This window comes from Spermophilus citellus, assembly GCF_964194105.1.
Source record: "Spermophilus citellus genome assembly, chromosome: 14".
Classification (NCBI taxonomy): domain Eukaryota; kingdom Metazoa; phylum Chordata; class Mammalia; order Rodentia; family Sciuridae; genus Spermophilus; species Spermophilus citellus.
Genome location: NC_138194.1, coordinates 2,749,174 through 2,859,052, shown reverse-complemented (window position 1 = coordinate 2,859,052; position 109,879 = coordinate 2,749,174). Strand labels below are relative to the sequence as shown.

The window sequence follows — 109,879 nt, the reverse complement described above, 5'->3', positions numbered from 1 at the left end:
CAGCATTAGTGACTGTAATGTCCCTACTTCATTTCCGTTCTGCTGAGATCTTTAAGATAAAGAGTAGCATGTTTCTTGGACACAAAGGTGCCAAACGTGACTCTCAAAGTTTTACTTGTGAACTCTGTTGTCTTGAGGAATACTGTTGGCTATCAGTTGGTAACTATGTAGGCACATTAAAGATTCTAAAATTTCATTTCAAATTATGTATTGTTTTTGGTTTCCAGTGAAGAAAAGTGTAATGATAGTTTAACAGAGAAATGACATAGTTTAGGTACATATCTTTTCATTTTACCTGAGTGATTTTTCACCCTGTACTTTCCTCTTATGTAGCATGTTTTTAAAAAGTTGAAAAACCACCCTTTCTCCACCAAGATCAGATTAATATCTAATTATGTTTCAGAATCATAATTTAAGAGTAGGTATAGAACAGAAAGTTATTTTACAATGAAATATTGAGAAATAAGAAATATATCTAGGGGCTGTGGCTGTGGCTCAGTGGTGGAGCACTTGCCTGGCCTGTGTGAGGCACTGGGTTTAATTCTCAGCACCACATATGAAATATATCTAAATATGGTAGAGAGATTAGTGAATCAAAAAATAAAATAAATCTTGCTGGAAAGTTGAACTGTCGCTGTCAGTGTTCAACAGTTTCTCAGTCCTGGAAACTTCAAACTTCAGTTTGAAGACTCCTTGATGATTCAGTTTGGATTATATGTTTTGTTTTATTTATCACTAGCATTATGTTAGGATTATTTATGTTTTCCTCTTAAAATGTGCTCTTTTTAAAAAACAATTAGGCATCTCACACAAGACTCTCTAGATATAAATTGGGGCTTTTCTGTGGTTCTTGTTAAAAGGCAAAGATTATTTAAATTCATTTTTATGTATTTCCAATAACTTGTCCTTTGAAATAATTTCATCAGCTTTCTTTACTTGAATCATCATTCAGACTGTCCAGTTTCTATTACTAAATTAAAACCTTAGAGTGTGTGTATACACACACACACACACATACACATACACACATATTTTCTTCAACTACAAATAGGAAAATTAATTCATCAACTTAAGTAATTTATTTGGTACAGATAAATTGTGTCAAAGACTAGAACTCGATGTGTCTTTTATTTTTCTAACTGGATTAAAGTTATTTTAAAATTTAAACTTACTTAATTTCAGAATTACAAACTTAAGTCAACAGCATCAGCTTTATAAAAGTTTATAAAATTTTATTAAAGTGAATATTGAAATAAATTTGTCTTCTTTAGATGATCATGCTGTTATGTAGTAAACAAGCCTGAGTCACTTATTTTGATGTGGCTTCATTTTATATTATGGTTAGCTTTCTAGCAAGATGTCAGACTACCTCCTGCAGTATATACACACGTTTCAGCCTGTGGTGTGTGTTATTTCTGTCTTTAGATAAGAAAGGGTAAAACATAGTATTCCATGAATGAAAGAATTTGAATTAAGTCTTATCAAGACAAAAAATAAAAATGAAGCCTATTCTCACTTTCCTATTGCGTGGTAGGGAAGGGTTCCTTCAGAATCCTCAATCCTTTGACTCCTCAACTCAAAAGTAGTTCACTATATCCAAAGAAATTAAAAGGAAAACACTGGCTAGAAAGCTAACCATAATATAAAATGCAGCCACATCAAAGTAAGAGAGAGATCCCAGTAGCATGGAGAAGGCAGAGAGGATGGTCTGGGGTAGAGAGGGTAATAGAGGTCAGGACAGTGAGTGCTTTGGCTAGCCAGGCATCATTTGTGATAGTTCAGGCTAGTAGGGCATCTTTAAAAATTTTTTTGACAAAGCTCTTTGATGATGTGCTAGAAGGTTATGATTTTGCTTTTTACTGCTGGTTAGCCACTGTGGACTATTTCAGGTGGGAGATAATAGGCTAAATGGTTACTGATTATTATACATAAATGGTTCTGTGGCAAAATTGATGTTTTGACTAACAGGGATTAAGAATTGCAAGATTCATAATCTTCCAAGGCTGGGGCTGTAACTCAGAGGCAGAGCGTTTGCCTAGCATATATGAGGCACTGGGTTCGATCCTTGGCACCACATAAAAATAAACAAAATAAAAGCTTCTGTCCATCTACAACTACAAAAAAATTAAAGAGAAAAAAAAAAGAATTCCAAGATTCTGGGGCTGGGGATAGAGGTCAACTGGTAGAGCACTTGTCTCACATGCAGAAGGCTCTGGGTTCGAGATTCCCAGCACCACACATACACATACACACACACAAAAAAAAAACAACTGCAAGATTATGTAGAATATATTGATCAATATGTATAGAGGAAAAAGCAAGAACAGATTTTCATAATTTGCTATTTTTAAAGAAAGTACAGAGATAGGTTGGTAGGATAAACCATCCTCGTGTATTTTATTTAACCTAGAATCATTTCAGATATATTTTGTTGTAAGTTACTTTATATTTTAAATTTTAAAATAGAAGTCTTTATTTTTTATTGCCATTGAAGATAATTGTAGAATAATGAAAGTAAAAAGACTTTAAAATACAAAGTATGAGTGCTGATGTATCACAGAATTCAGGATGGTGTTTGTCAATGGCATACTGAGAGGGATGGGATGCGTGATGCACGTCATAGGAATCTCTGGGACATCTGTGCAGTTCCTTCAGTTCAGTTTTACAGTTACTTGAAAAAATTATGACACTTAAACAATATCAAGGGAGTAGTAGGAATCCTGCTACTATTTTTTTAAGGTAGTAAGGCTTGAGTAGCAGTTCTTGTGTTATTGGAGTTGAATTTTCATGCCTCATTTAAAAATATCAGTATAGCTGTAAGATGGAATGCTTAGCTATGTCTTAACTATGTCTTCTCCAGTGTTCTTAATATATTGTTCTTAATATATTGATGTATAGAGAAAAAAGCAAGAATAGATTTTCATAACATGGAGGGTGCTATAGGTTCAAAGCTTTGTTTAGAGGCTTTGTTCCTGTTAATGTTGTCATTTCCATAAAGAGTGTCAATAAAGCAAAGTCTTGCACTGTTGCGGTGTTTATCAGTATACTAAAGAAGCCATCCTGTTACCAGTCTCTACTGCCTCCTCCTTTTTGTTTACTGCATATCTTTTAAGGGTCAAATGTAGTGCAGATGAATTAAGACTCCAAGTCTCAAGATCATAGACCAGTTGACTGAAGAAGGAAGAAAAGGGATAAGAACATATAAAGAGTTATTCTAGTGCATCAACACTTAAGAAAAAGATGTGGGAGAGTAGTTCTGTGTGTTGGTGAGCAGGAAGGTAACGCAAAGCCTCACCCCTTTGGCTCCACAGCTTTACCCCTTTGGCTCCACAGCTGTACCCCTTTGGCTAAGATAGCCCCTGCCTTGTGTCCCCATCAGCATGGAGGGGGTGAAGAGATGTCTGTAGAACTTCTGTGATCTGGAAAGACTCCCACCCTCTCTGTCCATCAGCACACATCTCCCCTCCTTTCCGCCTTGAGACTCAGGGCTGATGGGCATGTTTTTCTCGCTGGCCTTCTATCACAGGTGGTCCGTATCAAGAGCCCAGAACATAGAGCAGAATTCTTGCCTTCAGGACTGTTGCCCTGTGTCTCGGTACATCACGTTCTTGTCTGATGTTCCACTTCCCCTGGCACCTGAAGCTTTCTGCTCTGCCACTGGACAGTGAGTGTTGACCTGTTAATGAGATCCTGGACCCTCAACCCTCCTCTTCCTCAGAGAGGTACGGCTCTCCCCAGCACCATCGACCTCCCTGACCACTTTGTGAGTTGGCCTCTGCTTTCCCAGGTCTCTCCCTTTGCTCCTGGGGTTTGCTATGTGCCCTTTTGTCTTCCTTGCTGCTTCCTGAACCTTGGAATCTCATGCTCTCAGACCGTGACCTGTTTCTGCCACCCCCTTTCCTTCCAGGCCATTTCTGCCCTCTTTGGACTTTTTAGCTCCATATTCCCAAGCATGGATTCCGGGCATGTCGTGTCCTGTTCATGACATTTACAGCACTCTGGGGAATGCCTCGCCCTCTCTTTTGTGGAGCTTTGTCTGCCTTTGACATGACTTGGTCCTGGCCTTCAGCAGTAACTCAAGTTCTCACATTTCCTACATTCAGGAATCGTGCGACCACCTGTTATTCCAGCTCACTTCCTCTGGTACTCTGTTTCCTATAGTTCTTCAGTGTGGAAACGCAACATGCCACTTCCCCTAACAGCTTTTCCTTACCCTTCTCCCGCCATTTCCTTTAAATGGAAAATGCCCAGGATGGAGAGTATCATTTTACCATAGAAGTGAAGAAGGTGGGGGAAGTAAAATTTGGTGAGTGGGTAAAAACCAAAATCTCCTGGAGAATATTAGGAAGGTCCAGAGTAGGACTGCAACAGACACACCAAGGTTGAGGGGGCAGGAGAACCATGTGCGCTATAACATAAATAAGGTGGTTTCCCTCTTGTATCCATGGAACATGAGCAATCAAGAACCATTTCTACTCCATGACCCCTGAGCAGGAGCTCAACAGCATGTCCCATTACAGTAATTGTAGTAGAAAATCTTCTGTAATTCCTTCCCAGTGTTAAGAGGATACATATATCATTAACATGTTTAAATGTTTAGGTAATGCAACAGCATTAATTGAAATAATTAGCTTTCGTGTGTGTATAGCCTATGGGTGTACTGGGTAACTTTAGAAGTACCATAATGAATAGAAATTATTTTTTGTTGTTTAAGTTCAAAACCTCCACAATCCTTTTAATGTAATTTATTTAAAAATATTGTAGCCTTTGAACTTAATAATTTGGTTCAATTTTGTTAGATACTATTTTCATCATCATGATAAAAAGTTAGTATATCATTTTTGTAGCAATTACTTTCCTACTTGATTCTAATCTTTTTAAGAAGCCTTTTCCATTGAAGCTTATATTCTTTATTCTTAAGAGTATGGCAGAGGTGGTTGTTTCATTTTTGCTGAGTTCTGGGTTTCAATGCCCTTGTATTCTGAAATATATAGGGTTAGAAAGAGCAAGTCATGTGCTGTGCAGCTTTTCCTGAAACTTGGTGACCCCTCAGATGCTCTCACTGTCGTCAGTCCTCCAGTCTTCCTGTTTATAGCCTAGTTTGAATTTTCAGGGGATATGAAGGTGCCAGGGCTTGGAGTGGGGTCTGTGTCTGCTTTAGGGTCATGCGTCCCGTCAGAGGCATTTCCTGCTATCACAGGCAAGTCAGTGTGCAATTTGGTCTTTGCTTATCTGATGTCTTTCATGTAACACTTTATACGAAAAGTTTTCTTTGGGGCTGGGATTGTGGCTCAGCAGTCAAGCGCTTGCCTAGCACGGGCGGGACCCGGGTTCGATCCTCAGCACCACATAAAAATAAAGGCATTGCGCTGTGTCCATCTACACCTAAAAAATAAATATTAAAAAAAAGAAAATTTTTCTTAGATTTTATTCTATGTCTTCTGCATTACTTTCATCTTGGCTTTTTCTGGGCATTCTTCTAGGTTTTGGCAGTGGTCATTCTAAGAAATTTATACATATTTCTATATATCACTGAAGGGAGACTGTCTTGACATTCTCAGACTTTGGACCATTGTGAAAAATGCCTGGATAAAGTCAGACATCCAGGAAGCGATCAGATGCCTGCAGAAATCATTTCTGTACAGGGGCTGAAACAGTGATAGATGCTTGCTATATAACTTACTCAGCCTCTTGGGCCCTTTAATCAGTTTCATGATGTTAAAATGTGGTCCAAACAAATTATTTGTTGCAAGAGAAAATGAGGTAACTGTAAAGACAAATTAGAATAATGCATTGAGTATCATTTTCTATGAAATTTAGAGAAAGAAGTCATGCTGTAAAAATAATCCAAACTTAGGTAACAGAAGATGGATTTATATGCACAACCACAGTGTACGTGGAGGTGCTGTTCCTAATGGTAGCATATGTGAATCTACCATTAAGAATGGTCTTAACATCTTATATAGTTTAAGCCCCTTCAAGCTTATATTTGAAGTAGAAAAAAAGCCAAACCACTATTTTAATTATGTATAACACTAAATAACATTCCAAAAGTTTACTGCTTAATAATTGCCATCATGCTTGCAGTCATTAATAGTGAAAGTATATTTGCATTTTCACAATTCAGTTGGGTATCAGAAATCTTACATTACTTTTTATGGCTCAGTGCTAGAGTGCTCGCCTTGCACGGGCGGGACCCGGGTTCGATCCTCAGCACCACATAATTGTAGATGGCATTGTGTTGTGTCCATCTACACCATAAAAAGTATCATAAATAATAAAAAGTGTCATAAAATAAATAGAAACTATTACTTTAACAAATACCAGCATTCTGAATGAAATAGACATAGGAAAAGTTTTGGTGTATGGGCTCTCTCTCTCCTTTGTGGATTGCAATAACGTTAGTTCATGCAAAATAGACATGAGATATTTGGACAGGAGATTTCAGTTTTTGCATGCTTTCAGGGGTTAGCTCAGTCAATGTTGGGCCTGTGGTACACAGGAAGATGTTAGGGAGATGGAGGCTGTTTGCTGTATGAATTATTAGGAACCTTGGACTTTAACAGCAAAGTTGTTTGCCTAAGTGATTGGAAATAATTAACACTACTTGAGTGACCTCCCATTCTTGAGGATAGAGATCAGTTTGGTCATATTTAAAGTTGTAAATATGATCAAATTCTTAAAAGAGTTACTTGGATAAGATATTCTAAGCAAACTATTTTTGGTTATGTTAAAAAGTCAAATGTAAGAAGAATGTATACTGGAGGTCTCTATTTCAAATAATATTCATTATGAGACTAAGTTTAGGACACTGAGCTTAGTTTAGGGAGATAATTGTATTGCACTAAGTTATTCAAATTGTTTACATGTTCATTTGAGAATATAAATTTGTTTTAAAAATACATTGAATATTTTAAATTAAATAATTAGCATCTGCTCTTTAATGTATGAAGGCTGTCTTATGTATTTAGTCTGTCTTGTGTGTTAAGAAAAGGCATAAGGAAGTTTAGCTATTGAAGAAATGCTGGACTTTAGGAGATTCTGTTATCTTGGAAGTAAGATATTTTTAATACCACACTAGTTTTTCAACTTAAGAATAAAGCTGGGAAAAGTTGCCTTTAGCTATTAGTTTTCCTGAATCCAAAGAGACGGGTGGGGCAGGATCAAAAATACTTATTTGATCAAAGTTATTGGCTCTGAAGGTATTCTTACCTATGTAAGAAAGATGAAAGGTGTTGTTTTTATTGCATGCTAGTAACAGTGTAATTTTGAACTAATTGGTGTTGAACTGCCAATCACCTGGGGGGAATGCAAATAGATACTCTTACAATTTCCTTTGAGGTAGTGAAATCTTATGTCGGGGCTGGAAGAAAAACAGAATAATACCGTTAAATTGACCTTAAATGAGCTGCTTTGTGGTTTTCTTGGAGAATCCCTTTCTATTTTTCACGACTTGTCTAAACAGGTTTTGTCTACCAGTTCAGCTTATTGACTAGACAGTGTTGACATTGGACATTTTAGGTTCATTTTGAAATAAAGTAATGGTAATACAGTTTTTCAGGATATTTTTATTTTTTAGTACAACTTAAATTCATATAATCATCTAGTATGTATTTGTACTGTGTCATAATTTCTCACACTAGCTACATTTTCTTCTGGTCATTTTTAATGAAATATTCTGTCCCACAAAAGCTTGCTTTTTAAACTTAGATATTGGTATATCACCATGTAATAAAGGTGGTAAGGTCCTTGAATACTGTGCTGGTAGAGATGAATCTTGTCATTTAACAAAAGCACACCTAGTTTGTGGGTAATAGGAATGTGTTCTTGATTTTCATAGGCCAGTCAGTATTTACTAATCACCTGTTGTGTGGCTAGAGGTGGGCCTCCTGAAGTGAAAGCACAGAATTTCAGAAATGTCACTTGTTGTTTTCCTCTGAAAAATCATACAATGACTGGCCTAGACATTTGCATTGAGCTTTTTTAGGTGGACTCATAAGGTAGACATGTATGTCTTTTCATTTAGTTTCAGATTGGCAATGGAAATATCATCTATTCTGGTGAACAATCATCAGGTTATTTTTTTCTGGCCTTGTATTGGTTACTGGAATAATAGTTCTTTACAAGTGTAGGAAATGGCATGTAGTTTGGAATTATACTAATGGAATACAGAGGCTAATTGAGTGTTAATTATAGTACTGTATAATTTATGAAGAATTGGGATAAAAAGTAAAATATAGTTATCACTATTTATGCAAGCAATGTTGGGAATTGAACTCAAGAGTCTCACACCTTCTAGGTAAATGCTCTACCACTGAGCCACACCCCCGTCCCCAAACAATAAATCTAAAAAATCCAGCTTTATCTTACAAGATTCCTGAATTTCAAAAATATTGACTTGGGGCCAGGGGGTCTTAAACTTTCACATAGAAAAATTACAAAGTAAAACCAGGTCAACGTCAGACTTGACATTTGCAGCCTGCTAAGGATCAGTGAACAGCATCCACAATTGGGGGGTGGTGGTGGTAAAGACTACTTCTAAGAACTCACATATCTCAAAGATTCCATTCATCTCTTAAGGCAAAAAAGCAATGCTTATTCATTTCACATCTGTGTAGTGAGTAGTTAATCTGTGCGAGGCACTTTTCTAACTTTCATACTGAAGCAACAATTTACTAATAGCTAAAAATATTTTTTTTAAAAAAGACTATCAATGGACCTTTTCATTTTATTCATTTATATGTGATGCTGAGAATAGAACCCAGTAGTGCCTCACACATGCTAGGCAAGCACTCTACCACTGAGCCACAACCCCAGCCCCCTAGTAATAGTCTTAAGCTAAGTCTCTTTTTGTAGAGGTACTGGAGATTTAACCCAGGGGTGCTCCACCACATCCCCAGCCATTTTTGTGTTTTTATTTTGAAACATGGTCTCACTAAGTTGTTGGGGCTGGCCTCCAACTTGCGATCTTCCTGCCTCAGCTTCCTGAGTTGCTGAGATCACAGGCCTGTGTCACTACACCTGGCTATTAAGCTAAATATTTTTAAAGCATCAGTCACTGCTCCCTACTCATCTCTCCAACTCCTTGATCTTGTTAAACAACCTCAGCAAGATCAAGGAGTTGGGGAGATGAGTGGGGAGCAGTGAGTGATGATGAGATGAAACAGTCATGAGCTTTTCCTAGAAAGCGTCCCTGTGGAGTTAGAGAGCATTGTGTGGATATGGAATGGAATGAGAATGGGAAAGTGACCTTGAAGTGCCTAACACGGGGCGGGGGGGGGGGGGGGAACGGGGATAAACAGGAATCCCACTAGCTGGGGAAAGAGGAAAAAAACAGCAAAATAGAAATTATAGAGTTAAATGAAAGGAGAAAGATCACCAGTCTCTCAGCCAAAATGTGGGTGGCACAATTTAGTCCCTTGATGTCACTGTTGAGCTGCTGGAAAACTCACTTGGAAGCTTGCTCTATGTTCCAAGCTGCTAATTACGTGAACTTATTTCCTTACTTTTAAGCTACTCTGAATTTTCTTATTTAGTGGTGAGCTTCCTAATAGATACACCCAGTCTCACAGATAGGAACGCTAGGTTCAGAGAAGCATACACTTACAGGGGTGAAAAATTGAGAGAAGAAAACTATAATAAAATTTTGGAATATAGCAGACCTGAGAGAATTTTGGAAAAAGCCAATTTAGCAGAATCAAGAAAGCTGACTCCTAAGCCAGGTGTGTTTGGTCTATATGCTAGTCTCCCCCGGAGTCTCAAAGGGTGGCACCACCAAGCGGAGTAGTGAGAGCTCAGTGAGGAGGGCTGCTTGAAAAGCCTATTGGGAAGGGGTCTCAGTCCCACATCATCTCCCTCTGAGCAAGGTTCCAGGCACCTGTCTCCCTCCTGAGGAGAGGAGTGAGGGTTACTCTGAGGGTAACACAGGGCAGGTCTTAGCCCAGTACAGTGAGGGTGGGAGTGCCACAGACGAGATGCACAGGCTCCCTGTCCTCACCTAGACAGCCAGGCTTCAGTCCTGTAGGGAGAGAAGGAGGGTCTTAGCTGAGGATCTGTCTTGTCTAGGAGGAAAGTGCTACACATCCAGCAATAAGCTGTTAGCTAGGTGATTCTACAGGAAGTGTCACCATTGTCAGTCCAATCCACAGAGTCTTGAGCTTCAAATTGGCATTTTTGTTGCTTCATTATTTATTTAAATAAAGAATTTAACCTTTATTTTTTATGTGGTGCTGAGAATCAAACCCAGTGCCTCACCTGTGTTAGGCAAGTGCTCTGCCACTGCGCCCCAGCCCCAGACCTGTTGCTTCATTCTTAAACAGGAACAGACAAATGAGGTTCACCAGACTGTCTGAGGAAAGCCTCTCTGTGGCACAGCAAACAAGACCACTTGGGGGACAGAATATGCATGGGAGAAGAACAGCTCATCATAAACTCCCTCTTCATATCCCTAGGGACAGGGATTGTATTCTTGAGAAAGGAATCTTGTAAGCAGGAAGGGATTCTTGAAAATTAGAAACAATAGCATACTTAGAATATTGAACAATAAAGAAAAACTGTTCCAGGAAATTGGTCAAAATTACAAAAATAGGGAAAATGAGAGAGTTAATATTAGAGAGCTACTTCAGGAGATCTGATATATGGCTAGCAGGAATTCCAGATAGGGAGAAGAGAAGGAATAGTGCAGAAAAAATACAAAATCAAGAAAATTTTCAGTTTGAGGGACATGAGTTTGGAGATCCAGAGGGAGGGCTCGTCTTGCACTGAACAGCACATATGAAGATGGACTCACAGCGAGAACACCGGGAACTCGGATGCTGTGTACTTCACAGTGGGACTCACAAGCACGACTCATAAGACACACAAAGGGGCAGGAATGAGAACAGCAGCAGGCTTCTTAACGTAGCAGTGGCTTCAGAACTCTGAAAGAAAAGTTTTAGCCCAGTACACACCCAACTCTGTATTTAACCAAATGGCGAGAGAAAGGTATTCCCATTTGTGCAGTCTCATGTGATTTTCCTCCCATTCATCTGTTCTCAGCAAGCCACTGGAGGACACGCACCACCTAAGTGAGGGGGAGAGGATGGGCCTTGCAAGAAGGGCAGCCCTAGATGACCATGTGCACCTGGCAGGGGCAGCAGTCTCCGGAACGGGCAAGTCCCAGACTCTAGGAGAAGCTCTGTCAAGATAATGAAATTCCAAAGAATATAAAACCCAGGAGAAAATAGAGACTATTGGTGCAAAGTTTGAATTGGTGATAAATACATAGAAAACTAATAAGTAAATGAAAAGAAATAATTTCTAATTCTGGGGGTAGAAGAATGTTAAAAAAGAAAGGAAAGCTGATCATAGTTTTCTACAGGGGCAAGCAGTGGGTAGCATTTCTGTTGTTACAGTGATGTGTACAGTGAGGAAGGTGGAAATGGAAGTGTACCGACTGCCACGCCGAGTTATTCTAAAGGCAGAATCAGATCTTAAGGATGTAAACCACCTGAATTCCACTGTTACAGAGCAGGCTCGGTCAGGCTGGGTCCTTCAACATGCGTTCCTCATGTTGGCTGCAGGCTCCATTTGCCCTTTCTTCCAGGAAAGCACCTAACATGGACTTTGAGTTTTCCCATTAGATAAGATCTGTGGGATTGCTTTTCAAAGTTCTCCACCTCTTCTAGCCAAGGAACTGAATCTTCAAGGGTCATCTGAGCCCTGTCCTTAGGACACTTGCTCAAGGGTCACTCTGAGCCCTGTCCTTAGGGCACTTGCCCTGTGGGCTTTCATTCCTGACCCCAACAGCTTAAAGACTGAAAGTGGTTGGGCAGATTCCTCTTGCAGTGACCGTGGAGGGGGATCCTGATGGTCCTGCGCTGACGCTTCCAGCTGCCTGGTGTCCTCTGTTTGCCTCACTGGCAAGTTTCTTGCTATATCTCATGAGTTCCTTTTCCGTTTTAACTAGGGAATCAACTTCAGTTACAATAACCAATGATGTGGGTTTTAAACCTCAAATAAGTTTCGATTGGATAAGAGAAAACGTTTAAAATGAAAGGCGTGCGTGTGTGTGTGTGTGTGTGTGTGTGTGTGTGTGTGTGTGTAGGTATGTGAATATGCAAGCAAGACAAATAAAAAAGATTAGAATTTAAGGCCATAAAATAGAATTTTAGTTATAAAGCATTGCAGATGGGGGTCACATGAAGTGGTAAAAGGTGTGATTCATAATGAAGATGCAGCAGTGATAGATATGACAACAAAGAGAAACCTCAGCAGCTAATACAGGTTCATGAGGAGAAGCTTCTGCAGAACTGAGGAAATCTGACCAAAGCACAGGTGTGCTGGGGATTTTAACTTATCTGTCGCAGAGTTTAAAAGATAAATCAACAAGAATAGGGAGATATTATGTGCAAACCATTAGAGAAAGCAGCAGAAGACCTGAGTAGGGGGGATGCCCAGGTGGAAATGTGGTCAGTCACATCAAGGAAAGGATGTGTTAAGTAGCAGTGGGAAGGTACTTGTCACCCATCACTTCCAGTGCTGGGGAAGAGACTAGAAAACAGGTACTTTCAAAAGTTATTGATGGAAATATAAACTGTTACAGTAAATTAAATTATTACAGTAAATGACACTATTTTGGCAATGTAACCTTTAAATATCTAATAAAACTAAATGCTCACACCTTTGACTCTGATATGAATTTAGAGAACTTGTCATACAAAAATAATAGAATCAAAACATACTGGATGTGCAATGATAATTTTTATTACAACATTGTTTGTAGTGGCAAAAATGAAGAAAACCTGAATATTCACAAATGGAATAATTTTGAGTAGAATTGTAGTACATTCCTATTATGGAATAACATTCCTATTATGGAATGTTATTCAGCTATTGTGGAGTTGGCCCTATGTGTCAACTTGGATGTAGCATTGAAAAGGACAGCAAATGGTCAAGTAAAGCTTCTTATTTGGTCCTACTAATATAAAATGCACAACAATATATGATGAAAGCTAAGCGCAAAAATGAAGAAAGGTAAGGAAGCGTCAGCTGTGCTGGTGATGGTGGTCACTAAGGAGGTGAAGGGAGGGGAGGAGACCTTGGTTCTTTTCCACTTGGTACAGTAAGCATGTGATGCTCTTACAGTTAAGAAAAGATTAATAATAGATCAAGTAAGAATTTTATCAACTTAAGAAATTTTCTAGGAAACATTTTTTTTTTCTTTTGAAATGTATTTCTTCTTCTTTTTATTCTGATTTGTTATAATAGGACAGCAGAATGCATTACAATTCATATTACATATATAGAACACAATTTTTCATATCTCTGGTTGTATACAAAGTATATTCACACCATTCGTACATGTGCTTTGGATAATGATGTCCATCTTATTCTACTATCATTTCTAACCCTATGCCTCCTCCCTTCCCCTCTCAACCCTTTCCCTATCTAGAGTTCATCTATTCCTCCCATGCTCCCCCTACCTACCCACTATGAAACAGCCTGATGCAGGTTGTTTTAATGAATCATAATAATAGCCATTATTTGTCAGGTGGTTAGTATGTTAGGAAACATTTTTAATCAAGAAGAACCTGGATGTCTTAAATAATAAAGATGTTAATGTGCTTTTTATAAATCACACCAACATTTGTTTTTTTTCCCAATTATCAGGATTTGCAGTAATGTTCTAATGTGCTAAGGGTTCTGTTGTTATACTTCTAAATATTTTTGCTTTGGGTAGGTCTGTCTTCATTGGTGGAATACAACATAATGGACTTGGAACAGGAACTTGAAAATGTAAAGGCCCTTAAGACAAAACTAGGTACTGTACTTCTTTTTCTTATGTATTGATCTTTAAAGACCTTTCTTATGTATTGTCTTTAAAGACCTTTCTTTGGTGTAGTCTGAAATACTAGAAAATTTGCAAAATCTTTAGATTATGTTAGAACTTTCTGTGTGAAGTCATTAGTAAAGACTGTCTTTTCGTTTGGGAAGAGGACAGTTATATATTCACTCACTTTTTTGTGTGTATATACTAATAACTTTCAAAGATGCTAATTCTCAAAGGTGTTACTCTTCTGTCTTCTCATTTACATTATTTATGATAAATAATCTGTAATACTTATCTTTTTTAATATTAATTTTTTAGTTATAGGTGGGCACAATATCTTTTGTTTTTATGTGGTGCTGAGGATTGAACTCAGTGCCTCACGCATGGTAGGCAAGTGCTCTACCACTGAGCCCCAGCCGCAGGCCATATTTATCTTTTAATATATCTTTTTAATGTATCTGCTATTAGGATACCTCCTTAACTGTTAATTTTGGGCAATCTGCTTATGATGAGCCTTTCAGTGTGCTGTATTCTTTGGATTTATTGAGTCTCTCAGATCTGGGAATTTATACTTTTCATCTAATTTGGAGAATTGTTGGCTGTTAACTTCTGCAAATATATTTTTCCTTGTCTCCCTACCCTTTTATCAGGAGCTCAAGTTATGTGTAGATTAGCCCATAGCTTGAGGATGCTTCTGTGCTTTTTTATCTCTTTTCTTTTTGTTTCATTTTTGACGGTCTTTGACTGTCCTTTCACTAATCTTTATTCTACAGGTCTGACCTGCCTTCTGCATGTCTGACCCATGTGTGTTTCTATTCCCAGTTACTAGGATTTATAATTTGCATCAGAGAGTGCAGTTTTCATTTCTGTAAGTTCTCTTTGGGTCTGGTATCTTTCACACCTCTAATTAACATTTCAATCTCTGTCTTCCACCTTTATGAAAATAAGGAACATAATCATGACACCACTTGGAATGTTTTTGTTTTATAAGTCTAACATTTGTGTTGATTCTTGAAAAGTTTGGATTGATTTTCTTCCTCATTATTGGTAGTATTTTGTGCTTCTTTGCATGCTTGGTAGTTTTTGATTTGAAAATTTTGGGGGTGCTGTTTTTTGGGGGGATATTGGGGATTGAGCTCAGGGGCACTTGACCACTGAGCCACACTCCCAGTCCTGTTTTGTATTTTATTAGAGACAGGGTCTCACTGCATTGCTTAATGCCTCGCTTTTGTTGAGGCTTGAACTTGCCATCCTCCCGCCTCGGCCTCCCAAGCCACTGGGATTACAGCTGTGCACCACCTCGCCTGGCTTGAGTGCCATTTTTGTTACTTCCAGAAGTGAGGCGTTTTGTTTTGGAGAGCAGCGAATTCACTTGTAAACCATGTGATGTTACTGTGTCTTGGTGCGAAGCCTTATGAGGCCGGATGAGAGCTCTACCACATTCAGGGCTGATTTTCCCCTGCCTCTTAGGCAACCACTGTTCTTGGCCCTTGCTGATTGCCAAGTTCTGTTCCCTCCGACTTTTGTGTGGAGTGTTTCCTGACGTGTCTGATCTGATCATTACTGAGCACATGACTGGCCCTTTGCAGGCCCTGGGCGTTCTTTGCCTGTGTTGCAGTCTCCTCTCAGGGACGGTGCTCTGTATGCGTCAGCAGGTTTGGTCCCCTCAGGTCTTCTGCTCAGGAATGAGCAGATCTCTCCTTGGGTTCATCTTCCCTGTGCCATGGTCTGGGGACTCACAAGAAGGTTGGTCAAACAGACTTATACTCTTTGTTTCCCTTCTTCAGGGATCACTGTCCTGCCCCAATAAGAAGTCTACTGTCTTGAAAACTGTTATTTCAAATATGGGTTCTTTCTGGTTCTTAATTCTTTCAGGCTGGATGGCAAATCTGTGCCCTGTCATTCCATCCTCAAAAGTCCAGAATTAGGTTTTCAAAATCAGATATGTTCATTTTAATTTCTGTAAGTAATATTATATTGCCTCAAGTTATCTTAGTCATTTTACTGTGGATGGATTTCAGTTATGTTTCCAGTATTTTGCTTTTAAGAATAATGTTGTTTAAGCATTTTTGTGCGTGTCTTTTAGTGTATGTTTTTTTCAGGACACACTCTAGAAGTGAATTACATTGTACTTAAGTATATTCACTTTTGTAGATAAATGCTAAGTTCTTTCCTAAGTATTTGCATTATATTGCATTCCTACTAGGCATAGTAGGATTCCCTATTGTCCCCATCCTTGCTAACACTTGACAATGTAGAACTTTTAAATGTGTACCAATGTAGTGGATGGACATGGTGTTCCATTGGTGTTCTCATCACATGTTCCATTCTGTGATTGCAGGGCCCTTCTAGCTTCTGCTTGGAAACACTCTTTGGAATTTCACTTAGTACATGTGTCCTGCAGTGATTCTTTCAGTTTCTGTTTGTCTGGAAACATTCACTTTGTAGGGCATTTTTTAACAGAATGGAGAATTCTTATTTGTTACTTTTCTGCATTATGGAGATGTCATCCCAGTGTCTTCTGGTTTCTGGTTTAAAGTCATATTGTTGGTTTTCGAAGGGCTTTAAATATTTCCTTTTTGTCTTTGTTTAGCTGTTTTACATTGATGTGCTCAGATTTTTGTTTGTTTGTTTCATGTGTATGCATTTTTTTGGTTTCTTGATTATGGTTCTTAAGATGTAAGTGCCTTCATGACTGTGGCTTGATGTCCTTCACCCACTTGGGAGAATTATTGGTCATCATCTCACCAAACACTGTTTCTGCCTCATTCTCTCAGTTATATACATGGCAGACATTGTCACTCTTATTCTTGTCCATATGTCCCTCCTTTTTCATTTCCATGTTTCAACTGTGATACTTTTTGCAAGTCTTGTTTTCTATTTCACCATCTTTTCAGCTATGCCATAACTATTCCAAACTATCTGTTGAACTCTTAATTTTTGTTATAGTTTTTTTTTCTAGTTCTAGAATTCATGTTTGGTTATTTTTATTGGTTCAAACTTACTTGTGAAATTTTCCATTTTGTCACTTACCTTATTGAACCTATCAATCATTTCAGGCCTCTTTCTGATAAGCCCATAAGTGGACCAACTGAGGGTCTGTCTTCCTCTTTATCCTGCCTTCTGGACATGCTTGACTCAAAGCTAGACTTTTCTAACAGAATCATAGAAATTGAATGCTGTTTTCTTCTTTCTGAGCAGTTTCACTTTGGCCTCTGGTGGGCAGTAGAGTGAGACATAACAACTTAGTCCTTCTGGGCTGGTCTGTTTCCAGCATGACCTTGATCCTGGGTTATGGCATTTCATTGGTCCTCACTGAAAACCTGGCTATTTTGATCAGGCTTTTTTAATGAACTCTAGCTTGCTTCTCAAGAAACTTGAGCCAGCAGAGCTTTGCTGGGCTTCCAGCCAGGGCTGCATCCTTCTGCTCTCCACAGTCTCTTGGCTACTGAGGCTTTCTGGGAGAGTGGGTCTGCATGTCAGGTTCTCTTCTTTGCCCTTTCTTTCTCTCTATAATGGTGGCATCTCAAATTCTGGCTGCCCTGGTAGCCACAAACTCCAGGGTTTGTCTCCCTGGCCCTGTTGAGTTTTCTGAGAGTTTTGCTTTAACTTCGTTGTCTCCTGACTACTGATTTCTGCTTGATCTCTGAGTCTCATGGGTCCATGCCAGCTGCTTATTGGGATAAAGTGGTATACATGGGGGGGCTCACCTGCACACAATTCAGAGAATATTGGCTCCTAGTTCTCCTATCTGGGTAGCTTTCTGGTGTCTTAATGCAGATGCTTTAAAAGTGGAATTTCCTTTGTCCAGGTGTTCTTGGCAGGGGTACTGGAATAGTTCATGGTGTCCTTGGTATCTAGCCATGGATGTCTACTTCTAGCCTTCAGAAAGCTGGGAGTGTCCCTGAGGCTAGAGGAAAGTTTATGTATGTTATTGTACTCATTCAAGGGTATGTCTATGTCAGTATGTATATCTATACCAAATGCAAAGCTTTCTGTATTTCAATTAAGCTGTATATTTACAGTATGTTTACATAAAAATGGAATTGTCTTTACAGGGATAAAATTTAGGCCTCCCAGAATTGAGCTGTTTAACACAGTGAACTGATTCTTTTTTTTTTTTTTTTTTTTTGTACCAGGGATTGACCTAAGGGGCACTTAACCACTGGACTACATATCCAGCTCTGTCTTTATTTTATTTAGAGACAGAGTCTCACTGAGTTGCTTAGCGCCTCACTTTTGCTGAGGCTGGCTTTGAACTTGGGATCCTCCTGCCTCAGCTTCCCTAGCCTTTGGGATTATATGTGTACGCCACTGCGCCTGGCACAAACTGATGTTAAAACTCTGATTTTTGTAATTTATGAAGGAAAATTGAAAGTAATTTATGCTTTTCAAAATGGGAAAAAATAATGTATACTGCTAATATCATGATGGGATGAAAATACAAATCTGGAGATAATTTTTAGAAATTTCTGAAATTTTTGTCTTGTTTTTTCCTTCTAATAGAGAGGCGAAAAAAGGCTTCAGCATGGGAAAGAAATCCGGTGTATCCCGCTGTTATGATTTTACTTCTTATTGAGACAGTAAGAATTTATTTTCATTCTTCGTAAAGCATATTATATTTTATTTACTTTAGCCTTTGAGTATTGTAGCTTTCAGCTAAATGGTTTCTAGTGAACAAGATTTTCTATTGAACAATATTAAAATGCGTTTATACCTTTGTTAGAGCAAAGATGGAAGGTAATGCCAATTAGAAAAAGTCCTCAATTGTCTGTTTCCTGAGGAAATTCAGACTTTTGTCTCATTTGAGAAAACAAGATGTTGTAGAAACCCTAGTTTAAACTTGCTGAAAGGATATGAAAATTACATTGTGAAATTAATTCTGTTGATACTTTACATGTCTGAGATCTGTAGAGTTGTGGGTTTCCAATTGGTGAGACTACTTAGTGAATGGTATATCTCATTATCTTTTGTCATAAGCTTTGAAATCATAATAATTTGCAGAATTTTAAAGAATTTACCCTGGAGCATTTATACGTCATCTGCTTTGTTTGTGGAATTTGGTCTTGGCTGCTTTCCCTCTGTTCTGGAGCATGCATTTGGTCCTGTAGACTTATCATCTGTATGTTGGAACCAAGAGCTGACCCAGCCCAATCTTTGTGTTGCAGGCTATCTCGGTCCTACTGGTGGCCTGTAATATTCTCTGTCTGCTGGTTGATGAAACAGCAATGCCGAAGGGAGCAAGGGTACAGTAAAGTGCTTTCCTCTCTTTTGCAAATGTGTTCTGTGTATAGACCTGAGTGTTTTTAGTAAGTGAATGAAAACATTTGCCTTTCTGTGAGGTCAAGTTGTATGACTTTCTTTATGGAAAGAGTTTTCAAACAGTGTTTTTATAAATATTGATTTCTCTAATTTTTTTTTTTTACTTTGAGTTGTCCTTTTTTTCAGGTTGCAGAGTTCTCTTTAAACTCTGGTATCAGAGTTAAACTTGGTTTTACTGAAATTCCTATTGGTGACTCTTTAAGAAAATGCATGCTCTAAAATAGTGATGTATAAAGAGTATACCTGTTAGACTCATTGGATTTTTTTTTAACCCAGGGCCTCAGGCATGCTAGGCAAGCACTCTGCCACTGAGCTGCATCCCCTGTCCACTCACTGGATTTTTCAAAGATCTAAATATACAGCTATAGGGACTTATACTTTAACTGTATCATACATTTTGTGAAACTATAACAAAATATACAGTTACTGGATAAAAGTATTTCTTTTCATGAATTAACTTTTTTCCTGATTTAAAAATCGATGATGTTATTTAATTGTATTGATGAACCTCTTTGAATATATTATTCATATGTACTATAGTTATCCTGATGTATTCATATTTGCTATTCTTTTTTTATATATTACTACAAAAGTTTGAATCCTTAAAGTGGCATTTAAATTTTGAAATTTTATTTTATTTTTCCCAAGTCACCAGCTTTTGCATTCCCCATAGCCAGATTCATGATATCACTGATCCCTCTCTGACCCAAATGACATATCCTTGTCTCTCATAGGAACAAGCCAGTGTCTGTCTTAATTCCTTCCCTTCGGTTTCAGAAAAAGATCCCCTGTTCTTTCAAAGACCGATTTCTTTAGCCATTTTCTTGATTCACTCAACCACCAGCCTGCTTGGGACCTTGTGCCATCTGCCACTGCCATCGCCATACTTAGTTGTGCAAACCTACCGACTTCCCAGGTGCCTCATTCTGCACAATAAACAAGATGGTACTCCTTCTCCATCTTAGCCTTGTCTTTGTATCTCTCAAACCATGGGTTGACCAGGAAGTCATTCCTGTATTGACTGCCCGTTGACTCTTTAATCCATTTTAATATGCCATCAAGACAAAGTAAGTCCCAAGCTCTGTGGCACATTTTTATACTACCCCCCTGAGTGGATATTAGAGAGTGACATGTACCTTTAAGGGCTTCCTGTATGATTGTACAGATAAATTAGTTCATCTTAATCCTGCTATAGCTTTCTCTTAAAATGGAGTATTCCAAAAATATTTTCCATTTTAGTCAACATGGATTTGCAGGGGAGTAAAGTGTCTTTTCCTCACCCAGCATACGGTTCATGAGAGGTCTCTATATCAAAAGAGATCAATGAGAGAAAAGTGAACATATTTATTTAACATAAGTTTTATGTGACACAGGAGCCTTCAGAAGTGAAGACTCAGAGAAACAGGGAACCCTGTGTCTTTATTCTGAGGTTTGAAGCAGATTGGTCAGTGGAGTGGTCGCCCTAAGAGGGTATGGTTTACTTGGTGTGTCCTTTGTCTTCAGAGAGGGGAATTCTCCTGGTATCTGGGGTTAGAGAAAACCTAGGGTCCTCCCTTTGTCCCTCCCCACAATAAGGGTCCCATGGTCTGCTTCAGAGAACTTTGAGAGGTCAGAGAGTGATCTTTGTAGGTCTTCTCAAATACCGAGGTGTCAGGTTTTGGGGTAGCATGTTCTAAATCCAATCATTTTCTATTGACATCATTCTTTTTGTCTTCAAAATATTGGCAAGAAATTGATAAATTCCTTTCCCTTTGTTTATATCTGAGATTTTCATAGCTACTCTTACATTTGTTGGCAAAATTGAGTGGATATATAATGTGTATGATAATATTTATTGGCTTATTTTTTATTAGTCTGACTACACATTCTTATCTCTGGTGGTGTTATATAAGCTGACTAGTAGAACAGTAATTCATATGCAGATCATTCCTTTAATATTTAGTTGTAAGATTTGAAAATATTGTTTGCAATTTACTAGGGAATTATATTTTGCCTGTCAGGGCTCATTAAATTAATATATTTTGTCTGGTTTGATTTTTTAAGTTCTAGGTTTTTAAATAGATGTGACATTTAGGGGAAAAATGATGCATTACTTTTTAACAATCTGTGTTAAGTTATATTTTTTGTAACTCTGAGTTTCTAAGAAAGATTTGGGGAAGGGAAATAGGATAGGCATCCACTTTCTTTCTAAGCTTAGCTTAACTCTTGACACAATTAATTTGTGTAATTCTGTATGTTGCCTTAGCCTTCAGATGAGTATATTTTCTATCCCTATTGTAACATTCTATTTGTAAAACATTTATCCCAAGAAAATTTAAGATCTATTTTCTCAAGTAGCAAATTGCTACACTTTTTAACAGTAAGTATAATATCATTTTGGCAAGTACATTAAATTACATTTGAGGTAAATCAGATTTTTTTTTGAGCTTGTTAAAGTTGTTAACATGGTAGCTGAATTTGTTGATGAATTCAGTCTGATGTCATGTTTCATTGGCCTTTGAAAGCCTACATGTTATTTCAAGGTATTAAACATTCTTAGTTTCAACTGTCTAATGTTTGTGAAACAACGATTTTAGGAAAACTAAATATAGTGGTGTCAGTGGATTCTGAATTTTTTTTTCTCTTCCAGGGGCCTGGAATAGGAAATGCCTCTCTCTCTACATTTGGTTTTGTGGGAGCTGCACTTGAAATCATTTTGATTTTGTATTCTTTCTTTAACTGAATTTTCTGTCTGTTAACAAGTTTTCTGTCTAGTTTCTGGGACAGTGGTAATTTACTAAGACACTTGTCTGGAAGAGAAAACAGGTCAGTCTTCCCCAAGCACTCAAAGTGGTGTTGTGTTTTGTTTTGTTTTTGCAGTGGGCCTTAAGACCTTTGGGAGGTTGCTGAGAACTCATGGAAACTCGCATTCTTCTGAAGTGTTTTCCTTGATTCTCACAGCTATCTTATGGTGTCTTCTGTTGTTGGTTTCTATAGTCTCTGATTTTTTTGGAAACTTTACACCCAGGAAGGATGACACAACTATGACAAAGGTAAGGTAAAGTCTGAGGCAACTGTGGCCCTCTTTTGCCTTACAAGACAAACGGATTGTTTTATTTAGTAATTGCTCCGAATGGTTCATCTGCTGTGATAGGTGTTGGTTTGCAAGCTAGGTAAACACAAGCAGGAAGATTTTCAGAATGCTGAGTGAGTGGGAAAAAGGATGAGCTCTGTTTGATTTGGATGGGGTCCATTCACTTGTAAATGCACAGAACTGCAGAGCTTGTTCACTGCTATAGAAGGGTCCTGAAAGGACTCTTTTGCCTATAAAGAAAACGTATTGCTAATGAGTAACTGATTGTACTAACTCTACTTCTGGGAGCTTGTCTGAAATCTGAAGAACTTAGTTGCTACAAGTAGTAGAGACAAAGTATCTCAAATTTGAATAATTAAAGTAAGTCAGAAGAGTTTTATTCAGAAACATTTTGTAGTCTGAGGTTAATTTGACTTTGTACAATATGTCATTGCCTTCATAATAAAGGCTGTTATCTTATATAGTGATTGAATCTCTGGAAAATGTTCCCACAGGCTGACAAAGAATGACTAATAAGAGTTGCTGGCTTACTTTTTTCTTCCATCGTATGTTTCTTATTTTTAACTTATTTAAAAAGGAGAAGATATATTACACACACACACACACACACACACTTACACACATATATAGTGTTACAGCTTCTTTAAAGTCAGTAGTTGAGGGTTTTTTAAAATCTAGTATCTAGTTTAAATGATCGTAAGTATTAATAAACATTTCGCTCCTCTTATTAAATGTGAACAAATAGCCTAGGACACCTTGAAAACGAGTGACTAAGTTCAGATGTTTAATAGCAGACACTTTTAAAATTAGATCTTAAAGAGAAGTAGATCTTATATAAGAGAACTTGAACAGTAGTCTGGTTTTAAAAATATAGTAAGAAGAATCAAATATATTTTTTTATATTTGACAAGCAAAGCTTTTTGAAATTGGCAATCATACCAATAATCTGAAGTATATTGTCTAAGTGAAAAGTGACATGAGTGTTCCATGACTGTGTGTGTGTGTGCCAGGTACTGTGAATATTTTATAGAATTCAGAGTTTTATTCTCGCAGTTCTGTCCTGAGCAGTCAGTGCTCAGAAGCTGGCTGAGTGCGGCAGTGACCCACAGGGTGGGTGGTGCACTGTCATCCTGCTGCCCCGTTGCCCAGTATTCTTTCTGATCTCTCCTCACAGATCATTGGTAATTGTGTATCAATCTTAGTCTTGAGCTCTGCTCTACCTGTGATGTCAAGAACTCTGGGTAAGTTTAAATGAGAAATGTTCATTTAAAACCTTTTTTCTTAAAGATACTGTTACTAAACCTTTTTAACTTTTATTTTTTCAACTCTTTTAAAAAGATTACCTTTAAAATATAATGTTTCTTCCTACATTGTTATACCTTTAGTTCTGTACTTGGCCATACCAAGACAAACACTTTCATCAAATAAAAACCATTAAAAAATATTTAAAGTGTTTCTTCTCCAAACAATAGACTCCCCCCTTCCCAGCCCCCACCACATTCACAACTTTTGAATCTTCCAGTGAGGAAACTGTCTTTAAAAAAACATTTTCATCTAGAAAATATTAAACTAATGTCTTTTTTTGAATGTAAAATTTAGTATGTAGTTTAAAAAAACTGGAAAATTGTAAACTCATTTTAAGCTGCTTTGTATTCATGAGAGTAGAGTTGAAAAATATGCATGATACAGTTTCTGGGAGCATATGCTTGTTCCAAGGACGTCCTTGGTCCTCAGTCTCTCTTTGCCTGTCAATCAGATCATTTCCTTAGTTTGTCATTATACAGAGGATTCTGATCATCTTTTAAAAGTAAAACAGATTTCTACTTTGTCACTGAAAGGTCATTTGACCTTCTATATAAAATATTAATTATAGAGGTTCAGTTCTTGCCTAGGTATTATTTCAAACAAAACTTTCTATTAGACCGTTTTGTATAATTTTCTAGATTCAGGTTTTAACTTAGGAAACTAATGATTATAGAAACATCAGTAACTTCAGCAACGCGCTCTGCAACAACTGTAGTGCCTCTGGGTTTCTTCTGCTTTAGCTGTCATGTTGCCTCCATTATTGATTCAAGGCTAACGGCCATCAGCAGTGCAGGCTGTGCATGAAAGTGGGGGCTTTGTAGTTATCTTCATAATTTTTATGAATACTTCATTTTTTTAATAGAAAGTGTAAAGTGGACATGTAAAGGGACCACTGGAAACCCATTTACTTAATCCATCAAATAATTTTGGTGATAATGACAGCCACCCTGCCATTTAAACATTTAGAAAGCTTATGTACTGTGCTCTGTTACTTAAGATTAGTTGCTCATTATTAATAGATACTGATTTTATGAAGAAAATTACAGACTGAATATAGTTTTAATACAAAGAAAAAAAAAGCAGGGCAAAATTCACTTTTTGAGGCCTGACAAATTAAAATCCTGAGTAGTTTTCCATAGAGATAAATAAAAAGGAGAAAAGAAAGATGGAACAATTAAGATGCAGCTAACAAATGCCAGGGCCCAGCTGTCCAAACAGGATTAATGGAGTGCATTAGGGTACAGTGAGTCATGTGGCGCTTTGCAAGGTGTCAGCCCGCTCGGCAGTGCAGGCTATGCCCAGTGGCACTGCACAGATGAAAAGGAGTAGATATGCTAAACAGATGCACAGAGGCTTTTCACAGTGTTAAAGCAAATTTCTAGACTAAAAGATAAAGCTTTATTTTAGTATTATGGGAAATGCAAACTAGAGAGTTACTTTGTAATTCCTCTATTAACTCTTTAGAATTGAGTCTTTGATTTTAAGAAGGTAAAATATAGAGAATTGTCATGAATATTATCCTAGTGTATAGCAGGATTTCAATTTACTAGCTGAAAAGCTTATAAGACTAGAATAGAGGACGTACTTAACAATCAAATTCCAAGCTGTGAAATTTTCCACTCTTTTCTCCTCGCCTCTCACAAGGAAATCTGACCTTACGTGGTCTCATTTGCTCCTGCAGGATCAGCCAGCAGTGTCTCATCACTTAGGTGACATAAGAGAGACAGTAACAAGGAGAATCATAATTTAACTGAATCGTGCATTTTCCCTCTTATTCCAATAATTTTCTAGTGAAGACTGTAATTTTAATTGGAAATTGAAAATACATCAAACCTAGTAAGATTAATTTGGCGATATTTTTGCTTCAAAAGTGAAAAATGTTCTGTGGGTGTTTTTCTCTTTTGAAAAAATTGCTGAATTCTATTATTGTTTTATTATAGGCATTATAAATTAAAGCTTTAAGTTCATAATGTGAAATAATACATCTATTAAAGAATTCCTTTTAACATTTAAAGCTTGTTAATATTTGAATGAAGAAAATTTTGTACTATTTAGATAAAGTCACCAATAAATTTAATAAGGATGTCACATGCCACAAAGAATTAAGTGGCAAGGAATGTTTTGACCAGGTTAAAAAGGAATGTTTTGACCAGGTACTTCAGTCAAACATAATGATAGTTTTATTGCCCATAGGAAGTACAAAGACTCTTCTTAAAATTTTGTGTTTGAACCCTTTAAAGCCCTTCTAAAGTTTTGAGCCATGCCAGTGTTCCAAAACATTATTTTGTTGAACATTTAGACTTTAGTTTTGAAGAATCCAAATTGGGTTTGTGGGGTCATTTGATATCTGTTACCTTTAGTAAAGGGTTTACTGTTTACTTTAATGAACTCTCCAAGTGGTAAGAGGAGATGGTTGCAAACGGGGTACAAACAGAACAGGATCAAATTGGTCATCTAGAGATGTCTCAACTTCTCTATAACTATTTCAAGTTTAGATGTTGCAGTGAATTCCTTAAGAATAGATTTCGTATGATTGCTGTCATGCTCTTCATTTTGCTTAATCAAGAAAACAATGAAAGGTTGACATCTTTTCATTGCTCTTCATTTTGAAATTTCTAATGATGGAGAAATTTTTCTCAAATGCAGATAACAGTATTTGAAATGCTTTCGCTAATTTTTGCTTCAGAAATATTTTATGTTTATTCTAGATGGTCTTTCTTGCATAAAATATGCAGAGTCCATAATACAGATTTTTTAAAAAAGTGTTTTTTGGCATTTTAATAAAAATATAATTTCAAATGAAGTTGAATTTATTTTTAGTATTTCTACATGTTTCTCATCCAGGTCCATGCAGTCTGTCACCCATAAAGGAGACACAGTGGGTTACTCTCTTATTCTCTGATGAAGGGCTCTTGTTAAAAAGTGGTCTTTTTTGGAGAAGGCTTTATATGAGTTTTTTTTAATATGTTACTAATATTTGCCCCCAGATATACCTCTTCATTTCTCTCTGTAAAATGGAAATAAATGATCCTTTTACAGATGCTTAGCAAGGGCAAATTATGATATTGATATAAAAGTAATTTCAAGACCCATATTGAAAGTTTCTCAGCAAAAAATATTGAATGACTTAGTTATATTTAGATATATTATAGAAAATAATGAGTGAGTGGAATTAATTAACTTTTGATTATTAATGTTTTTATAGCAAACTATAAGTTTGTATATATAGTTAGGATTTTTAAGAATAAAGAATTCTTAGAAGTATTTTGTTTACGGGGCTGAGTTGTAGTTCAGTGGTAGAGTGCTTGCACTGCGTTCAATTCCCAGCACCACATATAAAGAAGTAAATAAAAATAAAGGTCCATCAACAACTAAAAAAAAATTTAAAGAAATATTTTGTGTCAAATGTCTAAGGGGGCAACTAATGATAACTCCCTGGAAATTCATGTTCCCTGTGTCTCCTTATTGTGTTTTTGATACTACACTGATTTAGGGAGATGAAAAATGGTCTGAGAAAATGACACATTGTTCAGATGAATCTAGACTTAGCCATCTGTTGATACTCAGATACCTTAGTTTGCTATAAAATAAAATAAATTTTATATGAAAATAATCCCAGATCATTTAGCTAGAAGGAACCTGAAGAGGTAATTTTAAAAATGTTACAGTTAAAGTATTAGTTAAAACTAGACAGTTACAATGAGGGTTCAGGCTAGAATGGCTTCAGACCACCAGTTTGAATCCTAGTCCCTAGTTTCCAGAAACCATTTTGGTTTATAGCTTTTCAAATATTATCTTGTAAATGTGGGTGTGAGTGTGTTCTCTACAGGAAATTTTAACTCTCACCTGGATGTGACTTTGTTTCTAATTCTTTTATTAGCATTCTTGTTCCCTTTGATGGCTCTTGACTTTGTGTGCTGCCCAGTGGGAGTTAAAAGAAGAAAAGATTTTGAAATAATTTACTCTATCAGAACTCAGTCATCTGAAACTGAATTTCAAACCCAAACATATGACTATCTCTATGTGTAGGTTACTGGTGACCTCCTAATTGTCTACTCTTGTGGATTCTGATTTTATCTTAATTAATCTGGCATTTGCTGTTTGTAACCTTGGCCCTCCCCCACCACTTCTTTATTTCTGAGCACCAAGGCCTTCTTTTCTCCTTCTCCTCTAGCTTTGCTGCTGTGCACCTACTACAACACATCACTTGTTCCCACTTCCAAACCTTCAACTTACCACCCACCCCTAAGCTAGGCAGAGGAGCCCAGCTCTGCTCCAAGCAGGGTTCCACTGCCATCCCATACTGGTCCTTTCTAAATCAGAGCCTGTTGTACTTGTCTCTGAATTCAGTCTTTGGAACACTTCTATCCAAAAGGCCAAATCAGAACCTTAAGAGTTTTGGCAGGCTCCTCTGCCATCTTGCAGTGATATTCAGTAGCAGTACTAGGTTTCATCTTCCTCCCCATGTTTCTCTTGGAAAAGTGAAGAGTTTGATAGTGTTGAAAGCAGAGAGCTGTATGTGACTTTCTCTTAATAGTTCATCCTTGAAAGGAGTGTCGTGGATTCTAAGCAGGTGTCCTCCCTCCCTCCCTCCCTCCCTCCCTCCTTCCTCCCTCCTTCCTTCCTTTCTTTCCTTTTTCTTTTTTTTTTTCTTTTGAGAAGGGTGGAGTAAGAAGACACTAAGCCAAACCAGAAGAACTAAGAAAGTATTTAGTTTTGCAATTTAATTTCTCCCACAGTGAGAAAGTGTGATTGGGAGGTGTCGCAGAGGCCCTTTCTGGAGAGTTTCTCCAGGAGGATAGACAGCTGCCTTCCACGTTGCAAGGCTAAGGCATTCACTTGTTTGCAAATTAGTTCTTTCTTGGACTCTGACTCGAGTTTTCCTTGGTTGGCTCTGGCTTGTCTTCAAGTTCACCTGACTGCTAAATTGAACCACCTTCTCAGGTGAACAGAGCACCCTGGCAGCGTGTAGTCATCATGAAGGTTGTTCTGAGGACTACAGATGCATTTTCCATTCCCAGGCTTTGGCTGGAGGGCTCTTGTGGCCTTCTCCCCTGACCTTTCTGTACCTGTCCAGTCTTCTGCACTCTCTGAGGCCAGTCAAATCCTGTATTGTGTGGGAAGGTGGCTTAAACTCTTGTATTTTAAACCTTGTGTCATGCCTCCTGAGTTTCTCAAGAATCTTTACATTACTTCAAGGACAAGGCCCTGTTTCTTGCATCTTTTTATCTTTCACAGCATTGGTCAGTAAGCATTTGTGATGTGAGTGCTGCTGCTTGTTGAGGTGGGCTGTGTTCTCAGAGTAGATGAACCAAGACATTCCAGTTGTCCTGATTCTATCCTGCTTCTTTTATTCTCCCAGAAGCAATTTAAAAAAATTTTTAAATTTGTTCTTTGTTAGTTATACATGACAGTAGAATATATTTTGACATATATATATATATATATATATATATAGAGAGAGAGAGAGAGAGAGAGAGAGAGAGAGAGAGAGAGAGTATAACTTCCCATTTTTGTGGTGGTACATGATAGGAACATAGGAAAGTAATGTCCAATTCATTGTACTGTTTTTCCTGTTCCCATACCCCCTTACTTCCTTCACTCTGCCCTGTTTAATCTGGTAAATCACATCCTCCCTCCACCCTGGCCTATTGTGAGTCAGCATCCACATATCAGAGAGAACATTTGGCCTTTGGTTGTTTTTTGGGGATTGGCTTATTTCGCTTAGCATGACAGTCTCCAGTTCAATCCATTTACCGGCAAATGCCATAATTTCTTTCTTCTTTATGGCTGAGTAATAGTCCATTGTGTATTTGTACCACAAGCACTTAGGTTAATTCCATAGCTTACCTATTGTGACTTGAGATGCTATAAACATGGATGTGGTTGTGTCACTGTAGTATGCTGATTTTAACTGCTTGTCTTTATTTCCATGTTCTAAACTGGTTTGACTAAGATTTTATTATTTTAAAAAGCCCTTATAACAATAGCCAAATGTGGAGGTAGCTAAAGTGTCCATCATCAGCTGAGTGGATAATCATGGCCTACCCATACAATGAAATGTTACTCAGCCCTAAGAAGGAATAATTTCTAAGTGAAGCAAGCTAGTCATCACAAGGACAAAGGCTGTGGGATTCCACTTACAAGAGGCACCTGACTCATCTCGTGCACAGAGAAAGGAGGATGGTAGTTTCCAGGTGCTGGAGGGAGAAGAGAGGAGTCGTCATTTATGGGTTCAGAGTTTCAGACTTGCCAGTTCTGGCAGTGGATGATGATGAGGTTGTACAAAAATGTAAATACCATTAATACCACTGAACTGTGCATGAACAGTGGTTAATCTGCTAAACCTTGTGTTATGTATCTTTTACCACAATTAAAAACAACAAGATGGGATGACTTACTGATTGATACATGGTACAGTATGGATGAGCCTTGAAAACATTATGCTGAATGAAGTAAGCCTGACACAAAAGGCCACACAGGGTATGATTTTGTTTAGATGAAAAGTCCTGCATAGGAGAATTCACGGAGACAGAAAGCACATGCGTGGTTCAAGAGGCAGGTGTTGATGGGTGCAGGGTTTCACTCAGAGTGATGCATGGGTGCTGGGGCTGGGCAGAGGTGGTGGTGGTCCAACATGTGAGTGTCCAGTGCCCTTGGATTATTTATTTAAAATGGTTAATTCTGTGCTATGTGAATTACACCTCAGTAAATTATTTAGAAGGAAAGAGTGTTACGTAGTAAATACTGGTTTTCTTCACTGTTCCCTGGCCACACACGACATACATAAATCCCAAGGCCTTAACTACTTCTAACTGTGTAAGACACTTTCTCTCATTCATCTTCCAGTCCTGCACACAGTGGACAAAGGGAGCAGGCAGGAAGAACACCGTAGGTGGCTTTTGCAGTGCAGGCAGAGTCCTATCCCGGAGGGCCTCCTCTGTCCCTTCTCTGTTCCATCTACTCATGGTTAAAAGGCTAGCCCATCCCTGCCACACCCACCCCATACACAGTGAAAGCATGGCCCTGTGGTCCCCTGCTCCAAATGCTGCAAGGGTTTTTGCCATTCAGACAACACCCAGCCTCCTTAAGGGGCACCTGTGCCCTTTTATACCTAGCCCTGCCTGCATCTCCTGCCATTCCGGAGACATTCTGAGCTGTTTCTAATAAAGGCATGCTCCTCATTGTGTTGGGCATAAAGTGTGGCTGCTGTGTTTACTCTGCCCTTGAACACACTGCTTCCTCTACCCTGAGTGTTTTTCCCCTGTCGCCAGGTGGGGCCTGCCTTGCCCAGAACCTGACATGGTGCTCAAGATGGCTCATCAGCTCAGTGGGCAGTCTCCAGGAGCCTTCCCTCTCTGCTCTCAGAACACAGTCAGACCTGCTGTGTCACACTGCATCCTGATCTCTCAGTTTCTTCTCCTGACCCAGTAGCCCAGAGGAAAGGAGCCTGCCCCACCCCATCATGCTGTGTGCACAGAGGGGTCCTGTGCTTCCTGCTCACTTTCAGATGCGCTGGGAACGCTAAGTGTCCTGAGATCATCTCTTCCTGAGAAGACAGTTCTAGGAGGGGAATCACTGCCTTACATGCTTACTTTGAAACTCCTACAGAATCTGTATAGTGTTAAGAATATGGTAGGAAATTAAAAAAAATCATGTCATGTATCATGACACAAATACAGAAATATAGTTTCTCATTATCATTTCAAGGGCTGAGCCATATACTGACATATCCATGCAGGATATTGATTATATAGTCTGAAGTTTAATAAATACATTTAAACAGTTTTATTGAGATATCATTAGCATACAATTAACCCACATATTTAAAGTACAGCTTGATAAGCTTTGATTGATGTGTGCAGTCAAGATCAACAACATGCCCATCACCTTAAATGTTTTCTTTTGGCCCCATGTATTTTTCCGTCATCCTACTCCCCAGCACTACTGCCAGGCAACCAAAGACCTGCCTCCCCCCCCCCACCAGAGCAGTTTTAGGTTCACAGTCTAGTTGAGGGGAAGGTACAGAGATTTCCCACATACCCCTTATCACTGTCCCCCACCAGAGAAGTCTGTCTGTCTGTTATAATTGCAGTACTGCGTGGGCCCCTCTATGTCACCCAGAGTCCATAGTTTATACAAGTGTTCACACTTGGTGGTGTGCATCCTGTGGGTTTGGGCACAGGCATAATGATGTGTATCCACCGTTGCCTGGAAGTCTTCTGTGCACCTCCTGCTCACCCCAGCCCCCAAGCCCCTGGCAACCACCCATCTTTTTATTGTTTCTATAGTTTTGACTTTTCCAAAATGTCACATAGATGGAATCATGGTGTATATAGTGTTTCAGAGTGGCTGCTTTCAAATAGCAGTGGCATTTACCGTCCCTCCAGGTCTGTTTTCTTTCTTTAATTTTTTTAAGTTGTAGATAGACACAATACCTTTATTTATTTGTTTATTTGTATGTGGTTCTGGGGATTGAACCCAGTGCCTCACGCATGCTAGGCAAGTGCTCTAGCACTGAGACACAGCCCCCAGCCCCCTCCATGTCTTTTTGTGGCTTAATAGCATATTTCTTTTTGTTGATGAATATATCCTGGGATTGTTGGGATCTATGAAACACGTTGGAAAGGATTAACATTATTACAATATTCTTCCAACTTCTGAACACAATACACTTAGTTTCCCCTGATGTTTTGTAGCTTTTGTTGTTGTTCAGATTTCATTTACAAAAATGATATTCTAAAAATATTCTGTTCTCAATACTTCACTACCAACAATGTAAATTCAGATGATTTTAATGTGTTGATCTTTTTTATTTTGTAACCTTGGTAAACTCACTAGTTTTAGTAGCTGTCTTATGAACATCATCAGATTTTTCTTCTTAGATGGTTTGACATCTTAGATGGGTCCTTTCTGGTAGAATATTTTATTTATTTTGTTCCCTTTGTATTTGGTGCCTCCAGGACAGCATGAGTGAAGGAGGGGAGCAGACTTCTTGCCTTGCTCTTCCTCTTTCTAGGAGAAGCATCTGTCCTTCACTATCAACTGTGAGTAGCTGTAGCCTTTGTGGTGTTCTTTCTCATTTATTTATTTTTTGTAGTTACATATACCAGCCAGGTTGAGGATATTCCTTCTTTTTCCTGCTTTTTTGGAGTTTGCTTTTTGTTTTTTAAACCAGGGATGAAGTTGTTGTTGTTGTTGTTTTTAATCAAGGATGGATGTTGGATTTTTTAAAAATGTTTTTTGTGCATCTTTTGAGATAATATGACTTTGCTTTTTAGTCTACAGATATGCTAAATTATGTTGAGTAGTTCTCAAGTGTTTGTTAAAACCACCCACTTCCTGGGGTAGGATCCTTGAAGTTTTTTCCTTGTTTATATTGGATGTGTTTTCCTTGTTTGTATTGTTGGATCTGCTTCACTGTTTATGACTATATTGGTCTGTAGTTGTCCTTGTTAGTATCTAATATGGTTTAGATTAGGTGTACTCCAAAAACTCATGTGTGAGACAATCAAGAAAGTTCAGAGGTGAAATGACTGGGTTACGAAAGCATCAATCTAATCAGGGCCTTAATCCCCTGATAGGGGTTCAGGTGGTGGTAGAAGTAGACAGGTAGGGTGTGGCTGGAGGAGGGGTCACTGGGGTGTGCATTTGAGGTTTATGTTTTATCGGTGGTGAGAGGAGCCTCTCTCTGCTTCCTGATCATCATCAGGTACTGAGCTGCTTTTCTCCACCACATTCTTCTGCCTTGATGCTCTTCCTCACCACTGCCAGAGCCGTGGAGCTGGCTGTGGACAGAGACCTCTGAAACTGGGAAGCTCCAAATAAACTTTTCCTCCTCTATTTGTTCTTGTCATGTCTTGTGGTCACAGTGGTGAAAAGGCTGACTAAAACACTGTCTTTTACTCTGGTTTTGATGTACATATAAAGAATGCTCTCCTCATTCAGAATATTCTGAAATATACCCTCTTCTTCAGTTATCTGGATAAGCTTTTGTAGAATCAGTTTTTTTCCCCTTTAGTTCTAATATAGTTCCTCACTGAAACCATCTAGGTCTGGAATTTATTGTTTTGGGAAGGTTTTAGTAACAAATTCTTTTATAAATAGAAGGCTACTGTTTTACCTATTTCTTCTCCAGCAAGCTTTGTTAATGTCGTTTAAGCAATTTGCTTTTTTTATCCAACTTGTTTATTGACAAGAGTTCTCTTACTTTCAGTGGAAGTAGATTTTGCAGTGAAATAATCTTTTGAAGCAGATTGGGTAATTGATATATTTTTTTCCTGAATAGTATGACTGCAAATTTACGAAATTTTATTGATCCTCTCAAGGACCAGCTTTTGGTTTCATTTATTTTCTCTGTTCTTTTTCTATTGTCTAGCTCGCTGATTTGGCCCTTATCTTTATTATTATTTTTTTCTTTCTACTTACTTTGGAGTTTATTTTCTCTGATTTTCCTGTTGCCTTGAAATAAAAAGATGGGTTCATTGATCTGAGGTCTTTTTCCATTTCTGATATTGTCACTTAACACTAAAAATTTCCTTTTAAGTTCTGTTTTGGCTGCCTCCTCCCAGTTTTTATAGTAAGTATTTTGCTTCTCATTCAGTTCAAAATACTTTCTGATTTAATCTCTTTATTTCATCTTTGACCCATGAGTTATTTAGGAGTATGTTATTCAGTTTCCACATATTTGGGGGGATTTTCCAAAGATTTGTTACTGATTTTTAATTTGTTTTTTATTGATTTCATTATGGTGAAGAAGTGTATTTTATATGAATTGGATCATATTGAATTTATTGAGACTTGCTTTATGACCCAGAATAAGGTCTGTCTTTAGTGTACAGTTGAAAAGATGGTATATTTTGCTATGGGTAGATGGTGTGTCCTATAGTAAAAGGTGAATTCAGTTGGCAGTGTTACTTGTACCCTCTATACTGTTCTATACTGTTCACTGTTTTATCAGTTATTGAGAGGAGAGTTTTGAAATTCTGACTCTATTGTGGATCTGTTTATTTCTCCTGACAATTCTGTCAGTTCTTACTTCATGAACTTTGAACCTCTGGTATCAGATGCATAAATATTTAGGGTTGTTCTGCCCCCTTGATGAACTCACTCTTTCATAATTATGACAGTGCTAATGATTTTCCTTATCCTTAGTAATATTCTTTGAAATTTTCTTTGTGTTATATTAATGTAGCTATTTCAGCTCTTCAGTTAGTATATATTTTTTTTATTCTTAAACTTTTAACCTGTTTGTGTCTTTATATTTAAATAGTTGGTATTTTATAAACATACAGTTGGATCTTGTTTTCTAGCTGGCCTATCAGTCTTTGTGTCTGAGTTTGGACACTTGAGCCATTCACTCTGAATGTGGCCATGGACATGACTGGGTCTTAAATCAGCTCTCATGGTGCTTGTCCCGTCTTTCCTTTGTTCCTCTTTTCCTCTTTATCTGCATTCATCGAAATAAATTGCATTTGAAAGAGATGGTTCTGCTTTACCTCCTTTGTTGACCTATTTGCTATAACTCTTTGTTGTGTTATTTGACTGGTTACTGCAGGGTTTGTAGTATTAGTAAGAAATTTATATATAATTTATCACCGTCTGTCAAGTAAAGTGCCATGTAACATAAGAACCTTCCAACAATCTTCTTTCATTTCTTCTCTGCTAATCTTGTGCTATTATTTATTAAAATCAGATTTATTGTAGTATCATTGACATATTCAAATTTTATATATTTAAGATGCTCAGTTTTACATTGTGATATATATATATGTGTTCTGAAATGATCATCGTGATGAAGCTAATTAGTGTCATTACTTCTGTGTAGTTACCAGTGTGTGTATGGTGAAAGAATTTAAGATTTATCCTTTTAGCAGATTATAAATATACAAAATAGTTTGTTAATTATTGTCACCACAAAGTACATCAGATTATGAAAAACTTAACTCATATTACTGAAACTTTGTACCCACTACCTAATGTCACCCATCTCCCCCAATCCCTGGCAGCCACCATTCTACTTTCTGTATAAATTTGACGAGTTTACATTCTACTTATAAGTGAGATCAATGCAGTATTTGTCTTTCTATGTCTGGTCTGTTTCACTTAGCATAATTTCTTTATCCATGTGGTCATAACTGGCAAATTTCCTTTACTTTTAGGACTGAATAATATTCTAGAGTGTGTATATATGTGTACATCTATGTGATTTGTACATGTGTGCATTTTCTCTATCCATTCTTCTATTGAAGGACACTTTGATTGTTTCAGTTTCTTGACATTGTGAATAATGTTTCAGTGTACGGGAAATGTGGGTATCTTTTTGTGTGATCTGGTTTCAATTGCTTTGGATATACACCCCAAAGTGAGATTGCTGGATCATGTGGTAGCCCTGCTTTTAATTTTAAAGAATCTTCGTGCTGTCTGATTCAAATGTATGATATATCAAGGTCATTGTACTGTCATGTGTAACTAATTAAAACAAATTTTAAAAAATCATGAAAAAAAACCCTTCATACTGTTTTTCATGGTTGATTATACCAGTTTACATGCTCATAGCAATGTACGAGTGTCCCCTTTTTTAGTGTCCTTGCCAACTCTTACTCTTCTCTTTTTTATAATAGTCATTCTAACAGATGTGAGGTGTTAGCTCATCATGGTTTGGATATACAATCCCTAATCATTAGAGATGTTGAGCACCTTTGTATATATTTATATTTGCTGGCCATTTGTATATCTTCTTTTGAGAAGTGTTTATTTAGGTCCTTTACCTATTTAAAGTCAGGTTATTTATATTTTTGGCATTGAGTTGTAATGGTTTTTAAATATGTATTTTGGATATTAATCCCAAATCAGATATATGGTGTGCAGATATTTTCCCCAGTCCGTTGGTTGTCTTTTCATTTTGTTAATTGTATCTTTGCTGTGCAGAACCTTCTTGACTCTTTTTGCTTTTATTGCCTAGCCTTTTGTGTCATAACCCCCAAGACTGTTGCCAGGGTCAGTGTAAAGAAGGTCATAAGAATGTTTTCTTCTAAGAGGTTTTTATGGTCATGTTTAAGCCTTTAGTGTATGAGTTGATTGTGTGTGTGTGTGTGTGTGTGTGTGTGCGCGCGTGCGCGCAATGTGAGACAGGGACCTGACTGCATTCTTCTGCATCGAAGATGTCCACTTCTCCATCTTCATAGTTGAAAAGACTGTCCTTTCCCCCCTGTGTGTTCCTGGTGCCCTTGGTGTTCTTGTGCTCAGCTCATGATAATGCATAGATTTATTTCTGGGTTCTCGCTTCTGTTCTAGTTGTCTCTGTGTCTTTTTTGTCAGTATCAAACTGTAGCTTTACAATATATTTTGAAGTCAGGAAGTGTGGTGCCTGCAGTTTTGTTCCTGCTCATGATTGCTTTGGCTTTTGTGGGCCTTCTGGAGTTCCAGAGGAATTTTAGGGTTGTTTCCCTATTTCTGTAAAAAGATTCTATTGGGAATGTGATATAGGTTTCATTGAATCTGTGGATTTCTTTAAGTAGTATGGATACTTTAACAATATTAAGTCTTCCCATCTACAAACATAGGATGTTTTCCCATATATTTCTATCTTTTAAAATTCCCTTCATTGTAAATTAATTTTCAGTGCACAATTTTTTTACTTCTTTGATCCAAGTCAGTTCCTAAGTATTTTATCCTTTTTGTTAATCCTATTTCTAATTTAAAGGATTGTTTTTGGATAGTTTGTAACTAGTGTATAAAAATGTCACTGATTTTTGTATGTTGATTTTGTATCCTGCAAGTTTACAGAATTTATTAGTTCTAAGAATGTGTGTGTTTGCTCGTGAGCACACATGTGTGCATGTCCTGTAGGGTTTTCTGCGTATATGATTATTTTATCTGCAAACAGAGACAGTTTTACTTCTCTTCCAATCCGGATTTCTTTTCTCTCTCTGTCTAGTTTCACAGCTCCAGCTAGGACTTCCAGTATTGTGGTTGGTAATAGTGACTAGAGGGGGCATCTTGACCTTCCTCCAGGTCTTAGAAGCTTTGAGTTTTTCCCCACTGATTATGATGTTAGCCATGAGTTTTTCATATGTTGCCTTTAAAATGTTGGGGTAAATTTCTTCTTACTATTTTGTTGAGAGAATATATAAACCATGAAAGGGTGCTGTATTTGTTAGACACTTTTTCTCCATTTGCTGAGATGATCAGGTGTTTTTTTTTTTTCCTTTGATTCTGTTAGGAAATCACATTGGTTGATTTTCATATGTTGAACCTTCCTTATTACCCACAAGTACCACTTGTTTTGACATATAATCATTTTAATATTGCTGTTGAATTGTTTGCCAAAATGTATTCATCATGGATATTGATTGGCCTGTACTTTTCTGTGTCGTCTTTGTCTAGCTCTGAAATCAGGGTAATACTGGCCTCATAAAATAGTGAGAGTGTTTCCTTCTTCTGTGTTTTGGAAGAGTTTAAGAAGGGTTTGCACTAGGCATGATTGTGCATGCCCATAATTCTATCTACTTGGGAGGCTGAGGCAGGAGGATTGCAAGTTTAAGGTTAGTCTCAGCAACTTAGTGAGCCCCTCAGCAACTTAGTGAGACCTTGTCTAAAAATTTAAGAAAGGACTGGAGTGGGGGGTTGGGGCTGTGGCTCAGTGGTAGCACACTTGCCTGGCATGTGTGAGGAACTGGGTTTGATTCTCAGTACTGCATATAAATAAATAAATAAATAAATAAATAAATAAATAAATAAATAAAATAAAGTACTATCAACAACTAAAAAAATGTTTTAAAAAGTGGGGAGGCTGGGGATGTAGCTTGGTGGTAACCCAGGGGTGCTTTATTGCTGAGTTGCGTTCCTGGCCCTTTTTATTTTTTGCGACAGGGTCTCAGTAAGTTGCTTAGGGCCTCACTAAGTTCCTGAGGCTGGCCTCGAACTTGTGAGCCTTCTGTGTCAGCCTGCTGAATTACTGATGAGCTTTTCTTTATTGGTAGGTTTTTGATTACTGATTGGCTACTTGGGCATTTTGTTTCTTCTTGATTCAGTCTTGGTAGTTTGTATGTCTTTAAGAATTTATCCGTTTCTTCCAGGTTATCTTATTTGTTGGTGTATAATTGTTCATATTAGTCCCTTAGGATCTTTTTCTTTTCTCTGTTATCTGTTACAATGATCCTACTTGCATTTCTTATTTTAGTTATTTGAGTCTTCTCCCTTTTTTTCTTGACATTACCAAGGGTTTGTCAATTCTTTTCAAAAAAATCAACATTTTATTGAATTTTTTTTTGGTACTGAGCATTAAATCCAGGGGCCTTTTACCACTGAGCTACATCTTCAGTCTCCCTTATTTCAAATTATTTTTTATTTCAGACAGGGTCTCATTTGATTGCTGAGACTTGTCTCAAACTTGAGATCCTCCTGCCTCAGCCTACCAAGTTGCTGGGATTATAGGTGTACACCACTGCACCCAGCTGATTTTTTAAAAATGCTTTTCAAAATTTTCATGTATTTCTTCTCTAACCAACATATTTTTCCTTCTTTATGCTAACTTTGGTTTTTTCCCCCTTCTTTTCTAATTTCTCTAGTTTTAAAGTTAGTTTGTTTAATTGAGTCCTTCTTTTTAAACATGGACATTTATCACTATGTACATCCCTCTTTTCCCTTGCTGAAGCCCTTAAGTTTTGTTAAGTTGTATTTTAATTTTTGTTTATCTCAAGGTGTTTTTCAGATGAACACACAGATATGTATTTACAATCTTGTTGATTTGGCCCTTTGATAATTATATATGACCTTTGTCTCTTTTGACAATTTTTGACTTCAAGTCTATTCTGTCTGATATAAGCATGGTCACCCTTATTCTGTATTGGAATATTTTTTCCATCCCTTCATTTGATACTATGTATAGCTTCATATATAACATGAGTCTTATAAACAGTGTGTTGCTAGACCTTGTTTTTTTAAAAATATTTTTTTAGTTATCAGTGAACCTTTATTTTGTGTTTGTATGCTGTGCTAAAAACTGAACCCAGTGTCTCACACATGCTAGGCAAGCGCACTACCACTGAGCTAAAATCCCAGCCCCATGGACCTTCCTTGTTTTTTATTTATTTGTTTTTTCTCATCCAGTCATCCTCTCTGTCTTGTCTTCTCCCCAATATCAAACTCAGAGCCTCATGCATGCTCGGTAAGTGCCCTACCAGCGAACTACATTCTTAGCCCTCTATGCCTTTTGATTGGAGAGTTTAAGCATTTACATGTAAAGTAGTGATAGATAGGTAAGGACTTACTGTTATCACTTGGTTGTTTTCTGTTTCATAGTTTTTAAAGAATTTATCCAGAATTTTTTGGATGCATTATAATTATACACAGTGAACTTGATGTTATATATTTGTATATGCACATGATGTGACAATACAGTTTGGTTAGTATCAATCCCTAGTGACTTCCTTTCCTTGATTCTGCTAGCCTGCTTCTTCTCTTCTACTTGTCGTCTTTCTATTTTCCTTTCTTTTTTCTTTTTTTCTCTTTAGCTTCCACATATGATAAAAAATATATAACCATTAACTTTCTGAGTTTGACTTATTTCATTTAATGTAACACTTTTAAGTTCCATCCATTTTCCTGATATGACACAATTTCATTCATCTTTATAGCTGAATAAGCTGTGCAACTCCTAGAAGAAAATGTGGGGTCAACATATAGATGCATATGACTTCCTGACCTTTAGGGGCCCTCAGGAGGAAGTCATTGCAATGTTAATAAGTGGGATGGCATCAAGTTGAAAAGCTTCTGAACAGTAAATGAAGCAATTGAGAATGTGAAGAGAGGATCTACAGAATGGGAGAAAATTTTTGCTAGCTACACTTTTGACAGAATATTAATATTTAATATACAAAGACCTCAAAAAACTTAACACCTAGAAAACCTGGTAACCCAATTAATGAATTGGCAAATGATCTAAACAGACACTTCTCAAAAAGGAGAAATGTAAATGGCCAACAAATACTGTTCAGCATCTTTAGCAGTTAAGGAAGTTCAAGTCAAGACTACACTGAGATTTCATCTTAGATTGGCCATCCTCAAGATACAAGCAATAGGCTGAGGTACAGTGGCCCACGCCTGTAATCCCAGTGGCTTGGGAGGCTGAGGCAGGAGGATTGCAAGTTCAAAGCCAACCTCAGCAAACTCTAAGTAACTCAGTGAGACCCTGTCTCTAAATAAAAAACATACAAATAGGGCTGAGGATGTGACTTAGTGGTTGAGCGCCCCTGAGTTCAATCCTTGGTATCCCCTTCTCCTTTTGTTCTTATATTATTTTCCCGATTTCATTAAACTGTTTATGTGTGTTCTTGGGTAGCTCATGAATTTCTTTTAGAGTACTGTTTTGGATTCTTTGTTAGGTAGGCAATGTGTGGATGTGGATTTTTTTTAAATTTATTTTTTTACTGGAAGTTCATTGTATTCCTGATTTCCCATTTTCTTGTATCCTTGTGTTGACATCTGGGCAGTTGAGGCAATAATCAACTTCTAGACTTCACGGATGGTCTTGAGTAAGGAAAGCTCCCAGCTGTGGGGGACACGGGGTCACTACCTAGGCAATGTGTGGGAGTGTGCTGTTGCACGAGGCGCAGGCATAATGGCATGCATATGTCAAGTGTGGGATTTGCAGGGGCTTTGGCTCTAGGGGATGGGGTCAGTGGTGTGGTGGCTCAGGCAGTTGTGGGGTTTCAGTGGTGAAGTCTGTGTGGATATTGGTTATGGCTGCCAGGGCTGTTGATGTCCTCCAGGTGCCCCTGGGTCCAGCAGCAAGTATGCATGGGTAGGCAGGGGCTGGGCCAGTTGTCAGTGGGGGCACACACAGCATTCAAGGCCAGTGTTTGGGGCTGAAGCTGGCCTCTGGCAAACAAAACACTGGGCTCTAGGAGAGCCGTGTGAGGCTCGTATACCGGCTGTTCTAGGTCTTATGACCAGAGCACCTGGAGCAGCAGTTGTTGGAGCAGCAGTTCTGGACTCAGTATGATGGTGATGGCTTAGGGCAGCTCCATCTACAGAGGCAAAAATCTTGAGACTCTCAGTGCCAGAAGCTGCAGGATGTAAGCCGTGGTTGCACCAGCTGTCAGTTTCTTTAGTGGCAGAATCTGTTGGGGGCTTCTGGTGACCATGGTGGCACATGCCACTTGATGGGGATCAGTGGCTTCTGCACAGCTGTGTTGGACTGCCAGTGATCTGTGTGTGTGACAGTGCAGCTGGGGAGGCCATTGGCTTGTCCTGTTCTTCTGGTGCTAAGGTGCAATAAAGTGAAACTTCTTCCTGCACTTCTCTGTTTGCTTGGCTCTTTGCCTCACCCTGAGGTTGTTCCTCCATGGCTGCGCCCGGCTCTTCCAGAGCTGGTCTCCTTTGTGGGTCTCTGTCTGGTTGTGTTTTTATAGGTGGGCAAGGTGCAGTCTTCCACTATACCATGCTTCTGATGTCATTCTCGAGCTGTTGTCATCAGACATTTTACTTTTACACATGCTGTAAACCTCACAATATGTGGTCTTTGCTTTTGCTTTAAATGATGATTTGTTTTTTCCTTTAGTGCTGGTGTTCAAATCTAGGACCTTATGCATGCTAGGCAAGCACTCTTCCACTGAACTACATCTACCCCGTCCTAAAACAATGACCTTTTAAAAAAGTTTAACAGTGTTTAAAGAAGTTTTTTAAAATATATTTATCCACATGGTGATCATTTCTGCTGCTTTTCAGGTCTTTCTGTAGAGTCAGATTTCCTTCTGAGGTTGCTTTTCTTCTACCTCAAATACTTTTTTTAACATTCTTTGCAGTGTAAGTCTCTGGGTAATGAATATTCAGCTGTTTGTAAGTGAAAGTTCTTTATTTTGCCTTGTGTTTCAAGGTATTTTTGCTGAATATGAAATTTTATGTTACTTTTTTTCTCTCAGTACTAAAAACAATTACTTCATTGTCTTTGCATTATCTTTAACAACAAATACTTTGCAACCAGAATTTTTGCTCTTTTTTACGTGAGTTCTTTTGGCAGCTTTATTTATTTATTTTTTTATTCTTTTAAACAGATTGGTTGCTATGTGCTTTGGTGTAATTTTCCTTGGACTTCTTTTCTTTGAGTTCATTGTGCTTTTTGATCTGTTGGTGTGCAGTATTCATTAAATTTGGAAGATTTTCATTTATTATTACTTCAAATAATTTTTCTTCTCTTCCCTGTCTTTCAGGGACTCTGATCACAGGCACATCAGTCATCAGGAGTGAAATAACAAACAGTTCTCTGATGCTCTGTTCACTATTTGGTCTTCTTTTGCTCTTGAGTTTCTATTACTTTATCTTCAAATTTGCTAATTTCTTTTTCTGCATTGTCTAATCTGCCATTAATCCCATCTGCTACTATACTTTTCATATTTTCCATTGTAATTGTCCTTTGAAGAAGGTAAATTTGAGACTATTTTATATCTTTCATATCTCTACTTGTAGAGTCAATCATTTTTTTCCTAGCTTTTGAAATTAAAGGACTGTTAAGGTTATCTTATCAACTGTGCCATTTCTAGGCTGGGAGTTCCCTCACATGCCTGCAGTCCTGGGCTCCTGTGTGCAGCTCTCTGGACACAGAGCCATCTGCATGCTCTAAGCTATGTCTCTTCATCTCGGGGAGGTGGCTGAGCCTGACTCCTTCTTTATACACTGCAGCCTGAAGCCTACCTCAGGCTGTGAATGGTGCCACATAGGGGTCCACCTTACGTCTCATCTCCCAGCAGTCTCTGTCCCTCATTGCCTGGTGTCCAGGATCTTGAAACCATCATTTTGTATATTTTGTCCAGTGGATATTGAAGTCTGTGTGGATATTGGTTATGGCTGCCAGGGCATATTTAAATAGGATGGAAAATCTAATTCCCTTTACTCCATCTAGGCTGGCATCTGAAGCCAGTAATTATATTTCCAGTTGATGTCATTTAACAAAAATATACTTTCACAGTAAAATGTGTCACAAGTTAAAATCTTTGATCTAGCAGTGTCATCTACCTTTCCAGCCCCACATTGGAACCTTCCTTAGTCTGTGAATACCTTGATTTTTCTAGCAAATAAAATAGTTGACAGTGAGCCTAAGTACATTATCCTGGAAGTCATGATGTTTAAAGTGATGTAGACTTTATTATTTCATACTCTTGAGTCATGTTTGGTTTTTGATACCATCTTAGCTAAAATTATTTTAAAAGTTTGGTTTAGAGAAGGGAATTTGTAAACCTAGTCAGAATAGTGATTTAACCATTTCCAGAAAGAGAAAATATGTTCATCCTAATATTTCAATAGAATTTAATGTATGAGTTTGTTTTTTATAATGAGATGACTGTGTGCTTTTGGGCAGCCTTACATCTAAGTCATGGATATTTGCATCAGCCATTTGTACAACAGGCCACGTGTGTAATTCATTGACAAAGTCCCTTCGCTGTCCTTTGTGTGCCAAGCTGCTGAGTGCTCTCCTACCACCTCCTGCAGAACACGAGTGTGCTTGCTAAAGGCCAAGTCCACTCAGCTGGGCTAACAACAGCAGGAGTTGTCTGACTCACCTTGTGGGTGGAGTAGCCATCTCTTTCTTAAAATGAGGTTTTATTCTGTACATTAGTTCTTTTAAAGTATGAGTAGAAAAAGATTGTTATTCAAAGAATTACACCTAAAACATTTTTGATTGAATCCTGGGGGTGGGGGTGGGGAGTTGTCATGCAACTTTTTATGAAGAGTATTTTATTCTCAGCAAAGAATATGATGCAGGTGATGTGACCTTCTGCCCAGGTGCGGCTTGACTAAGCTTCTTACTTACCTTTTAACAAAGGGAACTTCTGAATGGGTGTATTTAGGCATGTAGTGTTTTAAAATTTGCTGTCCAAATACCCTTTTGCCTTTCTCCAGAAATACAGGTTTTGAAGCACTGTATGTTCATATGATAAGTGTTAATAAATCAAAGCTTTGTCTGAGTGTGGCTGCATTGTGTTAAGTATTGGCGCTTTTTAATTTGAAAATAATTTTAATTATTGCTGTTATAGAAGCCTCAATGCCAGTATCTTAAGTGATTACTTCAGTTTTTTTTTTTTTTTTTGCTTCAAGTTTCAGAATTAAAGAGCTATGTGTGTTGTCCACAGTAATCTTTGTCAGTATCAGTTCAGTTTTTTAAGAAAAGTTGCAGTGGAAACAGCAGTTATTTTAGACTAGTCCCTAGGAGCTAGTATTCTGTCTGGATTCCCAGTACTCTATGGCAGCAGGCTCCTGGGTGTGTCTTCGTGAGGTCAACCTGAATGATCCTGGGAACCACACCTACTGCTAAAGGCTGTCTTTTCCCTGGACATCCCTGTTAGGCCTGGGCCCTGATTCTCTCGGATGCCAGGTCAAGTCCATTGAGGTGGTCTTAGTCAAAGCCCACCCTCCTCTTCTAGCACACTACCCATTCCTACTGTGGGCTTTCCATGACCTCACCTCTCCACTCTCATACTGCTGTCACAGTATAGGGCAGGCCAAGTCCAGGGTGGTCGAATGACCACATAGCAGGTTCTGTTGGTTTCCAAGTTTCTTAAGATCAGCCACTGAACCATGGGAAGAAAACGTTAGACCTAGTATTTGTATTAGTAACTTTCAAAGTGTTTGATATTAGTAAATAGTACATATATAGTTTATGAATAACTAAAAGCACATGGTAGGTATATGTGCCCAGATTTTGTCTTTACTCAGGGCAGTATATGATCCACACATTGTTGGGCAGGTGAGACTGCTCTGGACCTTTGAGGCAGGGTTTTCATCCTAGGCTGGGACCTGTCAGTTCTTAACAAATAAGCCTCATGGAGTGCAAAATTTGGGGTGTATGTACATATGTGTGTTTTTCTAGTAAGGCAATGCATAACCCTTACCAGATTCAAAAAGGGATGTTTTGCTCTGCAGGTCAGATAAACTGCCAATCTAGGGTCTTAGTTGAAATTACGGAGACTTGTTTTGGTAGGACCATAGCTCGTTTACAGGTAACTTCCTAGGCTCCCTCGAAGTCTGCTTTATTTGAAAAATTGAAATATATAATTAGATACCCATTCCTTTAACAAAGTGAAGCTTTACTGGACTTACAGCTGAGATGCTCCAGCCAAGATGGCTGTCACCATCTCATAACAACAAATTTCACATGCACTTCTGAAAGTCTCTGGTAGGAGTGACTACAGAGCAGGCTTGGATCCCCTGTTCTTACCCTTTCTGTGAGAGGGTTTTCTGTTGTGTGTATGCAGTTCTGTGCTGCTCTCTGCAGTTGGCAAGGCTGAGTCAAGGTCACAAGTCAGCTAACAGTGTGAGACTGAGTCAAAGGTATTCTTGAAATCACCTGTAGAATCCTTAAGGCACCCATATTATATGATGTACATAACTGTACAGTTCTGTAGATGGTTTCTGTTATTTCTTGTAATTCTTTGGAATTCCATTTTTTCATGGCTCCCTAGTAGCTCTTCAGTTTATTCCTTGAAGGCTCTTATAATCCCGTTATGTCACTTGACTGACCACCTAAATGTTGGGATTTATTTACCTATGAGTGGTCAGAAAAATGTTGCCGTTCACATTTTCTTTCCAGTGAGTACTGGACCTGGGGTGCATGCTCACTGAATAGAATGACTATTAATTTTTTTTTAAATAAGACTTTTAAAAATATGTGTGTAGGTAAATTTAAGTAACTTAAAAGCATATATGGCATAATCCCATTGCATTTCCAGTTTTGCCCTTTTAGTTTATAAACCTGTAGCATTTAATTCAGATTAATGATGTTTTATGTTGGGGGTTCAGTAGAGAGCCACGATTTCTTCAGACCTCTAAAGTACTGCCAGGCAGAAGAGAAAGATGTGGTCCAGTGGCCCCAGCAGTTGGAAAGGAATCCTTCTTATTTTAAAACATGAGCTAACAGTCTGACTCTCTAAAGAAGAAATTATCTGTGTCTAGAGATGGTGCCCTTCCTGTCATTGACGGCAATCAGAGAATCTTCTATCAGAAGTACTAAGAACAGAGTCCTGTGTTGAGAGAGAGGTTACACCAGGGGGCTTCTGAGACTGATTCCTCAGTGGTAGAAAGCCTACCCAGCATGTGTGAGGCCCTGGGTTCAATCCCCAGCAGTGCTAAAGAAAAAAAATCTGAAATTCTGAGACCAGTTAAGCATGCATCTCTAAAGATGGGCCTCCATGGATTTGCATCCACCCCTTCCCAGCTGTGTGATCTTGGGCATGTTACTTACCTTCTCTGTTCCTCAATCTTCTTAGGCTGTAAAAGGGAGCTAATAGTCCCTCCTGCACACTGATACTGTGAATATTCATGTGGTCATGTGTCAAGGTTCAGCAAGATGCCTGGCACATCATAAGTGCCTAATAAGTGCCAAATGCCATTCTCTAGAGGGTACATAATGTCCAAACATGAGTCTCATCAGCTGCATTTGGGCTCTAGCTGTAGATTTTCCTAGGTAAATTCTGGGAGCCGAGCTCCAAGAGAGCCCCTGATGACCGCTTCCCTGCCTCCTCTGTGCTCAGGGAGGCTGTCCAAATGCAAGCCTTGAAGAGTCTCCTGACTGTGTTCCTGTGGTCCTCTTAACCACGAGGAAATGACAGCGTTTATTTGGCTTACACATGACTTACCTTAGGAGCAAGCATGCACCCCCACAGAGGGGTGGTACTCCTTGCTTGAATGACAGACAAGTTTTTTCTCCACTTTGCAGGTAAGGACACTGTGCCTCAGAGAGCTTAAGTCACTTTTCCAAGGGCACACAGCTGAAACCAAAGTCCTCAACATCCAAATTCATTCCACACTGTGAGCTTTTATCCATAACCTCTGGAAGATTCTGGAATTCACTTAGAGCGTCGTATATATTTCATCAGGAAGTCCACGAAACTAGGACTTTTTAAAAGGTGGTCCTGAGAAGATTAGGCAGTTTGATGATCCCTTTGTGGACGATTTTATGGTGGATGAGGGATATCAGAAAATAAGACACCCCCCCCACCACACACACACACACACACACACACACACACACACCTGACCTCACCTCTCAGCCCACTTCTTTGTCCTTCCTGCAGGTGTGGGTCAATGCTGGGACACAGATCTTCTTCTCCTACGCCATCTGCCTGGGCTGCCTGACTGCTCTGGGAAGCTATAACAATTACAACAACAACTGCTACAGGTGAGCAACCCCGGGCCCCGCCTGCCCTCCTCCCTGCTCACGGGGACCCTTCTGCAGCATCACACCAGTCCCTTCAGCTGCCTGCCTTGCAGGGCCCAGGAGGGAACATATAGGCTGTTTGCTGACCTCCTCCTGCCCAAGGGTCAAAGAGGGGGCCACCAGAGGAGGTAGGGCTACTAGAGCAATCAGAGTCTGCGGCAAGGTGAATCTGCCCCCCAGAATCTCTCTCTAGCCTCTGTCGGTGTCACCTCACATGGAGACACAAATTTAGCCCAGAGCCGGCAAGGAACTTGCCCAAGGTCACGCAGCTCACTAGTGGCAACATCAACAGGTGACCCAGGTGTTCCAGCATACAAGGGCTTATCCTTCCACCATCTATTCAGAAATCATCTTCCTTCCCTGTCTTACTTGACTGTAGGGTTCTATTCTGTCCCACCTGGAGTGGCTGCTGCCCCGCCTTGCCCCTTGGCCTGACCGGCCTCCCTCCCTGACCTCCTATAGATGGCCACACCCAGGTGACAAGGGGAGCCCCACAGCAGGGCTGAGACCTGCACGTGCCCAGAGTTTCCCAGCAGCATGGGGGCAAGTGAAATCTGTACGGTGATTATCTGTTGGTTGAGGTCTCTGCACCTCTGGACTCAGAGCCCTGCACAGGTTAGGGGAGTACTTACAGGTGGATGGTAGAGGGTCTCTTTCTAAGACCCCCCAGATCACCAGAGATAAGACTGTGGAATAATGACAGGAAAGCTGTTCCCTGTCACATGTTGGTGGAGAAAGGAAAGGGGCTGGCACAAGTGATTCTGAGATGAATATTTGGGGGAAATAAGTTAGATCCTCAAAACTCATCCCATATAGTCACATAATACAATTGACTAAAGAGTTAAATTTTGAAAGGGAACTATCCTCAAATAAGGAATAATAAAATACTTAATTTCAGAATGGGAAAACATGTAAAAATCATTAGAAAAAAAGAAATCACAAAGGAAGAGAGTGACATTGGCTCATGTAAAAATCTACAATTTTTTTTCTCTTTTGGTACTGGGGATTGAACCCAGGGGTGCTTAACCACTGAGCCCCATCCCCCAGCCCTTTGTATTTTTTATTTTGAGACAGGTCTCACTAAGTTGCTGAGGCTGGCCTTGAACTTACAATCCTCCTGACTCAGCCTCCTGAGTTGCTGGGATTATAGGTGTGCATCACCACACCCAGCAGAAATCTAGATTTTTGGGGCTGGGGTTGTGGCTCAGTGGTAGAGCACTTGCCTAGCACATGCAAGGCCCTGGGTTCGATCCTCAGCACCACATAAAAGTAAATAAATAAAATAAAGATATTGTGCCCAACTACAACTAAAAAATAAATATTTTTTTAAAAAATTTAGATTGTTAAATGTTAGACTAACAAATTTTCTACAAAGAAATTTTTTAAAACTGTTCAAAATAGCCTAGAGACTGGGCCTGGGAAGTCAGAGGGCGGAAGATGTTCCCCCCTCCTATACCATTAAGACATTTTTCTTTTTTTTTCTATTACTGTGAGTACCTATTGACTTTAATTTTAAAAAAAAAACACAAGTTAGTACAAATATCTACATGTTGTATTTTATTTAGATGTTGATGGACATTTATTTTATTCTTTTTATTTATATGCGATGTTGAGAATCGAACCCAGTGCCTCATGCATGCTAGGCAAGCACTCTACCACCAACCACAGCCCCTGTATTTTTTATCTCTAAATAAAATATGAAAATCATCCTCAAAACTAAAGGGCGTAGTAATATATAATATGTGGGGTTAGATCCATGCTATGTTAAGGTGATGAATGTGTCAATATGAAAAACACTAAAATACAAAAGAAAAATAAACTATAGCGAGGCACAGGGGAGGGGCACATGCCTGTGATCCTAGCTACTGAGGCAGGAGAGTGCACAGGGCAGGATAATGGGCAATTTAGCAAGACCCTGCGTCAAAATAAAAATTAACAAGGGCTGGATGACGTGGCTCAGTGATAGAGCACCCCTGGGTTCAGTCCCCCGTACAATGAAAGAGAGAGAGAGGGAGGGAGAGAGAGAAGTCCTATTAGGGCTGGGTGTGCAGCGTGGTGGTGGAGTGCATGTCCAGCCTACATGAGTCCCTGGGTTCCATCCCCAGCACAGCAGAGTAAATAAATCAGAAAAGAAAAATAAGCAACAGACTCTTATAAAAACAAGATTGTTTTTCTCAACTAGATCATGAGCAGTAACCCCAAAAACGAATCCCCGTTCAGTGTAGGTGAGGGCATGTGGGAGGGGCGTGTTCCCCTGGGCCGGGAACTGATGACTACAGAACCTCGACCTGATGACCACAGAACCTCGACCTGGCTCCCGTGGAATCGCCACTTGAAAGACCTTTTGTGGATGGTCCATCCCCTCCCCCATTCTCCCTGTCTCTGAGAAAGGGAAATCAGGGCTCCGGGAGGTGGTCCCCAGGTGGAGGTGGTGGAGTCTGGGCTCTGACCAGGCCCTCTCTGCTGTCCCTCCCAGGGCTCTCAGGAAGCCACCTTTGTGCTCACTTCATGAACCCGTTTGTTAAGTCTGCAGGGTCTGCCGTGACATCTGTGTGTCCGCAGGGCATGAGGCAGTGGAATGGGCAGCACAGGAGACCGACAGTAGTGACCCAGTCTACTGAGTTTGTCATTTGGGGAAACTGAGGCACAGAGGAATTATTTTTTTTTTTAAGTAGACAGATCCAACATGCTAACGGCACACTAGGCCACAAGTGCCATCGTTTCTGGGGCCCTTGGGCTGAGGAGCAGTTGAGTATGGCTGGAAGGAGGGATGCCGGAGAGGTGGGCGGTTGGGCCAGGTTTCTGTAAGACCCTCGCTGTGCTCCAGGCTGTCACAGAGGAGATGGGTCTCGGGGTTGAGAGATGAGGCAGTTTGTCAACCACAGTATGGAGTGGGAACCACGGGCAGCAAGGGACAGGCCCTCAGCTAGGGACTGCAGCACAAGCAGGCTCCCAGCCCAGGCTGACGATGACCCCCTTGGGTTGTCTCAGAGAGGTGCTGGCACTCAGCACGGGACCTTATAATCCTAGCGGCTTGGGAGGCTGAGGCAGGAGGATGGTGAGTTCAAAGCCAGCCTCAGCAAAAGCAAGGCCCTAAGCAACTCAGTGAGACCCTGACTCTATATAAAATACAAAATAGGGCTGGGGATGTGGCTCTGTGGTCGAGGGTCCCAAATTCATTCTCTGGACACTGGGAATCCCGTGGTCACTGACTATCCCCTCTAGCCAGGCCATCAGGAGCAAGAGGACACCAGCAAGTTTCCTCATTCTCCCTGTATCCTGTGGGCCTGGTCTCGTGCTGGCTTTCATGCTATAAGACACCCATTTGTCACTTGTACCCACAAGGAGACAGGGGCCCATGGAATTTAAGTCACTTGCTTGTGTTCCCATAGCTAGTGATAGAATATGGCTTTCCTGGCCCTGGTACCCCTATTCCTCACTACCACGGATGGCCAATTCCTTCCAGGCTATTAGAACTGAATCTGGACGAGGCTGTCTTGTCACCAGTCTGGGTCCCTGGGCAGTTGCTTCTTCCAAATGTGCACACGAGTGACCAATACCAGCTACCCCCCAGTCCCTCTGCATTCCCATCCAACAGCTAGGGATTTTTTTTTTCTTTTCCTTTCTGTCTCTTATCAGCAGAAGAAAGCAAATACCCTAGGTGACATTGCAAAAATCAGAAGGCTCATTTTAGTCCTGTTTCAAAATCGTTCTGCAAGCGGGTCTTTCCCATCTCAGACGGAGTAAATTAATACCCTCTCTCCTGACAGCATAATCGCTTCTGGATGTCTTACCAGCCCAGCTGAGCTCCTGCTGACTTCAAAGCACTGGTTATGTAAGGCTTTCACCTAAGCAGTGCTCGAGCTGGCGCAGGGAAGGAATTAGAGGGATGGGAATGGACCCACGCGGACAGGGGCGAGCGTCCCCTCAGAGCACACAGCACTAGGCTACAACTGCCTGATTGCATGGATGCCCTGGGCGCTGGCAAGCAGGTCACAGGGATGGAAGGGACCCTAGGACCCTTGAGAGCTTCCCTCTCTGGCTGCCTGTCACTCTGTGGTTGGAGGAAGGCACCCAAGAGACCTCTGCAGGAAGATGGGGATTTTGTAACTGGGGACATTTTCTTTTTCACCCTCTGTATGGATGCCTAGAGATAACTGTCCAAAACCCAGCTTCAGCAAAAGCAAGGTGCTAAGCAACTCAGGGAAACCCTGTCTATATAAAATACAAAATAGGGCTGGGGATGTGGCTCTGGGGTTGAGGGCCACATCCTGAGTTCAATCTCTGGTACCCTAAATAAATAATTCAGGAGAAGTCCAAAATGTGGCCCACATGGAGGCAAGGCATCCATTGCATTCCCAACACATCTCATGTCACTCTGTTCAATAAAGCAGGCCCATTTTACCTCAGACTCCAAGACCCAGGCAGGAGAAGCAGATTTGTCTCTGCCTTAAGAAGAGCTTGGCCCTCATCCAAGCCTGGACTGAGTTTCCTGTATAGCAGATGCAAATGAGGTTTGCAGATAATGTGGCAGGGCTACCAGCCCAGCCGGCATTCACAGAGCAATTTAAAAAAAAAACAAACAAACCTGTATCAGTCATCCACTGCCACATTAATGCTGTGTAACAAACAGCCCCAGACATCAGGGAAGTTTGACCATAACAAACATTTTCCCTTACTGCTCTCCAGGCTGCCGGTCAGCCAGGGAAATTCTCCGGGCTGAGGGTTGGATGAGTCTGACTCCAGGCCAAGCTCAAGTGCGTGCCATGTGTGTGCATTCTGAGGTCCAGGCTGAAGAGATGGCAGCTCCCCTGAGGAATTCTTCTCATAGAAAATCACAGAAATGATAAAGGACAAGTCCAATTAGGCCAGCACAACTCAAGCCTCTGTTTGTGTCACATTGGCTCACGTCCACAGCAAGTCACATGGCCAAGGCCAGAGTCGGAGGGGCAGGGAAATACACTCGTCTCCAGGGAGAAGGGAGCAGGAGTGAGAGCATGCTGAGAGTGATTTGATGGGATACAAATCCCAAGAGACCCAGTTACCCAAACAGCTGGCCTGGTCGTGGGTGAGATCAGACCCCAAATAAAGATACTGCAGGGAGAACTGGAACCCACGGGTCCTGACTGCTAGTCCAGAGCCTCTCCCTTAGAATCATGGTGTCAGTCGCCAACCATGTTCTTATCACCTTTGGTTGCATTTCATGAAGCACAGTGTCAGGAGAAGAGGAGGTGAATGTCTCACTCCGTGTCTGAGCCTCGTGCCCGGGTATAATAATTGAAGAGGGGCTTGGCGAACAGGGTACATTAGAGATCAGGAGCAGGATGAAGAGCTGGTAACGGAACTGGGATGTTGAACTGGGAGAACAGAAAACTCAAAGGGATATAAGTCCACTATCTTTAGATCTCCCCAGCCTGAAGGCGCGCCAGGCTATTCTTTGGGTCTGGGTTTCCTCCCCTCCCTCCTGTCCCTTTTCCTTTTAAAAAAATCAACATAGGGGCTGGGGATGTGGCTCAAGCCGTAGCGTGCTTGCCTGGCATGCGTGCAGCCCGGGTTCGATCCTGAACACCACATACAAACAAAGATGTTGTGTCTGCCGATAACTAAAAAATAAATATTAAAATATTCTCTCTCTCTCTCTCTCTGTCTCTCTCTCTTTTAAAAAAATAGATAAAAAATTCAACATACATTTATTTAATATTGCTCTAGGCTTTTAATATATAGAAGTAGGGAGGAAAAAAAGTCCTTGCCCTCATGGGGTTTACCTTCTGGTTAATTTTTCTGAAAAAATAATATAACTCATATAATGAGTAATATAAGCCTAGAACATTATCTTTTTAATTATGTCTGTAGAAGTGATTCATTCTAAATACTATAATGGAACTACTTCTACTTTTTATTCCATATCTGTGTGCTACTTTTTGCATTTAGTAACAGATATTCTTATTTTGGAGGGTTTTTGTTGTTGTTGTTGTTGTTGTTTAAATCAAACTTTCCATTATTTATTTATTTATCTTTCATTTTGTGCTGACGGTTTAACCTGGGCCCTGTGTGCATGCTAGGCAAGCACTCTACCACTGAGCCACATCCCCAGACCTAAGTCATTCTTTCTATAATGCAAAGTTAATAATTTTTTCCTTTGTTATATATTTGACACTTGAATAAATATTAGATATAAATTATTGATATAATCTGACACTTGGAATTTTAAGCAAAATCTTCATCTTTGCCTTGATAAATTTTGCTGACTAAATATATTCTAATGCAGAAACATGATATTTCAAGAAGTTTCTGAAATTGAGTATATTAGAAATCTCATTATTAGTATTTATTTTTTGGCATTGCATTCTCTCTAAGGGATGTTTTAAAATAATGCTCCTGGATTTTTGATTCTATTTATAGATAAAGTATTTGCCAATATTCTAGTTAGTTTATTTTTAAGAATGATCTGCTATGCTTCAAGTATTTCAAGTACATTCCAGCGGCTTAATAATGTGCAAATAGAGGCAACTGGTCTTGCACCTGTTCCTCAACGCACTGGGTAGTTACTAAATAACTGGGAAAAATGTTAAATGTGAAATATTTTTATACTTTGTAAGTATAATCATGAGCTATTTTTGACTTATGAATTAAATATCTTCATTAAGGGAATAGGACATGTTTATATGCTTTTCTTCATCTACAGCAGAAATTTAAGTATAAAATGTTATTTATAAATAATATATTTGCCACATATTTTGATAGTAACATTAGCAAGATTGCTTTAATACTTTAGATAATAAGAAATTTATTTGCTGTCTTTGTAATTGGTCTGGTTAATACTTATGGTAATTCTAAGCATATATTTCCTCTTTTTAAGGCAGAAAGGAACTTACATGTGGTCTTCTTTTTTCTCCTCTTAAGAGTGATTCAGGAGCTCAAATTAAATTTAAGAAGTCTTTGTCAGTAGTTGCTTTATATAAAAATCAGAAAACTTAACTCTATTTAAAAAAATACAGTAATAGCTCAGCAATAGATCCTTTGCCTAGCACGTACAAGGCTGTGGGTTTGATCCTCAGTACTACATAAAAATAAATAAAATAAAGGTATTGTGTCCATCAAAAAAAATTCATAAGAATAAATAAATAAATAAAATGTAAGTGAGCAATAGGAAAAATACCTGTAATCTGAACTCCAAATGTAAACAAAAGTTGTTAAGGTTGTAGTTTTCCAGAATTTATCTATGCCTATGAATATAATGATATTTAAATTCATACTGGATATAATCATTGAAAGCTATGAGCCTGAGACTTGCCTTATCTTTTTAAAAATGAAGTATAATTTTCCTTTCATGAAAAGAAATAGATATGCTACAATACTACTTTATACCTGCTATTATATCACAAAGTCTTTAATAGCAATTGCTTGCATTGGTATTTTTAATATAAGTTCACCATAATTAGTCTAGTGTTACCTGGTATATAATGTGTACTTCTGATTTTAGGTGGTAAGAAAATATTTTAGGTCTTAAAAAACTTTGGATAGTATTATAAGAAAGTTTTTACCGTTTTCAGTTTTCTTTCTGCTTATGATAACGAAAATCTGTTTGATGCTTGTCTGTCTTTAACAGTCTTTTATTTTGTCCATTTTTTTTCATAGCCTTCAGCAACCTCTAACTAAAATTTCAATAATAGATTTATCATTTCTTTTATTTTAAATTTATCTCTTAAAAGAAATAACAAGTGATATTAACTTTCAATTTAAAGAAAATACACTGTTTAAAATACATTAAGTAAATGATAACGTATCGATGACTAGGGTTTGGTACAAATTCTGATGATGACAGACAAATGATAAAACACTGCTGTTTAAAATTTTAAGTTACTTGTAAGTTTTTCCCACTATAAATATGGCTGCAGTGAGCATTTGTATAGCTAATAGGCTAATTATCTTTTTTGTATAAAAGATAATTATAGACGATATCTTTTGTATAAAGTAGTAGAACAGAACAAGTGTGTTTGGAGCTCCTTGTTTTTGTGTGTATTTTCATATAATCTTAAATCCAGAGATTATACTGTGAAAGAGAGTCCCTCTATTCCCCTATTCTAGTTATAGAATAGTTATTCCCCTAACTCAGCTAATTTCCTCTTCTTTAGACTTGACATGTTCATTTTTTACCCCTCAATATTTAATAAGTTCATTCACAAGTACCTAGTGTTACAAACTTTACAACCCGAATATTCAATCCAATAGTTATTCTGAAACTGTGAAGTCATCTATATTATTATCATCATTTTAATTTGGTGATAGTTTGATCTTTTAAAGAAAGTGATCCCAAAGAAAAATTATCATTGATGTTAATGATACTTTTTCCTGTAGCTTGCCGAGTTTCGAGAAAGAAGAGCTCGATTGGATGGACCAAACCCTCATAAGAAGCCAAAAAAGAAGAAAACCTCAAGCAATAAAAATGATGTTCATGGCTTGAATATTGATCAATCAAAGAGTGAGGAGATGTTCATAAATAGTTCTCAGGGTGTTGGATCAGCCGTGATGCCTGAATCCACAATAATGAGAACTCTGAACAATGAAGAAACGCTTAAACATGAACAAGTTTTTTCTGTTGATGTAAGTATTCATCCAGATTTTAAAACATTCTACCTCTAACTAGAAAGTAGTGGCAGTGAAAAGTCATTAGCATCCACCTGAGGGAAGCTTGACAAAGTCATTGACTTTTTAGCATCAAGAACTGATAATTCTTTTAAAGAACTTGAATTTTTCTGATGGCATGTTAAGGATTTAGTTTTATTTAAAAGAGTTACATAAATTAGAGGAATGGTGTCTTTGATGCTTTTGGCTTACAGATGACATCTACTATATATGTAAAAGTTCTTCGTACTTTTGTATTTATAACAATGCCTTGTGATAAATTTTATATGCATTATTATAAGTCATTGTAATTCATAATGAAATGAAATTTTTAAGGATTTGGATAATTTTTACTAGTTTTTTAATAGTATTTTTGTGAATTTTCTATCATTGTTACTAACAGCAATGTCTTAGTAAAGCAGGATTTTTTTTTTTTTGTAAAGTATGATATTTAGCAGGGGAAAAATGTCATAATTGTAATCATGTTTTTCTTTTGTTTTAGCTGGAAAGTGAGATTTCAACCATAGCAGATGATTACACTTCGGAGGTAAGACTAACATATCCCAATTAAAAATGTCATAGATAAAATTGATATTTTTTTGAAATTATTGATTGTTGGTACTTTATTTCTTATAAATTTATATGCTTCTGTATATATTTAATATAACTTAACATAATATAATATAAATGGATTGAAAAACTGAAAATTATATTTTACTGCTGTATCTTTTTCCAGTGGTTAGCTAAAGTCTTAACTGTTTGAATTGCTTAATCCTTAATTATATAGCAGCCCTATTTTGGTTTTCAGGAAAGTGAGTCTGCATTTCTAGGACCCATGACCATTTTAAGATAGCCATTTAGCACAGTAAAAGTTTTATAATTTAGTATGATTTTTATAGTAATGCTTTTTACAAATGTTTGAATACAATAAAATGTGTTTATTGGAATTAATGTTGCTGTAGTGTTGTGTATGTGTGCATGTGTGTACGTGTGTGTTAGTGGGCATTGAACTCAGGGCCTTGTACATGCTAGGAAAGCACTTTGTCACCAAGCTACATTCCCAGCCCTTTTTCAGTTTTATTTTAAGATAGCCTGGGCAACTTAGTGAGAATCTATCTTTGAACTTGTGATCCTCCTGATGCACGGTGTGCATCACCATGCCTGACAATGATGATTTTTATTTTAGGTGATAAACTGTAAAATAGGCATTGGTCTCTTAAGAAATACCTGCCTTCTTTATATGTTTGCAATAAGTATCACTTTGTTATCTTATTCTTTTTAGATATGATTGTCATTTCTTTGCTCCCAAATTTAGAGTACATGGAAAATTATTATTTACTCTGAAGGTTTATGCAACTTTGTATATTTCATAAGTCTGAATTTATTGTAGGCTTCTAATAGAAAAACTAGGTTCTTTTTTTTAAGAGAGAGAGAGAGAATGAATATGAATCTTTTTTGTAGATGGACACAACACGATGCCTTTGTTTTATTTTATTTTTTTTTAATGTGGTGCTGAGAATCAAACCCAGGTCCCGCCCATGCTAGGCGAGAGCTCTACCACTGAGCCACAATCCCAGCTCGAAAAACTATGTTCTTAAATTAACATATTACAGTTTTTATTTTTGTTGTTTTGGTGTGGGTGTATGTTTGTTACTGGGGATTAAACCCAGGGATGCTCTACCACTGAGCTACATTCCCAGCTGTTTTTATCTGAAACTGACTTGCTAAGTTGCTCAGGCTAGCCTTGTACTTGCAAACCAGAATTATCTCAACTTTATCCATGGTGTGGTTGACTCTGAGGACCTGCCTTTGGACATCTCCCAAGAAAATGCTCCAGCAGAGCAAAATCTTGAAAGTCATTCACAAAGACATTGTTAAAATTTGCCTTGAGCTTTTTTCTGAGCTGGCACAAAATAAAGAAAAATACAGGAAAAAAAATGTCAGAGGCATTCTCTAAAACTCTCTAAAACCTGGAAGCTCTGAGGACTCCCAATAACTACTGATGCCTTTCTGAGCTGCTTGACTATCATACCTCCCAGTCTGGAGGTGAGATCACTTTTCTGTCAAAAATGTCTGTTGCCTGAAGGAGACTCGGGTCTCATCACTGAAGAGAGCAAAGATCAGATAGCAACTTTGCTTTTGTGGAGTGGAGAAACAGGGCTTTCAGGTTGTGTATTGGTGAGTATTGCATGCTGTAGCTTGGGGAATTTGGTGGGAAGGCCTGCAAGTAACTAAAGATGAGGATGAGAAGAATGAAATGGAGGGGAGTGAGGTGAAGTTTGAGAACTCTTCTGCAAACTTATGAAAGAAATCTTAGATAAGAAGTTGAGAATCTTAGTTATGAAGGTTGTGACAATCCTCCAGTAGGCTGTCTTCAACCTGCTGCATTGTGACTAGTACTCAGGGCTGAACAGCGAACTCAGAGCAGATCATAACAGTCCAGGCACTTCAAGACAACTCTACAATGGGCAACATGATGACCAGAAAGTACTTGGAGATAGATCCTAACCAACTCATTGTGGGGCATTATAAATATGTTTAAACTGAATTAGAGGAGAACTAACTGAATATTTGCTATAGAGGTATTAGATATAATTATTATACTGGATAAATAATTTATGTAATACTGATAACATGATATTTGACATGATCTTTGATGGATATTTACAAATATTCATTTTATTACACTGTTACTTCAAAATAGAAATTTTAGTGTGTACTAAAATCAGAATGTGTCATTTCTGAGTCATGAAAAACTAATTGAAATTTAGAAGTATTATAATTTGAAAATTATCACAAGTGACTTTATATCTAGAATTAGTATTCCTACATTCTTGTGGTTTTTCACCAATTGCAATAATGTGTTAACAAAAGTTGGTTTTTTGCCTTCCCTTTAGCTTTATTTCTCAGAGATTATTCTTAGAATAAAAGTAGAGCAATCAAACTGATTTTTAAAAAGTCTCTTAGTTAGGACCCTCTCCCCCTTTTATTTGGCAGTTGTGGGTATTGGGCCTTGCCCATACTAGGCAGATGCTCTACAACTGGGCTACATCTTCAGTCCTAGGATTTGTACTTTTTAAAGTGTCATGGCTCATATAGACTTAATCCTAACTCTAGACATTCTGACTAGTCTGTCCTACATATTTCAGTGTTAACAATTTCATTCTCCTGGGTTCTATTAACATAGAATTGTGAAGGCTTAAGATATGGGCAGGAATGTGGGCAGGAATGAAGTTGGTTTTTGTACTCTATCATCCTCCTTTCTCTTACTACAACATATCTGTGCTACAGACAAGTGGTGATATGTTAAAGAAAACCCCCTCATCTGTCTGGATGGCGTGACTAGCAGTAGTACTATCCCCAGAGGAAAGTTCTTAGGGGAGTGTTCTTTACCTCTTTATTTCCCTTGGTTTGCTTACTAGCCTTTAATTAAATTTATACCAGTAAATGGTTTTATTTGAAAATAAATAGGGCTTAATTTTAAAAATATATTTAGCTAATTTTAAGGAAGCATTTTGTAAAAGAAGATCTAGTAACTTGAAGCTTTTAGTTATCTTTCTGAAGACTAAATAGGAACTGCACTTAGAACTTCAGTTACTTAAATGAAAGTGTCTTTTGCATTGTAAGAACTTAGATGTTTGAGGAATGATTGACATTTGATATGCCTCTTAGATACTTCAGTTAAATATAATCACCATATTTGTTTTGCTATTAAGGCATTTTCCCTAGATGTAAAAGATACAGTTAGTAGAAATATTATTGTTAGGTAAATAAAATTTGGTCTATCATAATATAGCAGGAAATTTTTTTATACAGGTAAATGATTGCTGTAATGTGGTGAAAACAGAAAAGCCTACCAATTTATTAATGGTACAGTATATAAAACTACTCATGATACTAATGTTTTTTATTATTTAAAACCATTTGACTTACTAACCAAGCTTTCTCCTGTATGTAATTCTTTCTGTATGTGATTTCTAAAAGTTACTAGATCTTCTTTACTGCTTAACAAAACAAAGTTACCTCATTTTCATTATAACATGGAATTGGAACAAAATTTGCAGATATGCTGTTTAGGTGCTTTTAAGGTAATATCACATTAAAAGCAAACCAGATTGCTATAGAAGTGAACTTGAAAGTGAAGAGTGATGTTTTAAAGTGGATTTTGCTATGGAATTCAATATTCAAATTCCTCTCTCAGGAATGTTGCTAGTACTGAATTATTAAAAATATTGGGTTGATTTAGGAAGAAGAATTTGGTGTCGTTGATTCTTATTCTGAACAAGGCACACACTATAGTGAGACTCGCCTAGAGTTGATAGAAAACGAATTAGTTGGGAAACCTGAACATGAGCCCGAAGAACTGAACAGAGAACTGGAAGAAATGAGAGCCACCTATGGGACTGAAGGATTGCATCAGGTACATTTACCTTCTGTGGCCTTTGTTTGCTACTCACAAAAACAAAAAAGGAAATTTTTTAAAAAATATTTATTTTTTAGTTTTTTTTTTTAGGTAGACACAATATCTTTATTTTACATTTATGTGGTGCTGAGAATCGAACCCAGTGCCTCACGCATGCTAGGCGAGGCACTACCACTTGAGCCACATTCCCAGCCCTCCAGGAAATTTTAATGATAGTTTATGTATTTAATGAGAATTACAGGTGTTAACTTAAGATTATCTCATTCATGAGAAAAATGGGGTTCTTGCGCATAGTATTAAGAATCCCATTTTACAACTAGAATTCAACTAATAGGGGTAACATGTATGTTACTTTGTTTATTTAACTTAATAAGATAGAGTAAAATAACTTTAGTGATTTCAGGATAGATGTTTTTCTAATGAGCCTGAAAGAAAATTGTGGTATAAATCACATTTTTTTAAAAAATGATGACTTAAACCCATTAAGAATATCAGCAAGTCCCTGTAAATATTCTCTGCAGTTAGAGTGACATCTCTTGTATTAAGTAATCAGTTATGAACTCAAGATGAAAATGGGACATTAATGAGGATGATAGAATAGATTTCAGTTTCATCCTCTCCAAAAACAAGTTTGTGGTGTTGCCTGGTAACAGATTGGGGGAGCTCCCCAATATAAAGGCCTTTGCTTCTAGAATTAGATATATAGAAAAGCCAGAACAAGTGAAAATTTTTTGCATGTGCACATTAATTTCTTTGAGATTGATTTGGAAGTAAAACAAATTTCTTAAAGCTCATAGCTTTCAAATGTGGGAGATAGCATATAAATTGTAAGAATTCCACTAATGTGCTTTGAATCTCATATTTTTTAAAAAGTTGCTTGTAATAATGATAATCAGTTTTATGTAAAATATAAGCCTAGAATGTAATTCTTTTCTCTGATTTCCTTTAGTTACAAGAATTTGAAGCAGCAGTTAAACAAAGAGATGCTATTATCACACAGCTCACCGCCAATATACAACAGGCAAGAAGGGAAAGGGATGAAACGGTGAGAGAATTTTTAGCGTTGACGGAGCAAAGTCAAAAATTGCAGATTCAATTCCAACAAGTAAGAATTACAAGTAGAACAAGACTTACTCGATTTTTATAACGAATTTTTAAATTTTTTAACTTTCTAGAACAAATCTGTTATAAAGCCATTTGTTTATTCGTACTGGAAAAACAAGTGAATAAGTGTTATGTTAATCAAGAATTTAATTTATACTTCTTGGGTAGTTTCTTGCTGTTATTTTCTTTGTACTTTTCCCTGTCTCTATTTAAAAATTCTACAAAGTCTTATCAGGTGTATTTTTGCAGAAATTAACCTGCAGTTACACCCTACTTTTTCCAACCCTGGTATGGTTTTATGTTAATTAGGTTCTCAATTATAACTAGACTGACAACTGGATATATTCCATTAATCTTTAGTTGGAACTATAATCTAATTGCATTAAACAAAAGGGAGGAATTTAAGGTAAGAATACAGGCTTGTTTATAGAACTTAAGGGCAGAAATACAATCAGAACTCTGAGAGAAATTGGAACTAGAGTTTGAAAAGTCATCAGGAATCCAGGAAGAACTTTCAGTCCGCACTTTTCTCTGCCTGTCTGCCTGTCTTATTTCTCCTATTTTCTCAGCTTTATAATGTGAAAGGTAAATTCTTTGGCTCATTACCCAAAGTGCACATTACCTATCAGCATGTTGACAGCATGGAAACATGTTGACTGAGATTGTAAGCCTATGAAGTGAGCATATTTTGAGGTTTCTATTTTTAAGTTACAGGCTAGTGAAACTCTACGAAACCGCACTCACAGTAACACAGCTGCAGATTTACTGCAAGCCAAACAACAGCTTGAAGAACAAGACCATCTATTAGAAGATTATCAAAAAAAGGAGGAAGACTTCAAAATGCAAATTAATTTCTTACAAGAGAAAATTAAAGTATATGAAATGGTATGTGTATCTTAAGGAAGTCAACCTACTTGTAGCAGCTTTGTAATTAACTTTAAAGTTTTTAATGGAGGTGTTTATCTTTTTTTATGCATATGCACCACAAAATTTCATAATTGAGACAAACTCTTTGAGTACATAAAATAATATATTTCAAAAGCATTGAGAATTTCGTAGTAATAGTTTTAAATATGATACTACTCATTACTCTGCTCCTTAAAAGTGATCTGCCTATGTTAAACTGAAGTCAGGAGAATCTATTTTTATAACTAGGATTTCTATCCTTTTTTCCCCCAACTAAATGTATTTCTTCTTATTTTAGCCATGATTATAAAATTCTGAAAAAGAAATTTTGTAAATTTAAACTACAAAAAAATGTGGTTGATCCTTTTTATTCACTTGAGTTATATTCCAGTTTGGGGAAATGATTTAGTCAATAAGAGCTCCTGGTAGGAAATGTATCACATGGATTGTAATCTTTAATCTTTTTTTTTCAATTATTTTTTTTATTGGTTGTTCAAAACATTACAAAGCTCTTGACATATCATTTCATACATTAGATTCAAGTGGGTTATGAACTCCCATTTTAACCCCGTATACAGATTGCAGAATCACATCAGTTACACATCCACATTTTTACATAATAATCCAGGTGCCATATTAGTAACTGTTGTATTCTGCTACCTTTCCTATCCTCTACTATCCCCGCTCCCCTCCCCTCACATCTTCTCTCTCTACCCCATCTACTGTAATTCATTTCTCTCCTTGTTTTTTTTCCCATTCCCCTCACAACCTCTTATATGTAATTTTGTACAACAATGAGGGTCTCCTTCCATTTCCATGCAATTTCCCTTTTCTCTCCCTTTCCCTCCCACCTCATGTCTCTGTTTAATGTTAATCTTTTCCTCCTGCTCTTCCTCCCTGCTCTGTTCTTAGTTGCTCTCATTATATCAAAAAAGACAGTTGGCATTTGTTTTTTAGGGATTGGCTAGCTTCACTTAGTATAATCTGCTCTAATGCCATCCATTTCCCTGCAAATTCCATGATTTTGTCATTTTTTAGTGCTGAGTAATACTCCATTGTGTATAAATGCCACATTTTTTTTTATCTATTCATCTATTGAAGGGCATCTGGGTTGGTTCCACAGTCTTGCTATTGTGAATTGTGCTACTATGAACATCTATGTGGCAGTATCCCTGTAGTGTGCTCTTTTAAGGTCTTCAGGGAATAGTCCGAGAAGGGCAATAGCTGGGCCAAATGGTGGTTCCATTCCCAGCTTTCCCAGGAATCTCCATACTGCTTTCCAAATTGGCCACACCAATTTGCAGTCCCACCAGCAATGTACAAGTGTACCCTTTCCCCACATCCTCGCCAGCACTTGTTGTTGTTTGACTTCATAATGGCTGCCAATCTTACTGGAGTGAGATGGTATCTTAGGGTGGTTTTGATTTGCATTTCTCTGACTGCTAGCGATGGTGAGCATTTTTTCATGTACTTGTTGATTGATTGTATGTACTCCTCTGAGAAGTTCAGGTCCTTGGCCCATTTGTTGATTGAGTTATTTGTTATCTTACTGTTTAATTTTTTGAGTTCTTTGTATACTCTGGATATTAGGGCTCTATCTGAAGTGTGAGGAGTAAAAATTTGTTCCCAAGATGTAGGCTCCCTATTTACCTCTCTTATTGTTTCTCTTGCTGAGAAAAAAACTTTTTAGTTTAAGTAAGTCCCATTTGTTGATTCTTGTTATTAACTCTTATGCTATGGGCGTCCTATTAAGGAATTTTGAGCCCGACCCCACAATATGTAGATCGGAGCCAACTTTTTCTTCTATCATACGCAGAGTCTCTGATTTGATATGAAACTCCTTGATCCATTTTGAGTTAACTTTTGTGCATGGTGAGAGAAGGGGATTCAGTTTCATTTTGTTGCATATGGATTTCCAGTTTTCCCAGCACCATTTGTTGAAGATGCTATCCTTCCTCCATTGCATGCTTTTAGCCCCTTTATCAAATATATAAGATAGTTGTAACTTTGTGGATTAGTCTCTGTGTCCTCTATTCTGTACCATTGGTCCACCCGCCTGTTTTGGTACCAGTACCGTGCTGTTTTTGTTACTATTGCTCTGTAGTATAGTTTGAAATCTGGTATCGCTATGCCACCTGATTCACACTTCCTGCTTAGAGTTGCTTTTGCTATTCTGGGTCTTTTATTTTTCCATATGAATTTCATGATTGTTTTATCTATTTCTACAAGAAATGTCATTGGGATTTTGATTGGCATTGCATTAAACCTATAGAAAACTTAAGGTTTCCCCACTGTGTGGAGAGGGTGGGCTGGGGGTTACACACCTGTAGCCGCCGGTTTCAATGGAGTTATCTCCTCCACGGCATTCTGGTGACGTCAGTTCTCTGCCATGGTGGTATCCCATGCAAATGGCGACTGTTCGTTCCCTTTGCCGGGTGACCAATGCAACGGGTGGGTCCTGACTGGCTCTCCCAAGCCCCGTCTCAATCCTGTGGCCACTGCCTATGAAGGCTCAGTTGGTATTAACCTCCGCAGGTTCAGAAGGGCCGACCAGTTGTTTCAGCGGGACCGTTTAGTGCTGAGTCACAGTTGTTTGTCTGTGAGACACAGGCGATCCAGGCTCAGTGTGTGTTCTGAGAGGCCCAGACTGTTCGCCCCAGATCCACATCAGCTCAGCATTGCCTAGTGATCCTGAGCAAACAGCATTTAGACGGTTTAGGACTCCCTATGCCCACGCAGCTGAAGAGGTCAGAGACTTGATGTCTCCGCGCCCGCCGCCATGTTGTAATCTTTAATCTTAAAAACAATTCATGCTAGTAGATTCTATTTTTTTTTTGTTTGTTTTTTTTGAGAAGTTGAAGTTTAGATGTGATTTGCCTGAAGCTGCCCCATTAACAGGTGCCAGAGTTGAGATTTTGAGCTCCTTGCACTACACTGCATTCTGATCCTTGCCATCTCTGTCCTCTTTTTTTCTCTATGAGAGTTGAAACAAGGCAGTGTGACCATATAGTGTGATCATATCATTTGAATATAGCTGAACATCATTTTACAGTAACTCAAATTTCTTGCCATCACTCTGTGCGTGTCTACAAATGTCTATGAAAGCACCATTGGTATGGATTTGTGGGTTTCAAATAAATTTGAGCAAGTAGGCAAATACAGAATCTGTGAATAATGAAGATGCAGAATACATATAATACAGCATATTTTATAAACATAGAAGATTCTACAGAAAGTTGAGAAATTACCAAGGCAAGAATATTGTTTGGATAACAAAAGCATTAACTAGCACTTATTAAGTACTTACTCTATAACAGGCAGTATTCAAAGCCTCTTACACATATTAATGCATTGAATCATCACTACAACCCTATGAGATAAGGGTACCTTTATCATTTACATTTTACAAATGATGGTACCAAGACAACGCAAGGTGAAGGAAATAATCCAGGTGCAGAAGTGATGTATTGATAGAGCCAGATTTCAAAGCTCAGTTATCTGACTCCAGAGACTCCTCTTTGAAAAATAGGAAATGTACAAATTAAAATTATGAGAACGGCATGCTTTTCAACTAAGGTAATTTAAAGATTATGCAAGTGTTTACAGAATATCTTTTCTGTAGTAACCCTTGCAAAAGATATATGATGAACCTTAAGATGTCCCCTTTCTTCACTGAACCCATGGAGAGGTGTGGCATGTACACAAGTTACCACAAAATAAAAAATAAGTGCAGGTAACAAGTGTTATGATTGTTTTGACTAGGTCTGCTTTATGAGGAAAAGATTCAGGGTAGACATCAGCAGGGAGGTAATATTTGAGATAGATCTATAAATTGGAATAAAGTGGTATTTATATTTTGTTTACCCATAAATTGGTATAACATATGGAACATAATAGCTATTCAATACCTATTTGGTAATCAAGATAATTGTTTATGTATTCATAACAAATAGAGGTAGGCAGGATATTCTTTGCGGGGTGTGGAGTGGGCATAAAGACCCAGGCTGAAATGTTGAAAATGTATAGGGAGCAAAAAATAATTTACTTAGAAAGCAGTAGGCTTTGGAAGTGTCTTTCTGGAGGGTAATAGTAGAAAGATAATCGAGGCCTAGGTTGAAAGTGCCCGGATCTAGGATTTTATTATCTCTTATTGTCACTAGGCAGTATAATTTCAGATTATCTAAAATTTATGTAATTCATTTTAGTAATGAAAATAAACTGTTTATTTGAATGTTAGCAACAATACTTGTATTGTTCTTCTTATTATATTTTAATTTCTCAGTTTTCAAAAAATTGAATCCCTTTGACAAGTAGTTCTGTCAGAGCAGATGAAGTAACTATATTGATGGTCAAAGGCTCATTATCCTAATTCTCCAAACCTCCTGTGTTATAATAGTCACAAACAGGAAGTATATTATTCCCCGCTGTTTCAGGTGTAGTTCTAAAAATAGAGGATTGCATCCTTGACTGAAGGGCTGTCAGTTTTGTAACATAGAACAAGTCATTTAAAACCATGTAATTTGAAAAAAGCTAAACAAAGAAAACTGTGAATTTGTGGTGTTTAATAGTTGAATGAAGAATTATGGTTAGTTATTTATTAATCATTAGGTGTTGGACAGTGTTGAATTAAGTTATTTTCTTTTATGAGGAGTGTTCCTTTTATCTTATAGAAAATCAGGAAATAAACTTATAGCAGATTTTTATATCAGTGTTAACATTTTTCAAAACTAGTTATTATTTAACAGTTTAGCTAAAATTGACCATCATGAACTGATTTTACTTTTTAAAAAATTTTTTTAGTTGTAGATGGACACGATATCTTTATGTATTCATTTATTTTTATGTGGTGCTGAGAATTGAACCCAGTGCCTCACACGTGTAAGGCAAACACTCTACCTCTGTGACCCAGCCCCAGTCCTGATTTTACATTTTATATAGGTTCCAAATGATTTATAAATTTATTTCTAGTATATGAATATATTTGTATAAAGTTCAGTAAAAATAAAATACCTTAATTATTTTATTTTAGCCTCAAACACATTCTGGGAAATAGAGGAAGTTTATCTTTATTGTACAGATAGAAATACCAGGATTAACAGATTAAACTAATTTACTAATGTTGCATTCTAGTGTAGAAATTAAGAAGGCTCAGCACTTGGTAATAACATATGATGTAATTGGAAAAGGAATATGTGACACTAAGACAACAGCTCATAGTCTCACTCAAGAGGCTGCACAAGATAACCTTGGTTTATGTAGTGCAAAATTTGGCCTTTATTTGTTAGGCTCAGAAGTCTTTTTTTTTCCTTGAGCTATCTGTGACCTAGCAGTTATATTTGTAAGTAGTTCTCAAAGTGTGGTTCCTGACCAGAAGCACAGCATTACTTGGTAACGGGTTAGAATTCAAAGCTCTTTGACCTCTCCTGAATCAGAAACCGTGTGGATGGGGATAGGTTCCTAAAGTAACCTGTTTTAATAAGCATTCCAAGTGATTCTGATGCATGTTACATTTGAGAACCACTAATTAGAAAGAAATTAGCACATTTATCTAAGGGCATGTGTAAGAATTTAACAGCAGTATTTTTTTAAATATCCAAAAATTAGGAATAAACCAATTTATCTCTTGAAAGGAAATGGACAAATTTTGGTATAGTCATAATACCACAGTTAAAATGAATTAACCTGTTGCCTACATGCTGCTAATTTTTTGTTTGTTTGTTTGTGGTACTGGACATTAAACCCCCTGTTACCTACATGGAATAATACCAGAGACATATTGAATAAGAAAATAAATTTGTAAAATTAATATTATTTGTGTAAGTCCATAAAAATACAAAATATACAGTGCATTGAGAATGCAAAATGTATTGTAATGAGAAGTGATAATGTAAGAATTGGACTGGATTTGTAGCAAATTATGATTATGGTTGCTGTGAGGAAGGAGTGATGAGAACATAGAAGTGTATAGGGAGTATAGGGAATGAAAAAAATAGACAAAATATTATAGTACTTGTTAATTTGGGTTTTGAGTTTATTGCTTGCATTTTTTCCATATTTAAAATAGTATTTTAAATCCAGGCATGGTGGTGCATGCCTGTAATTCCAGCTGTTTGGGAGGCTAAGGCAGAGGAGGATTCTAAGTTCAAGACCAACCTTGGCAACTTATTGAGACCTTGCCTCAAAAAGGGCTGGAGTTGGGATTGTGGATCAGTGGCAGAGCGCTTGCCTCACATATGTGAAGCACTGGGTTCGATCCTCAGCACCACATAAAAATGAAAATATTGAAAAAAAAGGGCTGGAAATGTAGCTCACTGGTAGAGAGCACCCCTGGGTTCAATTCCCAGTGCCATGAAAATAAAATATTATTTGAAAATAAAAATGAAAGATAAGGAAGCGTCAAGACAACATGAGAGAAATTGGTATGAAAATTTGTTCTCCTGGTCTCCTTGGCTAACTACTCGTACACGGCTGTATCCGATCCATTGCTGATAGTCCTCTTAGGGTTTTTAATTGGACCCTGCATCTTTAACTGTTTATTTAATAAGATGTATAAAACAAAAAATACATTCTGTAAAACTGATGGTCCTCCATACTCACTACAGTAGCTGTAAACCAATGATGATTAATTAATGATTTGACTAGTTCCATAAAACCAGTGGGGAATGTTATAGGCCAGGCTATATAAGCAATGACCAAACAGATTTCATTTTACCCTGAGACTCCATATTACATAAGAAGTGCTTCTCCCATAGGAAAGCCCCATCACTGTACCACATTACTAATTGCCTAGCATAGCCTACTTGCAATACAGAATAGCAGTTCTTACACAATGTAAAATTGTTCTCTTTGGTTCCCATTTTCCTTGGGCAGTGTACCTTATTGGGGAATAATTGATTAGATGTTAGTAGCCATTCTTTAATTTGCATTCAACTAGGGTCACTTTGATCCATTTCTCTTTTGATTATGATTATGAAAAAATCCCAGGAGAAATGAATGAGATGAAAATTTGATTAAGACATTGCATTGTTTCGCTAATGGCTTTATTCAGCTTCTGTACTACTGCTTTCTTGCTTGCTGGTTGCCAAGTCAATCTGGATGTGGTTTTAGCCTTTAAATATCCTAAAATGTTGAGGCTCTAGGCTGTTTCCTGCAGAGACAACTTGTTCCTGTAGGGAGCAGTCCCAGACAGTCAGAATAAAGACTCTCCAATATGGACAAATTATAAGCTATACCAAATATCAAAATTTGCTATAAAATTGAGGTAATGATACTACTCTCCTTGAAAAAAGAAGTAGCTCAGTATAACTGAATGAAGAATGAAGAAAAAAATGTCATTGGTTCTCTTATGAAGTTTTAAACTATAATTTATTTCTCCTCTTGTTTTAGTATATGCAAAAAGTAAATTATTTTATAGTAAATTATTTTAAATTTTTCTAATATATATTCACTTTCAGAATGATTTAAGGCTACAGATGGAAGCTCAGCGCATAAGCCTTTCAGTGGTTTATTCAGCTCATGTGGATCAGGTTCGTGAATATATGGAAAATGAAAAAGATAAAGCTCTTTGCAGTCTTAAAGAGGAGCTTATTTCTACTCAAGAGGAAAAGATCAATGAACTTCAGAAAATATACCAGTTAGAACTACAGAATGTAAAAACACAAGAAACAGGTAAATAGTTTCTGACTTATAATTACCATGAAGCATCACTTAGAGTCCACCATTTCATAATTCTGTCCTTAGAACTCACAGGGGAAGGTGACTTGTGTATCTAAGCCCTAGTCTTATTTGTTCATATAATCATTGGATATTCATTCAAGTGCTAGAGAAAACTAAAATTACTGAGTCATTTTCCCATAGGAAATCATAATCTATTGGGAAAGCATATATAAAATAAACTGAAAATTTCTGAAATATAATGAATGGAGGGAGAAAAAAGAGTCTTGTCTTTCCTGGGGAGATGACTAGGATGAGGGTATGGACAAGAGTAATTAGGTTGGAAATTTGGGGAAGGCTATGGAGTCTTAAGCATTGAGCTCTATCTAAGATTGCATCCATTTGGGAGAACTGGGAATTCAGGTCGTGTTAGCTAGAAAAAACTGGAGAGATTGGAAGGAGCTTGATCAGGAAAGGTTTTATGTACCCTGATGAAACATGTTTATGTTTTATGCTATTGGTGATAAGACCTACAGCAGGATTTTAAATAGTGGGAGTAACAATAAGATTTTTATTTTAAGGTGATACCATTAGGATCAGTTGGAAAGGATGAAATTATTGATGGGAAGACCAGCCAGATTGAATTGAGTATGATAGAAAGTTAAGTTCAACACTTATTGCTAATAAGCATAGATTGCTTTTTAAAAGCATAATAGTTATGCTAAGAAGTATTTCCTCATAGTACCATATAACATGTCTTTGCTTTTAGTAGATTGAGTAATTGAATTTCATTTAGTGATTGTAATAATCTTGTGTATTTCCCCCTTTTAGTCAATGAACAGCAAATTTCCAAAAAGGTGAACAATTTCATGAAAGAAAATGAAGAACTAATGCAGAAATTGTCAAATTATGAACAGAAGGTATGATTATTTTTTTGTTTCTTTCTCCCTTGGTTCTAGCTTGAAGCATTTCTACCTGTTTTAATTTAAAAATCGTATTTTAAAATTTTAGTTTCATTATTTCCTACAAATCATCCAAATTCTAAGCAGTCATATGTATTAAGTACTGCTTTCTTCTAGAAAGGGTCACTTGTCTGGAAGTAACTTGTATAGTAGCACTATAATTTGTGTATCTTAATTCTGAATGCTTTATTTACATAGATAAAGGAATCAAAGAAACAGGTCCAAGAGATCATGAAACAAAATATGATTCTTTCTGATGAAGCAAATAAATATAAGGTAAAAATCTCTTCTTTGGGGGAATTACATTCTAAACTCAAAAGTAAATGTAATGAGTGAGTAATCTTGACACCCTTTTTTTTCCAGGATAAAATGAAGCTTCTTGAAAAAGCTAAAGAACTTCTGGATGAGAGAGATGAAAATCTTCATGTTATGTTAGAATCTGAGAGAGAACAGAAAGCTAAGAATCAGGACTTGGTAAGAGTTTTGCTGCTAAGTGTTACTGCAATTTGGCTTTTGAAATATTTTGTAAAATTGGTTAAGTTGAACTTAGTCCAGCTGTTAACTAAAGTAAGATTAGGAGTCAAGGAAGTTGAACCCACTTCTGCCCATTTTGTGGAACTTTTAAGTATTGATACAACAATACTTTTTATGGGCCTAGGAAATATTTTTATTCTCAACCTTGGATAATTTTCATATTGCTTTGCTCTGCCCTTGGAAACATGCAGAACAACTAAAAAACTATTGTCCAGTTGAACAGTATTTGTTTACTTTTTACTTGAAAGAGTAATGAATTAATCAATTTTCTGTACTTAAAAAAATTTTACTTACATATTTAATTTTCAATTTCTATAAGTTTCTGTAATTACATAAAAGTTGCAAAAGATAGTAGAGAGTGTGTTCTGAAATATCCTACCCCCAAGTAAGCTTGATCACCTAGCTGAGGTAGTATTTATAAGATCTCTCCACTGTAAAAATTCTTTCCAATCCTTTTCATATTGTATTCCTTGGAAGTTACCATGCACAGCCCACAGTTAAAGTATGAAGAGTTACAAGCTCAGGATGCAGCTCATGGTAGAGCACTTGCCTAGCATGCATGAGGCCCAGGATTCAATCCCAGGCATTTCAAACAAAGATTGCAGAGTTATGTCCACTTCCTTAAGGAGCGAGTATCTTTATAAATTTTTTGGAATTCTTCTGTATGTGAGATTAGTCTATTGTTCCTTAAATTTTATCATTTTTTACTTCAGATAAGAAAATTTTTAAAATGATCTTGGGAAATTTTTTTCTCTATCACTAGAGAAACAATTACTAATTTGAACTGGTTTACTTGAAACAGTAATTAATTAGTTAAGTTTCTATGCTTTAAAACATTTTATTTACTTATTGCATTATGATTTTCTATACTTTGACCTTTTTTTCTGGTTATCTCATAAACAGTAAGGTTGTGGATGCCATGAAATATTTATGACTTCATTTCCCTCATCTCTTTCAGTTCTTGATTTTTTGCTTAGTCCAAAAAGCTGAATGCCCTGCATTTACCTGAAATGTAATGGGATGGCTTGACAAAAGTTTTGTTGTGTTTATCTTTTTTAGTATATATATGTGTGTGTGTGTATATATATATGTGTGTGTGTGTGTACACACACACATATATATATATCAGTATTTCTACTGAAATCATAATGCATATTTTGTGTTCTGTTTTCACCTGGCAGATAATGGAAAATAAGAAATCTATAGAGAAGCTTAAAGATGTCATTTCAGTGAATACGTCTGAACTTTCAGAGGTAAAGCTGCCAACTCTTGCTAATGGATATTAATACTACATCTTATTTTTGTTGCAGACCAAAAATTTGAGGTGTGCTAAAATGTGCAAAAAATGAGAACTATATGATGTCTGGTTTGGGAAAGTATAACTTTGTTTTTTCTTTGGAATTAATTCACTAACTGTAGTGTTTTGCATTAGCTTCGAATTCTCCTTAATGAAGCTAAGCTTCGTGAAGAGAAGGTGAAGTTGGAATGCTGTCAGCTTCAGAAAGAAAATACCATGCTTAAGAAGAAGAATGAACAGGTAAAGAAAATTTGATGTCATACATAATGTAAACTAGAGAAGTGAATATCATTATCTTGTATCTTTCTTGGATCTGTTTCTGAGGTAAGGAATATTCATGTAGGACCTTTTCTAGATATGCAATGCTCCCCAAATTGAGTGCATATATATGGTCTCCATCTGTTTTGGATTTTTGGATTATTGCTTTTCTTATCAAATGTCAATCAGTTATTAACTTGCATAGCCTCAAAGAAACTTTTTAAACCAGAAAATTAAGTATTTTATGATCCTCTTTTGAGTAGTTACTGATTCACCGGCCAAGGGAAGATTACATGATAAGGAATCTAAATTTAGGAGATAGTCATATGTGCCCAGCCATTCCTGCTGGAGGTAAATTATTTGAATTGGCAGCAATTTTCTGGGGAATGCAATAAACAGGGTCAACTTCCTGGTAGCTCTGATGTTCTTACTGCAGCTGTGAGAGTTGGGGCCACTCTGCCCTCTTCCTTAACCAAGGTCTCAACCCCCTCGATTGAGGCAGGCCACTGAGGAGTATGGCTCTCTATTTCTTTGTCTAAGTCTTGTAGTCCTGATATATCCAGTGCAGAAACCCCTCCCTAACCCATAGGAATTCATGTGTTTTGACTTTTCAGTTGCAGCAGGAAGTCCAAGACTGGAGTACATCACACGCTGAGCTCAGTGAACAAATGAAATCATTTGAGAAGTCCCAGAAAGATTTACAAGTAGCTCTTAGTCACAAAGATGATACTGTTAATGTAAGTTTATACTCCAAATACATGTTTCATCTCATGAATTCTCCTGAAATCTTCTGAATTAAAATTGAGAGTCTTCCAACCTTTTGCTTCTTTTCTAGGCTTTGACTAATTGCATCACACAGTTGAATCGGTTACAATGTGAATCTGAATCTGAGGATCAAAGTAGAGATGCGTCAGATGAATTAACCAATGGAGAGGTAGCAGGTAAGATCAGTCTCAGGAAGGTTGAATCCTTTTTTGCTTTCCTGTCTTTAATTAAGTATACAGATGCTACTTTTCAGCTGGCTGAATTTCTTCTTAAGCTTCAGGGTTGTAGACACATATCACTGGATCTATAGATATGTCTGTTGCATTGGCAGAGGTGGGTTGCTGGGGTATAATGTAGCAATAGGCATGTGAAGAACACTGACTTTTTCTATCCCATTGAAAACTAGTAAGTACACTGCAGCTACAATAGTCACATCCTATACCTCTAAGTATTGAACATTGTACAGTAAGAGAAATTTATTTCTTAACTTATTCAGATGATACTTGATTTTGATACTCATCATCTCTATGGCTCTGTGGTTTTAAGGTCCACAGTCAGTCTTAAGAGTCCGGAGGTAGTTGGAACCATAAACTAAGGCTGTGAGAACAGAGGCTAGAGACTATCAGAAAGCTAGAGAGGGAGTGTAACAGTGTTTACTGATGAGGAAAATATTTCCAGATGTTTTCTCCCAAGTTAGATATTGCTTACATAGCAAGTATTTCAAACCACACCTGGTAGTAGATTCAGGGAGAAAATAGAGGATTGAATCTTTCTAAACAAGACACTTACTTGCCCAGGTGAAGATAGATCTGAGAGAGAAGAAAAGCTTTTATCTTACAAGAATAGCATAGATAACATTTTAGTTGTGCATACTAGAAATTCACCTTTTTTTTGAGACAGACACAGTACTTTTATTTATTTTTATGCTGAGGATCAAACTCAGTGCCTCACACATGCTAGGTGAGCACTCTACCACTGAGCCACAACCCCAGTCTGAAATTCACCTCTCTCTTTTTTTCTTTTTTAAATCTAAGCTTGCAATTCTCTTAAAAGTCATTAGTCTAATCAGTTTAATTATTTAATTGATTTTTTTTCTTTTGGTGTTTGAACACAATCATTCTTTAGTTTGGGGAAGTTAGGAGAATATAGAGTTAAAAGTAAGGAAAGAAAAAGCTAAAGTCTTTTGTTTTTTAGGTGATCGGAAGGAGAAGATCAAAGATCAAATTAAGCAGATGATGGATGTCTCTCGGGTATAGTTCTTTGTAAGAGTCCCATAGTGCCTGTGAATTCTTCCTGTGCCTCACTTTTAAGAATACCTCTCTTTTCTGCAATTTTTAGACACAAACTACAATATCAGTAGTTGAAGAGGATCTAAAACTTGTACAACTTAAGCTAACAGCCTCGATGACCACAAAATATAATCTAGAAGGTGGGTTCTTCTTGAGAAGAAATTGCCATGTTGGAAAGACTTAAAATTTTATTGGAAAGATAAAGAATGGCTTCTTGCTTTCATGCTTCTTACTTTTCTTGGCACTACTCCCTCAAACAAGTTCTTAAGTCCTTGTACACATATAGAGATAAGCTGTTTTATCCTTTACAGACCAAAAAAAGAAATTAGAAAGTGACTGCAATTCACTGGAAGATGAATGCAAAACTCTTAGGCAGAAAGTGGAGATTTTAAATGAACTCTACCAGCAAAATGAGATGGCATTACAAAAGTAAGATTTTCATTGTTTGTTATTGTTATCACTGTGTGAACTAACAGATAATTTTATCTTTTCTTAAGATTATTTACAATTTCTTCTAGTTGTAATAAGTAGAGATTTGTCTTTTTTCCTTTGTGTTTTGTTTCCTATAAGTTGCATTTTTCTTTCCATCGTCAGTCTTAAGAGTCCTGAGGTAGTTGGAACCATAAACTAAGGCTGTGAGGACATCGTAATCAATTGTCAAATTCATATGAAGGCAGGAAGTGGTAAACTGTATTAACAGTCACTGATGTGGAGATACCTCTCAAAGATCTAGACCCTTTCTATGATCCCACTATTTATTTTAATTACCTTTCATTGTGATCAGTTATGTAATTCTAATGTTTTGAACTTGTATATCTAACTCTGGACCTTTAAAAATACTGAGTGATTTGGAATGACATGTTTTAGTAGAATAAAAACTTCAAAAAGGAATAATATTTACTTATTGATGGTACAAGTTTTGGACTTGAATATCTCAGATGTTCACACTAAAAATTGAACTGTGGCAAGGACCTTAGGAGTTATGATTACAGAAGTACTTGTTTGTAGTATATATTTATATATTAATCTTCTCAGTGTGGAGCTAGTTATTTTTTGAAAGTTCATTTGAAGTTTTTAATCCACAAAAATACTTGAATTCTCTAAAAATAGGTTTTTTGTGTCATATTTTATTTGTTTGCACCTGATTTTACTCTTCGGCATATATATATATATAATCTTGTTAAAGCAAAGACAGACCTTCTTACAGACCTAACTATTTTAGGTATTTTGACTTCTGTTGCCTAATTAATGCATTAAATATTGAAACCTTTCCATTAACTTTTCTAAAATTCTTTGATCTCCAAGCGACCTTTTTAGAATCTCGAATTTTTGTTCAGGCCAGTTCTAAATGCCTGGCCTGTTTCAAAGAAACATTTCTCATTTTATCACTTTTTTTAAAAAAGAACACTTGTTTTCTCTGTCCCTACTAGTAATATGAATGACCTAAATGGCAATTAATTTTCTTTGTAATGCAGTTAAATTGTAGCACTATTTTCCTCAACTCCTCCAAAATTCATTCAGTCATCATCTGTGGTTTGTACTCTTTTTACTCATCCCCAGGTACTATGTTAGTTCATGCCTGTGTCATCTTTTCTGTTTCTAACCTAGGTGATCTGTCTTCATTCTCCGTTATTTATATTTTTATATAATTTATTTCAAATTCTTAGTAATTTTCTCTATAGCCGCTTGAGTGGACTTTCTAAAATATAAGTCTGTCCATGTCAATATGTGCCTGTGGTTTATGAAGAATTTGCTTTCTATTTGATGACCTGTTCTTTTTTTCTTCCTTGTATCTTTTTAATAGTTTAAATATTTTTAATCATTTTCCTCATCCCCTGTATAATCTTGATGTAATCATAAATTATAATGGAATTATAATTATATAATTATAATTTTATTCATCTTCTCATAATTTAAAGGCCATGGTATATATTCTGGATTTAATAAAAACCTGACATAGATTAATAGGTTTATTATTTTTTTTATGGTCTCTAAGTACCTCCTGAATCAGATAACTGTTGTGGCATTGTATGTTAGTACTTCATATACTGTGAACTCCACAAGACATTCATTCAATTTATACACATATTTAAAGTTTCTGTAGTTCTGCATTCTACACTGTTGGTTTCTTATTTAAATTATTTTCATTCTATTTGAACATTGTCCTTTAATGATAGATTTGATTAGTGTATCAAAGGTAGTACAAGGATAAACAGAGAATAGTATTTTATCCACTAAATATTGCTACCTTTATAATCTGTATTAGGTTGACATGAACTTCATGATTAGAGTTAAAACCAGTTTCCATTTTTGAAGGATCTTTCTTTTGGCTACTGAATTTTGACTGTTACTTAGTTTTAGCAATTTAAAAATATCCAATTAATTACCATCTGTTTTAATTTTTTTCTTTAAGGAGTCCATTATCATTGTTGTTTGGTCTTATCCCTCCCCTAGTTCCTATAGTCATTTCTCTGTTTTTTAACAGTTGTATTGGGAAGTGCCTAGGTGTAGTTTTCCCCACCCCACCCACATTTTCCTCTTGCAGTTATGTTGCTTGGGACCATTAAACATTTCTTGAATTTTTGAGTCTTTTTCTAAATGTTGATTTTACCTCATTCTCTCTTCTGATTATAATAATGCGTATTAGAATTTGATTTCCCCTGCCTCCTACATTCTGGATTTATTTCTTCTGGATGTTTTCTTCTGACCTGTCTAAAAAGTGCTAGGATTTATTTTACTTCCCAAATCTGCTGCTAAAATCATTCATTGAGTTTAGGATTTTAAAAAGTTCAGGGTTTAAAATATTATTTTAGTTGTAGATGGACATAATATTTTATTTTATTTTTTATAGGATTTTTTTAAGAGAGAGAGAAAGAGAGAATATTTATTTTTTAGTTTTTGGCGGACACAACATCTTTGTATGTGGTGCTGAGGATTGAACTCGGGCTGCACGCATGCCAGGCGAGCGCACTACCGCTTGAGCCACATCCCCAGCCCGACACAATATTTTATTTATTTTATGTGGTGTTGAGGACTGATCCCAGTGCCCCGCACGTGCTTCACCACTGAGCCACAACCCCAGTTCTATTTCAGTACTACAGCTCAAACCCAGGACATTGAGCCATGTGCTCTACTATTGAGCCACCTCCCCAGACTCCTTGCTCTTTCTCATAAGGGACTAGTGTCTTACTGCTTTCCAAGCCATCTTTAATCTCATCATTCTGCCTCTGCCTCCTGAGTATCTTCGACTGTAGGTAGGTCACCACACCCAACTATTTCTTGGTTTTATAGTTTCTAATCCTTTGACAAAATTCATAATCTTTTTTTTTCCTCTTTTGTGGTGCTGGGGTTTGAACTCAGAGCCTTGTGCATGCAAGGCAGCACTCTACCAACTAAACTATATTCCCAGCCCTGAAATTCATAATCTTGACTTTACTTTTTTGACTATATAAAGCACAGCGATTTTAAAACATGTGCAGATAACCCCATTAGGTGGTTTCCTTTTCTGTGGGATTTTTTCTCACAGAATTTTGTCATATGGAGTGCCTGGTCAGTTTTGATTGGCTAACATTGTTGTGATAATTATAGATGAAATTTGAGGACTAAGATGAAGTTATCTTCTTATAGAAAAGTGTTGAGGTTACTTGAGTAAGATTGTCACTTTAAACTTAGCAATTAAGATAATTCAAAAATGACTTGTCTTTTCAATGTTTCAGTATTGTTCCTTTTGGATTTTTTGCCTGTTCATCACTTAAGTGTGCAGTACTTTCTAATCTAAACTCAAAGGCTAGGGCTTTTATTAAGGGTCCCTTTATTTGTAGCCCCAAACACTTCTTTTTTCCTCTAAGCCCAGGAATTTGATGAAGGCTTAGTTCAGACTCATTATATCTTTGTGTTATCTTCAATATGTGGGTAAACCTAGGAGAAAAGTACCATAAAGTGCCAGCCTTACTTGTAATTCTGAGATTCCTTTTTCTAATGGATCTTGGCCACATACATATATCTTCACTGCCTTTTTAGCTTGGATCCTTTCAAACACAATTTTATATTCTTATAAAGATGTTTTAAATGTTCTTAGTGCTCTCAGACTAACTCTTTGATAATTGGAAACAAAATTCTCTCTGTCCTTCAAGATTCAGTTTTCTCCATATTCCTTCTTAAGCCAGTGGGGAAAATTATTATATTCCTTTAGGCGTCATTTATACCTGAAACAGTGAGCTCTTTTATTCTTTAGCATCTTACAAGGTAACTAGTATATTATAGCCACTCATAAAATACTTGCTGAAGAATTAAATGAGAAGCTATATAAGAATATATAATCCCCTTTTTCTATTTGGTATCAATAATCCTTTTTTACTATAATTCTTCTGATTTATGGAAAATTAAGTTTCAAGTTAATTATCTTTTGAATTGGAACTATGGCTAAAGTAGTACAAGGATAGCAGAAAATAGTATTTTTTAAATCATTAAATGTGGCTACCTTTGTCTCAGTAGATGAACATCTTGAGTTTCATGATCAGAGTTAAAACTTGTCAGTAGATAATACTCTGATCGTGGGTCAGTTTGGCTTCTTTTTCTGGTTGACAGACATTATCAAAACTCAGATTTGTCTTTTTGCTTAATTGCAATTCTTTTGAAATAGATATCTAAAGTGTGAAAAATGTTCTGTGGTTAATTGCATAGCTAAAAGACATATTCTAGAAGATTTTTTCTTTGACTGACTATATCTTTATTATGGTACCAGTCTTGGATTGAGAAAAGAGTTCCTCCATGACAAAGATATACTTAGTGTCCTACCCATGGCAGAAACGAGAAAAGAATTATCCCCTGCTTTATCCTAATATGTTTAATGATGTTAGGTTGATCAGTCCTGATCTTCCACATTGAAGTAAAGTGAGTTTTTATTATCTTACACACAGGATACTTGCCCTTGGGGCACATGTTGTTTTCACATTTATTTTATTTACTGGTAAGTAGAGAATTAAGAGGAGAAGTTAGAAAATGTAAGTGATTTGCCAGAGTTTGATTTACAAAATTGCAGGTTTGAATTCCTATTTTATGTGCTTAAGCATTTTATAGAATTGTGGGAAGTGATATTCACAGAGAGAAACTTTTGATTTGATAACTGGCTTTATTTTAGGAAACGGAGCCAGGAAGAATATGAGAGACTAGAAAAAGAGCAGTGGCTGTCAGCTGCAGATGAAAAGGTGGTTTCCGCTGTACAGGAAGTTAAAAATTACAAGTGAGTTCAGTTTCTAAAGGAGGGTGTCAATGTCTAATGAACTAGTGTTAGCTTTCTTTTTTAATCTTTTTTTACATTATGTAGATAGAAGAAAATAGCATGGAAGTATAAATAACGAGAGGATATGAATACATTCAATTCACACAGGAGAAAAAATAAATTTCAACTTTACAAATGAAAAATGTTAACAAAAATTTACTTATACCCAATGGGCAAGACCATAGGGAACTTGGTCAATGCAAACAGTTCTGAGGGTTTTGTATGTTGTAGTAATTCTTTAAGAAATCAGTTTGCTGTGTGATGTATCAAGACCCACAAAAGTGTGGCATTTGATAGACCTTGGAAATCTTCTATGGATATAATTTGAAAAAAAGAAAAAAAGTTTTAAGGAGGAAGATATTTCTAGCAGAATTACTTGAGAACACACTGATAAACAGTTAAGGAAATTATAATTTATCATTCAGAATCTCTAGCAATTAAATGATAAAGAAGTTATTAGTATTAGGTTTTTATTTTATTTATTTATTTATTTTTGGTGCTTTACTACTAAGCTACATCCTTAGACCTTTTTTTTACTTTGAGACAGGGTCTCAGTTGCATAGGTTCCCACTTAATTGCTGAGACTGACCTCGAACTTGTGATCCTCCTGCCTCAGCTTCCCAATCGTTGGGATTACTGGCATGTGGCATTGCACCTGGCCTGTAGTATTAGTTTTGATCACACTGGATTCATATAACTATAGAAATGTTTTTCTTATGTATGATAAAGTCTTTAAAAGTATAGCTGATGGAATAAAGGGAAAATGGTCAGAATGTTTCAAATGTTATTCAATTGTTGTAATTCTTAGGCGGAGAATTGAAGAGATGGAAGAAGAATTACAGAAAACCGAGCGCTCATTTAAAAACCAGGTAGTAATTAATACTGTCCTGTAGTTGCAGAATTCTTTGATATCTAATACAGACAATTATAGGCTATTATAATGAGTCCCTAAAAACATATTTTTTTAATGTTTTGTCCTTTTCAGATTGCTATGAATGAGAAGAAAGCTCATGATAACTGGGTAAGATTTTTTCCCCCTTTTCTTTATTTTGTGATAGCCTACCGCAACTGAATTTGAATATTTTCTCTTTAATAGCTCAAAGCTCGGTCTGCAGAAAGAGCTTTAGCTGCAGAGAAAAGGGAAGCTGCTAATTTGAGACAGAAGTATGTGATTTTGGTATCTTACTATATGTTTTATAGTGTTTTAAGGTTATGCTAGATATTATCTATGAAGGAATAGATTGCTGTTTCATAATTCAGCCCATTCTTTCTCAATATTCAAGACTATTGGAAATGGCCCAAAAGATGGCACTGCGGCAATATGAACCCGTGATTGTAAAATCTATGCCGGGAAGACCAAATTTACAAAATCCTCCTCGGAGAGGTAGGGGACACTTTGTAAAAGGAGCTATTTTATTTCTTGGTGCAGAATGTATGTAAATTACTTTTTATTTCTGTGTGTAATGGTTATGAAATAATCTGAATGATTTGCTAAAGCGGGAGGTGAGGGTTGGTGTCAGGGAGAAGGCTGCCTTAAAGTAGTAACATGGCATTGTTGTCTTTAGGCCCACTGAGCCATAATGGCTCTTTTGGTCCATCCCCCGTGAGTGGTGGAGAATGTTCCCCTCCACTGCTAACAGAGCCAGCTGGGAGACCTCCTTCTGCTACTCTTAATCGAAAGGATACGCCTAGAAACGGATTTGGTGAGCATTCACATGTTGCTTTATAGTAAACTGCTTCAAGGTTTTGTTTTTTTCCCCTTTTGAATATTCTAATGAAAACATAGAATTTGGGCCTGAACAATATATAGAAGATAATTTTGTACTTTATCTTAGTGAATGTTTTCTGTAAAATCTGTTCTAGAATAGAAAACATTTTTTTTTTCCTGGAGGTCCCTGTATTGTTTTTTTCTTTTAAATTTTACACTGTGAAGTGTAAACCTTTATCTTTAAATTAAATCTCTATGGTGTTCCTTTCCCAAATATTATAAAAGTAGTCTTAAACTTTATGTAGCATACATATTTCCAACATGAAATACTGAGTCTTATTTCCAATTCTAAACAGGACTGTAGTCTTGGTAAGATTGGAAGTCAGGTTATACAGACTAAAGAAAAGCCAGCCTATACATACTTCAAGTCTATAGCTTAAAGTTTAGGACCAGTACTTATTAATCTGCTGTTCTATCAACCCAAGGCAGTTCTTTATTTTACTTAAGTATCTTCATAAATTGTGATTTACGTATTGGGCAACACATTTTTTTAAAAAACGTATTTTTAATTGTAGATGGACATGATATCTTTATTTATTTTTTAAATGTGTGCTGAGAATCAAACCCAGTGCGTCACACATGCTAGGCAAACACTCTACAACTGAGCTATGACCCCAACCCCTGGGAAACCCATGTTTCATGTTGCTTTCTAGTTATTGTTGAACCCTGACCTGTCCACCAGTGGTTTATTTCTTTTGAAAAATACATACAAGGGCTCTGATCTTCCTTTCCCAAGGGTCAATGGATGGACCTTTACCTCGTACTGGTCTTCTGAGGCATCTGGGAAACCCGTTGCCTCTGGTAAAGGGACCAAGTAATTTCAAAGAATCTGTAATTGTGGATGGAGGATTTTTATTCTTTTCATGTTAGAATAAGTCTGAATCCATTCTTTGATCTCTAACAGACCCAGGATGTGGTCCAGCTCACGTGAACAACAGCTCCAGAAGTTCTTCTCCAGCTAAGGTGACAAATGAGGGCAAGGTAAGTTCTGTAGTTACTGTGAATCATGTGGTCATGCAGGAACATGTAGCTTTCCTACAGTACTTGCTCTTTGCTTTATCCTTCTTTGTGTTCTATTGGTACTATCCCATTTGTTTTTTTAAAAAGCAAACTGTTCCCCAAGAACCTGAGACCTCCTCAGTCTCCACCATTACTTCTTTGACTGAGCATCCAGTTGGAGTAAGTACTTAGAGGTTGAGAACTGAATTGGGTTTTATTCTGTGCATTTCTGGGAAGGATATTCAGAGCATGACACTGATCTTGTTTGCTTTAAACTGCATGCAATATTGAGCTTACTTTTCTCCTTCACTTGGGAATGTTGCTTAAGTGTGTACAACTATAATGAACTACAGAATGTGAAAAGTTATCACTCTAACTTTATATGGTGTTTTGTGTTGAATGTTCTAAGGCAAAGTAAATTCATTATAAATTACATAATTCATCATTTTTATTTTTGTTTGGAAGAATGTTATTTAAGAATTCCTCCACTTGTGCAAACCCTATTTTGAGTGATTTGAATTAGACTGGTATCAGATTTTCTGAAAGTGAAATACTGTTTCAGTTAAACAATGATAATCTGAAATGACCTCTTGAGCCAGTCCCAAGAAATGGTCTCATTTGTTCACATAAGTGTATTCTCTTGTAACTGTGTTGCTATTATATCTGGTAGGTCTTCTGCAGCTCTATAATAAAATAAATTTTTAATTGTTTAGTTTCAAACCCACTACTCATAGGAAATGATAAATCAATATCTCAAATGGTGTACAGTAAATGAAAGTAAATATTAAAGCCTTGTCTTCCTAATTTGTGTATATAGCACTGTGATGGAAAATACTTCTCAAGTTCCAGTGTATATATATTCCAGGAATATACATCTCTGGAGAAATCTAAGGGCAGCTTAGATTAGACCCCAAATCCCTTTGTAGTAGAAGATTTAAAAGAGAGCAAAGACCCATTGTTAGAGAGGAGTAGAGGTGGGAAAAGCATGGCTTGGAGGCAAACCTGGGATTGAGTTCCTTTAATATGCAGTGTGGCCTTCAACAAATTATGATATTCCATTTGCTTTTGTTCCCTCTTATTTAAAACAAGACAGTCTACTTAAAGATCTCAGAGGTTGAATAATATATGAAAGACTTACTGAAGATACTCTGAATAGTAGCTATTATTACATGGGTAGAGAATGGATTTTTCATTTTATTCTGTTCATTCTTAATATGGAAATAATGAGCTATTGTGATGAAAGGGAAGTGATGGGGAGGGGGGGACTCCCTTTGAAATAGATTGTAGTGAACACAGCATGACATACTGGTCAGAAATCACCTCTGTTAATAACCTCTGCCAGTTCTCTTGCCTTTCCCTTTCCTGTGCAGATATAATCAGTAACAAACTGCTCCCTCTTGTGGCATCCTTCCAACTTCTGTAAGCTGTCAGGGGGAATACACAGGAGGGGTGGGTAGAGTTTTGTTGCACTGATGGTGCTCTCTGGACAGGTGCCTGTTTTGGGTTTTAGCTTTTATCGGTGTTGGTACTTTGTCTTAATATATAGGAATTTTAAAACTTTTAACTGCTTTCAAATCTTAAATTGCAGGTTCATATGGCTATGAAAGGGCCCCCTCCTTTCTCAGGGGTACCCTTCATGGGCCCCCCGATGGGCCCCCCGTTGGGACGGCCTCCACCACCTCCCATTTGCTATGGACCGCCACTTCAGCTCGGTGGGCCTTTTGGGCCTCGGCCAATTCCTCCACCATTTGGTATGATGATCTGAACAGTAGTGATTGACTTATAAATCACATTCATCTTTCATTTCTATTGCTTGCTAAAACGGTTGCTATCTCAGGTCTTAACAATGAAAGGATAAAGCTGAGTACATTTTAACTTTTCCTCCAGTTTTCTGGGACATATGGGACACTACATAATCTTATACTGAGATAGGCAATAGCTATCTCTCATAGACAAGGATAAGGGGCTATATACAGAAAATCCAGAAATATTACTTCTGCAGATGTTTGTTGAAAATCTGTTGATGCGCACTGCAATAGATGGAAAGGTGGATGAGACACATGCCATAACTTAAAATTTTGTCACAGATATGAAAATCCTATAACATAAAGTTTGTAATCACCCATAATGGAAGCATAAGCAGTAGGTTATAGAATATAGAAAAGGAAAAGTCAAACCCTCCTTACCTTGAGAAATGTCAGAGGGAAGTGTTAAAGAGGAGGATTTAACAGTGACCTAATAAATGTTGCTGATTTAATTAGGTGGCTGTGGAAGGCCTTTTCCAGGAGGGCATGCACCTTGATTCTGATGGCATGTGTAAAGTCCATGCTGAAATACTTCATGAATTTTTAATGGATACAGTAATAAATAGTGGGATTTCCTTTTATCAAAATTTCTTTGATGTAGTAAAGTTCTTATTTCATAATCTATCATCTTGTCATGGTAATATAGTACTTCCAAATATAAATGGAGCTCTTGTGAGATAGAAATAATTCTGCAATTATATAGTAGGGAAAGAAAAAAGACAAGCCTGGAGCTAGGTAGAGCCATGTTTAAATCCTTAATATGTTGCTTCATGGCTGGTTGGTCAAAGGCTATAACCTAAACTTGTTCCATCTCAGTTTGCCTCATCTGGCAAGTCAGGATGTTCACCAGTTGATGTTCTAGGCTTGGGAGAAATTAAAGACTATATTAACATACTTGAAATCACCCTAGTTCAGAAATTTCTGGGTGTTTACATAACTTCCTTTTTATTTTCCAGGTCCTGGTATGCGTCCACCAATAGGCTTCAGAGAATATGCACCAGGTGTTCCACCTGGAAAACGGGATTTGCCTTTTGACCCTCTTGATTTTTTTCCAGGACCCGCACCAGCACCATTTAGACCTTTAGGCTCATTTGGCCCAAGAGAGTACTTCATTCCTGGTGCCCCATTACCACCTCCAACTCATGGTCCCCAAGACTATGGGCCACCACCTGCTGCAAAAGACTTAATGCCTTCAGGCTTTAAAGATGAACCTCCACCTACACCTAATTCTCAGAGTAGTGAGGGCCGTTCACAGGAGTTAAAACAGGGCCCATAAAATTAACATCTGACACTTACTCAGAAAATGGACTATGAACTATTCATCAAGTTAAAGGATTATTGGCTTCAAAATATAAAAGTTTATTTTAAATGGTTTATGTTTTTAGAATGAAGCTGCCTTGGCGCAGTATACATTTTGAGCCAAAATATTTTCCCCCTTGAATATCCCCCACTTAAGCTAGAGTATCCTTCCAATTTTAAAGTGTGCAATAAGGAATACCTTTGTTTTAGTTAATGTAGCATATACAATTGCTGAATGATTTAGAATATCACAATTATGGACATTTCCTGTGGAAATGCTTTAAGAACATGTATTTCCATTATCCTATTTTTAGTGTATTCCAGTTGATAACAGAGAAATAGTGTTTTATAAGCTTGATTTTTTTTTTCTCTTTCAATATCTGGTCAAAGAGACTATTACACTAAAAATGTTTACTCAAAGATCATAAACTTCATTTTCCTTCTTGCTGAAGTTCTTTGTTGTAATAGTTCATAAAAAATTGTTTATTAATATTTCCCAAGTGTCTGTTGATTCATTGGATCGTCATGAGACTTTGTGCCATTGGGGAAGCATGTCAACTCACTCTCAGAACTGAAGATGGTGACTTGGCAGCATATTCCCTGTTGCTCACTGTTAAGGAGGCTGGACCTTGGTTAACTGTGGACTTCTACAGAGGATTTCTTTTACTTATGAGAAGTCTTGTGGCTCTATTTTTGTAGCACATTCATGTACTTTTTTCTAACCACTGTCCATGTGAGAATGGTTTTCTGAGAGTGAGTTTACATTAGTAGCAAGAGTTGTTTGACCTGAAGTTCTACTGCTTTTGCCATTATTGCATTATAACAGTAAAATATAAGGTGGTATGTTGTGTCTATAAGAAATAAGGAAATTTCTTTTTAAAAATGTACACAACACACTCTTCTCTTTCCCATACCTTGCCACTGATTTTCAAGGAATATGATAAAAAAATTAGAAAAGTATAATCCTCTAAGAATGAATGAAACTCTAAGGCTTATAATGTCTTTAATCAGCAACTATGGGCTGAATTAAATTCTTGTTTTTGATAGATACTCAAATATATTTTATTTAAAAATCAATTAAAGCAAGTCCTGAATCTGTAACTACTGTCTTTAAAACAATGTTTCTAAGAACTAGCTCTCCAGAACTGTAATTTTAATTACGGCAATTTTAACAGTACATTTTAAGAGGTTTAAGATTTAAATAAAATTATAAAAGCCTGGTACTTTTGTTTACTGCTAGACCATATTCTTCCATTCTTTTAAATTCTAGAAAGTAATAGGATTGTTGAAACCTAGAACATAACATATCATTGTTCTTTTTATGTCCCCTAAGTATTCTCAAAATAGGGGCAAAAGCTTCAGTGTGAAACAAAATCTCTGTGAAAAAAAATCTCTAAACTACTGAAGATAATTCAGAATCAAAAAGAATTTGAGTCCTTTAGGAAGAATTCAATCTACATAACCTCCATTTAATATCAGAAGCAGCAGCTGTGTGTAAGAGGAAAACCATATAATAGCTTATGCCATTTTTAACCATGTAAAATAAAATTTAAGTCACAAATACCAATTTTGAATGTATCTTTCAACCTCTACAGGACACAAGGCAATGCTGAAGTTACTATAACTTCTAATTTTAAAATAGCATTTAAATAAAGGTGATGTCAGCTAGGAAGATAGATTTTCAAGGAAAGGCAGATTTATTTTTTTATTCAAAGCAACAGTAGTTTTCCCTCTAAAGCCTTTTTTGTATCTATTCTATTAGTAAGCTATAATGCGTTCTATGTAGTTTATCTGAGCAGTTCTGAACCCACCCATAGTTGCCTCTCCTTATATCCATCTGATTGTACCACTTCTGTAGCAAAGCCCAAGGTAGCTGCCCATATACAGGTTGTGTAGAGAATACTGTCCCTTGATTCAATTATACTTTTGTATCTCAAAAGTTTTAGAAGTCCTCTCCAGCAAATTGTGTTTGAGTTTAGTTACTAAAATCATTTCATTTGTGAAGCAGTAGTGTTTCAACCTAAAAGTATTACTGCTATAGTTGTAATTATTGTCCAGTGACTCATCCCCTCCCACACTAGAAAGTAAATTTAAACAACTAATTTGTGAGATACAGATTGCTTTGTGTTAATTGCTTCAAGATAAAATCACCTTTTTTGTGGGGGGAGGTTTGGTCATTCAGGTCTGAATTAAAGCTAAGCTGATGACAATGTTCAATTTAAGTTTGTTTAATGCTGATGAAAGACATTCATACAAAGCATCCTCTTTTTTTTCATATAACCCCATTCTTTGGTGGCAGCTGGGGTTGTGGCTCAGTGGTAGAGTACTTGCCTAGCACAGGCAAGGCCCTGGGTTTAATCCTCAGCACCACATAAATAAATAGAGGTTAAAAAAAAAGCATTCTTATGTGAAGGATGCTAAATGTTTCTTCATATAAATTATCACTTTGAGGGACTAGGGTTGCATGTGAGGCACTGGGTTTGGTCCTCAGCACCACATATAAATATAAAGGTACTGTGTCCATCTACAACCAAAAAAAAGGTTTTTTTTTTTTAAATTATCACTTTGATATACATGTTTTATAGTATGAGAAAACAGAACAATGTATCAGTTTTGCTACATTTTAATAGTAGATTTTAAGGGAGCAACATCAAACAAAAAGGTACTGAGTACTCCACAGGGTACAGAGTGCTGCCAAGCACCTTGGAAAGTTTACATGACATGGAGAAGATGAGGCCCTTCTCTTGAGAAGTTTACAGTCTGGAAATTTTGACTACTCAGAGTTTCAGTTGAGTGAACATTTTATTAAGGCAAATTCTTCATTTCCTAGAACTACTGTAGACTGAACTATTTTTGCACTTGTGAAATTAACCCAATCCAGATGAAAGAAAAGACTAAATTTGGTTGATAATTCTTTCAGGCTCATATAGTTTTATTAACACTCATCTAGTAAACAAAACTGACCTAACAGACAACTGAAAAATTAAAGACTAGATCTCTTGAAGTGCAAGGGCTAAAATAACTGTTATTCGTTTTAAAAAGCAAACAGATGGTATGATTAGGGTTTACACTAGTTTAAAAATTGGCCAAGTATTGCATTCCCTTCATGCATTGTTCATTTAAAATAGTGAACATTAAAATACGTGGGTTCTACATGTAACCCACAAAAAAGCTCCTCACAAATCTTTATGTTCTGTGTATCAAATATCCACCTATGAAAGTTTTATTTATGTCTCATCATTAAGTTAAAAGTAATGTAAATAGTGAAATTATAATAGGCTAATGACCTGCATATTTTCATATGAATGTCAATATATCTAAATAGGAAATAAATGGCAGTTGTATCTACCTATATTAAAAAAAATAGAATATCTTTCCAGATTTTGCATACTCATCACTTTATAAAGACAAGGTATGCAGGTTTTAAGGTTTCACAATCAGTTGTCAGAAAAACAGCAGTTGTACCTGCAGTATCTCATTAGCATCTGACTCAATTATTTTTAGATGACATGATTTAGAAGACGTAAAACCACCCAAAAATTTGTAATTATTCTGAGATGGTTTTAATATTAACCCTAGAATCATTAATGTTAACCCTAGAAACAATAGCAATGTGATGTAGAACAACTAATCAACATGACTAAAATATGCTCACTTTCAGAAAAACAATCTGGTCATCTGGAAAAAAATCACAGCTACAACCTGGGGAACACTCCCATATAAGATATTGATCTGGTCAAGGCACACTATTTCTAAGTAGAACTATCAGATGAGGCTGAATTTAGGCCAGCTCTAAGGAACAGCCTATAAGACAGACCATAACTGATCCAATTTCCTTTCAAAGCAATCTGGTACTATCCTACCCACTTCAATTCAAAAGTTTAAAGTTAATTCAAATCAAAAGACCATATTGGAGCAAATGTGTAAACTCTAGCACATTCTTATTGCTGTATTAAGTTTGAAGATGAGCATACCTACCACAGCAGTATTGTTCCAGGAAGCAAGGTAGGAACAGTGGTAAATTAGGAACCACACTATTAATTGCACAATTAATAGAAAAGTAAAAAAAATGTTTCAAAATCTACAATAAACCTGTATCCAAAGGAGTCATAACAATGAGGTGCTGGACTTTAGTTCTCTGGTACAGCTTTGCAATGGACTCACTGGTCTATAGGTATGGCTCACTTCCTGCCTCCTGAAGGATGAATATGCTACACAGAGCTATGATGGTTTCTACTGAGTGATAAAATTCACAGAAATTCCATATTACTCATGTCAGAATCATTCCTTGTGCAAAGTTTTATGTAGATGAAGATAAAGTGGTTTCTTGGTCAATATCTTCAATTTCTTTCTTTTAAAGTCAGTGGGTTTCTTGTACCTGTAACCACAATAGAAAGATCATTGTTTAAAATACTTTGATGATTGATCTACTCCAATGTTATATTCTAGATGAGAGGGACTAAGAAGAAACATGAACTAGTAACCATTAGACCAGTATGAATCCTATTATGTATATCACTTACAGTTCTATTACAATTTGCCCAGGATTAATCTCATCCATCTTCATGAAAGCAAAACACTTGGTGCTGGTAAACCTTTTTTTAGGCTTGCAGTGTTTGAATTCAAAGAAGATAGCTGCACCTAAGGAATTAAAACAAACCACATAAGCCAGAGACCACACATTTCTTATGTGTCACCAGAAGCCTGTGATTTTACAAAGTAACGTGTCAAACAGTCTGATGAGACAACTGTTGATAACTCACTGTGGCTGTCACTCCAAGCTCTTCTACCATGCCTGAGTGACATTTCTCCATATCATTTAATTCTACAAAGTACAACAAAATTGTATAGCAAGAATGTAAGTTATGTACACAGGTAGAATCATAAACTACCAAAGAATATAAAATATTGAATACCACAAGAAAAACAGAAGTTACTTAAGTATCAGCAGTACCTATAGAAATGGTTTCAATAAGCACCTATATTAGATAGAATAGAAATTTAAAAGAGTTCCTTTTAAAAAAAATTCTAGCTTATATCATTTCTCTCCCTCCTGAAACCACCATGCCCAGATTGTCCTTTCCATATTCTTACAAACTAACTGCCAGTTATAGTATCTTTTTACCCAATGCATCTTATTGAAAGAAAAAATAATAATTCTTTAACTGTTAGTAATCATTAGGTTCCTAAAAAGACTTAAGGTAATTATTAGGGAACCTGCTTCCTTAAGTCTGTATTATGAGAAAAACTTCCCTATCAAATAATATTTAACCACATTATTACACAACTAGATAATGCAACTGCTAATTCTCATATTTTAAAAAAATGATTTGACTTTCTTTAAGTCAATATTCATAACTATGTGACGTAAGATCTTGTGTTAAGTACACTATGAACACAAACCCAGGTAAGTACTGTGTCCTTAAGAAGTCAGTAACTGATAATTACAAACCTTTGGTTAATTTTTCAATATGCTTCTGGAGCTCAATGTCCACATTAAAATTAACATATGTATCTTCTTTTCTTGAAGCCACAGGAGTATCTTGCACAGGAGTTAAATCTATGCCATTCAGATCTGGAGAAACAAATAAGTTTCTGCTTATGAGCATTCACATATACAGATAGAAAATCTAGAAACTGCAAAGGTTACACTTCCTAAAGAGGCATAGAAAGAGCTGAGAGGAGATTCTCAGGCTAAGAGATTCCTATTTGGTGTGAGCAAGTATGTGAGAGTTATTGAAGTTCATGGGGTATGTGGAGAGAATTGAATATAGACTGAATAGGAGACCTCATGAAGGGGACAAGGAAGCCTTTACATGGCCAAGTGGACAAAACTTGATCTTCATAGTGAAGTGGTAAAAAGAACAAACATGTTTTCCTTAGGGAATAGCCCACTATATTTTTCTATGCAAAAAAAAAAATATGGAGTATATAATTTGCCACAATGGAGCTCTGCCACCAATTTCTAACTTTGATCAAGTATATGACTTATTTAGAAAAGCCTTTAAACCGAACCTTATCATAATTTCCCTGTTAAGAACCAAAAATGGATGAGAACAGCCAACAAAAACCCTTTTGTTAATGAATAATTTTTCATATATATTATCTAAATTCTGGTTATACTGTTTACAACATACCCTAAATTTACAACAACCAGATGGTACGTTATATATAGTTTTAATTTTCCAGGTTTTAAAATCTCAGTTTAATCAAATTCAACAAGGACTTTTTTAAATAACTCCTCAGTGTTTATGTGTTATTCATTTATGTGTCAAAAAGCTCAAAAACAATTTAGTATATTTAATAATTAAAAAATATTTACATAAAAATATTTCAGTTTAACATGCAAATAAATGTTATGATTTTTAAAATGGGGGACCTTCTCCTGAGACCACCATCTGGTTCTCAGTGCCTTGGAGGTGTGGACCTTCTGATGTTTTCCAGGTAAAGTCTAAATACAGAGTGGGGGATTTTAGACATAAACACGTCACCAACACAGCGAGCTCTGTTTGCACCTTGGATCTCTGTGTCCTCACTTGAGGGAAGGATCCTCTGCCATTCTGGTAGTGCATCTGAGATTTCCTCCTCCACTCTGCTTTATGAAATTATAAGATAAATGGAGAGAATGCAGTCTCTTTTTCAAATAGTCAGTGTTTATCTTTGAAATGTCTGTGCATGGAGAACACTCCTGTGTAAAACATTTTACAGGATACTTAGAATGACCTCTATTTTAATTGAAAAGAGCAATGAAATCTTTTTGAGACTTTTATTCTAAATTTTCTCTGAATTCCTTTTTAAATATATGCAAACATAACTTGAGAAACTATATATATACATATACATATATTCTTTATTTTTGGACCATCTCTCTCTCTATGTTGTTTACACTTGCTCTAAACACCAATGTTCCAATGATCCCCTCACCTCAGCCTCCTGAGTAGCTGGGACTACAGGTGTGCATCACCCTGCCCAGATAGAGAAACTACATTTCTGTTTAAATTATTACTTGACACATAACTATCGAAACATTAGATGATATAAAAAGTACAATCCCATAAAAATAAACATTTATTCAACATCTCATATGGGAAGCTTATATATCTATTCTATGAAAGTCAGTATAATTTTAAAGTATCATTTTGGTGTTATTAATAAAAGTACCTTCACATGTGAAAATAGTTAAGTGAATAATAACCATTTTCAAGCCTCAAATATGTGATTTGAATTTTCTATTTGTAGTCTGAAATGCTATTTTATTTTCTAAGTTGAAATCATCTTATTTGTGCCTAAAGCAAAGACAAAAAGAGAATTTATCTTTTTAAAGTCACCTCTGGAATAAATACTTGGTAATTGTAATCTTGAGACTTTAAAAATTTGAATAAACATAAATAGGTTGGGTCGCCATCCTATCTATACTTATTTCTTTAAAAATCTGCCTATTTCGTGGTGACCTCCAAGGATAAAAAAAAAAAGAGAGAATTATTAAAGGTTTTCGAACAGGGATGTTGACACGGCCACATGCTTGTGGGAATATCCTGGGTCAGCATCTTTTCCAGGCTTGATCCTGGTCCAATGAAAGGTCATCTGCAGTCGGAGTGTGGCATGGAGTGGTAGTGTCCTGTGATGGGATTATGAAGCCCTGGAGACCAGCACAGAGGGGCTGCCCCTTCAATCTCCCCTCTGTCTTCCCAGGAAGGGGTGGGGATCAGAGCCTTTGCCGACTTCCAGAGCCTGTTAGGAGCATCCAGCAGTCAGGGGTGGAGGGCAGTCGGGAAGGGCCTGGCACCTCTGAGCTCAGGAATCGCTGCTGCTTATGACTTTCTGCTTTGAAATCCATCCCTCACCCACAGTTGAACTGTCGGCCTTCCATACAGTGGTTCCCTGGACAGAGGCCCTGGAGCAGTGTCTGGCCGGCGGAGGGGGCACCGTGGACACACTCATTCGACTCCCCTTCCACATGGGGAGTATTCAAGTACAAGTAATTTTTTAAACCACTTCTTATAATACTGACACAATTCATTACACATTATATTAACCTATGTATTAATCCATTACACCTATTTATGTTAATATTTAAAACTGTATAATTTATATAAACATATACTGTATCATTATGCAAAAAGATATTGCTCTGTACAATGTATATGAGTGTGTGTTAATTTTATACAGTACTAGTCATTTTTGTATGGTATATATTATGCATTGTATGCCTGTGTTAACTATAATGATTTTAAGTAACATGCCCACTCAGTTTCAATAGGGGATGATTCTTGTGTTCCACTCCACCCTACTCCCCATTAGCTATAATACACTCTTTGCTCTATCTTTTTGATATCTAAAAGATATCAAAAATTTGTCCTTCAAATTGTCTTTCATTCACCCAACCATTAGAGATCAAGAAGTTCAGTTTCCTCATTCCCAGAGAGAACTTGCCATCAGTGGAAAGCCCCAATCACTACCTCAGGAGCAACTGTCCCGGAAGGTATTTTTAGCAAACATTTCATTTTCAAGTTACACTCAGTGACTTAGGGTACGAATCGTAGTCACAAGTATTTATATCATTACCAAACTAGCGGCCGATGTAAGAATTTCAGTTTGTGACTCTGTTTCAAAGAGAAGCTGATTTGTTACTGTTACCATGGTTACTGGCTCCCCTGGTGCCCACATGGTCCTGCACTGGCTCAGGATTCCACCCTGAGCCGCCTTTCACTGAAGGGTCTCACGGGGCCAAAGGATCTCGTGGACTGCACTGCACATGGAGCTTGCAAGGTATTGGGTGGCTGCCACCAAGTTGCTGCATCTGAATGTCAAGGTGATGACACTGTGGCTTGTTTATAGACTCTACTCTGGGGGATGGAGTGAGGCAGGAGGGTGGTGCTCAGTTAGGGTTAGTTGATTAGGGGAGGAGCCGCCAGGCCTCAGAGCTCTGTCCCTGGCCTCACAGACCCGACAGTGTCCACCAGGCCTCTGAGCAAGGATGGCAGGTGTTGGAAGGGGAACCAAGCCATGAGGTTCGCTTGCACCTTGCCTTGTAATGCGTGGCTCTCTGGCCTGTTGGTTGTCCCTAAATAGTAAACCAGAGATCAGCTGGAGCCAGGGCTCTCCGTAAGCCCCATCCAGGGTTGTGAGGGTCTCCGGGTGTCGCCTGAGCCCAGAGGAACTGCATAATACCTGTGCATCCAGCCTTGCATGGAGGTGCAGCAGGCTCCTTTCAAGTTTAGCAGGTGGTAGCTCTAAATTCAGAGATGAAGAGAGGACACATGTACGTGGCCAGGAGTGGAGAAGGGGTCCTGCTTCCAGTTTCTGAATAAGGTCTGGATTTCATCTAATCTGCAAATGTCATTTACTCCCCAGTGTTGGTTTTGTAAACTGTCCTAAAACTTCAAACCTAGCAGGGCTCTGACTCATCACCTCATTTTATGTTTCTCTTTCTACACAAGTGAAATCTCAGCCCAGTAAGGTCAAAATCAAGCTCAAAAGTTATCCAATTTACTTGTGACACTTTAAGTTAATACCACAATGTACAGACTTGGCTGTCTGTCCAAACATACTCAAAATGAAGGTGTTTCACTCTGAATGGTATAATGATAAGGACATGCATGGTAACCTGCATTGTGTATCAATCTCTCCTATCCAACAGCATCACCGAGGGAGTAACTGCTGGGAAGATCTCCGGTTTCAAAGCTAATTTACAATATCAATAATATAATCAAACCTCTTAAACCTTACTGGACATCTTCAAAAGGAAATTTGATTAATGCACGATATTCTATTTTGTTCCCATCTGGTTAAATAGCATCCAGAATGAGGACAGGCATTAAAAGACAAATGTTCATTGAATGGGTGAATGGATAAAGTGCTCTATGTATCTATACATATCTATTTCTAAATCTAGAGTCTTATCACAAAGCAGAGACACTTAGAGTGTACAAAAATAATGACCTAAAACCCAAACTCCTAAAAGCAGTGCCAAAAAGCGCTTTAGATGATCAATGGAGTCTTTAAGCCATTAGATACCATGTAACCAGATCCAGGATTGAACATATCTCACAGAAAATACAGGCCGTTTCTGGATTAGATTGAATGCTGGTCCCAAGAAGATATTGCTGGAGGCTAACTCCTGAAAACTACCAATGGTCTAATTTGGAGAGTCTCTGTAGTCTGAGGAAGCTGCAATCTTGCAGTGGGATCAGCTTGGATCACGTGGGTGGGCCTTAAGTCTAATGACAAGAGTTCTTATAAGATACATAAGACAAGGGATAGAAGAGGCCATGTGTAGACCAAGGCAGAGTCTGGATCAATGCAGGCACAGAAATGATGCAGACATGAAAAGTAGAGAAGGCATGGAAGCATTTTTCTCTAGAGTCTGCTGACCGATCATAGCTTTGCCAACACCATGATTTCCTACTTCAGTGAGAAAATGATTTCCTGCTATTTTTAGCTATTTGTTTTGTGGGGATTTGTTATGGCAGCCATGGGAAGCTAATACCATCTCCAAGACCAAAAGCAGACACAATTGAAGAATGAGGAGCTGTGGTAGTAGGTAAAAAAGAGCAGGATTCCCAGGGCAGATCTAAGAAGAGCCTGGAGTCAGACCCCAGGACCACCCATTGGCCAGACAGTGTTTAGGATCCATCATGAGTTTGAAAAGCCAGTTTAGAAATTTCGGAGCTACAACCTGATTTGTGAAGGGGACTAACCAACAGGATTCCTGCAGGTAAAAGTCAACAACCCCAAATCACTAAAACGCAGTGAGAAGCCACATGAGTGAGAGTCAGGAACTGCAAATGACCGTCTCTGAGGGAATCAAGGTTGTAAGATTCCACCTACAAGTATAAAATAAAAACAAAGCAACAGCTAAAGAAATTTAAAGATAGAAACTACAATTAATGAGCAAGCAACAAAGGTGAGTATGGAGAGAAAAAGGCATGAAAATAGTCAACTCAAGATAGATGTGGGAAAATTGTCCAGAAATGAGAGTAAGAAAGACAGGAGGTAAGAAGGGAAGAGAAGAGGTTGACCTACGTAGGACAAGCCTGCCACATAGCTAGACAGAAGCCAGAGAGGAACAGTAGAGTGGGTGGAGAGGACTATTTAAAGGCCTAACAGTTGAACATTTTATACCACTTTTCCAAGGCATGACTCCAAAGATACAGGAAACACAGGAAAGACAAAAATAAATCCCTTTACTCATGATACACTGAATTTGAAGAATGCTTATGACAATGAGGGAGAAGACAGAACTTTAGAAAGAGATCCATAAATGTATGAAAATCACAGCACAAGATAACTGGACATAAAGCATGGTCCTGAAAAAGTAGGCCATTATCATGGGAAAGGAATTAAATTGAATTCTTACATCATGCTATAACTGAAATTAGAGTGTGTTTATTAAAGACAAACATAAAAAATTCTACAAAATTCAAACAGTATATACACATTTTACAAATATTGGAGAGAGAGGAAGTCCTAGAATGTTACTTGTCATTCCATTACACTAAACTTAAGTCTCTGCTCTTTAAAAGACACTGTGAGAGACGAAAAATAATTCCACGAATAGAAGAGGTATTTGCAATACTTTTCAGTCATGTTCTGTTCACTGGGGAATGTGTCACAATTATATTTTTCCCTATCCTTCTGGTAGACGTCTGTATTAATAAATTGTGTCCTATCCATAAAGTGATAGCATGCATCAATTAAAATTATTTAATATTAGATACAAAACATTGAGTGAAAGTATTACAGAAGTCCAGACAAAGCACATTAATTCATATAATTTCAAAACAAATAAAACAAAATAATTGTTCTTGATATATTCCAAAAACATACTGAATAGAAAGTCCCTTTGAGTGGTGATCTCCAGGTTTTGAGCAAGTTAGGGATTAGGTTTGAGAAGAGCAGTTTTCTTGCATTCTTGAAAAGTGAAATTAAAAAAGGAACCCAGTTCTGAACAACAATTTTCAAAAAGTATTTTTTACTCAAAAATTAACTCAAAACATATTTAAGTGAATTTTATTGAAGTCAAACTCTTTCAGGCACCCCAAGAAGGAGGAGGGGAAAGAAGGTGAGAAGCCCACCTGCACAGGTCGGGCAGGAGAGGCTCAGCTTGGCCTGGCACTGACCTGGTGCAGCCAGGGGCCACCTGGTAAGACCACCCACTGAACCCGCTTCCTGTGAGAAGGAGGCCTCGCTGAGATGGGACTCCCGCCTCCTACCACCCTCTATTTAAAGTGCACCAGCCAGGGGTTCTCAGTGTGCTCACGCAGGGGTGAAGCCAGCACTAGAGTCAGTTCTAGAATGTTCTCATCACTTTGAGAACAAACTCCACAGCACTCCAGTCATCTCTCTCCCTCACCCTCCTCTGCTCTCATCCCTGGCCCAGCGTTTGCCACACATGATCACCATCCAGGGCACATGGCTCTCTTGTTGGAATCGCTCCTCCAGATGCAAACGCAGGGCATCCACCTGTCTGACTCAAGGTTCTGTAAGTGGTCAGTGTGGTTTTGACCACCAGGATCCACTTCTTCACCTTGAAGGACGAGCTGGTCAGCAGGAGCATCTAGGGCCGTGCAGCAGGCACAGGTCGGGGCAGCAGCACCGAGGGCTTGTGCAGTGAGGGGACGCGTCCCGTGAATTCAGGAGAGATTCTGGATATGGAGAGTTAAAACTTCGGAATAAATGGACTTGCATTTCTTCTCATTAAATTTTGATATGTTGACCTCTGGCTCTTTGGATGATGTTCTCTGCTGACCTGGTGTTCCACTCGAAACCCAGAATAAAAGACCTTTGCTTCTCCCCTCTCATCTCCATAGAATGTCCTTTGAAAACCACAAGGATGCTGCAGAATTCCAAATGGACTCTTAGATTGAAGTTTGTCAGTTCACATAAGGTTTTGTTTAGAAAATGCAATTTCCCACATAAGCCAAATGATTATCTTTGTAACACTGAGATTTTCTTTTTTAGGGGGTGGATCATGAACCTGCATGGTTAGCAGCGTTTGTCCTTCGAGTGCAGGGAGAGGAGATTTCACATTGCAGCACGATATGTGTGTGTCAGAAGGTCAGCAGCATCCAGATCTGGGCCAGCAGTGGATACCCTCACCTCATCATCTGTAGGCGACTGCAGGAAAGAGATGTCCATCTCTTTAGTTGGTGATAAATTCTTGTTTTGTGTGTGAATAAATATGCGGTCCAAATAGATTTTGAAATAAAATGTGGATCTTTCCTTGGATAATCCTTGATAAACATTTGTCAGTAATGTCTTGCATTTTTTAGAGACTCAATTGAAACTGACAGCATTTTATCTATATTTAAAACACTTGTACACCTTAAATGTATGAAATAAATACTCACTTATGATATTAATTATAAACCATTTTATTTAGATTTAGAACAATTTATTTTATTAAAGTTTCTTTTATTTTCAGCCTTAATCATGGGGATGCTCGGCACTTGCCACTCCATGTGCCCTCAGTCCAAACCAAATATCTTTTAAAAATTATTAGGGGCTGTGGCTATGGCTCAGCAGTAGCACACTTGCCTGGCATGTGTGAGACACTGGATTCATTTCTTAGCTCTGCATATAAATAAATAAAATAAAAGTCTTTATCAACAATTAAAAAAGTAATTATTGAAAATGTGCTTTCTGTGGATAATGCTGAAGTCTACTCTGAGGTATGATGACAAAAGGAATTTGTCATGAACAATGTATGTTCAGGGCTATGAAAATAAATTCATAAAGCTGTAAGTAACCAGGTTCAGTAGAATGCTAAGTATTCCAAATAAATGACCCGGGGTGCAGGGGACGGCGACTGAAATGAGCTATTCCCGCGGTTTGCAGTTTCAGGAGTTTTATGCAATTTTCATCATATAATAAATTAGATTGAACAAAACCTTATGGAAAATGGAATTTATTAAGAGGCAGAGTAAATATTTTGTAAGAGGATGAACAATGAGAGCAAAGGCAATGATGGGACTCGTGGTGTGTTCAGATGAAAATCACTCGTGTTGATACGTGCGTGATTCCAAGTCCCTGCGTCTCTGGTAATATGGAATGTTTGATTTACTTTCAATAACCAAGAGCTGCTTTAAAAAGTCACATTAGCATAACTGCATCTAAATCAGTGTGAACTTTTATTAAGTTAAAGGCTTTTAGGAATCGTGTGGTGGAATTCTTGAAAATTAAAAAGGAGGCGAAGAATTTAATGCAAGGTTGGTACTAGAGGGACCCTGCCCATACAACCTCAGACGTGGGTGTCTTAGGAAATATATTAAAAATACAATATTTCTGAGGATACAGGCATCACAAATACATAAACTACCTGCAACTCGAGAACACACATCCTCAGTGGTTCTTTCTTGCAGAAGGAGAATATAATTTCTGTGTATCTTCATAGATACGTTAAAAACACCATATGCTCAGTGGACTGTCTACAAGTAATGATGCTGAGAACTATTAAGTAGGCTGGTTTTAAAGATAAGTGGGAGGAGTCTAAATGGGCTTCATATCGGGAGTCTGTGCACACGGCAGGTGTGCAGACCAGTGTTGGGTGTTCTCTCTGCTGACTGGGCTGGTGGAGGTCTGCTTGGCTGCTGCTGGCCTTTCACCTAGACACTTCTCCTGACATCATGTCACATCAACATGCCCCACGCAGCAGTGTGTGTTGAACCTGACCACCTGGCTAAGCTAGAACTTCAGGTTTCTTCTGAGATTCTTTACTTTTCCCATTGTTTTCCACAGGGTACCCTTTAGAAGAATGTCACCATATACTATGAAGTGTAAGGACTGGAGAGTTAGTGTCACATCTGAATGCTGGTGAAAAAATATAAATTATTAAAAATTCTGAACAGACTTGTATCTCTCCCCATTTATTTAGATACATACTTGATGTGCATTTCATGAGTTGGGCTCATAGGTATTATTTAATGGTTGGGATAAGAATCTTTTATTATTATCATTAATAGTAATACTTATCTTGGTCCAGTTGATCCAAAGAGCTCCCAGCTCAGCCCCAGGGAGCTCAGTTGGTTTGCATGTTCTTTGGACACTCTCCCATAGGCATGGTTCAAGGAGCATTGGTCATTTTTATTGGAGAATGACATTCACATCAAGACCTGAGAGCCAGGTGTGCTCAGGGGAGTGGTGTCATGGCTTCCAGGCCCCCTCGACTGACAGAAAGTGTGTGCATGGACCCAGGTATATGCCCATATGCACAGAACTTTCAGTACATGAAACCAAACACTGACTGATGTCTTCTATTCCTACCGACAAAACACGTGGGTGATTCCAGCTCCTGTCCTGGCTTATCGCAAAACCAGTAGTGAGAACCGACCCACCCTTTTCAACTTCAGCATGTGCATAAAGAGGTGATGGAGTTGCTGAGCTTTAACTCCTGGGGAAGGACTTCATTTGCCAGAGGACAGCATATGTATGCAGCTTCTTTGCCTTGGGGCTCCCCACCTCCCGGGTCTGCGGGTACTCCAGTTGGCCCCCTCCTCCTGCAGCACACAGGGAGAGGATTCAGGCATTCACAGCACAGCTGTGTTGGCCTCTCGGGTTCTGCCTGTCACCCTGGCCTGCAGGACCACGTTTCCAAATGTTGGTCCCGCCTTAATACATGGGTAAACACTGCAGGGTCACGGCATATAATTCTCCTGCACACTTTTGGATGCTTCCAGGCAAAATTTTGTTGAGGATTTTTCTCATCAGGGACGCTCCTCCCTGATGCCCCTGGCTGCGTCCAGTCTGAGACACTGTCAGTCATTCCCCCGAGGCCACAGCCCTCCGCTCTCCAGCGCTTGGTTTGCAGCTCTTTCCAGGGTGCACCTCTGTGCTCACAGTCTGTTCTTCAGGCTGCTGAATTTTCACCATAACAGACTAACCACGTCACTTTGCCCGTCCACTCTGAGGACACCAATGACTGGGCTTCCCCTGAGCCCCTTTCTCACTCTGTTTGTTCTCTCTAGATTCTCTCCATCCACTCCCCCAGTCTTTGTGTGTTTGAAAGAGGGCTTGATGCACCAGGTGATAGGGCCTGGGGTGAGCTCACCTTTGTGCCGCCTGGCTTACGTGTTATGGCTTCAAGTGAATCTGATGGCGAGTGGGGACATGCTTCATGTTTGCTGTCGCTGTAGACACTGGAGACATCAGCTTCCTCCAGGCAGCTGACCTTGGGCTCCCCTGGGTACATCTCCCAGACAGTGTGTCTTGCAGTGTGGGGGAAATGAGGAGGGAAGAGTTCTCCCATCTTTGATTGAACCTAAGCCTTTAACAGGACTTTGACTTCATAATTGTTCTCAAGCATCAGAGCTTCTCCGGGTCTCTGGTGAAAGCAGAAAGCTTACGTAGGGACAAAGCCCTTTCTGGGATCGGGGGAGGCTCTGATCAAGTCTCTGTCCCTGGAGAGGAAGTCCTGTGATGGACAGCACTTATTGCATTCAGCAGGAGGCCCTCTTTGTCTCCTCCCTCCAGGGCCCTTTGGAGATCATTCTTAACATTCTACCTTAAGAATTTGGTGGCATTTCTAGAAGAAAAACCATCAAAAGTGTGGGCCAGTCCCTAGACGGTGCCCCCAGGAGTTTTCATGATGCTGTCCACCTCCGCCTTAAGAACCCACCATGCTTGCTAGGCAGGGGTCCTGCCTCTGGCCAGCAGACCTCAGATCTAACTCTGTATTCAGGTGTGCCTTCAAGTTTTAGGGTGGTGGCTCCTTTTGAAATCTCAGTTCTCTGATGGTCCAGAAAAAGTCATTGATTTTCAATTTGCTCCCTGTTTTCTTGTTGTATGGATATAAGCAACAGTTTCCAAGCTTTTGATGTTAGAGCTGAAACTGGAAGAATAAAGAAGTCCTCTGGGTGGGTGTGCATATAAAAATATACACACAAGGCAAGTATTGCAATTCAGCAGTGGCTCCTGATAGGGAGTTAGAGAAATAATTCTACCCAAATTTCCCTGCCTGATTAGCATTAATTTACTCACAATTTGAAGAGACAGCCCTTAGCTTAGGAGTATCAGACTTCAGTAGCAGTAGGCCAAGTATCAGTGATTGCCAAGTCCTTCCACTGCCAAGATTTAGAATGCATGCCTGGTACAGTAGCAGCAACTGTTGGCCACTGTTGTCGCTGCTGCCATCTGTCCCGACTGCCATATAAATCCTCTCCCTTGCTGATTGATGTGTAAGGTGCTCTGCATACACATACTGAAACAAGAGCATTCTTTGTCACTTACGTGTACCCAGGTTTCTAACATGAATCCCCCATGTTGGAATTTGCAAGGCTGCTATCAGTGCATCCCCTTGTGGATCCTTTCCAGCTCTGGCTTATTGACTGGTCTGACTGCAGACAGGGCTCACCTCATCCTTCTGCTCAGTGTGATTCAAAAGGCAGGTTCAACAGAGCATGTGTGGCAGTCGGGTGTCACTGTCCACAGACACTGAAGAGTCCCAGACACAGCACCATTGTGAGCACAACGTCATGGCTGTGCTTCTCCCTGTGTTTGCCCAGTGTTTGCTCCTCTTTAGGAATGCCAGCGGTTACCACTGCAAAAATCAAGATGCCCATGTATTCGCCAAGGGTAGACGTGGGTTTCTAGGGAGCTGAAGGGAGCTGTTGCTCCTGGTGATTGGCCACGATTGTCAAAGGCTTAGCTGGAAACAAGCCCAGAACTTCGTATTTATTTGTATTCTATTCAATACTTTGTGCAGTACCAGAGTTAAATGAATAACAAATCTATAACTAACTCTATATATAACAAAATCTATAACTATAACTCAAGACGAACTTACCTTTTAAAGAACTGCAAAACTCACTCTTCGGATCTCCAATAAAGGAGCAATAAGTTAATTTATTGTAACCTTTAATTCTTGTACTGATTTAACATAAAACGCCGTTAAGAAATATGTGGCTCAGTGACACCTCCACTCTTTTCATGTTGCAGAAACTAAATCCATTAAAACTTCCCTGAAAAGCCCAGGGTAGAGAGATCTTACTGAAATTTTAGGATACGAGGTTTTTATTTTTTTTTAAGATGTTTATCCTCCTTACGTTTTTTTCTTTTCTCCAATCCACTTTCAATTCTTAGAATAAAGAGAAAAAACAGGAGAGTGAGAGAGAGAGAGAGAGAGAGAGAGAGAGAGAGAGAGAGCCCTTGATGAAATGCCTTAGAGTAGCTGATCATGTTAAAAAGGAAAATATTATATGCACTGTACCCAGGATTTCTGTTCCATTCTCAAAATGTCTCTCATTTTAGTGTTGTTGTTTTTTTTCCTGCTTTAACTAGAATTTTTTTTACGAAACCAGAAACATTACAGGGACGACGAAGTCTAAACCCATCTCAACCACACGTAGCACATACTGACTTAGACCCGTGGTGCTTCACTGGGAACACCACACAGCCTGAAATGGAAGCTAGGGCCTCAGCCAGGCAGCCAGGGTGACAACACGGCCCAGGGAAGGGGGCGGGGAGACCCGGACAGCAAACTACCTTACTTCCACTTCCCCACGGTCACCTGAGCTGGGAATATGCGTCTAGGGTTTCAGGAACATTCTCACTGCCCTTGGGGAGAAGAGTCTTCAGGAGTGAAGCGGAGAGTGCGGCCGTGACATGGAGCTGGGGAAGGGAAGCTTCCTCACTCTCCAGTCCTTCCTAGTGCTCCTCTGAGACCTCAGAACTGACCTTGAGAACTGTATAATGAGGCTCACCACGAGGTCCTGTCAGTCAGCGCAGGACTCATCCTTGGGACTTCTCCACGTGCCTGCGAACCAGTCAGGCTGCAGTGAGTGGGAGAACGTGGGCCCAGAAACCCAGGCCCTGCAGAGGAGCCCCGCACGTGGACGTGGCTGACGACCACCGCCTGACTAGCTTCCCTCAAGAAGGAGAAAGGGAGGCTTGGATTTCCTCCATGATTGAACTTAGACTGACAATGGCTGATATTGTGCACTTTGTGTTTTCTTTGGAAACCTCATGGACACAGGAGACAGGAAGTTAAGTAAGAATGTGCCCTGGGGGCCTAATTCACACTCCCCCTTCAGGCTGCCTCCTCCAGCCCCAGACCAGGGGGAACAGCTCGGAATGCTCCCAGTGGTCCCTGGTCATGGCCTCCCGCAGCCGCACCCAAGCTCACGTTTCCTCTGGTGGCCTTTGCTGGGCACACTGGGGGGACATTGCAGCTCCACTCTTCCCTGTAGGGTTGGCTACAGCTGGATTGCAACTACCAGCAGGCCAGCTCCCTTGACAAATCGCTCCCTTAGGGCTATCCCTGTATGGCCTCCTCCAGGGCCTTCACATGTCCTCTTTCCTGAGTCTCTGTCAGCGGAACTCAATCTAATGCAGAGAATTATTTTGTTATTTATTCAATAAATATTTATTAAGTATCTGTATGTGATATAATGAGCTAGATCCTGGGTAGGGAATGATTATGCATTTTCAACAATTATGTAACATTAAGAAAACTTACTAAAGGTTTGCTTTTGTCTTTAACAAAAGGAGAGGTTAACTACTATTTCTATTTTCCCAGTATCCAAGCCCAAAGTGAATCCTTTATTTATTTTTTTTATTTTTTTAATTGCACATACTTACGGGGCCCCAGTGGAAGAATCCAGTAATGTATACAATGTGCCCTGATGACATTGGGGGCTTGAGCAAGTCCACCTCCTTAGGCATAGACATTTCTTTGTGTTGGAAACTTCAAACCCCTTCGTAGTTAAGTATAAGCTTCATAGTAGCTTGTAGTGAGCCACTGCGACCCTGTGGCCCTGCGGAACACCACCTGTTCCTCCTCCTAACTTTTGAGCCTCCCAGGACTCCCGTTCCCACTTCTGAAGTAGCAACCCCACTCTTCCTTCTACCTCTATTATATACGGTTTGGGTCAGAACAGGCAGCAGTTGTCTTTCTTTTTAGTGACTTATTTCATTAAGCAAAATGTCATTTGGCACCATCCATGTTGCTGAAAATGACAGGATTCCATTCTTTCTTATGGCTAAATAGTAGTTCTTTTTATATATAAAAACTTTAATTTTACACACACACACACACACACATACACATCACAATAATGAATTTCAAACAGCTCACAAACTAAACATTAGGTACTGATCCCTCAATTCCTACAATTGTCATGTAAACCTGGCATTTAATGTTGGTATGGTAGGTGGGAAGATATCAGGAGAGGAAGCATTTCTTTTCTGAAAGATAAAAAAGGTACAGAAAAAGAAAATTCTTACCTTATCTCTCCTATTAATTTTCTATGTAAATTAATAAGTTCTGTCTTTTTAAGGCTCATTTTTTTTCTGATTTCCAAACGAGGCTGTGAATCCATCTGTAAGATTAATTGGATAACCTGCTTTCTGTGAATTTAGCTATTGGAGTTTTCAGGTGGCCGTGGGGCAGGACAGACTAAAGACAAGTGTCTGGGTGACGTGCACGGGCCGGCAGCCACAGAGAAGGAGTGTGCGCCAGGGAGGGCTGAGGGGTAGGCAGAGCTGGGGCCAGGATTCCAGGGGCGCAGCCTTAGTGCAGATGTTCAGGGTCCTTCCTTCTCTTTTACTTCCTAAGTGACTGGAGACTTATTAAAATGGAAGATAAAAATAATTGAAAAGATAAAAGTAAGAATGAAGCTAAATTTATTAAGCCTTACATGAATTTATATGCTAGAAATTAATAGGATTTTAAATGAGGAAATAATGCAAGAGCTCGGGTAACCTAAGAAAATGTTCTATCTGTAATATCTTCCCTCTTATTTATGTGTGTCACACAGATATTAAATACCAATAAACATAATTTTAAAATATCAATGACAACTTCCCTGAATTGCAGTTTTCAATTTTCCCATGTGTCATAGCAAATAGTGGGACAATTGGTCTAACGGCCGCGTAATGAAGACCAGTGTTCATCTCAGGTTTGCAGCACCTCTCTGGTTGAAGGCATTGATTAGCTTAAGATATTCTTCTTTCATTTCTTTCATGCTCAGAGTGAGTAAAAATTCCACATTTTCATTTCATGACACATTAAATCTTAGCATTAGTTTTATAGTTTATTCTCACCAGTCAGAATATATGAATCTAAGACCTTGTCCAGACCTCAGGGATATAAACTATGCATAAATTGTCAAATATTAAATGTGTGCTTTCTTCATATATTTGATTTGGATGAAATGACCCTTCAGAAAAAGTAGAGAGCTTACAATCCTACTGCAAATCTCCATCGCCCCATCTTTCCTGCATCTTAAGAAATCATTTTTCGACTGACGACTTCCTTGTGGATCTGCTGGGATCCACACTCAACATTGGCACTCACTCCAGACATAGGAAAGGGATTCTTTGGATGAACTAGAAAGAAGGACATCAAAGTAACTTTGAAAGCAAAGGTGGAAGTTCCTTGGTTACCACCAAGTAACTCATTCAGATTATCAACCCATCCACTGCAGTCGCCTCCTGATACAGCCATTCTACCTGGTGATTAGTGCAGGAGTTTCAGGGGACACCTCATATCCAAGCCATAACAATTACTTTAGGGATTAAGATTTCAGCAAATCAATTTTGGGGAGACACTAGCATTCTGTCCAGAGCAAGGAGACGCCTCACAGATGAGAACGAGGGCGGGTCACAGGCACACACCAATGGGAAGCAAGATGGATGACCCCCCAAAACAATGCCTGCCACGTTGGCCTGCGTCCTGTTCTCTTCCTCTGTGTGTTTATCAGCACGTGGCTGGCCTGGCTGGGTCCAAGGACTCCAGGCCATCTGGAAAGGTTCACGGGGTGGCTAAATTTTGTATTGAAGTAGCAAAGCGCCAGATGAAGAAGTGAACCTTTGGGGCCCAGGCAGGAACACACTCCAGGGTGAGGGAGCTGAGGCCCCTGGGGTCAGACCAGCCCTCAGGCACTGCTGGAGGCTGGGAGCCCCGCTGGGCAGCACAACAGAGACTGCTGTCGGGAGACTAAAATGGGTTTCGTGCTGGTATCCTGGATTTCCTTATTTTTTCCCCTTCCTAATTTCAGAAACAGCCATGCAATGGGGAAAACGTGGTCTCCCACTGGGAGGTGCCGGAGACAGCCCGGCTGCCTGAGAATCTAGTGCCCTCAGAGGGCCCCTCCAGCCCCTGGTGACCTTGAGACCCAAGTTCCTGAGTTCCCCTGACATGTCATCGGTCTCAGAGGCACGCCACCTTCCGCTCCACAGAGCTACTCAGTTCTCATTCCTCCACATCTTAATTCATTTTCCTCTCCTTTCATTGATTGAGGTAAATAATGTAATTAAAACAACACAGTTTGGTGTATTGCTGTCAGCATATTGTTTCCTAATATTCCTGGAGTTGTGTAAAATTATATTGAACTAAATCTATCAAAGTAACTCAAGTGATCCTTCAAGAAATATTGAATTAATTATTTTTTTTTATATTCAATCCAAGTGACCCTAAATGATTTTATGTTTGAATGAGTACATTCATGTTGAGTATGTCTTTCATACAACTTAACTTTTATTCAAAACTTATTGATCCTTCATTTGTATTTATCACTCTGTAGATTTACATCAATTTTTCTTGTAGGCTGCCATGACCTTTTAAAGTTGTTATATATTCTAACAGTGGACCAATTCCCAATGTTTCTTATTATCTGTTAAGGCAAAACCTCCATTATAATCAATCATACATAAAAAATTAATATTGAGTAAAACTAAATAGAAATCCAAAAATAATATTTCATCATTAAGAGCAGCTGTGGAACATTATTCATGGAGGATGCGAGTGTGAAGTCTTAAGTACCTCTGATGGCCTCATCAAATATTGATGTCATAGAAGAGGCCTCAGTGATATTTGACAAATCTTACTGGAAGACACTGATATAAAAACATTGTTATGTATTTGATGGAAGAGTTAAAATATGGATATCAAGGTCTCCAAAAATGTCTAGGTGGTCAATATCATACTTCAGGACAGGAGTCTTAAGAGGAAAACAAACTGACCAGTAAAGCTCAGCTGTGGCAAACCTACTAGAGTACCAGGCATGTTTGAGTCACTCTGTAAGAGCACTTCCTAGCAGCCAGCCCAGTAGGAAAGGAAAAAGCAAATAAATAAATAAAGCAGCTGAGATTTTCAAAGAGGCTCCTGACTGACCAGCGAAGTCGTGTGGGTTTCTCAAAACTGCTCCTTACCCTCCCCTGTATGGCACCATGCATGTCCAGGTGGGTCTC

The 109,879-nt window shown here is 37.9% G+C and overlaps 2 protein-coding genes and 1 pseudogene across 4 annotated transcripts; all 3 read left to right on the top strand.

The window, feature by feature from the left end:
* Window positions 1–3,682: 3,682 nt before the first annotated feature.
* On the top strand, window positions 3,683–47,686 carry LOC308633198 (limb region 1 protein homolog; annotated as a pseudogene). Its single transcript, XR_014024325.1, has 8 exons — window positions 3,683–3,722; window positions 13,721–13,801; window positions 18,317–18,393; window positions 18,979–19,056; window positions 21,762–21,835; window positions 22,073–22,164; window positions 23,380–23,446; window positions 47,582–47,686. The product of XR_014024325.1 is annotated as a limb region 1 protein homolog (transcript).
* Window positions 47,687–49,909: 2,223 nt separating this feature from the next.
* On the top strand, window positions 49,910–63,526 carry LOC308633197 (A-kinase anchor protein 9-like; the record flags this gene model as incomplete). Its single annotated transcript, XM_081265737.1, has 8 exons — window positions 49,910–49,949; window positions 52,414–52,481; window positions 56,083–56,328; window positions 56,852–56,896; window positions 60,166–60,219; window positions 60,596–60,769; window positions 61,722–61,817; window positions 62,591–63,526. The coding sequence occupies 8 exons, from the start codon at window positions 49,910–49,912 to the stop codon at window positions 62,774–62,776; spliced, it is 909 nt and encodes a 302-aa protein (XP_081121863.1). The 3' UTR covers window positions 62,777–63,526.
* Window positions 63,527–70,218: 6,692 nt separating this feature from the next.
* On the top strand, window positions 70,219–86,684 carry LOC308633244 (transport and Golgi organization protein 1 homolog). 2 transcript variants are annotated; one of them, XM_081265758.1, is made up of 20 exons: window positions 70,219–70,450; window positions 71,267–71,355; window positions 71,761–71,871; window positions 73,113–73,184; window positions 73,364–73,468; window positions 74,101–74,223; window positions 74,322–74,427; window positions 75,446–75,501; window positions 75,590–75,680; window positions 75,852–75,969; window positions 80,681–80,782; window positions 81,630–81,690; window positions 81,807–81,842; window positions 81,918–81,985; window positions 82,105–82,205; window positions 82,387–82,524; window positions 83,494–83,570; window positions 83,697–83,768; window positions 85,177–85,339; window positions 86,350–86,684. In XM_081265758.1, exons 1-20 carry the CDS (start codon window positions 70,255–70,257, stop codon window positions 86,667–86,669), a joined length of 2,205 nt encoding a protein of 734 aa, XP_081121884.1. In that variant the 5' UTR covers window positions 70,219–70,254; the 3' UTR covers window positions 86,670–86,684. The 2 variants fall into 2 exon arrangements, with proteins under 2 accessions (XP_081121884.1, XP_081121885.1); XM_081265759.1 differs by lacking the exon at window positions 83,697–83,768.
* The last annotated feature ends 23,195 nt before the right edge of the window (window positions 86,685–109,879 follow it).

Coding starts and splice junctions, on each gene's coding strand:
- LOC308633244 (XM_081265758.1), top strand. CDS start 70,255: ATGGAAGCTCAGCGCATAAGCCTTTCAGTGGTTTATTCAGCTCATGTG. Junction 71,356..71,760: donor TGTCAAATTATGAACAGAAG/GTATGATTATTT, acceptor TTTTTTTTCCAG/GATAAAATGAAGCTTCTTGA. Junction 71,872..73,112: donor AAGCTAAGAATCAGGACTTG/GTAAGAGTTTTG, acceptor TTCACCTGGCAG/ATAATGGAAAATAAGAAATC.